General features: G+C 41.3%; 4 protein-coding genes across 4 annotated transcripts; 2 read left to right on the top strand and 2 right to left on the bottom strand.

Moving 5' to 3' along the window:
* Positions 1-34,606: 34,606 nt before the first annotated feature.
* Positions 34,607-65,776, bottom strand: cep192 (centrosomal protein 192). Its single transcript, XM_083990053.1, has 52 exons — positions 65,682-65,776; positions 64,765-65,020; positions 64,302-64,412; positions 63,691-63,842; positions 63,512-63,573; positions 63,000-63,135; positions 62,783-62,898; positions 61,943-62,032; positions 60,912-61,064; positions 60,610-60,760; positions 60,237-60,457; positions 59,366-59,491; positions 58,516-58,671; positions 57,527-57,815; positions 57,293-57,442; positions 57,123-57,187; positions 56,671-56,895; positions 56,387-56,528; positions 56,206-56,288; positions 55,852-56,112; positions 54,493-55,345; positions 54,227-54,344; positions 53,631-53,787; positions 52,825-53,533; positions 51,934-52,122; positions 51,417-51,565; positions 50,987-51,217; positions 50,664-50,789; positions 50,037-50,177; positions 49,822-49,882; positions 49,552-49,691; positions 49,185-49,277; positions 48,848-48,966; positions 47,558-47,764; positions 47,011-47,101; positions 46,452-46,631; positions 45,559-45,819; positions 44,624-44,745; positions 43,530-43,639; positions 43,109-43,271; positions 42,400-42,490; positions 42,194-42,275; positions 41,881-42,004; positions 41,007-41,112; positions 40,677-40,914; positions 39,769-39,845; positions 39,430-39,525; positions 38,772-38,891; positions 37,775-37,887; positions 37,118-37,244; positions 36,542-36,600; positions 34,607-34,842 (listed from the first exon to the last, which is right to left on the bottom strand). The coding sequence occupies exons 2-52, from the start codon at positions 64,935-64,937 to the stop codon at positions 34,710-34,712; spliced, it is 8,448 nt and encodes a 2,815-aa protein (XP_083846179.1). The 5' UTR covers positions 64,938-65,020; positions 65,682-65,776; the 3' UTR covers positions 34,607-34,709.
* Positions 65,777-66,858: 1,082 nt separating this feature from the next.
* seh1l (SEH1-like) lies at positions 66,859-77,430 on the bottom strand. Its single transcript, XM_083989192.1, has 9 exons — positions 77,209-77,430; positions 76,438-76,488; positions 76,187-76,333; positions 74,776-74,987; positions 72,381-72,479; positions 72,103-72,243; positions 71,804-71,958; positions 69,317-69,470; positions 66,859-67,524 (listed from the first exon to the last, which is right to left on the bottom strand). Exons 1-9 carry the CDS (start codon positions 77,317-77,319, stop codon positions 67,344-67,346), a joined length of 1,251 nt encoding a protein of 416 aa, XP_083845318.1. The 5' UTR covers positions 77,320-77,430; the 3' UTR covers positions 66,859-67,343.
* Positions 77,431-81,546: 4,116 nt separating this feature from the next.
* On the top strand, positions 81,547-89,238 carry ptpn2a (protein tyrosine phosphatase non-receptor type 2a). Its single transcript, XM_083990052.1, has 9 exons — positions 81,547-81,795; positions 82,981-83,071; positions 83,186-83,286; positions 83,414-83,512; positions 84,290-84,427; positions 85,296-85,505; positions 86,205-86,369; positions 86,985-87,178; positions 87,452-89,238. Exons 1-9 carry the CDS (start codon positions 81,739-81,741, stop codon positions 87,639-87,641), a joined length of 1,245 nt encoding a protein of 414 aa, XP_083846178.1. The 5' UTR covers positions 81,547-81,738; the 3' UTR covers positions 87,642-89,238.
* Positions 89,239-90,401: 1,163 nt separating this feature from the next.
* cep76 (centrosomal protein 76) lies at positions 90,402-103,676 on the top strand (the record flags this gene model as incomplete). The annotated part of the gene is made up of 13 exons (XM_083990051.1): positions 90,402-90,599; positions 91,018-91,173; positions 91,634-91,718; positions 92,835-93,059; positions 93,182-93,367; positions 95,197-95,294; positions 95,528-95,656; positions 96,613-96,804; positions 101,115-101,281; positions 102,152-102,311; positions 102,478-102,651; positions 103,199-103,416; positions 103,538-103,676. The coding sequence occupies exons 1-13, from the start codon at positions 90,537-90,539 to the stop codon at positions 103,674-103,676; spliced, it is 1,992 nt and encodes a 663-aa protein (XP_083846177.1). The 5' UTR covers positions 90,402-90,536.
* Between the last annotated feature and the right edge of the window lie 40,503 nt (positions 103,677-144,179).

The following is a 144,179-nucleotide window of genomic DNA, read 5'->3' as shown; positions in this document are numbered from 1 at the left end:
ACACCCCTGCCCTAAAGGGTCACACATACATACATTTTATTTCCTTCGTTTTCCCGAAATAACGAGATAATTAATTTGCGAGATAATGAATGAAACGTGATGGGACTGAGATTTCCGTCACACGCGACATGTCACGCTGACTGACGTCTTCTTGAACACCAATGTAGGTAACGTAAAGCCTAGTTCTCTCACTAGCGAGCCATCAAGTGAGCTGATAAACAGCTGTTGAAACATTAATTCATTCCTTGCATACAACACAAACAAACAGAGAACTGGGCTAATGTTACCTACAGAGGAAATAAAATGTATGTATGTATGACCCTTTAGGGCTTCTGTACAAAATAACCCCAGAACTAAGAAAAGTTCTTTAGGAGGGATCCTCTAATATGTCAAAAATGATGTGTTTACATTTCACCGACTCAAAATCTGAGACTAGTTCATTCAGAATCAGTTTCTTATTGCAGGTCAACTGAAGCGATTTCCTTCTCCTACATTCCCGTATAGCGTCCCAGTTTATTAATAGTTTTTTTTCCCCACTACAGCATAACTTGACGGTCATTGGATAAATACTTGGATTTTGTCCCTCCCACAGACACTCAGCGTCTCTGGGAGTGAATGGGGCAGTGGATGCTTGGATTCTGCATGATGATTGGAGGATCTGTCTAAAAGCAAATCCAAATTTGACTGACCGCGATTTTGAAACATTACACCAGTTCAGTCCAATTGCAGATTTTACAGGTGAAGTTGAGAGACAAACTGCAGCTCATTTCTTGGCATTTGTTTGGCGATATCGCTCATTTCCATTGTACATATCACGCACTGTAGATAAAACACAACTGTAGCATTTCTTTGTTTCAGTTTAACATAATTCTCACATTTCCTTGTTCGAGTTTAATATAGTTTTGTTTAGTTTGATGTTTGTATGTAAGATGAAGATTCTTTGAAAGACCAGCAGCCGCCGCCACTGACTACAGTTCATATTCTTCTATACATCAAGAAGAGGCTGTGTAGGAGACGGAGGTCCATTGATTTAACTTTATACAGACTGTGGAGAGGAGGACGCACAAAGAGGGAGAGGATCACAAAAGTGCATTTGCTCAAAGACAAAAGCCGGCTTATACGAACAATTTAACCCCGCTCATCTCTACCGGCTTTACATCTCTCCAACATCTCCTCCCCCAAGCCCTACACACACACACACACACACACACACACACACACACACACACACACACTAAACTGCTATTAACATGGAGCACCACAGGTTCTGTTGCAGTTGACGCTACTGTACAGTCATTTCTCCATCTGGGTCCCCTTGAACAAGGAAAAGTAAAGCAGTGGTAGTGTGTTATGGTCGGGAGATAAGGGTGAGAGACAGAGTGAGGGAGGGAGAGGAGAAGAAGAGAGAGAAAGAGAGAGAGAGAGAGAGAGAGAGAGGGAGCAGAGGAGCAAAGAGGGTGACATAGTGCTGCATTGCAGTAGCAGAACCAACAAATGTTAATACTAAGTGAAACCAGGGCCCTGTTTGCTGTGGCCGTCCTGAGAGCGATCTAGAGATCCCGTCCCCTGTGTGAAGATAATAAAGTATGAACCAGTGGAGGAAGAAGGACACTTGGTCAGACACATTATGGCCTCTTTATCAGTCTGTAAGTCTGCCATCGTATCACAATGTCATTTATCCCCCCCGCCCCCACTTTGCCATAGTAGCATAACAATACACGAGCGATGGGGGAACGAGGAGATGTGGTGTGTTTATGTGCTTTATGGGGCTCTGGAGCGCAGCGCTGCTCTTTCAACGGCGATGAGATGTGGATTTTTTAATCTCATCAGGGGCGATCTGAGCGTTGGAGGTGATGACGATAACTTTATTTTGTTTCGTGTTAATTGACGGAAGTTTACAGAGCAACAAAAAGGGACGCCGTCGCCGTCTCAAGGTTATAGGATAGACAAAGCAGCAGGGAGTGACAAAGACAAGTGAGGCTGGAAAAAAACAAAAAAAACAAAGTTGGGACTTGTCTGGCTTAAATTTTTTTTTTAAGGGAAAAAAAAAACACTTCCTGTGCTGCACTGATGAAACATTCAGAGGAGAGATGTTGCTTTTGCTTCCACTTGCCCTGAAAAACAGCATCACAAACAGCTATTAAAAAAAAAAAAGTCAAAGCCTAAGTATTCTTTCTAACTTCATGCTGCATTGCTGAGAGACAGAGACAGAGGAGGAGGAGGAGGAGGAGGAGGAGGAGGAGGGTGTGTGGGTGGGAGGGAGGGGGGGGACAGACAGAGACGAGGAGGAGGTGGAGAGAAGGGCAAAGCTGTGGGGACACTGCTGCATCCATTCAGCCAGGCAGCGAGTCAATCAGCCAGTCAGCACAGACACTCAGTCAGTCAGTCAGTGGTCGGGCTGTGGCTGTCAGTCAGTGATGCTGCTGCAGAGTGGCGCAGTGCCACAAACCCTCTCTCTCTCTCTCTCTTTCTCTCTCTCTGTCCGTCTGTGCTGTTGTCTCAGTGCTCGCTCAGCTCAGCTCAGCATCCGTCCCCTCCTCCGGAAAAAAAAAAAAAAAAAAAAAAAACTCACTCACTCACTGCTTATCTTTCCTCTACACTTCCTGTCTTTCAACTCCTCCATCCCACCTCCAACTCCGACTATACTCCTCTCATCTCCACCGCCTCTCTCCTCCATTTCCGCATCTGTCCTGCACTCCCCTCCTTTTCCTCCTTTGATCTGCTTTCATCTATTTTTTTCCCCTCATTTTGCTATTCTGTCCCTGTCATCTTCATGGTTCGTGTCAAAACTCCTCATCTTCTCCCGTCTCCTCCACTCTTCCTTTCTCATGCCCCAATATTTGTGTCTGTCTCTTTTCTGTAGCCTCATAATGACACTGATGATGAGATGCCATTTGATTTTTCTCACTCTGATTTGTCGTGTAGATTAAATTGTTATTTCTGTAAATTGACTTTAAACAACCAACTTTTCAATTTTGCCAACACTGTGACAATTTTTGCTTCCCTCGGTTTTTTTTTTTTTGCTTTGGCATAAAGCTGCAAGGTGGGAGGGGCAATTTTTTTTAAGGCACATCTTGTCCTGGAAGTTAAAGCCCCAGCTGGTGCATTTCCAAGTTTTGGATGATCTGAACGCAAATCAATGAAACAAAAGTTGAACCACTGTTTGTGCCCATTTTAATTTGCATGTAAACACCAAGGAAATCTCAAAAACAAAAAATCGTTTTCAGGCTTGGCTAAGGTGGAAAATGGCAACAGACTCTGTGAATAAATCATGACATATTTGAAGCAAGTGACTCTTTTTCCACTCCGCTTAACAAACCTCCGCTCATAGAAAAGCTGATTTAGCGAGGAGACCACAATGTTCCGTAAATGAATAAGTAAAACAAACCTAAATGTCATACCTCCATCATGTTTTCCACATGGCTTTGTCACTCGTGGCGTGCCATCGGGGCAAACAAGGCAGAGCAGTGCTCCAGTTAAAGCTAAAAATAGACAGCAATTAGTCTGATGCTAAAGTGGAAGCGACGTCTCCTTACAGCTGATCTCAGAACAGCCAGCGTTCTGTGCCATAAAGGATCTGATGCTGGTTTGCATCCGCCGTGTAACTTACTGCCCCCTAGTGGTGGCAGCAGAGCGCTGTCTCTGGGAGCTAGCATTCTGGTTTCATCGGAGTGGACAGTGTCTGTTTTTTGTGTACAAATGTACAATAAGGATAACCATGGGTTCTTTGACAGCAGACTCTAAATGTTTTGCGACTCATGTAGCATAGGGTCACGGTCATGAAAATGCCTTTTCCAGCTTTAATCCTGCATGTTAACTGTTCATTTATCTGTTGGAATTTGTCATAAAGTTATTACAAAAGTTAATACAATACCCTAGCTGTGTCTCAATTTAGCGGCTGCATCCTTCAGAGGACGCATTTGCAAGCCGATTCTACATCATAGCGTTGCGACAAGGTCTGTCCCAATTCAAAGGATCCTACAAATCTGGCCTTCTCTTGCCTGTTCTAGGAGGACACACACCACACATATCCTTCGTGGCCTCGTGCATCCAAAGATTTTTTGCACGTTGTTGATTATTAGCCACCTAGCATGCTAGCTATCGGAAAGTCAAGGCGGCTCCACGCTATAGCCATGGTAACACCGCTTCTCTGCCGGCTTATAGGCGTGGTCGCACGCTGAGCAACATAGCCTGAGGCGAGGAGCTGAGGAGCCGTTGGAAGTGTAAAAAAGGCGCCACTTTCAAATGTTTAACATTAAGATGTTGATTGTGTATAGATGCAATCAGGAAATGCTCCGAAGGCTTGACTGTCCCATTTACCAACGGTTGACGTGGCGTTCGAGGTGCCACTGAAGCCGCTGCATCTGTAGACCACGTATGGCTGCGTCCTCTGAAGGATCCAGCCCCTGCACATGGCGCCCCATATGCAGAGGCTATCAATTCCCGCATCGGGCGGCCCTTTACTGCATGTCATTCCCCCTCTCTCTGCCTCCCCATTTCCTGTCTCTCTCAACTATAAAAAGGCAAAAAAAAAAACAGAGTAAAGTAGTTTCACATTTAAAGTCAGTGTTTTGCTGACACTGTTCATCAGGGAAGAGTTGGGAGCTGGGACTGCTGCTAGCCTTTGTTTTCATTGTTTCCATGGCAACTTATGAACCGCCAGACATTCAGCAGGATTTTACCCGCAGCCGAATTTTCCACAAAGGTGTCGGACCAGGGAATCAAAACCAGTAGAAAGTCCTGTAAAGCATTCCCTAACTTACTGCTTACTCCTTCTTTTACACATTTTACACACAAACCAAACCAATTCAATTCAATGGAAACAAGTCAGACGCTTACGTGGGTCACATGACGTCTCAGACTAGACTGCCTACCTTTGTTTCTTTAATAATAATAAGAACCAGATGCTCAGCAGGATTTTACCAGCAGTCAAATGTCCACAGAGGTGTGTGTCCTCCTCTACATAACAAACAAACAGACCATGGAAGTTAAACTGGTACAAGTTTCATTTTAAATAGGCTATCTGGTTGGGTTTCATTACAACAGTGGACAGAGGACAGGATGTCTCCAGTGGCTGGGAGCTGAACTGAGCCTTTGATAACTTTACCAAGGTGTTGAAAATGTATTTGACTTTTGTCTAGATAAAAATCAACTTTGACACTGACACATGTACACACAGTAGAGGAAATGATGTCGCTTACAATAAAAACATATTTCTAAAAAATAGTTAAAAAATGGCTGAAAACAACTGGGATAATGTAAGAACACAACTAAAATTAAAATCAACATGTATCTGTTTTTAGAAACATTCAGATGGAAAGGTTAATTATAATTTGAAATGGGCACAAAACCAGACTAAGGACAAAATGTATGACTGATTTTATTTTGAAATATCAATAAGCATGTCAGCAGGCAATCAAGGCTACAAAAACAAAAGCAGCCAACGCCTCACATTTGACAAGTTGGAATTTTCAATAAATCACTGATGATGATAATCACTGATAATCAAAATTGTTGGACACCAAGTTTCTGTTCCTCCTCCTCATTACTCGTTACATTTATTCTACTCAGAAATTCTTCATTTGCTTTCTTGTCTGTCACACCTTGTTATTCTGTCCTGTCTCTTGCCTTGTTTTTTTCATTCTTCTCTTTTCACCTCAAGTCCCTTCAGCAACTCCACTTTTTTCCTCTCCTCCTCCTCCTCCTCCTCCTCCTTCTCCCTTCTCCTCTTCAGAGAGCCACTCTCATCTCGTCTGCTGAAATACTCTCGTCTCCCCTCTCCTCTCCCAGGGCAGGGATCAACCACAGCCCATTTCACACATGACAGACTGTGCTGTATGCCAGTGATGTATGCATGCTGCTAGAGGTGGCGCTACTGATGAGTAGCAATGGAGATAGGGTAATGAGCAGGGAGCCCTGTGTGTGTGCGTGTATGCAAAGTCTGTCTCTGTGTGTGTGTGTGTCTTGGTGACAAGCAACAGAGCTGACTGGAGTTTGAATCTGAATTTCAATTCGCTATGCCAAATAAACACATTGAGATTCCTCTCATACATTCAAGAAATATTCTCAACGAAAAAAAAAGATTCAGGAATTTCACCGTCCCCTTCTTTCTGAATTGAAACACCAGACAGAGCAGGCGGCTATCGATACGCTCATTTACCCCGTGCCGGCAAGAAAGAGGAAACTGAGTAAGGAGTCGTATAGGCGAGAAGAGAGGGGAAGGAAAACAAAGAGGAGGAAAGTTAAGTGAAGGGGAGAAAACATAACATTTCTTATAGAGGCCACAAGGCGAGGGCAGGTTGCACCGCTCAATCACACATGGATCAAATCAATCAAATGCATCAGTTGCGCTACAGGGCGAAAAAACAGCATTACATATGTGCTATAGTTCACCGGCTGGAAAAGTGTGTGTGTGCATGTGTGTATGACTGAAAAATGCGTGTGTGTGTGTGTTTGAGTTGTACTTTAAGATTGATTCTGTTCCTGTTTGAAGGAGAAGTGCTGTGTTTCACAGTGGAGGAGTCTCACAGTGGACTTCACCTCTTGTCCATCTACTGCTGCTGTGTCAAGACCTACGCTGACCTCAGAGGTGTCTCCACAGGTCATGGGAGCACTTACACTATAGGCTTCCAAGTTAAAGGAGTTCATGGCGAGTCCATAACAAGGAAACTTTCACCTCCTGGGCTTTTATTTTGAAGGGTTCACCAGTAGCACACCCACTGAGTTTTATTTCCCTACGTCCTGGAGCAGGTCCAGGAATGTGAGTTTAGGGTAATGTCTAGTAGGTTTGTCCTGCTCTTTTGTTAATTTAAAGACACCTGTTGTCCTGCAAAACTACCTGTCACTTGTTAATATGTACACTTTAAACATTGAAAAGAAAACACCTTCAGAGTGTTAGGTTGTATTCATGTGGTTGCAAAATTGTGCTCCATCCTTGTTTGTCTAGGCTCTATGTGCTGTAAAATAGACATCATGTCGTCAAAGATGCAAACAAGTGGAAGATGTTTATATTTTCTTTATAATAGTGTGGTAGTTGTTTAGTTTGAGTGCTGTCAGTTCCCGTATGTTAGTGGTTTTCAACAGGTTGTGGTCGAAAGCTCAGCTGTTTTGTTCAGTTTTTTCTTCAAATATCTGGAATGATTGATCCACGATGATCTATTGCTTCGATGTAAAAGATGTAAAACATTTATATTTGCTCTGAAATGCACACTCAGATTTTATATTTTTTATGTGTGAAAGTAATTGAGTGAGAACATGTTCAGTACCAAGGACAGTGCCGAAGGTGACAGAGCTTCCACAGTGTTGAGAGGTATCTTATAATAATAGTGAGTTTGTGTGGGTATATTGTACAACTTTTCGTTACAGTGCTGTCACATTATTTCTAAGCAGTTATAATTTAATCTGTGACCAGATATATCAAACATTCCTATGATGGTATTAAAAACGGTTTATTTGTGAGTTATGCATCGAATTTCATCATTTCTAGTTAAATTAGCATGCTAACCAGCTAGCACCAAGACAGTCTGATATCTATATAGTTTTAATAACTAAACAAGTTGTTGTAGTGTTGAGTCTGTCCTGAAACAGCCATATTATGATCTCTTAAACAGCTGAAGCTCTTAGCAAGAAGAGACAGCTGTTAATGCTAATACTAAGTAGCAAGAGCAAAGCAAAGCTCCTTTAAGCAGTGTTTTGGGATAGCATGGAACAATTAAGTGCAAACTTCACAGCACTTATGGAAGATTCTTATTTTTAGTTGATTAAAAAAAAAAAATCCACTTATGCAACCGTTCGCCCAGACAGTCACTCGAGCTCACTCAAAGAGTCACTTCAGACAGTCGCTGCGTGGCTAGAAACGAGGAAACTACTTTTGTCTATGAAGGAGCTTTTGTTTAAAACAAGCGTTAATATGCCTGTTAAGTTTGTGAAGTGCATAAAGAAGAGGACAGCTTGGCAGCTTTAGCAGTAACTTCACATTCAACCATGTTCAATCATGTCCAGAATGTATCTAAACTAATCAGCTACACATACACAGTGTAATCAGCTGAATTTCTGCAGACAGACGAGAGTTGAGCTATGAAACTGTGATAATAGCGACATTTTGCTTATTGAAATGAGCCTTTTCCAGAAACCCGGTTAAATCCACCTGCATACAGAGGAGTCCTGGCGTGCGTAGAGGCTCTATAGGAAAATGAGCCGCCAGGCAGGAAGGAAGAGCCAAGGTACAGGGCCGGAGCGGGGCCGAGTATCTCCAGCAGCACAGTTGCTCTTCAGGGCCCAGTGAGCCGCCATCTGTCCCCGGGCTGCGGAGGCCAGGCCAGGAGACACGCTCCCCTGACAGTTACTGCCATATGCTGCTAGAACATGTACACGCACCAACTGGCGTGGCTGAGAATGGCATCGGATGGTATGGTCGGGTCTGGTCTGGTCTGGTCTGGTCTGCAGCTAACGGAGCTGACCTTATCTAGTGCGGCTGATATGCAGGATAGAAAATGCGAAGTAAGACACGGACACAAGGCTTTCTGCAGGATCTATATGATCCTCGACTGCGCTGCTTTGATTGTGTCATGACAAAAAATTGGACTGGCTGCGTCTTATTCGTTTTTGTTTTATGTTGTGTAGTGTTTTTGTCTTTACCGGGAATTGAATGTGTGGATGTCTGAATGCCACTTTGATGGGCCGTTGCAATTTCACATATTTTAAATGCAGTGACTGACAATAAAGGCATCTTGTCTTATCTTACCTTAAGTGACATAATGATTTTACGATTAATTTTATTTCATTTTAAACTTTACATCTGCACTTTAATTTATTTTAACTTATTTTATGGTATGTCCCTGTGCTGTCTTTATTCTGTTAGGTTGTGTTCATTTGGATGAATCTATGTCTATCTATCTAGTGTGGCAGTTATGTGTTTTTTTTTGTGATGAGCTCTCTGACATCTGAATTTCCCTGTGGGGATGAATAAAGTTTTACTCTACTCTACTCTAAAGCAATCAATCAGCCAATCCCGAAAGAATATGAATCAATGCACCAAAAATACTATGTAATTCCTGGTCAAGGGTAATTATAGCCCACTAGCCTCATATGACGGCATATTTTCTCTTAGAATTAACATTTTGGTGCATTTATTGACAGATTATTATTCAAGATTGTTAAAATCACAGAGTTAAAGACATAAGTCAGCATTTCCATGTATCTCCATTGCAGGCAGCCAAGTCAGCTTTATAGCAGTCTGAGACCCAAAAAACCAAAGAATCTGTAAATACAAATATGCTGACTAATGTTACACCTCCCATAAATCTACATTGCGGATGTCTGCTCACTAAATCATAAAAACTCACCCTTATCTAGCATGAAAAAACACAAGCTCCCAAGCTTGACATATCAGCCACAGTGAAGCATGGCAGCATCTTGCTTTGGGAATGTTTCTCAGCAGGAGAGGCTGGCAGACCGGCCGCAGTGGAGGGACATACAGTACCGACAGAGCCAGATACATAGAGATCCCTGAGGGAAACATGCTGGAGTGCACATGGCAGTCGCAACAGCAGCAAACCATGCAGGCAACGCTCAGCTGCTTCGGGGTAAGTTTTTTTTTTTTTTTAATGTCTCAAAGCCAAAGCCAGACAATGAAAATATGCAGAGAAGGAGAGAAAGAGGACAGTTCACAAACACTGAAGCTTTACTGTGTTTCCTCTCAGTTAAATGGCCGCCAGTCATCCTGAAATAAATCTATATTCACTGCTGTTCTGTAGTGGTCCACCTCAAAGCCCCTGCAGCACAGACACGACATATGAACGTATGCTCATGCCAACAGGTGGACGTGAGTGAGTGAGGCGAGCAGAGGAGGGACAGAGACAGATGAGAGGAGCAGGGTAAACAGACAGAGAGGTGCAGATGGACATGCAGACAGGATGGAGAGGCAGGTAGACAGATAAACACGTAGAGGGAGGTGAGAGCCGGTCGCCACACTGCAGGTCTTATGATCTGCTCACGTCACAACACAGTGGGAGACAGGAAGACTGCTACAGTAGCTCTCTGCTCTGCAGCAACACCACTGCTGACAGACACAACAAGAACAAGTGGATTTCGACACCTTTCTCTACAGTATATATATATATCTCTCTCTATATATATATAAGTGTGTGTCGTATTTTGTAGTTTCTTAACCCTTCTCAAAGAGTAACATCTTTTGATACCATGACAAAAACCTGAATATGTATAAAAAATATCATTTACATCGACCTCCTTTTTCATCTATTTGTACTTCTTGCATCTCTGTGACTCTCTAACAGCATTATCTCAGTGCACGTTGAACATCCACATATAAATGTAGAATATTTTCTGTCCACTACTTCTTTCTTTGTGCTCAAGATGAAGAACTAACTGCTCAGGCCTGTAGGGGTAAACAAAGCTTTTACTTTAGGTTTGACATTGAGACTTGTTTGGGAGGCGAGCAGCCGTGGTTTTGTCACGGAGGAGCCGTCAGAGACATGCACAGTAAGTGATGATGAAATAAACAAACATTAAGAAAGATTTCAATTTCATATCAGTTTATTGCTTTGGTTTCTTACCCGATCAACAGTCGACCGCAGTTTGTGAAGCAACGTACCAGTTTTACGGGTCTAAAGGAAACAAAACTTTACAAAAAAAAATCTCAAAATTGTATTTCTTTAAAACACTAGTGCTCTTTCTACACTTTTTCTAGAGTAAGTTTTGGTCCATTAATGAGCCTTCCCTCAAAACAAAAACACAAAAATTTGATTATAATTGTTGTAATCGAGTCGATCAGTTTCCATTTGTTGTATACGTAATTAGACACCATTACAATATAAAACATATCTATCACCAAAAAGAGATGCATATAATAACTAAAAACTGTGGTGAAGTTTCCTGTAGGTTATAAAATAAATCATCAATAGGACGAGTTCACGTCCACCATCTTGACATCATGTTCCTTCCAAATCCAGAAGATCATCAGAGGTAAATGAGCTCATTTGACGGCTCCTCGACATTTTGCACCTTGCAGCAGCTTCTTAAACTCTGCGTTACAGTTAACCGACTGTTGCAGTGTCACTGTAAAAGCCAAGTTATTATTACTTAACCCAGGTTGTGAACTTCTATTCATCAAGTGGACGGACGGCTTCACCCAGCGCTTCAAGCTCTGTATGACTTTTATATACTGTGATTAACAAAAACGTTGCACGGTGGAGATTCAAATATGATGCACTTTACTTCCCTTACTTTAGCTTCATCTACGTGTTTTTTTCCTTTTCATTCTTTTTAACTCTTTACTTTATTCATCCGTAAGTTAAATCTCGATGCAGCTGTCTGGCGTTTTAGACGGATAATACGAAATCAATCTACTTTCATACAGTAAAGGTCGTGCTTTAAGTTTGTTATCGTTTCCAATGCTATATTTTGTATGAGTTTTAATTACAGCAACATGCAAAGGCTTTACTGAGTTTTTAATTAATTTTGAGTCTATTTCTATTTTAGCTGTATCCATAACAACAACAACAGTGAAAGAAAAGTATATTAAAGGCTGCTGGCGTCCTTGATCATTGACATTGAATGATCAAAAGGCAGATACTTGATTATGTACCTTCCTTATGTATCTTATGTGCTCATCAATATTAATGACATTGAAAACATTGAATAACCAAAGTGTCCTGATTGTTTGAGTCGCGATGAGCTAAACGGTCAATCTGCAGGACTGTTGTGTCGTTAACGGGAAATGAACTCTGCGCTGGAAGGACATGGAAAGTTTATCTGAAATTCAATTTAACAGAGAAAACCATGATCATAAATTGCAAAGTAATTTTACGGTTATAATAACTGAATAAAACAAATGCAGGCTACACAAATACACTCCCTCCCACTCCCTGTGCAGAATCAACCACTCGATCTAACTGCTTCACAATGTAACTCTCAGATGTTTAGTACTGTAGACACTGCAAATGTGCATGAGCTGATCAATCATGTTTTTAAAACTGTGTTTGAAAGTTACTACGGTCACTTTACTGACAACAACGGATATTAAGTCAAAGGAAAGACATCAAACAAATATATATTTACGTACAGTTCTGTGAAAAAGTTTTAGGCTCTTTAAGTTAAGTGAAGATGCTTTCAAAAGTAACGTCTTTGTTTATCTATTAACTTCATACAAAGATTATTCAACAGAAGAAAATAAACCTAAATCTGATCATAACTATAATAAAGCACCAGTTCTCCTCCAGATACTTGCACACAGTTTTTTTTCCAAGCATCTTGGAGAACGAGCCATAGCTCTTCTGTTCAGCCTTCTCACCCTATAACTCTAACCCTTAAAATAGATATTTTTGACACTGGCTGTAATTTTTGGGTCATTGTCATGCTGCAGAATAAATGTTGGACCAATCAGAGGCCTCTCAGGTAAGAATCTAAACATCTAGGATAAGTGCCTACAACATTTGCACAGTATGGAGGTTCACGACTAATAATACACAAGAGGACACAACTCTTGTGTATTATACTTTGTTAATGAACATTTCTAAGTAGAAGGTGGGGGGAGGTGAATAGCTTCTATCTGCTGGGATAAAATTGCCAAACGCACCAAATAATATGGCAGTCTGCTATTTACTACTGTGGACAAAGAGTTTTCCATTTCCATGCAAGTCTGCTGGGAGCTGTGCTGAACAGCCAATCACTGGACGGCCGCATCAGGCTCAATTATGATTTCCGTTACCAGGAAAAACTTTTCAGACTTTTATTTCAGGCTCGCACACGCACCAAAAAAAAAAAGAGGAAAAAACTTTGAGGGGAAAGTGTTATTTTCTATCAGCTGTTCCAATTTGATATGTCACGATTTACATAATAATACCAGGATGGAAACCCAGCCAGAGACAGACTGAGAACAAAACAGGAAGATAAGATGGAAAAAGGAAACTGCAAGATGGTGTCTGTGTGTGAGTGTGAAAGAGAGATTTCCAAAACGTGTTGCATGTGCAGACAGAGGTGTACACACACACACACACACACACACACACACACACACACACACACACACACACACACACACACACACACACACACACACACACACACACACACACACACACACACACACACACACACACACACACACACACACACACACACACAGTTCCATGCGACAGATCGGCTTTTATAGTCCGTGGGATTTTATAGTGCACACGTCGTTGAAGAGCACACATCCCCCTGGTGGCACTAAGCTCATTTCAGCCTCGCTGACAGATTTATGGCATTTCCATCACCTCAGCTGTCTCTGTCTGAATGAGTGTGTGTCTATGTGTGTACGTGTGTGTGTGTGTGTGTGTGTGTGTGTGTGTGTGTGTGTGTGTGTGTAGTGTTCGACTTCACGTCCCAGAATGTACTGTCACAGTTGGCCAGGTGCCAACTTCAAAACAGTTGGCAAGGCAAGACTGCAGAGCTCTGCACAAACCAGTGGCATCTCAGACACACACACACACACCTACACACACACACACACACACACACACAATGCAGAGCTGATGAGATTCTTGGTGAAGAACAGATGTTTCCCCAGTACTGTAAGTTTGTGCCATTATTCTCAGGTCTAAGCTACAAACAACAGAGTGAATCACTGCTGGAGCTGGAGGAAGCTGAGGCGATGCAGCTCACAGCTGTGTGATGTATATGAATGCACACGTGTTTATTAAAAGAGGGTGAGATGAGAAGATATTTATCTTAAGTCAGCTGGAGTCTGGGTGTAGCTACTGTCGTTAGCCTACCTAGCTTAGCATTAAGACTGGGAACTATAGGATTGGTTAGATTGTTTGTCCAAAATGAAAAAGTGGGAGAAATCTCTTGTTTCCTACTCCCTGTCTGTGAGTGCCTGTCATGGTGCATGGAGCATATAGCCTACTGTGAGTGTGAACCAAGACTGGTCTCACTGGATTATCACTATACTCTCCCCTCCCTATCCAACACAGTGGGAAACACTGGGCTATATGCATAAATAGATAAGTAAAGTATGTTCAGCAGCTTATTAAACGTTTTAATTTCAGGCGACATCCAGTGGTCGGTTCTGACAGGAGCAGAACAAGTGCAGCAAATGTAGTAGTAGTAGGCCTATCTATGCAGAGAGACGCGTTGCGACACTGCGCAGGCCTACACACCTGTAGCTACACACAGACGCACACGCGCCAAATGTTCTCCGTTCATTCTATGTCGTCAATCAATGTCATTTATAAACATAAACCTCCGTTTCCTCTCGTATCTGTAGCGCGACCGAGCCACCAGCCAACACCTCGTCCTGCTGCCATTTCAATGCAAACATGTAAACTTACCTGCAGTCCTTCAATCAGGTCCCTGCTGTGTCTGTGGCCAAACAGAGAAAGACCACTTCCTGTGATTTAAACATCGTCGTCTCGCGCGATTTTTTTTTTTTTTTTTTTTTTTTTAGGTGGGGGTGGGGGTTTTCCTTTGGTTTGGTTATGGTTATGATCATAGGTTATGATATCATTTTTTTTAATAATTATAAGTTTTTACTGACTGAATTTGATGAAAATATTTTAAAGGGGGCTGCTTTGGCCTATCTCAGTCAGAAAAGGAGCAGGATATAACAGTTAGATGATAAAGGAAGAAGGTATTTTCATATCCAAAAATCAGCTAACATGGTAATTAAAAGTAAGGTAAAGGTTCAGTAATTAAAAGTAAGATATTGATAGGTCTTTATTTTCTATGTTTGTAGATTTTATATAAAACTTGCAATCACGGTAAAAACACGTTTTCAACTACAACATTCATTTATTTTCCCACAGTTTGAAATAGAAGCCTGTGACACTCATGAAGAGGAGCAAAGATTTTAATTCCCACATGAAACTAGTGGTTAAATTGTTTTTTTTGTTCATGTGCATCAGTCTTAAACAATATAATCATGTGGTCATTAGTGTAGTAACCGTGACAACAAAGTCTGTTATATGTTGAGTAAATACTTATTTTAACCAAAATCATGATCGTCGGAGGTCTAAGTCTCCGGTTTGTTATTATACCTTTTAGGTCTGGTATATACGTATGACTGTTGCATGGAGACGCAGCTTATTGAAAAGTGTCCCCACCCATGGCGACATCCCGTTGTAAGATGGCCTCTATTAAATATCAAACAGAGAACATCTCCGGTTTGGTTTCCACCGACTCCTGAGGGAAACATCTGGCTCTTCGCTGCACTGACTCTCTCAGTTCACAGAGAGAACAACGCCGCCGCTGCTGCTTAGACGAGCGCACGACTTGCTGATGAGGCAAAATAATAATTCAGTTAACTCCATAACAGGCTGCCTGAGAAGAAGAAAAAAAAAAGTGAATCTCCTCCAATCTACTGTCATAATGACTTCAGAGCGGTGCCGACTGCACCACCCACCTGTCACCACCAAGTTCAGGATGTAAACACACCCAGACTCTTTGATAGGGCGAGAAAGGGAAGAAAAAAAAAGTGGGGACATGAAAAGACGAAGAAGGAGAGAGAGAGAGATGGGGGATGAGAGAGTAGAAGAAAGGGAGTGAGTTAGTGCTGTCCCCTTGGTATTCACAAAGACTCTCAGCAATTAAAGCTGTGGATTCAAAGCCAGAGAAACTTCCCTGAAGGTCTTGGCAGTGACTCTGAGGCTATCCCTCCTCCACACGTCCAAACACACCAACCCATGACCTGAACCAACCTCCAGAAGCCTCCACACTGGCCCACAGCAACACACACACACACATAAACAGTGCTGCTGAAGCCTCATTATACACCATTAGCATACCAGACATAAACACACACACATTCAACTGTCTCTCGCCCTGACCACTTCATTCCTAAAACACAACCTTCACCTAACCTCACTAACACACCTTTCTTCTGACCTGACACTCCACCTCAGATGTGACGTTTCGCCTCATTTGGTTTTGGTTTTGCATGAATTTACCTCTAAAACAACTCTGTCTGTTAACGTTCTGGAAACCAAGAAATCCCATTAGCCTCCGTAGCGTAGCTCTGAGCAGCTCGCGGCTCTGCTCCGCCGTTCTAAAAATAGCTTACACCGACAATTAAAGGTAACGAGCCTACTCCTAAAACTATAGGGATTATGGCACTGGACCAATTTGCCAAAATGTTGAACTATCCCTTTAAAACAAGACGAATATTTTTACCCGCAGAGCTGCATTTTTTTTTTTTTTTGTCTCAATTTAATTTTATACTCACAGTCCTTTGAAAAAAAAATAGACTTTGAATTTAGTCATTTTAGTCACATCACATTATATCAAAGTATTCAATTATTCACTGGTTTGGTTTTTGTCGAGCGCTACACACACAAAAAATAAATAAAGCTGAGTGTTATTGAGTTTCACATTGGTGTGTCCATGATTTGCACACTTGATTGGCCGCCATGCAAGTGGTTATTACCAGTGATGTGCTGTGTGCAAATCCTCTTCATCTACCGTGACCTGGCGTTGCGGCGCTTCTGCTCTCCAAATGGAGTTGAGCTTGTTGTCAGCACTGTTTAAACACGGTGTGATGTCCAGCTATGTTCCAGTAAGGACTTGTAGCTGATAAATGAAATGGCTCTTGCTATTGTAATAATTGAAAATATGTTCAGCAGCTGTTTGTCATTTGTTAAATATTGGACACAAGTGGTGTGTCCGCAAATAAATAAAGATAATTCATGAGGACTAGTCGGAGTGGGTCACTTTACATGAAGGGAAATGGTTTTAATCATAAACCGGTGTACAAGTGGGTGCTGCAGAAATAAGACGGAATAAAAACATTAAATTTACTCTGACAGAAAACGACCTTGTTTTTTCAAATAAAAATGGAAATGCATTTCTTCAGGAATGACAGTTCACCATGTATCTGTAATTACATGGTTGACGTTAGAGTTTGTTTGTGTGTCCGTCTGTTAGGAATCAGTTTGTCTGTAATTATACCTCTCTGGGAGCTGGTGATGTGCCTGGGTCGGTCAGGAGGAGAGGCTCTACATGTGTGCACAATTTTTCAGGAACAAGAGCAAATTGATAACTCTGATTTCCATGCATAGAAATGAGCCTATGCATGGTTTAAGTACAAAATTTTGCATGCACATGGTTAATGAATGAGGCCCTGGGTCTCATTTTAAGAGTTCGAGCCATAGTTTCTATAATTTCCACTTTGGAAGTGAAGATATGCAGCAGCAGCAGCAGCAGCATGACAATTTCAGACAGTCATGGACTTGTTTTTAATCTCTCTTAAAGTTGTAAATGTCTGTTCAAGAGAGCAGCTCTGGTGTCCATCATTACCAAGAGTCATGTATAGACACAACAGCTAACACATGGGATCCTAGATGAATTTCACCATTTCATCAACCAAATATGAATTATTAATAAGGGAAAAAATGTGTGGAAAGTATAAATAGATAGGTTGAATATCAATAAATAACACCCAGTCCAATCTTCTAGGGATACATTTAGTTTGATTGCGTTATATTACGTATATCCTGCATAAAAAAAACAGTGATGAGGGACTCATGACAGAAAGCAAACCAGCAGATTTCCTCTGATTTTAAAATGTCGTCGTCCTCCTGAGGGCAAAGTGGCATCATCTGCCAACTTTCCAATTTACCAAGTTCAATGTCTGCAAGGGTCTTCAAGTCGAATAACTTCTTCATGTCAGCTGGAGTTGAATAAATACAAGACATCAAAGCAACTTGTAAAAACGTGTTATGTTGAGGGTGACCAGAGCCCCAAAACACAAATATGGGGCAAAGGCAATTTTTGTGTGGGACAATGTGGGACTATCATTACCAATGAGAGGTCTTCTAAAATGTTTTATCTAAGTTTTAGAAAAATAAACACAAAGACTGCAGGTTTCAGTTACAGTGTACTGCTGGTGCTTTCATCATCCAAATGCAGGACTGATTTACAAAGTAGTACATTTCCTTGCGATCTCTGTTTTCATGGGAATCGAACCCACAACCTTAACATCAGGAGTCACACATTGTACAGACAGAGCTAATCTGACAGACACATGAGCATCTTTCTCTCTGAACACTGACATGTAGGAGCTGTCAACCTGTGTGGGTGCATTTGTGTGAGTGTGAAGAGTCAGATGAGTCCCTAAATGACACATTAGGCTACTATTGATAGTGATTTTGTGATTTTGAGAGGGAGTCATAGGGTTTAAATGTTGCATGTTGCAAAGATTTAAGATTGAAAAAGTATAAGTGAGATTATATAAAAACGTCAGTCTTGAAAACTAGAGCCTATTCTGAAAACAAGCAAGCAAACCTAGAGCTAATCAAAATGCGGGACACGGTCTCAATGTGTGTGACGTACAAAACTGGACTGGGAAAATAAATATGTGCTAAGAGAGTGTATAATAACTTTAACAAGACCTTAAGTTGAAGAACACTAGTACTTGCAATGTGTACTTGAATTCAGGCATTTATTATTTAGCCATAATAAATGATCCAAAGGTCTGAGACAAAGCACAAGTCAGCAGCACACCACACGGTGAAAACACAAGGCATGCCAGCTGATTTCTCTGAGATATTCTGTGTTGTGCAGTGAACCTGCAGCACAGTAGGAAACAGGACGGATTATAAGGAATACATGATAATAGGTGGGATAGGTGTGATATCGGCTGTCAGTCCCTCAGGACCAAACCAAAACCACATGTAGCCTACCTCCTTTGAAAAATAGGACGTTTTTTTTTTTCTGACAGTTTTGTGGTGGAAGAAAAAGTCGCTCTGCCATGACAGATTTGTGTTGTTGCAGCCGAGTTGTAAAATCTATCACATGCAGGTAAATGACATCAGATAAAGACGGATACAGTCTATATTTTTTATATATGAAGCCAGAGAAGCTGCCTCCATTCCTCACTCGTGGTATAAGAGAGAGTGAGTGAGCAGGCTTCTCCAACCAGCTGCTGCCTCTAGCTTCATATTTACTGCACTGAAAGATGAATTGAGTTTCATAATGAAAATTGTAGAGTCTGGTGTTCTTGAATTTTGGCCCACACATCTGTTGCTTCAGATTTGTTTTAATGTCACTTGACTTGAATAAATTCCTAGCTGCTGCTGGAGTCGCTTTAATTCAGAAAAACATGACTTACCTTAAAAAATTAAAGCAGAAGTGAGTGATATATTTGTGTTAATATAAGTCTTAAATAGTTATATCTTCCGACAGCAATCACTTACATAGAGTGTTTGGTCTGAAACACGGGTCTCTCAGTCACTCTGCTCTGCTCTGAGCCGAAGAGAAAACATTTATCGTATCCTACAGTTTTTATCCAATGAGGAGAGAGAACGGCATGCAGGGCTGTGTGTGCAGCCAAGGAACGCCGTGAATGTGGCGACGTAGGGACGAGGACTGTTATGGTGCGTTCAAGGAAACTCGTATTTTTCCGACCGTGAAGTGGTACCAGTTCGATCTGGTACGAGTTCACCAGTCGGAAGTTACGAGTGGCCGTTATAGTGACTTTCACCGGTAAAACAGGTCGGAAAAACACGAGTGGGTTGCCTGAAACGCTACAAAGTCGTAAGTTGTGACTTGAAGCTGTAATTTACGATTTCAAAAGCCTGCCTGGAACGCAGCATTAGCGAAAACGACCGGATCACTCACTTCTGCTTTAACCGTGTATTGATGACAAGATCACATTTAACGACTGAGTCAGACGTTGTTATGGGTGAAGCATCTGAAACTGTCTTTAATTGAAATTTTCAGAGCTAATTAGTGGTGAAATGTTTTTTTAATTTTTTTTATGTAACCTTTCTATCCACTGAAAAAACACCAAGTGCAGCTCAGGCCCTATCTAAAGCAGACTGTCTTCAACTTTTCTGGCCCATGAGCCAAATTTAATCATCTTAGTCCACCCCCCGGGACCCGGGCTCATTAAAATGCACTGGTAAACTTGTCATGTCACCCACCAGAATCAGGTCGTCTCTCAGCTCCCCCAGTTTTAAGAAACTGTGTGTCAGACTGGAGCCCGAATGGCCCCCAACCCTCTCAACCCTCTCCGGCTGAATTCCCCGCGAGTTCAACGGGAGTTCACTCCACCTTCTGATTTTTTTATTTCATTTTTTTTTTTTAAGTCGTCGTAGCCTATGGCCCATCACAGTCTGTATCAATAATGCAGAGACCACAGAAGGCTAACATGTCAGCCTTTAGCAAGAGGTCTGCTCGACAACACAGCACTCACACAAAGGCATGCAGGCTGCAGACGTCTCAGACTGGCACCATGAGAACAAGAACGCTTACACACACACACACACACATGGGCTATTTTAGGTACACAAACACACACACACACATACAGACAAGTGCAGATAACACTCGGCAGCTGTGTAATATGCACTTGTACGCACTCGCAGACAAGCACCCACAAGATGAATGTGCATGTACGCACGCATGCAGACACAATCAAGGAGTGTATGTGAGGCTTATGTTAACAGTGTCTGCAGTCAAAGTCTATTGAATTACCAGAGCGGAGCAAGAAGGGTAGATAGACACACACACACACACACACACACACACACACACACACACACACACACACACCCTGCTGGATTTCATCAGGATACAGGGAAACATCTCAGAGCACCAGATCAAAGCGTGTGTGAATATTCAGGAATCCAGGATGACGTCTGCTCCTTTTTCCCCACTGACCGGGATGTTATTGTTGAAACTATATATGTGTTTTTTTTTTTTTTACTTTTCAATGAAATTCATAGTCTGCTGTGCTGTGAAATGCCATGCATAAGGAAAAAGCACGTAAATCTTTAATTTGAGTAAAATGGAAAACCCTCAGAAGTGGTAGTTTTTAAAGGGGAACATCATTGTGAAATGTGTGTCTCACTCTCCAATCTTTTCTCCCATGCAGAGACTTCCCCTGAATTATTAAATCTCTACTTAGGCTCTGTGGTTAAATGAAGCTATGCAAACAAGGATGAAGCGTACTAAAAGCAGTCTAGCAGTCAGTCGGCGCGCTGTTTGACAAAAATGTTTAAATGTCCTCTGCTGAAACTGTGAAACGATATAAATGGCTGTCTCCGGCGCTTTCTGCTCGCTTTTCTGTGGTGGCGGCTCCTCAACAATTTAATCAACAACTTAATTCTGCCGGCGCTCAAACTGCCCTGATCACTGTGGGAACGGCGCAGCAGCAGCCATTAGCCAAATGCTGGGGAGTTTCTCTTCTCTGAGGCTTCGGGGGCTGTGAAATCTGGCAAGTGTGTTCCCACAGAAGCAAAAGGCAAGATAAATGAGGACGGGGAGGGTTGGGGAGGGGGGGACAAGTCCTGGTGGAGAAAGGAGTGTGTTTATTCACCATCACCGTCGAACACATGGCGGCACCGGCCTCCCTCGTGCACTCACGACTCCCGAACAGGACCAACCGGCCGTCCCACCTTCCTTCCCTCGGACCTGCATGGAGCTGTATCATCTGTCTGAGTCAGTGTGATGTGAAGAAGCCAGAACAACATGAGACGTATCATTCAGCCAGCTTCCCTCAGAATCCAATTATTGCTATCTGAGATAGCGCATGTGATACATGTCTGAGCAAATGATGTAGCTCCCCCCACAGACCGGCCCGAGCAACAGCGTTACTGAACATGAGGACATGCACTTCATGAAAAGAACAGAAATCTCATGTGTGACGGACGAGAGGAAGTCAGTGTGGTAGAAACACTGGTAGACTTTGTCATTATACACTAAAAAGACATTATCATATATAATATCAAAAAGACAAAAACTGATATATTTAAATAGCCCTGCATGTGTAATATGTGCATAAGCAGGTCTTTACTTGACAGTTTCATGTCAGTAGGTGTGAATGTAAATGCAAATAGAAATGCTATGGCAACTGCAATACACCCATCAGGCACCTGTTTTTGAGTGCATAGAGCTATTTAAAAACATTTGTTGTGTTAAACTGTGATAATCAAAGAAACTCCTTCTGCTTTAAATTGAGAAAAAAAAAACTTTTTTCCTTCATGAAATACAAGAAACTCAAGCTGCACAAAGTCAGGATAAAACATGACTTCCAGTAGAGCAGGACGGGAGGTTTCTGTAAAACACAATGAAACTCCCAAATGCAGAACTAGTTCAAAGTAAGAAGTGTTTACCTTTGTTTTTGTTTTGTTTGTTTTTTACCATTGTTTGTGCCCTTGAAAAAAAGAAAAAAAAAGAGTCTGGCAGCATCTAAATGAACAAAAAAAGTGAATTCACAATGACTTAACTCATTACACTCAAACACTCAGTGGTCTGCAGAAAATCTCCTCATACCCCTGCAACATGGCCGACTACTTTGACTCACTGCTTCTACTCAAAGTGCAACAGTGAGTCAGTGAAACAAAAACCAGCAGTGTGGACAGTTGTGTTGTTGTGTTTGCTTTGCCTCAGCCTCGGAGCTGACAGCAGCTCCTACAGGTGATCAGAGAGGGAAACATGTGTGTCAGCTGCCTCCTGCTTCAGAGCAGCAACACAAAGCCACTTCCTGGCCGAGCTGCGTGGTCCACTTGTGGGAAACGGCTGAGCGGAGGGCAACAGGTCGAGGGTGCTGAGCGTTTGTCTTCAGCCACCCAGACTTTTCCCCGCTGTCTGCCTGCCTGTCTGCCTGTCTGTCTGTCTGTCTGTCTGTCTGCCTGTCTGTCTGTGGCGTCTCCGTCTCTGCAGCCTCTGCTCCTTCTGCAGCTCCTCTTGTCGTCGTGGAGACCTCTGTGTGGATGTTGCCTGCCTTTCTAGGGGAGAGACTGAATCTCTGCAGTGCGGCTTTGATTTGGTTTCCCTGTCATCCACTCTGTGTGTGTGTGTTGTTGTTTTCATCTGCTACAGGGTCAGAGTATTTCTCATTTCATTACTGCAAGATGGCCCTCTTCATGTCCTTTGTCATGTGTGTGTGTGTGTGTGTCATCCTGAGTTGGAGTCAGTCCACTGTTATTGAAAGGACGGAGCAGAGGTTTTACGCTGTGACACACTGACATATTCTCCACAGACTCAATCAGGCGGCCGAGGGTTTTGCTCACTGACTGCGCCACATCCATCTTCTGCCATGTTTGGGCTTTAAGGACCTGGGATGTGGCCTTTCTCCTGCTCAATCACCCCTCTGGATCATTTCCTGTTGAGCCCCCCACCTGGCTGACATTTCAGTGATGAGAAGGTGAGGTTGGAGAGGAGGAGGAGGAGGGTAGGGGCTTCAGCCTGTGCAGTGGCCATGTCGGTCTTTATCTTCCACATGTGGGAAAAGCCACTCACAATTTCCCTCCACATGTCAACTGCATGTTCAACGCAAACACACACACACTTCCCTCTGTTGCACTCCAATTCCTATCTTAACCCTCAATCTCAAAAATACAACAACCTGCTGATTTCTCGGCATGAAACGTGATGTTTTAAATAGGGAGAGGTCAGATATTTTTCTCATCACACAATTCAATCGGATCAGGGAATAAAATTTTGACTCCCGTTCACTTACATGGAGATTTTTTCCAAATTGATGTCCCATGGCGAGCGTTACTTCCTGCTTCAGCTTCGGCACTCTATAGACCTCAATATTGAGATTCTCCGACACCATCCTTGGGAGCAAGGGCTACCCAGAATGCATTGCGCATTTTCACCAAACAAAGATGGCGCCGAAAGCTGCAAAGAAAGCGAGCTACAAAAAGTATTTTCCTTGTTAATAGAGATATAAATATTACGAAAACCACTGTATTGTCTTAGTTTAGGCCCATTATTTACCTCATTGTTGCATAACTTTTTTTTTTTTTTTTTTTACGGTGTTTTGTCATTAGCCGGCCGGTGCGGACAAGCCATGTTGCTATTGTTTAGTTATTTTTCTCGGTGGTAATGTAGTTGTTAAGTTGTTTCATCGAGATCAAGACATCAGCACAGCTGCAGACTGCATTGTCGCTGATTCTGTTGATTATAACCCATCGTGTATTTATAAGTCGACGGTAATGGACGACTACGGATGACCATACAGTATATATGCATTCTTCTAGACTGGACGCAGCTTTGGCGTAATGCCGCCCCCCACAGTCTGAAGACGTGTCTGCATTTACTGTAAGGGGTGTCCCATTTCTAAGTCACAAAATAGCCCTTAACTCTTGGTTTGGAGGGCGACTAAAATTAAAGGTGGAGATTGAAGGTTAAGATTGAGGGTTAAGATAGGAATTGGAGTTCACCTAAACACGCATGTTTACGAAACTCCACTAAGCATCATCTCAAAGAAAGGAGAGATGATTTATTCCAGATTTAGCCATTTGCTCATTTCTATCTGCAGTCCCTGTACACACACACACACACACACACACACACAACAATCACCAGACACTTTAATTTACATGCAACACCACTGCACAGTCTGTCACACCAACACTTAAGCAGACAAATCCACCGGCACACATCAACATACAAGTACAAGTCCCATCACATTCATCCAGTGTGAAAAAAAATTATTACTTCTTCTCAATATTCAGTCTTTAACACCACGAGAAAAAGAAAGAACGTCTGTGTAGCTCATAAAATGTGAATATATAGTTGTATAATCGACCTTTATGATAAATATCTATTTTGAGTAAATTCAGCTTCTAGGCTAATTCATTTCTTTCAATTTCAAGTGCCGTGGAAATAAAATGATTCATTATGCTCATAGTAAAGTGTAGAGTTGAGGCCTCCAGGTTACTATCATGTAGTTAGAGAGCATGCAAGCATGTTCCTTTACATCTGGAGGGAATGATTTGGAGACTAGGGCACATCTGTTGCACCACACTGCTTCATTCATGCTCTATTTTACCTTTATCAAAACAAAAGTAGCTCTTGGCACTTGGCCATAATATACAGCCACACACACACGCACACACACACAATGTGTACTGGAAACTGCATCAAAAACAGGCACTACAAGATCAGGCTACATCTGGACTGAATATATATTTCCTATCTCTGGACCTTTCCAATAGTTGGTTGGGTGAAGCCTGTGTGTGTGCTGTTCTTCCATGATTACACAGCTTCCACTGGCTGGGATGTCAAGTCTCCAGGGTGATCATCAGGGAAACATGAAGATAGAAACATTGAACATTTGCTGCCTCCCACTCATCAGCGATGAAGCGCAGGGTCAGGCTTATATCAGATACCAATACACCACACATCACAGTGTGAGCTCTCTCCACCTGCTCATAGACTTCACTGTAGAGTTTATGTTTCAGTTTGATGAATATGATAATGGCATCTTGGATCCATCGTTTTGATTGATTGATGTCTTTAAAGGGATATTTCAACATCTTGGCAAATTGGCCCATTGCCATAATCCCTATAGTTTTAGGAGTAGGTTCATTACCTTTAATTGTCTGTGCAAGCTATTTTTAGAACGGCGGAGCACAGCCGCTAACGGGGAGGCTAATGGGATTTCGTTTCCCTCATCAAACTCATCAAATACACAATCCAACAACTCCAAAACGCTCTGGTGGACAAGTTGTGACCTGCACATTCACCACGCTATGAGATAATAACAGAACGTTACCAGACAGAGTTGTTTTCGAGGTAAATGCACAGACTGCTTGCTGAAAAACTGCCCCTGACGGGAACGCGCATCAGCAGCATGAATTTACCTCTGAAACAACTGTGTCTCGTCTCGTAACGTTCTGTTATTATCTCATAGCGTGGTGAATGTGCAGGTCACAACTTGTCCACCAGAGCGTTTTGGAGTTGTTGGATTGTGTATTTGATGAGTTTGATGAGGGAAACCAAGAAATCCCATTAGCCTCCGTAGCGTAGCTCTGAGCAGCTCGCGGCTCTGCTCCGCTGTTCTAAAAATAGCTTGCACCGACAATTAAAGGTAACAAACCTACTGCTATGACCATAGGGATTATGGCAATGGGCCAATTTACCAAAATGTTGAAATATCCCTTTACAGTTTGTACTATCAGCTGCTTCTGAAGGAACCATCTCCATGCATGAGAAAACTATGAGGCTTTTGTTTTGTTATTTCCAATTTACTGACTTTTTGTCTCCTCAGGAAACTGATGTACTGACTTCCCCGGTCCTGCTGGATTCACTCGACGTTGCATTTCGTTTTCTTCTCTCACATTCAAGAGCGTGTCTTGATTGGTGGTGATAGAAAAGATTGCTGGTAGCCTACTACCGCCCCGCCTAACTGCTGTCATCCACCACAGTTTGCAGATGATCATTTTCTGCTTGTTGTCTGACTTCCTACACCCAAAAACTCATTTTCCTATAATAGAAGTTGTTGGGGGTTTTTTTTTGTTTTTTTTTACCATCTGCTCCTTCTCCTCTGCTTCATTGTGTGCAACACTTTCAGCCGTTTCTCCATCTCCCCACAAAGCAGCATGGGCTCTCATGTTTTCCAGATGATTCGCTGGCACGGGCTGATGATGACAAAGCCTGTGGCGAGTCTTCTTCTTCTTCTTCTTCTTTCTGGCACACTAGAAATGGTTTAGTGCATCGCTACCTCCCGCTGGTTTTATATATATATAACAATGTTTTTATCAAGAAATATATGAATCTAGCATAGAATAGAAAAATAAAAAGAAACCTATGTCCAGTAGAGATAAAGAGAGATTTGCTGTGTCAAACTGGCTGCAGTCCTGAGGAGCCGAACAGAGATCTATCTCTATGAAAGCTGTTGGCTGAGATTCATTTTCACACAGAATATGCACCTCGCTGCTGTGATTTTTTTTTTCTGCAGGGTAGCTCAGAAAATATACCATGTTTTGGCAAATAAGTTCTTTGATCAACTTATCATGTTGTGCCAACTGGGGTTAAAAAAAAAACAAAAAAACACCAGCAGCTTTTATCAGAGGGTTTCATGCAAAACTTTGATCTTCCATTTGAAGAACACAACATATTTGAATGTGTTCAGTCAGAACTCAGAGAGATGATTTGGTTCTGGGCAAAAAAAAAAAAAGGAAATGTCAAAAATACCAAAACTGGAATAGAGATGTTACAAAATAGTTTTTTTGGACAGAATATGAAAATTTGGCAGGTAGTGCTTTTCAAAGAATATGCTGCACTTCAAACACCTTTTTTTTTTCTTTTTTCTTTTTTTTAATGCTGTGCCAAATTAGTTAGGTATCGAGCAGGTTTCCAAGTTGCTGTGAAGACGGTTTGGCTCCGAAAACTTTATAATAGCATCAACTTATCTTGATTAGTTACTGTAGGGAGCAGGAGGATGATCGCATGATGATCACTGCAGCTCGTCCACACATCACACTCTTTACATTAGCTTTAGTCCAACAGTTTCTGGAGACACACAATAACTGACACTGTATTAGAGACAAAGACACACACACACACACACACACACATTCCCGTGTGCACAATCCAGACAAAGACACACACACACACACACACTCTGGCGCAGACTGGCACTCGTCTTTGCCCGTCTCGCGCCTTTGCTCCACCAACACAATACTGTCAGATTTTGGCGCATCACATGGGCTCAGAGACAGACAAGGCTGTATTATCAACAACTGACAAGAGCTCACGTCCTGCCTGCGCGCGTGTGTGTGTGTGTGTGTGTGTGTGTGTGTGTGAGAGAGAGAGGGAGAGAGAGAGTTCAGGTTGAGGCTGAGCTGTCAGCGGCAGACAAGCCCCATCAAGTCTTCCTCCTCTGTCTAACACACACTCAGCCTCTCGCCTCGGGAGGTGAGAAGCCGCTAATTGGCAAAGGGTGAAACACACACATGCGTGCGTGCGCTCGCATACACACAATTGAGTGACGGTCAGTTACAGTCAGACACACACACACACACACACACACACTCACACACATACACACAGGGGCTGGTACGAACAAAGAGACAGAAATACAAACAGACAGATGGACACAGACGTCTGGCTCTGAGAGGCAGTACAGGGAGCTGTGTGAAGCAGACACACACACACACACACACACACACACACACACACACACACACACACACACACACACACACACACACACACACACACACACACACAACCTGGTAGACGAGAACACATCACTGTGGCCAATAATGCACCCGGCCTGCTCCCCGACTTTCTCCTCAACTTTCCCACTTAGTTTTTTTTATTTTATGACTTGATGGTTTTTATTCACTTATGTATTAATGGATTCTATCTTTGCAGTTTAGCCTGCGCACAGAGCTGACCTTAAAAAAAAAAAAGCGTTCATTCGCCCTCTGTGTGTTCTCTGCAGCGCCGTAGGGAGAGACCGATGCAAAGCATAAATACACACAGTATATATAAACACTATTCACAGCACAAAGCACTCAAACTTTTTGCTTTTCAACCATTTTCAACGCATGCAGCCTCACTGTGGACATAATAAAGGTGGGATGATAAAATTTGCAAGGCAAGCAAGAGCCCAACTGAATCCAATCACAATCTGTTAAAGCACAACTCAACTTCTCACTCAGTATTAAATGGACCAATGTGGAGGAGTCTTCTTCACTGTCTTTCCTGGCACGTTGCTGGTTTCTTGGCATATTAGTGCCATCAACTGTCAATCAGTGGTATAGCATGAACCCGGCAGTAAGAATGTGAATTGCAAAGCAGACAAACATATACACCAAAAAATAAATAAAAAATCACTGTATATCTCTTCTTCAGAGGTCAAAGGTCACAACAGGTGCCTTAAAGTTGAAAAAACTTTGATCTGAGCATCTATTTCCTATACAGATTTAAACATAGCTGCAGGTCATATCCACTATGAGCCATCGAGCAAAAAACAAGACAAAATGATGATGTCACAGCAGAGTAGACCGTCCAATAATATTTATAGTCAACAGTCTGGATGAGTGAGGATGATGTAATCAGCATAAATGACAAACTGTCAACATCCTGTTTGCATAACATGCACGCCGACGCCGTGCCCTCGCACTTTCACTCACCCAAACAGGAAATAAGTTATTAAGTCATTTAGTCCTTGAAAGGACGACTACTGCTGCTGCTGCTGCTGCTGCTGCAGGTGGATGTTTATAGTAGGATGACTGCATGTGACTCAGCATAATGAAATAATCAGTTTACATCATTTATCTAACATTAGATAAATAAAGAAGTAATCAGATTCATTCTCTGCTCCATTATAATAAATCACAGCTTTCAGTTCGCCGTAATGGACGATGAAGCCGGTCGAACTTTACGTCTAATATCGTTCATTCTGTGCAGAAATAAATTACAGCTGCTATAGACTGTGCCGTCTGTGCTAAATGCAGTACAAGGAGCGGTGTATAGGAAAAAGGTCAACCTATATATGACGGGCAGTGAACGCAGCACGGGTATTATTATCTCCGTCATGCTGTAATTCATCTTAAATAATCTGTTCAATGATTCCACACTCACATCCTCATCATTATGCACAGGTGTCCTTTTATTGAACCCAACTTAACAAGCTTTACTTGCACAGCTCAACTTGTCAGCATGGCAGCTGGCAAAAACACACACACACAGACACACACACACATTCAGTAGCACCTGCACCAGCACCTGCACCAGATACCGACGTCTCTCCACTGCCTCAGCCAATCAGCCCTGCACAAGCATCCACCCAAACTCCACAAAGGACAGACAGGAGAGGAGGGAGGGGGGGTTGTAAAGTACATACATGAGAGGAAGAGCGTGTGAACGACACAGAAAGGGAGGAAAGTGTGTGTTTATGTGTGTTGGAGGAGAGGGTGGAGATCAGAGACAAATAAACAGAGACAAGATGTGGAAAAAAAACACACAAAAAACAAAAAAACAAAAACAGCTGGCAGCCAATACTTGAAAACAATGCCTCAGACTTTGGAGGAGGACCCTCCCTCATCTGTTGATCCCCGGATGAAAGCTTCACAACTGAACAGTAGAGGTAGCTGGGCGGAGGGCATTGGTGTGTGTGTGTGAGTGTGTGTGTGTGCACCCAGCTGGGCGGCCAAAGAACAAAACAACACCTCAGCAGGCACTTGTAGTCTCTCTAGTAGACGCACACAGAAAAAAACTCATGCAGCTCACACACACACACACACACATACAAGAGAGGTTATAATCAAACGAAAGTCGATCAAACAGTCTGAAAAAAAACTCAACTCTTTATAGAGCTGTAGTCACAAGTCTCATAACGATACGATGTCATATCGATTTAATGTTCAACAATTCAATATAAAAACTCAACTTAAATGATGTGTCAGTGATCGATAAGAGACGACATCATCTGCTGAGAAATCCACTAAAATATCATCAGCCAGACATTTAAATGGAAAACAATGTTCACTATAACGTGTAATATTCTGAATAACTTAGCTTTACAAGAAAACTGAAAGAGCATTAAGTTTCTATTTTAGGCAGGATTTTAGTGTGAACCTTAATCCTACTTAGAGTTTCAGAAACAAAAATATTTTAGATCTTAGTTATTGGCTACGTACCCAGTATAGTAAGTATAAAACTGCAGCAGGCTCGCTTTACAAATGTTGCATCAGTGCTATTGAATCATTGATCCTTGGGGCGATATAAATCAGTGCTTTTATAAGAAACTTTAAACCATGGGTGTGCAGAGAGGCATCAACAACTTATGAATGGGAAATGAATCAAAGAGGAAGTAGCATTATTGAAAAATGGGCAAAATAGATGTGTTGTAATAAGAAATTTAAATAAATATAAACTATGACATGGTTTTAATCAATAAATGTAAAGCTCAAGTCCCTCTGTGTGTTTGTTTAAGCCTCATTATAACTTCGATAGTCTTGGAGAAGATGGTGTAAGTGATGATGGTGATGGTGCCTTCAGGTTCTGCAGGAGCAGGTGCGGTGTGTTTAATAAGAGGATGATTATTAGAAGATGATATTGATGACATTTCCCACTGTGCTCCTCCTCCTCCTCCTCCTCCTCCTCCTCACCCTACAACACCCCACCCTACAGAGCCTCAACAACAACAACTCTGTGACATTTCCATCATCATCATCATATGCACCGAGTGCCTCATTTGCATAAAAAAGTTGTGTTGGCCCATAGGTGCCCATATATAGGATCAGATCAGGCTGTTTTGGCTTTCTAATCTAGTTTTTCTTCAAATCAAATGGTGATGATGATGATGGTGGTGCCTTCAGGTTCTGCAGGAATTTTATTTTATTTTTTGGTGAGAGGATGATTATTAGAGGATGATATTGATGACGTTCCCCTGCCTGTCCCACTGTGGTCCTCCTACACCCCTACCTACAGACCCACAACAACAACAACTCTGTGACACTTCCATCATCATCATCATCTTCTTCTTCTTCATCATCATATGCACCGCGTGCCTCATTTGCATAAAAAAGTTGAGGTGGCCCATAGGTGCCCATATATAGGATCAGTTTCTATTCTATCTCTTCCTTGCTAGCTTGTAATGTTCATCAAAATCATCACCACCACCACACAGGGCAGGACAGCTAACAGCAGCAGCAGCAGCAGCGGCCACACAGACAGATCAACACCTCCCTGTCTCTGTGATAAAACGCTCCAGCAGATGCCGAGGTGGCAGTGCTGCTGTTGCCCCACAGGGACGCACACAGAGCGGACTGCTGCTGCCGCCGCTGCCGCTGCTGCTGCTGGTGGTGGTGGTGCTGCAGACTGATGAGGAGCCATGCAGGCAGGCAGGCAGGCAGCAGAGCAGGGCTACTAGCCGGGTTGCTTGCTTGCTTGCCTCTGCTTGCTTGCTGCTAACTTAGCCTCGTTAGCTTAGCCGCTGTGTGCTGGCGCAGCTCAGAAAGCGGCTCCTCCAACTCTTCAACACAGCAACTTCCACCGTCTGGCCCAAAGTCGCAGCCCGCACCGGACCAGCCTGACCAGCGTGTAGCCGCGCACATAGCACCACCACAACCACTACACTGTCCCTCCTGCAGCCGCCTATGACTCAGACATTATTCAATCAAAAATAAAATAAATTTAGAAAAAAAAACCCAGTGTGCATTCAGAATAAAATAAATAAATAAAAAGGATAACTCAGAAAATATCACAGGAGGCGTCCTACCTGTCAGTGCAGTCTGAGCCGCCGTGTCTGCTGCTGCTGCTGCTGCTGCTGTGTTTTTGGGGGGAGGTTTTTTTTCTTCTCTCTCTCTCTCTGTCAAAGTCTGTGATGATGATGATGTTGTTGTGATGTTGTGTTGCCAGACGTCAGGTCCAACTGCACCACAGCGGTTTCCAGTCTGGGAAGCAAAATAAAGCCCAGCTGCCTTTTTTTTTACTGTAGTATACACTACATCGCTGCTGCTGCTGCTGCTGCTGCTGCTGACAAGCCGCCGGTGGTGGTGGTGGTGGTGGTGTTGCTGCTGCTGTGGCTGAAGCTTTGGCGACACATGCAGGTCCCAACCCAAATAACAGCCCAAATAACCAAAAAAAAGAAAGAAAGAAAGAAAAAAGAAAAGGGGATCAGGAGACAGAAAGTACAGCAACACCACTGTTTGTCATCTTGGGTTTTCTGGATGTTAAATGATCAGGTGCACGTTTCATAAATGTGGTGGTGGTTTCTTCCTCATACAACTGCTCATGACTTAACTGGGACAAAATAAGTTATTATAAAGACACTTGAAAAGTCAGAGCTATAAGTACAGTGCTTCATGAGGAAATGTAATAAAATGAAGTATTCTGAATAAAAACAGATTAAAAAAAAAACTAAGCAGTGTTTACATAGGTTTTCCTATATGAGAAGAAGGTGTTTCCTTTCTTTAATTTCACAGTCTCCAGGTTATCTCTGAACATCAGTGATAATAATAAACAGTGAGTCAGGACACAAGAAATGCAGCTATTATGATAATTATGTGGTAAACCATCCTGCCACAAGCTGTTTTAAACCTGCCTGAGTTATAAAAATATCTGCTGTTTTTTTTGTCCTGCGCTTCCCAGTTGATTTTAACTCTTTTTTTTTTTGGTTTATTGCAGTGATTTGTGTGTAGTTTTGCTGTTTTATTTCACTCAACATATCCTATGTCATTTGTAAACATTGCTTAATGTCCATTTTATCCACAATTATTGATGAGATCAGATCATTTAAAACACTTAACCTATACTGTAGAGGTACCTGTATTGAACACCTATTTTCACTGGACCACACTGGATGATTAATGAAAAAAATCCCTCCAAAACAAAATGCATCATAAAGAATAATGGTACATACTTACATCCCCTGTAGTCCTCCTACTGTATATATATATATAACCTAATGTTTGCTTTTAATGTGTTTCTATTCTGAGGCAGGAAAAGGAATGAAAAGACATGCATTTCCTTCATAAACACATTTAGAGTAACTGAAAAAAAATTCAAGGAAGCAAAGTTATTTATCACAAACTTTATTTAAAATGTGTACATAGAACAATATATTATATAATATACTATTTAAAGCATGTGCAAAACTGTAAATGAAAGTATGTTAGGCTAGCTGTCAGTTCTCGTCGAGTGCAGCCTGTGACAACATACTGCCTTCGTATTAAAACTTGCTACTCTAGCATGAAAACCTTGTTCGACACTAGTGTTTTTTTTTTTTTATTATTGTGCTGTCACAACGTGTGGCATCGTACAGGTTACAGGTTTCCCCATGTCATTCCAGTTACAAAAGAAAAAAAAAAGATAAAAGGATGTGAATCCAACACCTCGAAGACAATTTGGGCAATTTGCCCCAGAGCCAAAAGAGGAAATGGGGAGATAATTTTCTGTGACTTGAACTGTAATTAACACTGTTTTACCATGGTAACCATACTTAGCAGGCCTGGCAGGCTACCGAACACAAACCCCACCAGAGAGAAACTCTTAAAGCATGTAATAACAATCATTAACCATCCTAATGTGCTCGGAGCTTCCCTGATCATGGCTACATCAAGTACATCTGGACTGTTGGAGGTTGATGCTGCAGGAGTCAAACACATGGTGCAGACAAAGGCCACTGCCCAGGTGGGCTCTGCAAGATGAGGATCCATTTCCACAGAAAAATTATGAAAAACTGAGGAAATGTAGAAAGACCTTTACTGTGAAAATCAGAGTTCATGAGATTCCTAGAAAACAGAATCTTTAAATCTCTTGTGGTCTTTAAAGGAAATCACTTAATCTGCCTCGGCCACTTTGTACAGATTTATAAAAATGGAAAACAAAAACAAGGAAAGAGAGAATTGTTTTTCTTCCTACAGGCCTTTCCTTCATGTTCCCAAACAAGAGACAAAGGCATCCCTGAGTGTCCAGCTCCAAGAAATCCCCAACGTGTCCCAACTGGTACTGCTACTGTGTGACAGAGGCTGCGCTACAAAAACAAAACAAAAAACAATACTGCCTTGTTGTTATCGACGGGCGGACGGACGGGCGGACGCCAGGACAAGGCAAATACCAGATCCACAGTCAACAGACTGAAAAATCATTAATTCTCTGAAATGCCAGCGTGGTGCAGATTTAATTGTGAGCCAGTAAAAAAAAAACAAATGTTCAGGCTTCAGGCACAAATATTTTTCTCTGGCCAGCTGCAAACACCTGCAGAAGGGGGTTGTGTTGGCAGTGGATCCACAGTCATCTCCAGTTATAATCAGCTGCAGTCTACGGCTCCAAATATGATGACAAGGAATGATTTAAGTCCAGAGTTGTTGTTTTTATTTCATCCTTATCGCTTTGGAGTCTTTTTTTTTTTCCTTCCCCCCTTTTCTCCTCTCTGTTCCATGATGAATAGCACAGAGAGGAGCATCCACCCAGAGCCAGTTAGCATGAGGAGGTGGCGTAGGCTGGTGGGATGGTGAAATTCAAGGCGATGCCTCACCGATCAGCTGAATAACAAGATTTCCACTTGTTTCTGACTGGACGAGCAGCAAGCCTGCGTGTCTGCCTGCAGTGGTGGGCTTGAACTGGACGGGGAGCTTCAGATAGTGCTGCGATCTAATGGGTGAGACAGAAGAACGACAGTTACTACATGAAAAGACAATTACTTCAATTTGAAAATCAAACAGTCAGGATTAAACTTTATGAATTATGACACATGAATTAGGTTTAAACAACGTAACAGACAATAAATGGGGCAGAATCATTGTGTTATGTGTAGACGTGGATACAGTGGCATCATGCAAAAGTTTGGACACCCCTGGTCAAAATATCTGTTCATGTGAACAGTTAAGCAAGTGGAGGATGAAATGATCTCCATAAAGTTAAACATGAAACACTCTTTTGCAATATTTAAACTAAATATAAAACTTTGCTGCAGGCCCTTTTCCCTTTCTGACATTTTGAAAATGTAAGAGTTGAAAATAAAAAGAATATATATATTGTTTAAAATGTAAAGGGAATGTGTCATCTGTAACTTTATGCCTTTTGGAGATCATTTTATCTTCCACTTGCTGAACTGTTCACATTAACGGAAATTTTGAACTTTTGCATACCACTGTATGAGAGCGTGTGGTCACCACAAGGCTACAATGAAGCCACACAATGCACACAACACATCTATAGCAGGGCTGGCTCCCTTTAAATCATGTCATGAAGACATGATTTAAAGGGATAGTTCAACATTTTGGCAAATTGGCCCATTGCCATAATCCCTATAAGTCATCGCAGTAGGTTTGTTATCTTTAATCGTCGGTGCAAGCTGTTTTTAGAACGGCGGAGCAGAGCCGTGAGCTGCTCAGAGCTACGCTACGGAGGCTAATGGGATTTCTTGGTTTCCCTCATCAAACTCATCAAATGCACAATCCAACAACTCCAAAACACTTTGGTGGACAAGTTGTGACCTGCACATTCACCACGCTATGAGATAATATCAGAACATTACAAGACGGAGTTGTTTTCAAGGTAAATTTGTGCAAAACCGCTGATACGCGCTCCCATCGGGTACAGTTTTTCAGCAAGTCTGCTGAAACGCCTCATGAGGGAAACCAAGAAATCCCATTAGCCTCCGTAGCGTAGCTCTGAGCAGCTCACGGCTCTGCTCCGCCCTTCTAAAAATAGCTTGCACCGACAATTAAAGGTAACAAACCTACTCTTAAAACTATAGGGATTATGGCTATGGGACAATTTGCCAAGATGTTGATCTATCCCTTTGAGAGCTTCATTTTTGTTCAAGGCAATTTTACCTATGCCATTGAATGCATCTCTGTATATGTTGTTTATCTGATTTAAAAAGCACTAAACATATGTTCTGCCCACTCTGAGCACAGTCCCTCGTCAGCACAGCACAGCAGAGCACACACAGCTAGTACCTGTGGCCAAGCAAAAGCCTCCCAAAGGCCTTAGTTAGACAAAAACACCAGCACTCCTCGAGGCCTCAAGTGTGCACCGTATATAGAAACATCACCCACCGGGTCCCAGCAGCTCACGGGACCGCCCTCCCATGGTGAGCATTTGCGATGGGAAAACGTTACACAGACTAAAGTTACATGTTTTGACTAAAACATTATCGTTTAGCATCAAAGAAGTTGAGCACAGTGAGAAGAAACCACAAACAGACCTAGGCAGTGATTATAAAAAGAAAAAGAAAAAAAGTTACTAAATACTGGGACTCCCACTGTGCATCACATGGCTTGTACTATCACAGGTGCAGAGTGAGAGAGCGTTTCAGCTCAGGGATAAAGACCTCTGGACTCACCTCAGGGAGTATTTGGAGTGCTTGATGTGGAAGGGCTCCCTAGAGTTTACAAATTTCAGCTGCAAGTCAATTAGAGAAGCCAGACAACAAATATCAAGTCCATGCATTGCACACAGTCACAGTTGTTAGGGAGCGGAGCGTTATCACATCAACAAGTCATGCAATTCTCTATTTACATTATGGAATAACAGTATATACAATGGGAGCTACTATACAGGCAGGTGACAAATTAAAGGAAAAGTGTCCAACACCATTGGTTAAATGTCTCTCAGAGGTCTTCAACTGAGTTCAGATCTTATGCATGAAGCCTATGCATATGATCTATATAATTTTCATACTCAAACCATTCAATGAGTCCTTGAGCCCTATAGACAAGGGCATCATCATTCAGTTTTTCATTTTACTTGTCACTTGTCTGCACTGGTTAAATCTCATCTGGAAGCAGGAAAATTGCTGAAAATTGAATTTTAAACCGTCCTTTTCCTGCTATAATTCTCATGCTAATAGATATGTATGTATATACTGTATTTCTGTCCGTCTGTATTATGTCTTGATAGGAATTAAGGCATGCCTCACCTCGTGCGTGTTGGACGAGTTGTTGCGGATGCTGACCTTCAGAGAGCTGGACTCACCCACCCGTGTGGCTGGGAAGGTGTACAGATCCTGTGGAGAGTACACACCCCTCCGCACAGCCTCCTCCTGGCTGAGAAGTACAAAGTGTGCCAGTTTAGACAGGATGAGGAGGCATAACAATTACCATCAGAATGAAACGCTTCTCCAGAACAAAGACACCCCATACATTAAACTACGGTATGTTTTTTTTTTTCTTTTAATATTGTAAAATAGTGGCAGCTTTGAAAAATCAATATATAAATGACTTTTACACACCGAGCACTGGAGCTATAATTAAATTTCATGAGGAAGACTGGAGGCAATTTAATATGCCACAAATTATAAGACCGCCCATTTATTTTATGTATCAAAAGTGCATCTAATTTGTATTTCTTTTTGTTCTTTCAAGGCTTTTTATCATGTCTCGCACAACTAAGAGATGACAGGAAGAATACATTGAGTTTAACATGCACCAACATCACCAACTGGATGTAGCAGCGACTTAAATTCCTAGTCCACGAGGGCCCTCCGCACTGAGCTTTCCTTTACACAAGATAAATGCCACATGTCTCCCCTCTGCGCTCAGTCCACAGTTATTCTTAATCTCTCAGTAGGTCTTACCTGGATTTGCCTGCTGAGCCTTCAGCTCTCTTTCTGCTCTTGACTGTGGGCTCTGTTTTCACTAGAGAGTGGTCTCCTTCCTGCCGTCCTTCCACCGGTCCGGACTTTATTCCCTTTAGACACACAGATGAAAACTTTAAAGTCTTGGCTAGTAAGCTCCTGAAGCGCTAAAAGGAACATGCGCCAAAAACTACCAGATGAAGTAGAACCGACTCTGTGAAATATTTCAAGTTTAAAAATCATGTTGATATTCTACATAACTAAATAAAAAACTTCTCACACAGCCAGTTCAACCCAGACTGAGATGCACGAAACCAGATCTGAGTTTTTCAAATTGCAGTCACACATTAGCGTTTAACACTGATGAATAATTTAGCACCAACTGTAGCATCTAAGAAATACGACAACAATAACACAAGCGCCGCCATCCTCAGTCGCCACTTAACCTGCCTAAGTGGAGGCGTCTATCCGACACCCACTCGCTGTGTTATGTATGCTCTTAAGTTAACTGGGTCTGTCAAAACACTTCACATTAAAAGCAGCAGACACGTGAAACCTGCAGGCCTTTTCTCAGCAGGGTGCCTCTTCTTCCCATCCCACAACCCACTTTCCTCATTTGTTAATTCTGTCACTACTAACACTACAAAGCAATAGTTAAGGTGCAACCACACATGCAGTTTCTTTTAAACCAGTAGGTTTCAAGTTAATGACACTGTAGTGAGCATTTTCCCCCTGTGGGGCTATAGCTAAAGCAACTCAGTGAGGCGTTGGAGCATTAAACAACTTAATTTATAAATGCATATAATTATTTGCTGTTTAAAATGTCTGATAAAAATGGTTGATTTGGACATCACAGCCATCAATCAGCTCTCATCAGGCATTTAGGATGATATTAAATCTCTGCATGTGCCCAACTTGTGCTTGTACATTGTCCTGCAGTGTCGTGTGTGAATCCTGGGACAAGTTAGAGTAACACAACGACTAAGTGAGTCCTCACAGTGCCACAGAGTTGGAAGCGGGTTCGGGATTTCTGCTGGGGCTCCGACACCGGGTGACACTCCAAGTCCCAGAACTGTGCGTAGTCTCCTCTGTCTCTGGGCAGGAAGGTAATCGGGACCTGGGAGAGGAAGAAAAGCTAAATTATAATTGTTTTCTCTAATGTTTGTCAGCATTAGAAACAATTGTCTGAAAGCCAAACATTTAAAAATTACAAAACCAATCAAAAAGAAAACAAATGTTATTTATTTTCCTTTTGTTTTGTCTTAATTGCAATTATGTCCTTGTTAGTATCACGTCCTAAGAAAGCAGCAGCAGAGAGAGAGAGAGGTGAATGTGATTATGTAAATGTTGAAAGTGGAATAAAAACAAAGAAAAATAAAACAAATCACATTTTGACATTACAAATAAACAGAAACAGCTGAGAGCCTTGAAAGGGACAAATACAGAATTATTCAGGGGAAGATTGTAAATTTTCAGAAGACCATATTTTCACTGCAAGGTCCTGGTGGGGATTCACTTTAATTATTCAACACAGGTGTCCAGAGCACGACTGAATTTGCTGAAGTGAATTGAAGTCATCGTGTAACTTTAACATTTTCAGTAAATCTAACCCTGTCCTGTTAAAGTGAGTGTAGCTGGACGTGAGTAGTATTTACCTGCATCTTCTCATGAACTCCCAGAATCCCCGAAACCCTGGAGCATCTGAAAGCAGCGTAGGTGGCCCGGTACACATCTCCACTGTTGTCAACCCCCTGAGGAAAGATAGGGGACAAAAACCTTAACACGAGTCATTGCTATGACACAATTGTCATGAAGATAAAAATATGAGGAACTTGTAGTGAGTCATGAGACAAAAGAAAAGACTTCGGGCAGACTAGTAAACCTAAGTAAGACAACAACAAAAAATCTAAGAAACTGGAAATAAGAGTCAAAGCATCTAGAGATACCAAAAGGAAACAGGACAAAAGACAGAGATCAGAATTTAAAAAAGGCACCTTGACGTATGGAGGGGCAAAAGAAGACAGGTACCACCTCACTTCCTCTTCCCCATTCTGCACCTCCAGCTGGGCCTCTGCAGCACAGGAGCAACACAGAGTCTGAGTCTCTCACAGGGACACACAGTGCAGTGAAGACAACTACAAACCTTAAAGGGATACTTCACCCAAAATCGATAATTCACCCATTGTCTACTCACCGTCATGCCAAAAAAGGGTTTGGAGAACTTTCAGAGTCATCAAAACGCTTTTGGAGTTCCAGGTGGGGTCCGACTGGCAACAGATTTTAATATACAGTAATGGCGGCGGATAGAGTTCACTTTTGAATCATCCAAAACACACACATCCAGATACCTCCATACTGCTCATCTGTACTGACCCAAGTGTCCTGAAGCCGCCACATGAAAAAGTTGTCCGGAAAAAATGTATTTGATCTCTGTTTTTATCCTTATTGTAGCAGTAGCTCCCAGTGGCTCTGTTGATGTTTGTGCGCATCCGCAAGATTTGCTGCGAGATGTTCGTTCATCGTTAATTGTAAATACGGAAGAACATCTCTACAACAAGGCTAAAAACAGAGATCACATTATTTTTTTCTGAACAACTTTTTCATGTGGCGGCTTCAGGACACTTGGGTCAGTACAGACGAGCAGTATGGAGGTATTTGGATGTTTCATAGTGTGTGTTTTGGACGATTCAAAAGTGAGCTCTATCCGCCACCATTATATGAAAATCCGTTGCCAGCCGGACCCCCCCCTGGAACTCCTAAAGCGTTTTGATGACTCTTAAAGTTCTCCAAACCCTTCCTTGGCATGACGGTGAGTAGATGATGAGGTGAATTATCGGTTTTGGGTGAAGTATCCCTTTAACAGTATGAAAGTATTTCAACTAAAGCATATTCCAGTTCATACCTGAGGTTTCCCCTGAGGGGGTGCTGGGGAAGATGATGGTCTTGCTGCTGATCTCCACCGGGGCCTGAGGTGACTGCGGGGTCTGCGGGGTCTGCAGGGGCAGCGAGGGCTTGGCGGCGAGCCTGGCCACAGGCAGCACCGGGGTGGCGGCGAGAGGAGGCAGAGCCGACAACGATCTGTCTGCTGGGGCCGCGGACACGTCCAGAGCCAGGTCCTGACGAATCTGGACCTTAATGAACTGAACCACAGGTCACATCACATGTTAATTCTCATAATTTAACGTGAGATTTGCTTTAAAAAGTTGCAGTGTGTCCTGTTTGTCTCCCACACCTTCTGTTGACCATCACACTGGACATAAATCTGCCCACTCCATGGAAGCAGGGCAGCTTTATTTGCTAGGGAGGGGTTGGGGCTGATCAAAATCTGCAAGTGGCACCTGGGATGACAAAACACAAACATGTACATTACATTAAGTCTATGTTTAAAGGGATAGTTCAACATTTTGGCAACTTGGCCCATTGCTATAATCCCTATAGTCATAGCAGTAGGTTCGTTACCTTTTATTGTCGGTGCAAGCTATTTTTAGAGCAGCGGAGCAGAGCGGTGAGCTGCTCAGAGCTACGCTACGGAGGCTAATGGGATTTCTTGGTTTCCCTTGGTCATCAAACTCATCAAATACACAATCCAACAACTCCAAAACGCTCTGGTGGACAATTTGTGACCTGCACATTCACCACACTATGAGATAATAACAGACAGAGTTGTTTTAGAGGTGAATTTGTGCAAAACTGCTCATGCGCGTTCCCATCGGGGGCAGTTTTTCAGCAAGCGGTCTCTGTATTTGCCTCTAAAACAACTCTGTCTCGTAACGTTCTGTTATTATCTCATAGCGTGGTGAATGTGCAGGTCACAACTTGTCCACCAGAGCGTTTTGGAGTTGTTGGATTGTGTATTTGATGAGTTTGATGAGGGAAACCAAGAAATCCCATGAGCCTCCGTAGTGTAGCTCTGAGCAGCTCACGGCTCTGCTCCGCCGTTCTAAAAATAGCTCGCACCGACAATTAAAGGTAACGAACCTACTGCTATGACTATAGGGATTATGGCAATGGGACAATTAGCCAAAATGTTGAACTATCCCCAAATATTGGTTATACACTGATTTTAGCCAACGCATCTTTGACTGAATAACCAGATGTGCTCTTACTGAGGCTCGATGACTCCATGCTGGGGGGTGATGGTGAGGCAGTGAGCCGGCCAGGACAAATCGAAGCTCAGCTCTCTGGATGTGTTGTTCCGGATCTGGACCTGACTGGTGGCGGCTGCACCATCTGGGGGAAAAAAAAAAAAACACAAATTCACCACCAAAATATGAGCTGGTAGCTGCTTCCATTACAGTGTCTCTCAGTTGTGGTCTTAGTCTGGTGTTAAGCTTAAATGTTAAAGCGGAAGTTGAACGCTGAGGTGGATAAAAGTTATAACATAATGTGGTGCTTTTCAAAAACCTAGAGTCCACTCACTGATGCTAGGAGTTGCGAGGACGAGCTGCTCCGGGTGGATGGTCCAGGACTCTGACTGCTTGTGTTGTAATGGCTCTGGAGTCTGAAGGAAGGAAAAACACCTTCAGATTAGAAAACTAAACATTTTTTTTAAACCAGCAAATAAAATGAAGTTAAACAAATGTGGGTAGAATCAATTAAATATCATAGATGATTGCTCGTGGTACCTTTAAGGACGGTTCTGTCACTCTCAGCGCTGGACCCTGAGGACCTTTGACCGGCAGGACATCCAAAGACACACTGCCATTGGCCAAACCACTGGGAATCACACAACAAAAAATAACTCTTGATTATGTTCACTTTCACACCCTTAGACTAGAGTAGACATTACTTTTACCAAGTATTTCTTAAAGGACAATTCCGGGCAAGTTCAATCTGGGGCTGTAGTTTCCTATTATTTTAGGTCTAAAAGAATGAATCTTAGTTGTTTCTTTCCCTGCATCCCCACAGCAGTGTATAATGGGAGCGGATGGATCATAGGCTGTTTACATCCCACAAAACCATATTGTTTTCCCCACAGACCACAGATAGTTTCAAACACACACACTGAGCACATCAACGTGATTCTCAAGTGAGACTCCAAGAGACTTTGTATTACAGCTCCATTTACAAACATGGCGTCTTTCTTGAATTATAGCCATCTGACATTGTCAAACAGCCTAAGATCCATCATCTCCCATTATACGCTGCTGTGGCGATGCAGGGACAGACAGAACTACTGCAGAACAGGAGACATTAAAAAGAAAATCTTCAGATTCATTTTTTTACACCTAAAATATTAGGAAAATAGAGCCCCAGTTGAATTTGCCAGGAACTGTCCTTTAAGTCAGCGACAGTAATGAATGAAATCAAGTGTGTTCAGTAATGCTATGGTACCTGTCTGTCTCTGAACCGTGTCTAGCGCGGGGCAGCAGCAGCTCTGTGTGGTCTCTGTCGTCACAGTCTGCGCTCTTTGTGCTTCCCAGCAGCGACACCACCACCTTACTCATGTTGCCATAGAAGATGTGAGCCTCGTTGGGCCGCTGGGGCAGGTCACAGGCTGCAGGATTAGTTAAAAAAAACACACAAGAAATGTTAGACAACAACCAACAACCAAAATATTTAAGAAGAGAAAACTAGCTTTCCATAGCCTTGTAAAAAATAAGAGAGCATCATTAATGTTTAATTCATTAATAAGTAACAAAACAGCCACAATAAAATGTCTGTATTGTCCTCTTAACAGTCAATTTTAACTAGATTTTCTATTTAGAGTGGAGCCCAGACAGATCTTTGACTCATCACTGTAATGCTGTCTTACCCTCTGTAATATTTTCTTCTCCCAGGAACTTCTCATTAAAGTCAATGTTTTTCAGCAGACTGTTCTCAGACAGAGCTTTCCGTGCAGCCTCTGGTTTGCTCTGAAGCAACCTGAAAGAACAAAAACACAAAAGCTCTGTCAGGGGAAACAAAAACAGCTTAGTTTTTTTTTTTCACAAAAGCACAGCCATCTGTAATCAGATCTATAAACTCCATCAGCATTTTTTTTTAATGATCCACAAACAATGTGTGTTGATTTGAAACAATGGCGCAGTAAACAAATCATTTGTAGGCAGCAAATATCACAGACATTGCTTTTTGTACAACTGTTGTGTGGAGATCTGACGGTGGAGAAAATGACTTGGCTTATCCGTTTTGCTTTTTCTCTGATGACTTGTCAACATTTCCAGCTCCTCTGTGTTGTTTTTTTTATGCTGTGCATAATCAAACCACTTTAAAAGACCACTGATTCTTTCAAGGACAACAGATTAACACTGGAGGTCTCACATAAGCACAACAGAAATGAGTTAAAGAAAGAAAAACTTTGGAGTGTTAACCGTGTATGTGAATTTAAATGACTTTCCCTTTTTGACTGGTAGCACTTTAAATTATTTAAAGCAGACTTGATGTGAAAATAATATGTGGAGTTTGTTCCCTCTTCTCTTTTAATTGGCTGTTGCTGCACAGAGCAGTATTTTTATTCAACAAAGTGACATTAATACACTCGGTAACAAGAAATTACGTCAGTCCAAAAATCAATCAAATGATGAAAAAAACAGAAATAATCACTGTGAATCAAAGTGTTCTTAAAGACACAGGAAAACATAGCGTTATAAGTATTTTTTCTATGACATTAATAATTAACAAGGATTCATTCGATTGTGTGTATTGAAGTATGTGACATCACCTTTTCCTAAAAGTCTTGTAAAATAACGGTATAAACTGTTCCATCCAGTAATAACCTGAATGAGAGGTAAGGCTTTCAGGGCCTTTAGGGATGGTACATCTACAGCCGGCGTCTCTAACTGCCAACAATATTACCTCAAAAGAATAAACAAATTACTTTATGAGGCTCGACTAAAAAAAAGGTCTCACCTTCTGTACTGTTGCCTGGAGACCTCGTCTCCGCAGAACAGACAGACGGTAACCAGCAAAGCATTGGCTGACTGACACAGGCCCTGTTCCCTCTGGGTGGACTTCATGAGCACAGTTATCACCTGAAAACAAATGCGCACACAAAAGAAAGGGTGAAAAAACACAACTATTTATATACAGCAAAGTTAAACTGAAACACAGTCATTATTAAAGGGATACTTCACCCAAAATCAATAGTTCACCGATTTTCTTCTCACCATCATGCCAAGGAAGGGTTTGGAGAACTTCATCAAAACGCTTTTGTAGTTCCAGGAGGGGTCCGGCTGACAACAGATTTTCATATAATGGCGGTGGATAGAGTTCACTTTTGAATCGTCCAAAACACACACTATGAAACATCCAGATACCTCCATACTGCTCATCTGTACTGACCCAAGTGTCCTGAAGCCGCCACATGAAAAAGTTGTTCGGAAAAAAATAATTTGATCTCTGTTTTTAGCCTTGTTGTAGTAGTAGCTCCCAGTGGCTGCACGAGATGCGCGAGATTTGCTGTGAGATGTTCGTCATTGTAAACCACTGGATGTATGATGTAAACACGGAAGAACAAACATGTGGCGGCTTCAGGACACTTCTTGGGTCAGTACGGACGAGCACTATGGAGGTATCTGGATGTTTCATAGTGTGTGTTTTGGACGATTCAAAAGTGAACTCTATCCACCACCATTATATGAAAATCCGGTCACTCCAAAGCGTTTTGATAACTCGATGAAAGGGTCTTAACGAAAGTTCTCCAAACCCTTCCTTGGCATGATGGTGAATAGAAAATTGGTGAATTATCGATTTTGGGTGAAGTATCCCTTTAACATTTATTATTCCCTTGTTTTACTGCATCTATAATCGTGTCATTTCACCAGGAGTTGTATCTACAGTCCTACCTCTTGTGTTCTTTCCTTCAACACAAACTGTGACGGGGCGAGGCTGATGACCGACGACTCCAACACTGACCGGGTCTGCATGTCAGAGAAGGCGACGGCTTTGATGAAGGCCGCTCTGGAGCCGGTGTTCCTCACACACAGACAGACTTTGCTGACGTGGCCGACAGCGATGTCAGACAGCGTCGCCACATAGGAGTCGGCCAGTTTCCTCTGGTCCTCCAGGATGATGTTGCTGGTCCCACCGTAACCAGACAGTGGAATCTGAGGGTGGGAAATAACAGAAAACTATTGAAAAACAGCCAGTCGTTCATATTTTAATTGACAATGGACAGAATGGCAAATAGACTGAAGACACTTGAAAGGGATAGTTCAACATAACATTTTGGCAAATTGGCCCATTGCCATAATCCCTATAGTTTTAGGAGTAGGTTAGTTACCTGTAATTGTCGGTGCAAGATATTTTTAGAACGGCAGAGCAGAGCCGCAAGCTGCTCAGAGCTACGCTACGGAGGCTCATGGGATTTCTTGGTTTCCCTCATCAAACTCATCAAATTTCCCTCTAAAACAACTCCGTCTCGTAACATTCTGTTATTGTATCATAGCGTGGTGAATGTGCAGGTCACAACTTGTCCACCAGAGCGTTTTAGACTTGTTGGATTGTGTATTTGATGAGTTTGATGAGGGAAACCAAGAAATCCCATGAGCTCTGAGCAGCTCACGGCTCTGCTCCACCGTTCTAAAAACAGCTTGCACAGACAATTAAAGGTAACGAACCTACTCCTAAAACTAAAGGGATTATGGCAATGGGCCAATTTGCCAAAAATGTTGAGCTATCCCTTTAAGGAAAGGAAAGAAGGTCGAGCAGTGAAAGATAATGATGGGAACATCCTCACTGTGAATTTGAGCCCTGGCTGTGAAGGCCGGACCCCAGACTGTTTGATCTCCAGCTTGGCCAACATGGAGGCCACTCTGGTGGGCGCAAAGAGCAGGTGGACGGCCACGTCCTCTCCGGGACGGATGGACAGCTCCCCATGTCGGGTCAGCCGCTCCTCTGGACTGAACATGCTCTGGAGCTGTACAACACACGACACGCTTTTATTCAATTCACCTCTGAACAGTCATGAAAAGGACTAATCAATCATGGTTTTATATAATTTAGTGGAGGAAGGATGTAAGGAAACATAAAGGAGTGATAAGGATCATAACTTTGAACTCTTAATGGCATATTAATGTATTCATCTCTGTATTCATGTTGCTATGTGACTGATTAAATACAGGCAAGAGGCCAAAGAGCAAAAAAGGTTTGATGAAGTAGACTTTTGATTCACTAGACCAAGATATGAGGGAAAGTAAAATAAACTCCAACAAAACAAAAACAGGATTTGCAGAATAAGGAAAATCAGAGATGACACATTTACCATTTTTGAAATATGGACATGCACGAGTCCTGACCTGAAAACAATCCTGGTCCTGACCACGAATGAGCAACCGTAGCTGCTGCGTGGCACTGGTGGAGTTGTTCCTCAGCACCAGCTTCTGTTGGCTGAATAACAATTAAATGGAGATGTGAGTGCACAAGCCATTTCATATCTCTGATAAATTTTGCTTAACTGCAGTTTTGAGACTGAGAGTTGTCATCGTGATGTTGCAATTCGTGGTGAAGATCAAGGTCAAACCTGGATCTAGTTAAACCTTTGAAGAACACATGGGACTCTGCAGGGATTTAGATTTCTTACAGCTGTCTTTACTTTACCTCCCTTCGATGAGTATAAATAAATTGTGCATTATGTTGAAATAGCTTCTGAGGAATAACATTCCCAGTAGATACCCTCTGTCCCTTCTCATGAATAACATTATACAAACCTTAATAGAATAAGATGGACCACTGGGCCTTGAATTTTTTTATTGATTACTTTCCAATGAATAACTGATATCTAGAGTGTTTTTGTCTGGAACCAAGAAAGAGTGAAATTAATGGAGAAACTGAAAAGTTGCTTACACAGCCCGTCCCAAAGTGACTCCTCCCCAAGCTATGAACTGTTTGTTGGAGAGAATCGGGGGGATGTCTTTGGCCAGGCCGGAGCCCGAGCCCGAGACAGCAGCAGCAGAGGGGATGGCAGGTTTCCCAGAATCCTCAGGGACAACTTCTCCTCTCAGGGTTACCTCGTACTGAGGGCCCGATGGCGACACCAAAATGGTGAGAAGGCTGCAACACAACAACAATAACGACAATGTTTAAGTACAATGAGTGAATTTAGATAACCACCAAGCATGTGACACATTCAAGGACGCAATCCAAGACTGACACTTTATGCAAGTTAAGACCAGTTTCAAAATCAAAAGCCAGGATATTGAAACTCTTCAGTCTCATATTGCCTCAGGGGGAAAAGGAAAATCTGTCCCCACATTTACAGGATTCTGGTCATTAATCCACGTTAACCCCCATTTCAAACGTTTTGTTTTTTTTCCATTACAGGTCTGAGATGAGGCTTATAGAAGATTTCAATTTGGTGTGGACTGGTGTTGAAATGAGAAAGATGCTTATTTATTAATGCTGTGTCCATGGTTTTCCTTACAATGGCAACGTGTAGAATTAATTTAGATAATCTAACCTAATACTTCCCTCTCTGAAGACTAAAGCATGGCTTCCCATACACATGAGCATGAGCTGCACCCCCATTTCATCTATCCATCCCTGACAGTTTTTTATTGCGCACTGTAGCACTTCATCACACTGTACTATACTGTATTTTGGTTTTGTTGTGTTCTCAACACATCCTAGCACAACTCCATCAAGAAACCCTGTCCTGGTCTTGCATTGTTGCATCTTCATCCATTTCATCCATCCATAAATAGTCTTTTTTTGTTTTTCTATAGTAGCGTCATGTTAATTGTCTCTCTTTGTAGCTTTTTTGTCTGTTGGTTTCTGTTGGATACATGTGTGTTTTTCCTGTTTTATGAATTCTGTTGTTATGTCCTTGTGTTTATTTTAATGGATTTTAACACCTTGCCAGGAGGACTACAGTCGGAAACTAGCCGTTGGCTAACACTGGCACTTTTGCATTTTATCATGTCCATTAATGTGCATTGTCCTCCTTAAATAAAAAAAAATAAATAAAATAAAATAAAAGATCATGAGGTTCCTCAAACATAAATCTGGTTTCTTTCTTTAATCCTCTAACCTATATAAAGAGAAGAAATTGTTCTTTCTTATTTACTGGACCCTGAATATTTCTACGCCCAGAAAAATATATAATCTTAAATGCATGGAAATGAAATGACTGTATACCTTTCTCTGCATTTCCTGTTGCCCTGTGCTTTGAAGGCCACAATAATCCCCTGCTCCTCTCCTTTCCTCAGCAGCAGTTCCTCAGGTGTCACAGAGAAACTGTCCTCAGCGTCACTGCACTGTAAACACAGGAATGAACAAGACGGGCGAGGTCAGAGGGGAAGATTGAAGAAGGAAAGAATAAATAAGAAGGAGAAAAAGAAGGTGGTGAAGAAGAATAGGAGCAAAATATGAATGTAGCTACGGTACGGTGTATGTGCCACAGTCTTGAGCCCAAAATGTCATGGAGGCTTACACAAGCCCCACATCTAATAAGAAAAGTAAAGGTCAGATTTACCTTGAGTTTCAGCTGCACGTCAATGTTTCCCGCATTCTTCAACGGCAGCGTCTGTTGACTGGATTTACCCAGAGGAGCAGACAAGCTGACGGTCTAGACAAGAAGACACACAGACATGAGTCGACCTGCAACAGCTCCCAGTGGTATTAGCACAGAAATCTGCCATGATTAGTTTAATTATCAGAGTAATTGATAGTCAGAAGAGTGACTGTGTGCTTCAAATCTTCTCTTTATCTTCTTTTAACATAGTTATGTTGGTAAACTCAGTAAAAGCTGTGAAGGCATATAACACATTAATGTCTGTCATGTCTTTAGTGTGCCGAGTTCTTCTATCAGTGTAAAAGCGGCCATATGGCAGCTTGACTACCTGCAGGTCTTTGGGAGCGTGGACCCTTGCAGTTCCAGATCTGGCCCCGATGGGAATACTCCAAATCACATGACTGGGACCGGGGGAGTCCAGCTCAATGTCCACACGAGCAACGTACTCATCAGCAGGACCGAGCTCCCCTGAAAAATAAAAGTAAACAAAATTATTAGATTGAAATAGCTCCAAATAGCTCCAACTAGCTCCAACATGTGATACTGCAAATAACTATTAAAGGTTCTGTGACCAATCAGATCAGTCAAGGTTTATTACCTGAAAAGCTGTACTTCTGAGGGGCCTTGAAGTGCACCCAGACCATGAAGCTTGCTGGATTCTGAGAAAAAAAAAAAACTTCATCAGTTATGCATCAATTTAGCTACTCAGAGAGGGTAAAATGTTTCTCCATAATGTCTTTAATGTTCCCTCAGTAATTTTAACAAAAAGATGTAGCATGTAATATTGGCAGAGGTTGCAATAAAAGGACCAACCTCCCCATAGCTGGCGTGCATCACGTGATTCAGCACTGAGGGAGAAGACATCGGGTTCATTTGTTCAGCCTGTTGCGTTGCCTCAGCCGTCATGGTGCCAGGCTGTTTGGAAAAGGTGAAGCATCGCCACGCTGTCGCGTTCTACAAGAAGGAGATGTACAATATGAATCCACTGTGATACAGTTCAATATCATCACTACTAGTTTTTTTTTGTTACATTGCTTAAGTATGAGTATCTAAAAACCAACTTACTTTGATAACACTGAACATTTAGACCAAGTTTCTGTTATAACCTGTTTTGGCATTTATTTTATAGGAGGAAATCACTAAAAAAATGAATACCCTTCTACTTTTCAACAAGTCAAAACAGTCAGAAAGCTCAATTTGGTTTAAACTGCATGTTAAACTTAATATATGGTTTATGCTAATAGGTCAAAACGTCGTAATCCAAAAACCCAGACACTTAATTATCAGAGGTTGCATTTAAAATGCACCAGTTTTCTGGCTTTTCCACTGTTGAACCATGTGGAAAGTCCACACAGCTGCCACTGGAGGTCACTGCATCACCGCTGTAGGCAGTGTTACCAAGTGGTTTAGGAAAACTGTAGACATGTAGTGTCGACTTACTGCACTGATAACCAAGCGGATGGGCACTGTGGCATGAGTCCTGTTGAGTAGTTTGAGAGGAAGAGATTTGGCGCTGCCTCCTGGAAGGTCTCCGAAATCCAAATATCCAGATTTACTCGCCTCAACCTGAGAATCAAAATCAATTAAAAAGATACAATCTCAGAGATACACTACATACAATTTTATTCATGAGTCATTCAGTAAAGTAGGGGGGACAGGCGGTGCACACCTGCATGATCTGAGAAAACCATCTCTGTAGATGACTCTCAACCCTTGAGAGGTTTGTTTTTGGCTAAGAAAGGACTTGAAGAGGATGTACTCACCTCAAGTGCAGGATTCTCCGCTATGGCAACCAGCACCACCCTTTTAGCGAAGATATTGGCCCGGGCGGCCACCTCCGTCTCAGCAGACGCAGGCCAGGAGCAAACGGAGAGGAAACACTGATAGACGCCCGGCCGTGGAGGAATGAACAACACCTTCTGCTCCTCTGTGCTCTTCGGCCCAATGATGGTCTTGTTCTTTACTATCAGCCACTGATAAGGCAAGCTATCCACCTGGGGGAACCAGCATCGAATATTCAGCACAAAGTCTTGTCAGTCGGCTTTGACGGATCACTTTCTCAAAGTTTTTTCAGGCATTTCATAAAACACAGGCCTTTACTTCAGCGCTGTACTTTGACATTTTGGAAATGCTTTTTTAGTGTGTGCGCTTTGATGCTGCACAGAACCAGTCACCATTTAAACCTCCGCTCACCTTCTCTCCATCAATAGCCAGGCTGGTGACAGTGATTGACACCTGCTGCCATCTCTCCGAGGGGTTGAAGAGGCTTAGAGAGGTCTGTGAGGCGATGCCTACGCAGCAGGCATGAGGGAACCGCAGCTCCCCTGGTACCACCACTTGGCCTGAGGAGGAAAGCAGAAAGAGTGTGGGAAGACTGGTGTGGGAAACCGCTGCTCCTCCGTGCAGAGGAAAAGGCCAAGTAATGTTCTCACAACAAGCAAAGATAATGAGATGCAAAGACTTGAACATTATAATTGACTGCGGTACTTAGAAATTCAGATTTAAATTGCTTGTTGCAATTTTCCGCTATGCACAAGAAAATGATTATCTGCCTTTTTTTAACAGACTGTTGCCCACAGATACAATTAGTTAAGGTGTGAAGAACAAAAACAAAACAACAACAGTGTAAACTCACAACCATTCTAATTTTAACAATGCACATAATATGCTGAAATCGGTAACTACTTATAAACACCAAGACCGTCGCTACCTCTCAGTTCCTCAAGACCATGTGCCACCAGTGGCTGCTCATCGTACTGATAGCGTTTCCCCATCATACCCATGTCCTGCTGGTTCTGATGCGGTCTGGGCAGGTGATGAGCGCTGGCGGCGCCCGGGATTCCCAGAGGAGCAGATGTAGGATGGATGTGTCTCACCGTTAGTTCACCATTGGGTGCGCCTGTAAGAATAAATAAATAACAAGGAGCAGAATTCAAGAGTTTAAACAAGTATATTAAAGGGATAGTTCAACATTTTGGCAAATTGGCCCATTGCCATAATCCCTATAGTTTTAGGAGTAGGTTCGTTACCTTTAATTGTCGGTGCAAGCTATTTTTAGAACGGCGGAGCAGAGCCGCGAGCTGCTCAGAGCTACGCTATGGAGGCTAATGGGATTTTTGGTTTCCCTCATCGAACTCATCAAATACACAATCCAACAACTCCAAAATGCTCTAGTGGACAAGTTGTGACCTGCACATTCACCACGCTATGAGATAACAGAACGTTACGAGACAGAGTTGTTTTAGAGGTAAATTCATGCAAAACCGCTGATGCACGTTCCCGGAAACAACTCTGTCTTGTAACGTTCCGTTATTATCTCATAGCGTGGTGAATGTGCAAGTCACAACTTGTCCACGAGAGCATTTTGGAGTTGTTGGATTGTGTATTTGATGAGTCTGATGAGGGAAACCAAGAAATTCCAAACCTACTCCTAAAACTATAGGGATTATGGCAATGGGCCAATTTGCCAAAATGTTGAACTATCCCTTTAAGAGAGTCAAGCCAGTGTGAGATAATTTAATAACTATCCTGGCTTTTTAATTGTTTTTTGACAAGGCTCGGCAACTGTGTTAATTAAAATAAGTGGATGAAAAAGTCCTACCTGTAGAGGACACGCTGTAGAGGCCGTTCCCTGTTGTTCCCAGGTGAAAGGCATTCGGATGCAACGGCGCTTCGGATCCCAGATACTGCTGAGCCAGCTGGGAGTTGTAGACGGAGCGCCCGGCGAGAAGCGACTGCACGTCTGCTTGGTGGGGAAGGTCAATGAGTCCTGCAGCACACTGGGGCTTAAAGCTGGGGATGGGCACGTAGTGAAGTTCCTCTGACGAGTAGGACGAGGACGACGGAGGAGGCATGCCGAGGCCGCCGGCGTACACGGACGATGACACCGAGCTTCCGGCGCCCCACTGCTGGGAGCTCTGAGGAGCTGCGGCGCTTCTGGTTTGTTGAATGTTCAGATTGCTACAATAGCCCGAGTCCACTTTAGTCAGCTGCCTTACGTTGGCCTCGGTGAGGTGTTTGTGGCTCTGGCAACCCGCCGAGAAATCACTAGTCCTTTCCCCGGGGCAGTGGTGGTAGTTACATTCGCTCTGACTGCGGGTGCAGCTCAGAGCGGAGCCGCTGCGTGAGGCCTCTGGGCTTTTACCCTGAGCAGCCGGTAGCGCGTCCAGGCTCTTCGAGTGCTGCGGCTGCACCTGGTCCAGGCTTTTAGGAAAGCCGGGGGCATCTGGGTTAGACGGTGAATCCGGTTCCACGGGTGGAGTTGGACTGAATCTGATGATGGTGGTGCTCAGTGCCATAGTGCAATTGTTCTGTGGAGGGAAGATAAGCAGAGGCGTCGCTTGTAACAAACCCGAAACAGAAAAGAAGACTTTGCAACCGAAGCAGGAATAAGTTATATCATGTCACCTTTTTCCTGTCAGGCGTAGGTACGACGGTGCCATCGTTCATGGAGATGTACGTGAGCCTGCTGAGACTGGGGCTGGAGCAGATCGACTGAGGAGAGTGGTCAAGGCCTGGATGTTTGTCTGCCGGACCGCCACTGGACCAAGGGGGCGACGCCATGCTGGACAGCCAACACAGATACAAAGTAATACATTAACAATAACCCAAAAATTGGGGAAATTGATTGACCGATTGGCTGCTGATGTTTATTTTTTATTTTCTCATTTATTTACTTATTTTGCTCCTCGTCACAATTCATCTCAATCCATTTACTTTTTTTGTTATGTTGCAATGTTAGGACTTTCCTGTCTTGTGCTATGTCATGTCTTTATGTTTGTCACTGGTATTGCACAAAAAAAATACATGAAAGACTCACAATAACTCAAAATGCAAATGTGCTGGTTGTGGCCAGTCACATTGCATCAGCTAGACAACAGAGTACTGAGAATAATGAAGTAGCTACCTCCTTGTCTAGTAATGATTTAATTATTTGTGTTTTAAATTATTATGAATAACAACTATTAATATTTAATATGATTTGCAGAAACGTGATCCATTACCAATCAGCACTGGGAATTGAGGTCTGGCTTGGAGAAGAGTGGGTGAGTGGAGAAGTGGACGGTCTGAAGTTGCACTGTGTCTCCTCCACACAGGGCTCTGGAAAACCCTTGGGCAGTTCTGAGAGACAAAGTAAACGTTAACATCACTGCTTCATGATGGTATCTCACAGGGGCAACACTTCCCTTGTGACTGCTACTCATCTGAATAAGTCCTCTGTCCACACCAGGAAACAACAGAAACGATACGACTCTGACTTGTTACTCACCAGATGCAGCTTCCAGAGGAGGCTGGAAGTTGTGGCCGACATGTTTCTCCACATTGCTACAGGAAAGTGGAGCAGCCGTGGTATTCCTGGGTGGTGGTGGTTTGTTCTCTGGGGAGTTCCTGGATCGGTCCTGCTTCTGCTGGCCTGAACTCCTCGTCCTCTGATTAGGAGGAGAGTAACCTTTAAGGCACGGCAGACTTGACTGTCCCTTCTTCCACCCTGGAGGGGTTTTAGGCCGGTCATGTGAGGCCGCAGAGACGCCGTCGCTCTGTTGTGTTGGTTGTAATGAGGGCTGAGAGTTGTTGCACGGGTTTAGTTCTGCTGGTCTGGCTACGTTTTCTGTGGGAGTCCTGACTTTGGACCCAGAGGTCTTGGTGGAAAAAGAAGTGGTGTTATCGCAGGCTGCAGGAGTCCTCTGTGCAGAGGACTGGCCCGATCCCACAGACCTCCTCGCAGAGCTGAAAGATGCACGTGGACAAGGAATCAAACTCCTTTTTGTTTCCCCCTTGTTACCTGGTGCTAATGCATTTGAAAAAGATGCTGCAGATGAACTAGTGTTTCCTCTCCTGTCCCTCTCCTCGGTTTTTGTACTTGCGGACACTGTTTGAGTCTCACTGTCCACTTGTTGAGATGAGCTCCTCTGTTCCTCGGGGTCTCCCGTCTGAAGGTTCCCAAAGAGGTTGTCAGTCCAGTTGGTCAAGTTGAAGGTAGTGTGTGACACGGACGCATCGCTGACGTTCGATAATTCAGTCTTTTTCAGGTATTTCTCTATGTCGAAGGCGCTCAGCTCTCCAGCACAGGTGCTCTTCTGGAGAGTGTCCAACATGGCCCTCTCGTCTGGATCAGAGACGAGCTATGGAGAGGCAAAACAGTGGTTTTTATTTTACGTGTTGATGAAGAGGAGAAGCTAAGAAGTTACATTTTAACTACTAACAAGGTTCCCACACATTTGAAATTTCAAAATTTCATACTTTTTCCAGACTTCTCGGTAAAAAAAAATTCAAATAATTTGTGACATTTGAGTAATTAGATGTGTATCATGTAAATAATTTATGCAATTAATTTTATTTCATTCATTGATTTTCATTATACTGAATTTGTATGCCATTATGTCACCAAAAGATTGTAGCTAGGTACAATAGGGCATACAAAATAATTAACCCAAATAACTTCAGATAAGACCAAACCCACAAGTATTAAGAAAAATATATTTCCATTCAATAGTTTCAATTTTCCATATTTTTCCAGACCTGAAAATGTTTAAAATCAAATTCCACACTTTTCCATACTTTCCATACATGCATAGGAACCCTGTACTAAACATCACTGCAACATCAAATATCAAGATCAAATCCTTACATGTTCAGGTAAGTGTGGCTCCTCTGAGCTGCAGGGTCGATTCCTCATCTTACTCCTCTTGGAGAGCTCCATGATCATGGCGGCCAGCTGCGACGGGTCGGTGCTGATGGATGCATCAGCGATGGCTGAAGCGATCGTGCTGATACTCAGCATCAGTTGACTGCTGTTGTTGTCCAAGTGGGCGCAGGTTTGGTTTCCTAGGATAGACTCGGAGCCAGAGCCATCGCTGTGGTCAGGTGGTGCAGCACTGACACTATGATCCTGAAGAGGAGAAGAAGGGATTGTGTCAGAAATCCTCAAAGTTGTGTAAATAATCCTTCATCAAGTATCAATATATCAAAATCAAACTCATACCTCCTGTTGACTACATTCTGGATCAATGTCACCTTTTGGCGACATCCTTTGACCTGGTGCCTCCAGAGTTTTGTCTAGGTCCTCTGTTAGAGATTATCAGGAGTAAATGTTAGGTATTTTTAAAACCAAACTAAACCAAACTAAACATGCATTGAAGATCTGTTAGTGCAGCTAAACACACCTGGGTTCAGAGTCTTGTCTGCTTCACTGAGATCCGCCGTGTCATTGAGAGGAGATTGGACTTCAGATGAGAAGTCTGAGGGGTGAATCAGAGCAAACGGTTCCCTCTTCTCTGGAGAGGTGATGACGTAGCCAAAGGAAGGCTACAGAACAAAAAACAAGCTTTTAACACACTTAACATTTCCCTCCAGGAAGGAAAATTGAGCCTACAAGCTCAATCTGTCATTATTAGATTACATGACAGAGAAAATATATCATTAACATCCAGAAAGCAGCTGCACTGACCCGTTTAACTCTGTCCAGATCACCAGCGATGCCCAAACAGCCAAGGGCCTCAGAGCGCTGTTCGAAGAACTGCCCTAGAGAGAGACGCAGGTAGCTCTGGTCCCCCTCCTTAAACTCTGAGGACACCTGGGAAGCCCTCATCAGGACGTGGCTGTTGGCGGGGGCCTTCCAGGATGAGTCACTCTGAAAGGTACAGTTGGTGCTGGGCGGCTCAATCTTCTCCTCCTGTAGGGGAAAGCAATAAAAAAAAAAATACACACACAAGAGGCTGTGGTTTACACTTCATGGAGCTCAGAGTTGTTGATTTTTGCTAGTAATTTGTTACAGTACAAGTGTCAACACTACAATACATTCATTCATCCATTTTACATTCATTTGATGCAAACTACAGGCAAAATGCATTTTAAATTGAAAGGAAAACAGCTTATATACACACACAGTACATCACATACCTGAATGAACTGATGCTCTTTCTCAAACTCCTCTTGATCTTTAGCGATTTTTTCTAAAGCAGCATCTTTAAAAGGAGGAGAAATGGGTTTAAAAGTCTCAAATTTTGCACAAACAAAAAAAAAACTACAATCTCCTTGTAGTAGAAGAGAGCTATGGAGTTTTACCATACCAGCATTAACAAAGTCTTCAGTTTGAAAGTTTTCAGCGCTTTCTGTTGTTTTCCCATCAACCTCTTTCTCAAAAGAGGAGTAGTAGGCCAGGTCCGTCACCCACTGCCCCTCTTCATTCTGGTACACCACACCATGAGTGGCATTGGCAGCTGGACACAAGCAATGTTGTTAGCTTAACTCATCAACTATCAACTGAATCTGTGGTCTAGAAACTGTAGAAAAAGCCAGCCTACCTTGTTGAAACTCCAGCGCCATGTTGTCTGGGCAGTTGTTCCACATGTCGTCCGAATCCTCTTGCTCCTCGTGGAAGCTCCGGGAGAAGTATTTGGCTTCCAGGGAGGTGGAGAGAGGATTAGCGTCGTCCTCGCTGGTGCTGCCCGAGGCGTCCGCAGCCGTCACATTACCACAGGGACCGCCTCGGAAGCCCAACGAATGTCTGGAGCCATCAGGTTCGTCTACTCCACTGTTCCCATTATCATCATCATCATACTCGTATCTGTCATCACTGTCCTGAAGCAGCACCTGAGGGACGGTCGATCACTATTACAACTAGAAAATGACATCTGTCGTACTTCTCAGGCCCCACAAGCAATGTCACAGATTTTTACTAAATCAGACAACTGTGGGACAATGACAAGGAGCATGAGCAAGCAAAACTGTAAAATTCAAAGATGCAGGACAACATTCGGTCAATCATCCCTTTCAGTGCTGGGTACAAACACACCTATGGAATTCTTTACCACCGGAAATCAAATCCCACCCTAACAGAATTAAAGATGTTTAGTGCTAAAGCTAAACACTGGCTTAAGCAGCAGCAGAAATGTGAACATTAACTTCTCTCAAGTCAGTGTCAATACAGCATTTTACTAATGTTTAATGTATTTAATTTGTGCAATTTCTTAATCTAAATTTTGTAGCTGTTTATTTATTCATGATACGTATTCACTGTATTTGTATTATTGCACTTATTGTATTCAGTATCTTTTATCCTTCTTTAGCCTGACCAGGGACAAAGACTGCAAATTAGCTGAAGCTAGACATCTTGTATGCATCGCATTTTTCATTCTTTGTGGCAATGTTGCATGTATCGTCCCTGTTAAATAAACATTAAAATAAAAAAAATGTTTAAAAGGTGTCAAATCAATGTTCAAGTAAGGACTTCATTATGGAACGACTACCGTTTTCCTATGAATGAGTGTAACAGATATTTTCTATCTCGTACCTGGCTGAGGTGGAAGCTTCCCTGGGTGCCATGAAGTTGGGAGACAGTGAGGTTTGTTAAGTCCTGAGGTCTCCTGGGTCCAGCTCCACTCCTCAGGTAGACTGAGTCCAACGGTCGGTCAGCAGTGGGCCCAGGCTCTGTGCTCTCCATGGCATCCTGGGAAACAATCACATTGATGTCCTTGATGATTATAACAATGATAAACAATGACTTAATCATAACCCAAATGAATGTAAGTGTGTATGTGGTGAAGATGGCATACATATGATTGTTGATTCTAATTGATTTTTTATTATCCTTTTCTTATTGTAACTATATTATATACCTGTTGTGAAGCACATCGAGTCTGTCTTGTGCATGAAATGCGCTTCATAAATAAAGTTGAATTGAACTGAATTGCCTATGGGAGGTAAGTATGGAAGAAAGTGGTACCATTTTTCCAAAAGCATTTAAACATTTCTAGAAAAAAAGTGGTAAAAATTCTCCCAAAAAAAAAATTCTAGAAAAAAAAGGTAAGATTAAAAAAATAAAATAAAAAAAAAAAGTTGAAAACTTTCTAGAAAAAAAGTTGAAAAAAAAAAAAATTCTAGAAAGAAAAAAGGTAAGATTAAAAAAAAAAAAAACTTTCTTGAAAAAAAGGGGTAAAATTCTCTCTCTCAAAAAAAAAAGGAAAATAATGAACTGAATTGCCTATGGGAGATTTTAGCCTGATGTAGTCCCCACAATCTACATTAAAAAACCAAATGAGGCAATATATTTTGGAGGAATGGTTCGTCCCTCCTGTAAAGTTCAGAAACGATGCAAACCGAACATCTGGTTACATCACATCCATGCATCTGTCTGTTCTCACCAGTGCCTCCTGTCGGTCCAGCACCATGCTCCAGTTCACAGGAGACAACCTCTGTGCTGTCCCCATTGATGTCCCCAGAGTGAAGGTGGCCTCTCCTGTTCCTACAGGACCCACGCGGTCGCCCATCTGCAAAACAACAAATGAGCCAAGATCTAAAAATCTCTTTAGATGTAAAAACCTTATAGGATCCACTGGGACACGTTGCTACTACATAGAGCAGTGGTTCTCAAACTTTTTTACATTGAGGACCCCTGAATTGACACAAATTAGACGACGGACCCCCATTGGACAAAATTTTGAAGCAAACACCAGAAATACACAAATATTTGTTCTGAGACTGAAAAACATTACCGTACTTTTTTGGAGTGAATGTGTACGTTGACTAAATGGCCAATGGCGTGAATTTTTGGAAATATTGTACAGAAATTTCTGGAAGAAAGTGGTACAATTTTTCCAAAAACGTTTAGACATTTCTAGAAAAAAAGGGGCAAAAATTCTCAAAAAAAAAAAAAAAATTAAATTAAATTCTAGGGGAAAAAATGGAAGGTTTAAAAAAAAAAAAAAAAATTCTAGAAAAAAAAGGTAATATTAAAAAAAATAAACAAAAAAACAACTTTCTAGAAAAAAAGTGGTAAAATTTTCAAAAAACAAAAAGTTAAGAAAAAAAATCTAGAAAAAGGTAAAAAATATTCTCAAAAAAAAAAGTTTAAAAATTCTAGGAAAAAGTGGTAAAGTTTCAAGAAAAAGTTGGGGACCCCCTTGAAACCTCTCAAGAACCCCACTTTGAGAACCACTGACAGAGCACAGGCATTATTGATGTTATGAGTTACGCCTGTGAGTGTCAGTGTTCCTGAGTGAGCCTTACTCTCACCTCAGTGTGTCTGGAAAAGCTGTTCCTTCCATGTCCTGCTAGATTATTCAGATCACCATCATCCTCCTCTTCACCAGCAGCGCTGCTACCCACAATCCCTAGCCCACGTAGGGCGTCATACGTGGTCTGGACATTACTCGATGGAAGGGGGACGCTCGAAGCGGCCCCATAAGTTCCGCTTTCCTCGCTCCCACTGCTCCCATCTCCTCCTCCTCCATCACCTGGAGTAACGCAATGGCACAGAACAGACTTAAACTCTGACTGTGGCATCAAAAGAAGCTGCTACTTGTTGAATGCATATCAAGTTTTGCTAATATCAATAATGTGAGAGAAAGAGAGAAAAAAATAAGGAAGTAAGAGAGAGATATGACACCTGTGACAGGGGGGTTGATGACTTGTCCCTCAGCAGATCGTCTGTGTTCGATCCCCGAGGCAGATGGACCGTTACGGCCGCTGAAAGACTCGTCATCAGAGCTGCCTCCCTCTAAACCAGGTCGGAAACTGGGACGATTACTCTCTCCAACCTGGACCGATACAACAGAAACATTAATTACATGAAACTTAACTTTATTTTCCAGCATATTTTTATAAGAATAATTATATTCAAGTGTTTTAAAGCAAGACCGGGTCAAAGCCTAGTGTATAGCTGATAACAAAATAGTTTTCATCTCTGACCAGTTGTCTGGAGGTGCTGGGGAGAAGCCGTGTCCGGGTGGCACTGGTGTTTCTTCGGGCAGACTCCAGCTCATCCTCGGTGTCTTCATCACTGGCAGGACAGGAGTCCATACCTGTGGCAGCCAGACGCACATCAGGCATCCTGAAGTCCTCCTGAAGTCGTGGTGAATAAAACATTACAAAAACCACACAAAGAAATACAACATGTTAAAAGATCATGTGGCAAACCTGGGGAAACTACTCAGTCAGTTTAAAAACAATTATCACCAGCTATTGAATGTCATTGTTAAACTGTGTTCTGCTGTTTGTAAAAAAAAATGTTTCCAAACTACTTTCTCAATATCATTAAAAGGGATAGTTCAACATTTTTGGTAAATTGGCCCATTGCCATAATCCCTACGGTCTTGGGAGTACGTCCGTTACCTTTAATTCTAACGCTCTTGTGGACAAGTTGTGACCTGCACGTTCACCACGCTATGAGAGGGAAAGTTACGAGACCGAGTAGTTTTAGAGGTAAATTCATGCAAAACCACTGATGCGCGTTCCCGTCGGGGCCAGTTTTTCATCAAGCAGTCTCTGCATTTACCTTGAAAACAACTCTGTCTCGTAACATTCTGTTATTATCTCATAGCGTGGTGAATGTGCAGGTCACAACTTGTCCACCAGAGCATTTTGGAGTTGTTGGATTGTGTATTTGATGAGGGAAACCAAGAAATCCAATGAGCCTCTATAGCGTAGCTCTGAGCAGCTTGCGGCTCTGCTCCACCGTTCAAAAATAGCTTGCACCGTCAATTAAAGGTAACAAACCTACTGCTAAAGCTATAGGGATTATGGCAATGGGCCAATTTGCCAAAATGTCGAACTATCCCTTTAAAATGAGGATATTCCTTCAATGATCCTTTGGGATTTTATAAAAAGGTTGAATGAATAAATAAAAAAAACACAACGCAGCACTACTGCATTCATCCTCCACACTCGACAACTAAACAGTTTCACTTCTGTGCTCTGATAGGAGTACTAAGTGTTCTCACCTGATCATAGTTATCAAGGAACTGGTGTCTGTACTGGTCTGGCTCTGAAGAGCGCAGGTTTGACAGGTCATCAGCAGCACCAGGCAGCCCCTGTGAACAATAGATTAGCTGTATGACGGACTGCAGATGCCTCTGCCGATACACATTCACGGGATACTTTCCACATAAGTGCAAAAGAAAACACAATGGCGACCTCCTGACAGAAAGAAGTGCTCCTTTGTTTTCTGAATTTGACGAGGTTGTGAGAAAGCCACAGCTTCGTTAAACTTTGTTTGCTTTTGATTGAAGTCAAGTTGGGCATCTACATATTGTATGTGCTTTCCTGATGTGGTTTTGTTGGTCCTGTTAACACCCAACTTGTGAGCTGGTGAGTTGTAAGAAGCAATGAAAATCAATCTCAATATGAATATGTGTGGTCAACAGGTATGAGACGGTCCAAGAAAACAAGACAAATCCCTTTCAGATGTGAAGTGAAACATCTTCAAGAACCCACAGAAAGTCCAGCTGCCTTTTAAAGCCTCTAATAGAGACAGTGACCTGCTAATCAGTCATACGATACAAGTTATATAGAAACGGTCTTGATCTTGTATGTATAATTAGTGTGTATAAGTAAATTATATTCATGATTTCATAACATAAGATATGTTTAGGAAAGGATCTTAGTTAGTCATATATAAGGAGAGGAGGTGGGAGTTTATAAGTTTTACTTCTTCTCACTCCTTTTCGAATATGTATTCTATATCTCATGTTTAAACGTTTTATCTTATTCTCTTTTTCTATTATTTTATTTTCATATTCGAAATAAACACTTCAAGCAAGCAAGCAATCAATCAATCTTACTGTTGAAGGGATCTCCTGGCCCTCCACTCTGCCTCTCTGCATGGCAGGAGGAACCAGCTTATTGAAGTACAGCTCCAGCTCATCGTCAGGCAGGTTGTTCAAATCAGCGTCATCATCTGAGAATTAAACAAGAAGAATACGAGACAGAATTAAAATATAATGTAAAAAATAAGCACATTAAACAAACTGGACAGAGGACAAACGGATGAAGTCGTACCTGTGATATCGCTGTTCATGCTCTCCACAGACATGAGCTTCTCATTGGCCAGGAAGCTTGAGTTGCTGCCACTGAAATGGTCGCTGTCCATCCCCTCACTCTGCGCGCTGTCCTCCCCAGCTGTACCTGGTAACACCTGTACCTGGAGGGATGGCAGGGAAAAAGAAAAGAAAAATGGTACATGATCACAGATTTATAGAAAATAGGAGACAGCAGGTGTCGGTGAACACAGAAATTATTGATAATAATTCCAAAACTGCTTGAAAATGGGATTCATCTCGAGGGGAGACTGGAGGAAATAGGCATTTTTTTTAGTTGTTTAATGTAAAATGAATCCAAATGGTTGGTTAGAAATTGTGATTTAAGTATTATAATGGGTGAAACAGCTTTAGTTTCTAATATGTTCTTGTTGTTGAAAACGTTATGAGCCAGAAATAATGAGACAAACAAAGGACAAACAAGGTAGTTAATAGAAACAAAATGGTCAACCTATATGAAACCAAGATAGGTACCTTTGCATCTGTCATATCAGTGTGTCCATAGTGGGGAAGCGTCAGAAGCCCTGTTGACAGATCTGTCAAAAGAGACAAGAAAGCTTATTAGCATCAACTAAAAAAATATTTTTAATAACAAGAATTACTCGTCTTTATAGAGATCAACAGTAACCATAGACAGGAGAAGGAGCTTTTACCTGTTCCGAGTTCTGTGGGCCAGCAGTGGACCGAGTGTGTGGGCGGCTGCCCCGGCATGCAGCTTTGGTTTCGTGAAGCAGTCTCATCAAGATTAATCTTCACCAGCATGTCTGAGAGACGGTGGGCTGCAATGAAGTCATCCGCTCTGTCCCTGTGACAAAAGGTGACGTCAAGAATATAATTAAAACCAGATCAAATGTAACATGGAGAGAAAAAAAATGTGGTGGAATAAGAAATGAATATAGATCAATGTAATGAATGTCCTCAAGTATAACAGGAACAATATGAGGCTGTGATTCTTAATTCAAATGGATTCGCAGCAGCTGAATTCCTCTGCCAAATGCACATAACTGTAAAAAGTACAATCTAAAGTAAATGGGTTTATTCACAAAAAAAAAGATTTACAGAATTACTTATAAACTGACAAACTTCTGGATTATGTTAAAACATGCAAAAGAAGTCAACAAGTTCTGAAAATACAACATGAAGGAGGAAAATCAGCAAATACAAAACAATTCCAGGAATAAAATCTTAATACAAAACAATACTGACAACTTTGCAAAACATAAATACTTAAGTATGATCAAAGTGCATGTCTGTCCATACTCACATGTCATCTTTAAAGCTGAGAGCAAATTTGGGCTTTTCATCAACCGACGACTGTGAGTTGACATGATACAGCTCTCTGCCGTCCAAATACGACACCTCACCAGGATCTTCTCTGTAGAGCAAGAACACATCACACACTGCGTTCACAAAACAGCTTGTTAAAAAGGTCTAAAATGTCACATCAAGTGTTGTTAGTTAGTGTGCCCAAAAATCTAAATTTAACAGCTGGATCCTGACTCAGTATGACATCCATCCTCAGGGTGGTTCCTGAATCTTGCATGGAAAAAATTGCAGACACCAAAAAGAGATGCAAGGCAGCAGCTTCCTTTTTAACACCAACAACAAGCTAAGCCAAAACAATAAATATGAATCATTTATGTATCTATTCTCACATTCAAATTGCAAATGAAACAAACAAAGTCAGTCAGTCCAAAGCAGAAGCAGTAGCAGCAGCAACTTCCCACCTGTTGTCAGGCCCGGGTCTAATTCTCGCCACTGTAGAGGCAGCTACTGGTAGTCCTGGGCCTGAACCAAGGGTCACATTCCCCAGCGTGGCACGGCCCATGGTGCTGTCCACAGACTGACAGAGGAAACTGGGGAGGACCTCATCTTCCAACTTGTAAAAACTGTCTGCCATGTTTTGTTTGTTTTTTTGTGAATGGGGGTTGGAGCAGCCAAATGTGGCTTGACCTCAGATCAGGTGAATCCCATCAGTAAAGGCTGGTAAAAACACAAACAGGAGACAATGGGAGTTAGTATTACACTGAGAAACACGTTCATTTAGTTAGGTTAACTTTACAATGCACCAAAACATGGATGGAACAATGTAAAGTGTGTGTGTCTGTTTAAAAATGCCCAGTTGTTTGATGCCATCTTCTTACAACCATGAAAACCAGTAAATGCACACCGGTAAATATACGCACAATGTAAATATATGTATTTACACGTCTGTTTTTCCCGCAGTTATACAGTTTGACCTAACGTACCTACACAAAACAAATGTAAGCAATCACTTATCGGTAGTTATGCTAGGTTGGCTAACTTTTGAAGCTAAAAACAAGTGGGTTTGTCAAACTCACCAGCACGCTTACTGCACTGTCTTTGTTTTATAAAGTTTGAGGAAAAAGTCAAACCAATAAGACAAGTTACAGATAATGTAGTCAAGTTAACGTCGACTTGCTAACGTAACCCACTTCTTTAAAAAAAGAGTTGGTGCATATCATCCAGAGAGATAAATCTTAACGTTAGTTGTTGAAACCTCAACTCACATTCAATAGTCCCAGAGTCAGCGTTTGTTTTTGATCCAACTCCGAGTTTCCTCTTTGTAAAAAACTTGTGCAAACCGGTTGCAAGACGTTCATAAGTTGCAACTGCGACTTACCCAAATGTGTATGTTTTCCCAAACACGCTTCGAAATCAGGCATATATGAAACAAGTAGTTCAACAGTTCGCAGCACACAGGACCCAAGTACCGCCCGCCCGGAAACTGCAGGAAGCCCGCCTCAGCGTCATTGTCAAGGGGGCGGGACTTAAGCAATTTAAAGCGCTTTTGATTGGACAAGACAACCGAGAGGGACGACACTCTCTGTTCTGATTGGTCGGTGGTTTTGTCTTTATGTTGGATTGCTGGATACTAAAACAGCCTGTTGATGAATGAAAAACAGGGTGATACTAATTTTCAGACTTCAGAAAAATGACTTTTTACTATGAAACCATTTTGGTACGGTTTGGAACTGACGTATGATTACAAAATGAGAAATAAATAAACAGAAACGTAAACTATGTAAATTCCATTCAATGCAACTTTGCAATAAAAAAAAAAAAAAGAGGCCTGGGTGGCATTAATAAGGAAAAATAAAATGAAACCATGTTTTCATTGATGTTTATTATTTTAAACTGATTGTTAACTGTCTTTATCCTATTATAATAAAAGTTGTGGGCTACAGCAAAAACAGGTGACGAACAACAATTGAAACACCAGAATCAAACTGGTTTCAGTCACTGGCTAGAAAACACATTTGCCTCACCAAACAGAGCGACAAAACATGACCAAAAGGGACACGGTTTCAGTCAGTGATGATGAAAAACAGTTGGGTTGACATCATTTTTTCTTTTGGCATAAATTTAAGACGGGTCAATTTGTCCTCAATAGAACATAATGGTTAAACAAAACACATTTTTCTCCCATACAGAGGAACATTAGGGAAAGATGCCAGACCTGTGTGTAGTCCTGGCATGTGTTTTGCAAAGCAGCTGCATGGACGCCTTGGTTAACACACAGCTGCCTGCTGGGAGAGCTGCTGGCCCATGCATTCCAGTTTTTCAGAGACAGAGAGGCATGTGAGCCATGAAATGAAATGTTATCCTTTCTGTCAAAACAAATGATACACAATGTTTTCCCCCATTCTAAAGTGATATTATGAGAACTGCCTTTTATAAATTAAATCATATTATGACTGTGTCTGTTGTTCTGATTTTTTCATTTTCCTAAAACAAACTCATCTACAGCTATTGACAATCCAAATATAATAACCTCACCATCATTAAAATATGTCAGTAACTTCCGTCCTGCAGCGACATGCCCTCCCACCTGGCTAGGAGCAGAACATGTGTCCAAACCTTTGACAGATAGTATGTGAATTGGAAATAACCATGGGTAACATCTCTATATATTTTGTTTTGTATTCCAACTTCCAATTTTTGCATTTTTTAAAACCTCTGTGAGCATACAAATATACTTTTTGCTGTTATTGGTGGTGGAGATTGCCAGTCAGTGATCCAAATACATGGAAATAAAGACAAATACATTTTTAAGGCATGTTTACTTGAAATACTAGAACACAAAGCTAAATATTTGCAGCGTTACATTCATTAATCGGAGCATTAGGCTATTCAATTGTTATCAAAATGTCAAAATCATTCTTTTCCAATTCCTGTACAGAAAGGAAAGACTAGAAAAAAGAAAAAAATGAAGGCCTTTATTAGAAGTGAGTGTAGTTTAATGGCTCGTCGCCAGCCCCAGTCACGTCCCTGTTTATTTAGCCTACTGTCCTTCAGCCTCTGGTAAGGGCAGCAGCGCTCTAGAGGAGAGTCTGTGTGGAAGAAGAGCCAGTTGTTGAGGCTGAATGGGCTCAGCATCACAGTGCTCTATGAGGGAGGAGGGAGGCAGCAGGTGACCATACCTGGTCCCTGCTCTGGGAGGATCCAGAGGCGGAAAGAAATACCTGAAGCAACCAGGGAAGGAAGGAAGGAAGGAAACAAAGACGACAAATACATGGACAGGGCGAAGACAATGACGATGGAGTACAGAGGGTGGGAGGGGTGGGGGCACATGAAAGGAAGTAAAGATGAGAAATTAAAGAGGAAAGGATGGTTTGTGCTCTTGAGGTTTATTCTTTTAAAAGGTGTCTATTAAAAACGGGGGGGTGACTCACTGGTGAAGTGCAACATCATGCTGTGATCAAAACAAAAGTGAAATGTGTGAACACAACAACCATGCAGCTCTGGTGTCAAAATCAAGCCCTCAACAGGGTAGGTTCATCGGTGACATGACAGACAACACACTTGCTATTAAAACGCATTACCACGGGGGCAAATGGGAGCTGATGATGCAGGAGAGACATTAGTAATGTGCAGGATGCTGGTATATCTTTGGAGAGGTCAGCTGCCGCAGGGGAGGGGCAAACGGAGCTCTCTTGCCAATCCTGCATGCAACAAGCAGTACAATATCACATTACTTCAACAAACCGCATGTCACACACAAGTTGTGTCAACCACAAGATGGAGCGCAAGAAACACATTTATGCAAAGTCATTTCACCAACTGCAAGAACAGAATCTGATGTGGTTGCCAGGTTGATTATAATTCAGTAACAGATAAGTTGACATCACACGGTGGACTGATCTGATGTTACTCAGGTTAGCAGTGATTACAGAGGTCAATCAAAAACAGTAAATAAAGGGGTTTTGTTAAGCCAGAGGTTATTATATTTAACATAAATACAGCCACATACAAAGTGAGCTTTTACTCAACCGCAGTTTGTTTCCTGCCACTTTTAATACCCAAGTATGATATTAAAATATCATATTTTCTATAATAGCAAAGAAAGCCTTTGTAACTCCTCAAATGATGCTCTTCACACAGACGTTTCCAACTACACTTTGCTAACACCATTAACTATTGGTTGCACCTGATGAAGAAAGGCTGTATCAACAAAAGCCCTGAGAAATCGCACATTTTATTACTCAAATTCTACATGTTATCTATTAAAGGAAGAATGTGTTATCTTCTTCTTTCACAAAACACACTTTATCAATGTCAATGGCTGTATTTATGCCCACACTATGTGTTGATACCATTTTCTAATGTAGGTAGTTAATGAGATTAATTCAAGCCGTCCTGCTCAGCAAAGAGTTTGGCAATACATTCAGACTGAATATAATAAAATTATGAGAAAGATTCTAAAAAAAAAAAAATTCACTGACCTTCATTTAAAAAGCTGAACTGAATCAAATTTCTTAATATATACAAGATGCTGTTTCCCAACTACACAATGGTTTCATCATATATCCCAAAATAACTAACATTCAAAATAACACTCGCATATCAAATTTATATAAACAGCTTTATTTTACTTTCTATACCAAGAAAATGGTTAGCCAATGCAAATTGGAAACATGAACCCACTCTTGTAACATGCATCGATACAAATCGAGGAAATTCCTACAAAAAAAAAAAAAAAAAAAAAACACACACATACACACACCATGACACACTGGGCTCCACAGGCTCGATGCCCACAACTCGTTTGCTGGAAGCCAAGCTCTTTGCATGAGTGCAACATTGGGTCAGTGTCGACCCGGGAGTTTGTCAGTGAGCAGCTGCAGTCCCAGTCAGTGTGAGGCGTTATGAGTTGTCAGTTCTGACTGGCTCGGGGAGGGGAGGGGGGGGCTGGGTTTGGGGGGTGAGGGGTCGGGCCTGGGTGAGTGGCGTCGTCGGGCGCACCACACCACCTACCTTCCTGCAGACATCCCGTTCAGTGCATTCTGGGAGGTCTGAACGGAGGAGCCCACCACGGTGCTCATGGCCGTGGGCTGACCGGACGAGCTGGTGAGCGGGCTGCCGTCTCCCTTCAGGATGCCGGTGCACTTCCAGTTGTCCATGTAGTTGGCTGCAGAGACACACAGAGGGGTAGGGGGGGTGGGGGGGGTCGGAGATCAGACTGCTGACTTCACTTTACAAAAATAAATGCACACACACACACGGGAAGGTGAATAGCAACTCGGTGTTGCTCTCCGCTTCTTTTGTCTTTGCTACTTACTTTGTTTATGTGTATTTGTTCAGTTTCCACTTCAGGATTACCGTACATGAGTCACTGGGGAGGAATTGTTTAACTTTTGACAAATCACTCCACGAGCTTTCTGCACAAACCAGTGAACGCTTCCCAGAGATTTAATTTGAGGAGCAGCAGCAGCTTTCTATAGGACGTATGAGACCGGCAATGGGGATTTCAACCTTCATCTTTAGAATATAATGATTTATGTTCTAGGGATAAATCATAACAGTATGTATATAAACAGATTAAAGCAGAAGTGATACAAGTAAACACAAGCACAGAGCAGCAGAGGAGAAAATGACTTCAAGTGAAGTGAAGCATATTAGTCAAGTTTTCAACTTTTCTTACAACGTACAATAAAAACCTTCATGTAGAAAAACAAGAGTAATTCATCAAAACACCTATTAAAACAAGAAGAAATTGCAGAAAGTTGTATTTCTTAACCATATAGTGAGATCAAAACAGAGCAAGTTCTAGCTGACTTTCACATAGATCTTAAAAGACCTGTGGGTGTCACCTCCTTCTCCACAAACATCTTTGTCTCCAGGAGAAACACCCATCCATCCATCCATCCATCCATCCATCCATCCATCCATCCATCCATCCATCCATCCATCCATCCATCCATCCATCCATCCATCCATCCATCCATCCATCCATCCATCCATCCATCCATCCATCCATCCATCCATCCCTAGACTCAGTGACAACAAGCCTCTCACCCTCAGGTCTATGTTCATCAACTGATCTGAGAGACTGGTGTCATCTGAGGCCTCTGAAGTTTCCCATATGAGCAAACACACGTCAGTGGATTGCAATACATCATGCAACACCATCAACTACCCAGGGGCCATACTGTATATCCCAAAATCCTCCTCTCCGAACTCTCCCAGCTGACTGACTGTGGCTGCCTCCACCTGCCAGGGGGATCACCACCTCCCTGACAGACAGGAAGCAGCAGGTGAGGCCTCTGGGAAAAATCATAACCAGCAGCACCAACGGATCAGTCTGCACTAGCGCCCTCTAGGGATGTACTTTGGTGTTCTCCCCACTGCTCCTCTTGCTCTAAAAACCAAACGACTGCACCTCAGGAGACACATTTGTTAACACCTGCTCAGTATTCAAAAAACTGTGACAAAACCTGTATTTATTCACACAGGATCGGCAGTTTGTGTCCTTACATATTCTTATTCACAGTTTCCACAGTTTGACTTGCATATAACAAGATAATCTTTTTTTCCCCCACCTACTCATATGCACATAATAGTAAAATGTTTTTGTCGACCCCCCTCGTTCAGCTTTGCTCTCCTTAAAGCCCCTGTACGGAGCTTTTAACTGGATACGCAAAAGTCTCTGTTACCTATAACAGCAAATGAGCCCATCAGTGTGAAGATACACTATTTCTAAGTAGTTTAATTCTATACCTCTGGAAGGCATGGTCGGGTCGGACCACTGACGAAACGATACAAATAGATACATTACACTGCTAAAAAAGAAAAAAAAAGAAGCAAATCCTGTCTTCTTTCCGACATTTCCAAAACAAATCTACAGAAACGTCTTCATGACAGTGGGAAATGCAGTCTTCATTCCGCCGCTTTCGTCCACAGGGGCCGCCAAAATCAACACTAAATGAAAAGTCTGTACAGGGGCTTTAAAATTTTAAATTCCATGTAGTGCAAAATGCATGATGTGTGTACATATATGCAATAAACTGCAAAACTCATCTTCTACTTGTTGGAAAAGCAGAAGAGGGAACGCTTCAGTTTAATCTGCACTATTAATCAAACCCAGACACAACACAGACAGATGGCTGGGTACAGTAATTACAATGAGAATAGTATCCTCACTAAGTGTCTATTATTACATTATTAATGAATGTCTCCCACATGTGCTTTAATTAAGCTGGTAAAAGCCAACCAATGCAAGACAGTCTGCATGTGAGGCATTTAGGAGACATCTGTTAACTTCATAATTACTCTGCAGTGAGGAACACGATTTCATACATAATTTTTTTTTAATATTATGTATAACTTTTTATATCAACTGTCAATTAGTGAGGTGAAGTGATATATTTCGGTCAAAATCCTCCAGTCACAGCCCAGTGCAGTAACACATAGGAAGGATAAATACGAAGTTATCAACTGTCTGCAGCTGACAAGTGCTCCCACCTTTCCAGAGGCGCACACAGCCGTCGTCCCCGGAGGAGGCCAGCAGGGTGCTGGTGATGTTCCAGCTCACACGCCACACCTGGGAGTTATGGTTGTCGAACTGAGCCATGATCTGCACCTCAAACTTGGTTGGTCCTGTAGAAGTGCTCTCCTTCCTGTCACAGGGATTCAAGACACAGAAAATCAGATTTCATTCATCATTTTTGATTCTATACATACATTTACTGAAATATAAAGTGGAAATAAGTCTTTCTTTTAACGACTTTGAAAGTAAAACAGTAAAAATCTGTATCGCTCACCTCATGGGAACAAGTTTAAAGATTCGGACGTCTTTCGTTGCGATGGCCAGGACGTGGAAAGATCTCCCCAGGTTTGGAGCAAATGCAATGTCATGGACTGCATCAGTGACGGTCATCAGCGTCTCTGCTTTAGCATATTTCCTTTTTTAATGTAGGCAAAGGAGAAAATTCAACAATTAACATGATAAACTTACAAAAAAAAGCTTTGGTTTAAGCACCATGTCTTGTTGTGTTGCTGTATTTCTATGTGGCATACGCAGCACCACAGGAACACCTACCTCGTGTTTTCATTGTACTCATAAATCTGAACTTTGCCTCCATACGTTACGTTGTTGTCGTCACTCCCCACTGCAAACATGGGCGGGTGGGCACGAGAGCTGTGGAGAGACAAATGTCTTACACTGAAAAGGCACAGACCAGGGGTCTCATTTATAAAACTGTGCGTGGGATTGTTACTAAAAGTGTACGTACGCCCAAAAGCCAAGTTTTGCGTGCGCCAGTAAATATTCAGACTTATAAAGCCCTGCGTATGCACACTTGCAGGCAAACTTCCCTTTATAAATCAGAGAGTTCCTACAAGTGTGCGCAGCTGAATCCACTCCACGTTCCGCCCTGTACACGCCCTGTTTTAACCGTAGATGGTCAATGCAAACCACCACATGAATGTGATCTGCATGTCAATGAGCCTGACGTGCTCTTGTTCTGTCGGTGTTGTGAATCAGCTGCAGGTGTGAAAGTGACAACGTGACGTGTTGCCGCAGCTGTTAACGGCGTCAGCGGCTCAGAGCGCACGCGGTGTTGTTGCTGCCCTCTCACATGCTGGACCCGGTTCGGCACATTTACAACAAGGACAACAGTTTTAATCTGAAACGAGTTATTAACCATTCATCATGGTCTCCCTCTCCCTCCTTTCTCCTCCAGCGGTGCCGTGGTGCAGAATTACGCACGGGGCTCACCGCTGTATTATTTACAGTAATTAGACTGATCGATAAAACTTTGAATAATTAGCGGAATCAGTTACATTCTGAGGAATGATCAAACATGACACTTCTCTTGAAAACAAGAAAACAGAATGTAACAATTGTGCAAACGATTACTGGATTTTTTTTCCAGGGTTTGAGATTTAATTGACTCTCGATCATGTTCACACAGTATAGGAACATATAGTTATTTACACCGTGTATTTATCCCATGCAGCCGCGGCGTCCTCTCCTCCTCCTGCGCTCTGGGAGTGGACAATATGACGGAGAGACGGTGGTGATTAAATATAGAGAAGGAATTTTGATTTTTAATTTTAAGTTAGATTCTAAGAAGATGTTTCTGAAACACCAGTCCGATGCAAAATAAGGGCGCTGTTGAATTAAATCACCGTGGCAACATGGATCTAACGCATACGGGTTGAAATTAAATGTGTGACGGCCGATAATAAAAACATAATTGTTCTTCTCAATCATCATTTCCTGAGTCTGACTTCAGTTCACCACCACACCGTCTGTGTCGCCAATTCCCCTTTTCCTCCAAACCATGCGTACGCATGGCTCAGAGTTTGCTTAGGGCTGCGCACATTCTCCCGTCAAGTTTGTTTTTTATAGATCACAACCTTGGCGTGAAAAGTCACGTACGCCACTTTCAGCCCCGTTTTGTGCGTACGCAACGGTTATAAATGAGACCCCAGGTTACAGGAGAGCAACGGAAACTTGGTGAGTGGGGGATTTCTAGAAGATGAAAACTATGAGATTTCACACCAAACACAGTGGCCTTTTTCACAGCAGACACTTTGAGTCATCACTGTGTCCCAGGAAATCAGCACAGTGTGACAGTGAGTCGGTTAGCACAATACAACTTAACAAGGTACCATAATACAGTTATATGACTTCAGTAATCATCATTCTATCATTTACACCTGTGCTTTTTATTCTGTGGTGGGTCAGTCAAAATATCTTCATCATATATGAAACAAATAATCTCTCAAAAATTCAATCTACAACCATGAAAAGCAGAATGTTAAGAAAGTGAACTAAATAAACATAATAACATGTTCTGTCTGTCAGACTTACTTAATCTTAAATCACTGCTCAGCTCCCACACACAACGAACAGCTTCATTACAGTCAGCTGGTCAGAGTGTGTGCTTGTTGCAAGCATTTCTAATATGCACGTGACTAATTCTATGATATCAGTTTAATACTACAAATAATAGCAAGCTTCTACATTAATGAGAAATAAGTTAAATATCGACTTGACCTTTGCTAGGAGCACAGTGCACTGGCCCTTTACTTAAACTTTTAGGAGCACAAGCAGAAAATGTAGGGAGCACAAAGTTAATCAACTTGCAAAGCAAATATTCACAATTCCTTTTCATGTATGATCCTCACACACATTGGCCTGACACCTGTAATGACAGATACTAGATTCTTTGAGTTGCCCCTTCCATGTTTCAGCAGAAAACTGCAAACTGCAAATTTACTGGTTGCACATGCCCAAGTAGATGAGGTACAGGTAATATGATTGGGACTGTAAATCCCGTTTAAGAGTGGAACTGCTGAGTAATAGAAGTACTTTTTTGTCTCTCAACTTAAATAAGAAAGAAATGTCAATGCTACTTTCTAAAACTAACAATACATACAATATAACACATACTGTCAGACATACAGTAGTAAACATGTGGTCTGACCTGGACGGGTTCCATGAGATGCAGCTGCAGCTGAGCTTGCAGGAGATCTCGTGCTGCAGCGACCACTGACTCAGGTTCATCACATCCGGAGCCTCGTAAATCCTCACCACTCCATCCGCAGAGCAGGTGGTCAACATCAGGCCCATGTGTTTGGGGGCGAACTTCACATCAGTTACAGATGTTCTGCTGTCCACTAATGTGGTTCTCTTTATCTGAAACAGAACAACATGAAACACTTGGATCAGATCTTGCGTTAAAACAAAAAGGATGCAGCGGTCAGAAACAGGCAGCCTCTCGGACTCTGTCTCACGTCTCGTCCCTTTATTGTATAAGTTCCTGTTGGAGTTGAATCTTGCCTACATTCACAAACTGCTGCGCTACAATGTCACTCTCTCTTCTCCATCTCTAAGTAAAAACAGGAACTACGATAGCAACAAAAACCTTGACAACGACCACACACCACCTGTTGTTGAAGATCAGTGTAGTGCTTCTCTTTCTCAACGGCTTTTAACTCACATAGAATCATTTTAACCATATTGATACTGTATAAACAAACAATTATGAACTGACAAATTATTTATGAATGCAAAATGAGTTTTTGTCACCTGTTTGTGTAAAGAAAATAATATATTAAAGGAATAGTTCAACCTATTGGCAAATTAGCCCATTGCCATAATCCCTATAGTCATAGCAGTAGGTTCGTTACCTTTAATTGTCGGTGCAAGCTATTTTTAGAACGGCGGAGCAGAGCCGTGAGCTGCTCAGAGCTACGCTAAGGAGGTTCATGGGATTTTTGGTTTCCTTCATCAAACTCATCAAATACACAATCCAACAACTCCAAAACACTCTCGTGGACAAGTTTTGACCTGCACATTCACCACGCTATGAGATAATAACAGAACGTTACGAGACAGAGTTGTTTTCGAGGCAAATGCAGGGACTGCTTGCCAAAAAACTGCCCCGAACATGCATTATTTCATAACGTGGTGAATGTGCAGGTCACAACTTGTCCACCAGAGCGTTTTGGAGTTGTTGGATTCTGTATTTGATAAGTTTGATGAGGGAAACCAAGAAATCCCATGAGCCTCTGTAGCGTAGCTCTGAGCCGCTTGCGGCTCTGCCCCGCCGTTCTAAAAATAGCTTGCACCGACAATTAAAGGTAACGAACCTACTGCTATGACTATAGGGATTATAGGGCAATGGGCCAATTTGCTAAAATGTTGAACTATCCCTTTAAAAGAAAATGATGGGGTCCCTTCTGGCATCAGTGGATCTCTCACAAAAACAGTATGGTGAAATAATAGCACTGTCATAACCACAGCTGAAGTGAGGACCGTCACTGTGAATGCTACAGGAGCGTCTCTGAGGTTTAGTCCTGCTGGTGTAGAAAGGTGCTACAGCTGTTACTCACCCAGTGGCTCAGTCCTCTCTGTTTGTCGTTCGACTCCCCGACGATCTCTTCCCAGACGGCAGCTGTCCTGTCGAAGGAGCAGGAAGCCAGAACCTGCCCGAACTCTGGGTGAGCCCAGGTCACTCTCCACACAGACCCGCTGTGTGTCTGCAGAAAACCAAAGAAAAAGAAGAGGAGCTCCTGTCAAATCAATGGTCTTCAATCATAACAAGCTCAAGCATCAGACTGCAGCAGTGGGTAGTTCACTGTACCTTCCAGCTGGCCGTGCAGACCCACTCTCCATTTTCAGACTTGTCCCAAACCTGAGGAGAATAACATAATATGTTACAGCTTTTATATTTGTCTATACTATGTTATAATTAGAGGAAGGATATGCTAAGTAGGGATCCAGGTGTGACACCAGATCTACACAAAATAAATCAACTCAGAAAAATAAATACTTAGCCTATATAGTTATAGTGGCTACATAGTTCAGTTATTTTTACACATTTCCAAACATAGTTCTGTAATATATCTTATGTTTTTGTGAACAAAACTGCAAATTCACTTTGCAACATCTTAAGGCTAGTAACCTTATACACACAGTGGCATTCCTGAATGTGGTGAAGTCTCTACTTTTAGACCTTATAAATGGTTTGCTACTAAATAGATAAGTTATTCCCCACATGCAGGAGTTAATTATGTTAATGTGTAGTTGCTGTGTGCTGTAGTGTTTACATTAAAACTGCTACTATACCACTCCCTTAGGTCATGTGCTATAGGAACAGCAGCTATAGCAAACAAGCTACACTCATGCAAATATAGCTGTATTTATAAAAGCACGACGTGCATCATAAAACCCATGTTACATCTGCCAGGAACCGGTCTAACGCGGGAGTCAGTGAATAGTATACAACAGAGAGTTGAAGGTTTTTTCACATTAAAGTGGTGTTTAAAAAAAAAAAAAAAGAAAGTAAAGGAGCTAGCAGTCACAGCTAATGCTAACGTTGTCAGACCGATGCCGGGGCTTCAGGTGACTTTACCTTGACGCTCTGGTCGCTGGAGCACGTGGCCATTCTCCGGCCGTGGAAATCATAGGAGACATCGTGGATCAGATCTTTATGATCCGCTGCAATACTACGCGCTACGAACATGATGACAGGCCTGTCATGTGTCTACTGTGTGTGAGCAGTGTGTGTTTGGCGGGTCCTGTAGTGTGTGTACAACAGTGTGTGTTCTTCTTCTTCCTCTTCTTTTGCTACTCATTTCGGGGAGCTTTACCGCCTCCTACTGAGCAGGAGTTTAGGACGAGAGCTCAGAGTTGAGCAGGGGCGTCAAACTGGTTTTAGTTCGAGGGGGGGCCACATACAGCACAATCTCAACTGGGCCGGACTAGTAAAATAATAGCATAATAACATAATAATAATAAGAACTCAAAAATGTTCTCTTTGTTTTAGTGTAAAGAAGAACAAGTAGGCCTACATTATTAAGATGTTTACAGTTAATGAACTGCTCTTTCATGGCTTTAGGACAAAAAAAAGGGGGGGGGGTCCTCTGGAAAAATTTTACTCCAGAAAAACTTTTAGATGCCATTTCTGCCTCCAATTAAGCTTCAATTAAGCTCATGTTCCAGAAAATCGTAATAATGCCCTTAAAAACCAAAGTCAAAGTCAAGTCAAAATCATTTATTAGTCTCCCGTAGGAGAAATTTCTCTCGGACAGAGAGCAGTGCTGCGTCACAACAAAGACAAAAACAGTACAAGGGAAAAGCAGCAGAGAAGTACTAAAAACATACAATAAAATCATTAAAGTGCAATATGCCTCAGAAACCACAGCTGAACAAATTGTTGAAGCTCCACCGTCCTTAGCCGTGATGTAGGCCTACATGCAGATGTCTGAAATATTTGCTACAGTGCAGCAGATGTGCAATTTCAACAATATTATGCCCCTTCTGTCTTCTATTCATTTTCACACTTGGCTAATTCATCTTGAGGGCCGGATTGGACCCTCTGCCGGGGGGTTTTGGCCCACGGGCCGCACATTTCTATATAGACTTCTATATAGACTTCCAAAAAAAAGCAAACATAACTTAAAGGGATACTTCACCCAAAATCGATAATTCACCAATTTTCTACTCACCATCATGCCAAAGAAGGGTTCGGAGAACTTTCTGACAGAGTCATCAAAACACTTCCCTTTAAATCCTTCCTATTAATCCTGTGTTACATAGAAACTCAAACAGATGCGCCATGACTTCCTTCAACTACTCAGGAGGTTAAATTAAACACTGCTTTACTGCTGCCTTCAATACTCTCCTCTCCTTCCCATATCTTACATACTCCGGCATCAGCACATGTTGTACAGCAGGAATGTCCAAACTATTCCTTAAAGGGCCGTGTGGGTGCTGGTTTTTTAATTTGTTGCGCCTTTGTGTCATTGCACGTGTTTTCTTAAAGCAGATATCAGTGGAATGTTTTTGTTAATATAACTCCTAAATAGTCCTATTTTCCGTCAGCAATCACTTACATGAAGTATTTCAGCCTAAACACGAGTCTCTCCGTCACTCTGCTCTGCTGTAACCCGAGGAGAAAATTTTCCTTGTGGGATACAAGTGTTATCCAATGAGGAGAGAGAACGGCATGAAGGGCTGTGTGTGCAGCCAAGGGATGCGCGTGAATGTGGTGACGTAGCACAAGGACCAATTGATGCCTGACAAGGGCGGGGGCTGCTAACTCATGGTGCGTTCAAAGAAACTCGTACTTTGTGTTTTTCCTTCCTGTGAAGTCATACCAGTTCGATCTGGTACGAGTTCACGGGTCGGAAGTTACGAGTGGCCGTTATAGGGAACTTTCACAGACAACAGGATGGTAAAAACACGAGCTACGGGTTGCCTGGAACGCTACCAAGTCGTAGTTGTGACTTGAAGCTGTAACTTACGGTTTCAAAAGCCTGCCTTGAACGCAGCATTAGCCGAAACGGCCGTGAAGCTGATATCTGCTTTAATTTGCAGTGCATTGAGCTCTCAGGGTCACTGTAAATATCTTTCTCTTGACTGTTCTTTTGACTGTCATATTAACCTCTCTGTACCACTACCATTGTGTGATCAAGGACCCAGAAAAATGCACAGTCAAAATTTTCAACCATTAAATCTGGTCTGGTGCCACATTTCACACCCTTGCAATTGCAATTAGTTCTGCAGGAGAATGTAAGCATATAATTATGTTTCCTGGTCTAAGTTTATCCTTCTACTCAAGCGTCCAAAAGACAAGCCCTGCAGTGAGGATTCACACATGGTTTCATATGTTGTAGGCTATTTGTGCAATCTCTTAAAACACATATTATCACTTTATCATGTTTTAGACAATTTCTGTGTAATTACTGTGTTATTATGGCAGTGTACTAACGCATGATGCTGAGCCCAAGTCCACGTGGCCTCAGTGCTCTCTGGAAGCTGGGTGGAGGGTGGCTGCAATAAAGAAAAGTTTCTTCTTCTTTTTCTTCTTCCGGTCCAATGGCATTATCCAAAGAGCTCTCCATCTGGATGTGTCCGGCCCTCAGCTCCACCATTCCATTATTTTACATCACATTTCCTGATCATAATGACTCAGAACGCACAATTCACGGAAAACTGGTAGTACTTTTCACATCTATTCATTAACAAGCTCACCTGGATAGCCTACTGTGGAAGGAGGCTGGACCTTCTTGCTCTTCCTCTCGAGGTGGAGTCGAGGGAGTGTCATTCTGCTCAAGGATTTGGCCTGTTCAAGGGAAGTATTTACTCGCCACCGCTGCCAAGTGCTTGCAGGAATAGTTGTGTCACTGTAAAAACAAAAAAGGTCTAGACTACTTCACATCAGCTTATCTTGACAGGAGGTGCACACACGTCACTAACTCTAGACTCTTCTTGACTAAGTTACTTAGTTCCATTTGTATTCCCATATTATTCACTGTCACTCATTTTTAAGAGTTATACTGCTGGTTGCAAATCCTCTCCTAAGTCTATTTACTGTCTCTGCCTTTAAGCATTCATACACTCGAATTTCAATATCTATTAGCTATTGCTTAATCTATATCCTCTATAACAATTCAGGTTTCTCAATAAACCTTTTAAATCCCTGATTTCCTGACCACTGGCCATGAGTCACTTCCCCCCTCATCTTTAGGCCTTGCTGCCTACCTGTTGCCTTCCTGTACTTAGGCCTACTTGCACAGATTTAAACCACAAGGGGGCGCATTTATACCACTTGTAAATCAAATACATTTTACTGAGGAACTTTATATTAACGTTTATGTTGAAACTTCTCATGTTTATCATTATACCAGGCTACTGAAAAAAGCATTAACCAGTAAAGTAGTATTAACAGGCACGCACAAACATCCTTACATGACATTTTTTATCAACTGCCCTGTTACCAGGGTTGCCAGGTTTCACAGAATACTTTTTTTAGGCTACTACAGCTACACTGACACTCAGATTGAACAAGACTGGATGAGTCATGTTTCTAAAATATTTATTCTGTAATTTTTTATTTTATTTTATTCTGCTTCATATCGTTTAATATAAATATATTTTTTATTTATTTATTGTTACAACCAAGATAATTTTACAACTTTTCCTGATAAACATACCTAAACACAATACTTCTTATTGGTGTAGCAGGGTGAGGATACATCTTATATTGCCTGCCCCTCACTCAATACATACAGTAGGTCTCTGTCAATCACTGAGCAACAGTCTTACAATGAAGTAAACAAAACAAACAAAAACATAACAAAGTTTCAATCTGACATTTTCAAATTAATAAGAGTTTGTGAGCCATTAATCACTTGTGTCATAAGTTCTGGTGGTTATTTCTATAGCATTTTCTTGTATTAGAATATGTTTGTATAGGCCTTGAGATCATAAAACTTCCATAGTTTGACTCCAACTACAGAGATGCACTTTCAGATTTTATTTGTCATTTGAACTTTTACTGATCTATCTATCTATCTATCTATCTATCTATCTATCTATCTATCTATCTATCTATCTATCTATCTATCTATCTATCTATCTATTTTCATTAAAAAAAAAGGAAAGAAGAGGGGGAAAAGAAAAAAACGGCACCTAAAAAACATAAACAAAAACATAAAAAGCTATAAACAATAACTACATGAATTTGGTGAGGAAGAGATAACTTTTATTGCTAACTGGCAATCGTGTTTCAAATTTAGTGTTACTGCATTATTCATGCATGCCGATATATAATTAATCACCCACAGAGCAAAAAAAAAAAAAAGAGTGGCTGTGATTATTCACCGCGCTGCGTTGAGACAGAAACGCATAACTGGCAACCCGAGTCAGTCAGTCAGAGTGCATGCAGACAGTGTATTGTGCAGGAGCAAGCAGCAGCAGCAGCAGCAGCAGCAGCAGACTTCCCGCAGGGATCCCCAGGATTACACACAACAGACTGCTGCTGCTGTTTACATGGCTGACAGAGCAGCAGAGGACTAAACTAACTAATAAACTAACTTGGTCGGACGGTGCTACAACAATACTTCTGTGACACATCCGGGGGAATTTTAACAACACAATGGAGCAAGAATTTGAAGATATAGACTCGTCCGGGGGATGGCAAAACCTTTACAATGTAAGAGTCCGGACACTGGCTGCTGGCTGGGGCCTCTCGTGTTTCTATGACGATCGGTTGCTAACTTACTTAGCTTAGCTTAGCTTGAGTTGGTAGCCAGCAGCTAGCCCCGGTTAGGCACCTACTATAAGGTTAGCTTTAGCCGTATGGGTGACACATTCAACCTCACAGACCAACAGCAACATATTGTGTAAAGGTTAAAATAATAACGATGATGGTGTGTTGTGTAGCACTTATTTATTGACGGCGGCTGCAGAGCTTAGAAATAAATCGGGGCGCTAAGTGGTGGCTGACTTCCGTAGCTAAGAAAACGTGCAGCATAGTTGAGCTCATGTTAGCTAATGCTTGCTGACGCTAGCAGACGTCAGCTGCAGTTTCTGAGAATTCATCAGGACTTCCAGAGAAAAGCGCATGTGTTGTGTTTTACCACCAGCAGCAGCAGAAGCAGCAGCAGCAGCAGCAGCGGTCCAAAGAGAGCACACAGCACACCGTGCAGTTTATATTTCTGCTCCGGTTTAACTTTAGGGTTATGATAATGATGATGATGACCCTAAAATTCGCAGCCAGGCTTGGCTTGGAAGTTTTTGAGAGAGAGATTTAAACATTAAAATACTAATGCTGCAGAAGTTTGTAAAAAAAAAAAAATTAATTAGCCAGATAAATAATCTAATTGGGGGAAAGTAAAGTTAAACAATCCAACTATTCAGAGTGTAACGTTATGCTAAGAGGTGGAAATGCTTTTCAAAAGTAAAAACATGTCAATTCTGACATGTATTTTTTTCTCCTTTTCTTTAATTGTTTGGGTACATATCAGTAAAACAGTTAAGCTTGACCTATAAAGAAATAGAGAAAGTTATTGTGTAGCAGAAGCCGGGATATCATATTTGGCCTCACCTTGTACACACAATGAAAAGTATTTGTAGTAAAAACAACCGCTCTCATTACAAGAGTTTGACAAATGAGAGAAAAGCAGTAGAGCAGTACATGTCTGTACAGATGACACTTCCAAAGAAAACGATGCAAATGACACTCTGCACAAAGGCCTTTTATTATTATTGGTGCTTGCCACCACTTCTCTCAGGTAGATTGTAGGTCATGTGCAGTTTTCATGTCTTCCACTCATGTTGCTGAATCAATGTAAAGAGATGCACGACTCATGTTCTTCTTCTTCTTGTCTCAAAACAGGAGATCCGCAACCAAGCCAGCGAATATCCTTACAAAGTGGCAAAACTTCCAGTGAATCGGAATTTGAACCGCTACAGAGATGTCAGCCCATGTGAGTCTTATGACAAATGAGCTCGTTAATGAAAATTTTGAATGACGTCTTTGTGATTTGCAATTATCTGTGTGATCTCCCCCCCCCCCCCCCCCCCCCCCCATCTGCTTTCAGATGATCACAGTCGAGTAAAACTTGAAAACTCTGAAAATGACTACATCAATGCAAGTTTAGTCATGATGGAAGAAGCCCAAAGAGCTTATATTCTTTCTCAGGTATGATTGCACTCACAGTTATCTAAATGACACTGTATGAGTGTACACTGATATGATCTGTAGGTCACTTAAAGGAGAATATGCATGAAGGATTTCCCATTGATTCCTGTGTCTTCTGCTTTCACAGGGGCCTTTGAGGAATACCTGTGGTCATTTTTGGCTAATGGTTTGGGAGCAGTGTTCCAAAGCTGTTATTATGCTCAACAGAGTTATTGAAAAGGGATCTGTAAGTACAATTCCTGTCATGTATTGACACTTAGCCTAAGATGTGCATACACAGAGAGCATTTAGCATATTTTTATATTCTAATTTAGCATTATTCATTGATCCATTGATGGTAAACCTCTTCATTATCCAAAAGAATAGCTTATCTTATCAAAACTAGCCTCTATCTTAAAGCTAACATAAAAACCAGGTTATATCTGTTTTGAGAAGCCAAGGCAGGGAAGGAAATGAGTGTATTTCCCAAACTGTTGCACCATCCCCTTTATATCTGATTGTTTTTTTTGTTGCAACACTTGTGAATTATTCAATATAGATAAGTCAAACATGATTCACGTATTTGACACGTAGTTTTCTTGTTTCTCTGCCATCTAAACATAGTGTGCTGAATGATTTTCCAAAGAAATTCCACATTATAAACTCTCCACAACAGGATGATGTCAGCTTCCAGTCTTTCTTTTTTGCAGGGTCATTAGGGTTAAACCGAACCTTTTGTAATGCTTAGTCGACGTTGTTTACCACTATTTATGACTTGAGGAAACATGTTGCTAAGGACTTTTGTAGTACAGTAACACAGCAGTATTGGTTCTCATGACTCGGAGGATAAATATCATAATCAGATGTGTTTGTTTGGGCTCAGAGCATTCCTATACACTGGTAATGGTGTGTTGCTATTGATAAAGATTGATCAATTGCATTGCCTCAGTCAACACACCCCTCTGAGGGCTCAGAGCATGTGGCTTCCCATCCAAGACTGAATTAATTGATTCTGTCTTAACAGGAAAAGTGTGCACAGTACTGGCCGACCACAGAAGAGCTACAGATGTCTTTCACAGACACAGGGTTTGTTGTCAGGCTACTCTCAGAGGAGGACCAATCTTATTACACAATCCGAGTGCTAGAACTGCAAAACACAAAGGTGAGCGTGCATGAGAGACTATTAGGTAATGTAACCTTTTCAGAGTCTGGAGTGGTCCGGTGTATTTTGTGTGGTGCAGTTGCTTTGTGTCCACTTTTGCTACAAAATCAGCAAATCTGCTCAGTGTTATAGGGATAGTTCAACATTTTGCCAAATTGGCCCATTGCCATAATCCCTATAGTTTTAGCAGTAGGTTTGTTACCTTTAATTGTCGGTGCAAGCTATTTTTAGAATGGCGGAGCAGAGCCGCAAGCTGCTCAGAGCTACGCTACGGAGGCTCATGGGATTTCTTGGTTTCCTTCATCAACTCATCAAATACACAATCCAACAACTCCACAGCGCTCTGGTGGACGGGTTGTGACCTGCACATTCACCACGCTATGAGATAATAACAGAACGTTACGAGACAAGGAGTCTCTGTATTTCCCTCTAAAACAACTCTGTCTGATAACGTTCTGTTATTATCTCATAGCGTGGTGAATGTGCAGGTCACAACTTGTCCACCAGAGCGTTTTGGAGTTGTTGGATTGTGTATTTGATGAGTTTGATGAGGGAAACCAAGAAATCCAATGAGCCTCCGTAGCTTAGCTCTGTACAGCTCGTGGCTCTGCTCCGCCGTTCTAAAAACAGCTTGCACCGACAATTAAAGGTAACAAACCTATAGGGATTATAGCAATGGGCCAATTTGCCAAAATGTTGAACTATCCCTTTAAGCGTAGTTGCAGTCACACCCGTCTCAGTCTTTGTGCATGCAGAAGATAAATGTTGTGATTTCATGGTGTGTGTGGTGTTTGTTCTAGTGACAAGTCAGGCTCAGTCATGTACAACTCCATCACTGTCAACGTCACATGCTCTCTGTCTGTCGTAGACCGGGGAGTCGAGGGAGATCTACCACTTTCACTACACCACGTGGCCTGACTTTGGTGTCCCCGAGTCTCCAGCCTCCTTCCTCAACTTCCTCTTCAAGGTGCGGGAGTTTGGCTCGCTGAGCGCGGAGCACGGGCCGTCCGTTGTGCACTGCAGCGCCGGGATTGGACGCTCAGGGACCTTCGCCTTGGTGGACACCTGCCTGGTGCTGGTAAGAAGAACTGCGAGGGGAGGGGGGGGCGGGTTGTTACCACACACAGGTAGCATTACAGAGAAATGCACCCTAGTATGGTAAGGGCAAACAGAGTTGAAACATTACTCAATATGTTCAAGTTTTGGCAAGAGGGTAAAGTGAGATGCAGTCATGATCGTACTCAGTGATACCTGCAAAAGGGGAGAGGTTGGGGCATGTTGATGTTACGCTTGTGCAGTCAAACAATGATGTTTGATTGTTTTAAGCACTGAAGCATAAAAGCTACCTGTCACTGATCACCTGGAAAATGAGTTTCTTCCAATGTACTATGAAAAACCTTTCTACATTCCCATGCATGTGTGAGTAAACTGAAAATGATCTGGAGGATTTCAAGTCTTGATAAATGTTTTTTTCCGTGTCCTTCAGCCTGTATGTTTATGTCAGGAATAAGCACTCGAAATCACTCTTAGGGCAGGGTGGAAACAAGAAAAGGGCATGACTGTATGAGAGTTAAGCAACATTTGATTCAGAATTGGATGACAGGTAGGATTTACTATCCGCAGTTGGTTAATATATATTTATTTCTTAATTTCAGTTTTCAAATAAATTAATCTGAATGGTGTGAGTCTCTGTTGAGCTGTCTCTTATCTCAGCATGTAGTGAAAACACAAGATTAACTGCATGGTTGTCTTCTAAACACCCTAATCTGTCCTTCAGATGGACAAATCTAAGAACCCATCATCGGTGGACATACAGAAGGTGCTACTGGACATGAGGGATTACCGCATGGGCCTGATCCAGACCCCAGACCAGCTCCGTTTCTCCTACATGGCCGTGATAGAGGGAGCCAGACTCGTCCTGTCAGACAACTCAGAAACTCAGGTAACTCAGACACATGTCTCTGGGAGTTAAACTGTACTATCTAATCTCATATTTTGACAGTTTTTTGTGATTATATTGCAGAAATGTACAACTATGAGGTAGTTATCAGTTTCAGTCCAAGTCCTGCAGCTGCTCTTAAGATCATTACACGATGGATAACTGTCAGTCTTAGCAAAAAATATAATGAATCAATCATTTTTAATTTGTTATGCTTCCATTGTATGATGCTAATCTTACTCCAGGTGATGTTAATTCCCGTATGTGTGCATAACTGATTATTATCCTGTTTGGAAATAACTGAATAATGTGCTGTAATAGTGACTGGTGTTGTGGAGCATATTGTCCGTGGCAGTTATCTATTGTAATTTTATACTTTGAGGCGGGCAGTTTTATTGTGAAAAAGGGGTTAGATTCAGTTGCATTCTATGTGGCATTAGGGAAGTCTTAAAGCCCTAAACCTTCAAGTGTTAACCCTGTAGAAACACCTGTTTGACCGGTGTTGCAGGGCAGTAAAAAATGTTTTGCGTTGCTTTTTATGGAAAATTTTGTCGTTTGGGAACTGGAAGGAAATGTTCATTTGTTTTCTCGTACGTCTTGTTTCCTGTAACAAAACAGAGAGTGCTGGCCAGAACTGCCCTCTCCGCGGAGCCAGATCTGCCCCCTCCGCCACCGCCACCCCGACCTCACCTCAACGACAGCAGGCCCAATGGTCAGCCAGCACCCTGTGGGGATATGCAGCCTCTCGCAGGAGACCACCAGATGGAAACAGAGCCAGATGGCCTTGACCACAGTGTGGCTGAGCACTCTGGGTAAGTAGCACCACCCAGGAATGCTTGAAGTGTTTTTTGTTTGTTTTCTTTTGCCAGGCTGATTTTGAAGAAAGCATACTGTGAAAGAAAAATATGAAGTTTAATACCTTGATTCCCATCTGTTCTGTTCTGATCTCCAAAATCCCACCTCAATGTTCCTTTCAGACTTCTGAGAAGTCAAGAGTGGTGGCACGTCGGTGCATGAAATTAATGTGTTTTTCAGACTGTTGTTTTCTGGCTTCTGCTTCCCCTAAAACTCTTTTCAATTTGTAGTGTTAGAAAGCGACACCGGGAGGAGAGGATTGCCAGCACTGCACAAAAGATCCAGCAGATGAAACAGAGACTGACCGACACAGAGAGGAAACGAGAGAAGTGGCTGTACTGGAGGCCCATCCTGCTCAACGTCGGCGCTGGAGCAGCTCTGGCTGTCGGCCTGCTGGTTTGCTGGATGTACTCCCAGTGAAACACTTTACTGGGTCACTTACAACTGACTCTTACTTTGCACCAGTACCTGGAGTTAGGTACTTCTCTAGGCAGATTTAGACAATAAGATGTGCATAACTGAGGGTATTTATTTCTTAAAGGTCAAAATGCGGGAGCGCTAGATCAAAATGAGTGTGTGTATATTTTTCATGTAAGATCTTAACAAAAATAGTAACATCTCAGGATCTTGGTGCCAGCACGATGATTTAATTTCCCTATCCTTCTTGTCACTGTTGATGAATGTACTGTATCATAGCAAATGGCTTTGAAAGAAACTTACTAAAGGTGCAGTACAAAGAAAAAAAAAATTCTGACAGGTTTATTTTTGCATTCTTTATTTGTAATGGTCAGATGTGTGTTGATCATCTGTGGACATGTTTTACATTTTGCATTTCAAAATAATGTTTGTTGACTGTCCATCCTACCATAGACACGTAGGAAGATTCCACACCCTAGAGGTCAGCTATGGGATATTTTCTCCGTTTGTTTTTCTGTAATGAAATTTTGCATTTCATGCATGCATTTAAGGTTTACCAGAGTACCACTTGTTCTTCCATTCACATTTAGCAGGGCATCCCGATATGTTTCAAACTCTGCTGGAATGTTAACCTTTAATTTTTCTGTTAAACGAGCACATTTTTTCTCCATAGGTTTTGGTTGTGGATCATCGTGGCTGTCGGGTCCCCCCACCCCCACCCCCTCGCCCCACGCGCCCTCACAGTTTAATGTGTTTATATTCACCCACTGGATGGGTTCATGTCATGTGTGTTCAGGTTATCCCACTTTTAGGAAACCAAAGGAAAGCTGTCCATTTTTACTCAAATACCAGCCAGGCAAGCTGTTCAATAGTACTCCCGTTATGTGGAATGTATGTTCTGTTGGAGCTTTGACAAAACTGACACCTGAATCACAAAGTTAAACTGGTCATAGCATCATTTTGTTGCATGTGACTTTTCTCTCTTTTTTTTTTTTTTGTTTAAATTTAAACCCATAGTATCACCAATTGGTTTTCAATGGACTGGGACCAATCTCTAGCTATAATAGTGCAATGTAGAAGTTGGAGCAGAAGCCCCCGGGGAGGTAGCAGACATGTGTGTACCTGTTTGTTTGCTGGTTTGAGATAGCTTTAATGTGCCTTGAAGTGAGTTAAATCAAAAAGAAAAAAAAGCGTGCTCCAAGGTTTCTTAGCACGATCAGTATGGGGAAGAAAAGAGAAAATGTTTTTGGGAGCTGTTGCGTCCCACTTAATAAGAGTAACATTATGCTGATTGATTCGTTTGTAACCGCAGGTATGATACGAGGAATTGTACCAGAGTTGATTGCACACCAAATGTGACGTAAGCATGTACTGACTCCTGAGATGAAATAACATGTTAGTGATTGGCTGGTTAGCACCGTTGGATTATGGCTTTCTACTCATTTAACCCAGAAATGATAGGCGACGTTTGACCATGACATTCCATTCATTCTAGTTTCCACATAAGATTTCAGGGGAGTTTTATACATTGCAGAGCTGCAGTGAGAATATGATAGATGGTGTTTTGAAAAATGCAAACAAAACGTGAAATAATGATTAAAATAAAACATTCATCTTTCTTTTTCTTTTTTTTACTTAAACCTCCGAGTCTGCTTGTGTTCTTTTTAATTCTGTCAGTAAACCACATTTACAGCAGTCACTGTTATCGATTCCAGTCCATTGATTCAGTATGTCAAGAAGAGACCTTGTTCATATTGACTGCATCAGTAATTTTAATTTTTCCTATCTCTGGGATGGCACTGTGTTAATACCTTGTGTAAAACTGCCTACTAGCTATACACTTTACACCAGGGATAACAGCCCCAAGCTACCAAAACTTTCACACTGACACAGTCTTGCTTCAGCAATAAAAATCATGTCAATGCTATAATTTAACTTATTTTAAGAGTGGGTCATGATAGTATGACACTGGATGATTTGGCTCAGAGTGGTGCTCCTTCTCCTTCACATTGACAACAGCCAACTGAGACACCTCAGGCAGTGATGCTCCTCTGGGCATGTTGTGCACCTGGAGAGATGCTTCACTTGCCCTGGGAAAACCTCAGGTCCCTCAGGAGGGACCCACTTCACTTCACCTGCTGCCTGCCATCAGCATATGACCTCAGCTTGAGCAGTTAGATATAAATAGATAGATGGTTCAGTCTCTCTCTCTGTCTTTATTTAAAAAATCTCATATGACCAACTAAATGAACTAGCTTCATATGAAACAAAAAATAAACATAGGCTACTTGAATACACACACAAAAAACCTAACAATAATTGGGACAAGAAAAATGGTGGATGATACACAGAAAATGACCTAAATGAAAACATTATAGTGCGAGCATAAAGTATGAATTTTAATAACTTTGTAAATGTAAATAATAATGTAAAACCTTACGAGAAATATTCCCTCCTATTTTGTACTGAACGTGAAGAACTACAAAAGGGTCCTTTCGTTGTTGTCGCAAACCTACCGTCGTTACAGACGATGGAAGGGGCAGCCACGGCGATGCCTGTGTAAAAATGAGCAACTGATTCTTTCATAAAAAATTAAATAAAAAAATAAATTTAAATTTCAGTAACTTATAAGTGATATCACGCTTGATATTGATTATTTTATTGAGAATTAGGCTTATAAAAGTCCGTATTTGTCTTTATTTATCGACAGGCATCTACGCAGTCGCCTTCACGCTCGCTTTTCCGCCACAGTTTAAACTGTCAGGATGAGAGGTTTGTTGTTTCCAGACGACAGACGAATACAAACATCAAATAAAGCTAAAAACAGACAGAGTTACTCACATTAGTTTAGGTTTTTTTTTTTAGGTTTTTAAAGCTGATAGGAGTTCACCGGCGGCCATGTCTTTGCCTCCAGAGAAAGCTTCAGAGCTCAAACAGATCATTCACAACCATCTGGTCAAGGTGAGTTAACTGCACAACGTTAGCTTGTGTTTCTGTACATAACGTTACTTATTAGACCATATCCGTCTCTACGGTTCCCAACAACCCTGTAATAAATGAAAAGTTACGCATATTTGACGTATAGAGAAGCGGCCGGTGCTAATTTAATGCATAGCAAAGTAATATCTGCTGTGGGGCTGATGGGAGTTGGAGATGAGCGCTGATGTTGTACATTTAACTTCTGATGTGGTGCAAAAAATGACAGGATTTTACTGTGTTGTAGCCATAGCCAATCTTAATTAAAAAGATGATAATCAGATATAATCACAGCAGGGGATGGTTATAAGGCCTCCATAAGGAAAAGTCAAAATATGTCACTGTGTTTTTGTTTGGGCTGCATGAATGAACATGTGTTAATTCAGTTTCCTCTGGTTGTCAGATGGATATCCATGGGAAGATCCGGGAGGTGCTGGCTGAGAGCGTGAGGGGGGACCAAGGCCCGGCTCACCAGTCTCTGTCTGAGGCTGACTTTCTACGAGCTTTGCAGAGCCGGGGCATCGTGGATGATGTGATGAGGGACCTGCACTTCGCCCAGGTTGACCAAGCATTTTGCATTGGGGTCATTCCTATGTTCCCACAGCCCTATGTTCCCACAGCCTTATGTTCCCACATTTCTAACTTTTGTTGTCACTGAAAATTAGGCCCTATGTTCCCACAGCCCTTTGGTCCCACCATTGGTTGGGTTTAGGCAATGAAGAAAGAAGTTGGTTAAGTTTAGTAAAAAGACCCGGTAGAGGCTAGACAGGCCAGATAGATAGAGTCCAGATAGGTAGAGAGAGTCCAGTGGGAACATAGGGCTGAGGGAACATAGGGCTGTGGGAACATAGGTACACTCCCTTTGCATTTGACTGGGGCTGCTGCCAAGTTTCCCAACTGCACATCAAAAAACAAATATTTGAATATATTATTATTGAAATTCTAGATCCAGATAAGAGTTTATCCAGTGTCTATATTCAGTCACCTGTTGACCATTCTCTGCTTCTGTCACGTAACAGGAAGCGGCTGCAGGTGCAGAAACAGGACCTCATCCGAAGCCTGCCACTCACTTTGTTGACAGAGACATTATTCATCTGAAGAAATGTAAGACATGTCATTACACAACGCAAACACACCGATATACAGTAAGAGCAGGGCCTGTTTTCATACAGTAAAGACAGCTTTGTTACTGAGGCACAGATGAAACATTTAAAGTGCCAGTTATTAAAGATGCATTACATAATATACTGCATTTATCTATAGATTTGATTATTTATCTTTTGGTTGCTGTGATAGTTTCTCAGTGGGAGATTTACCCTAGATTGTGCAGATTATTATATATGTATGAGCTGTATAGTTAGTTATATAAATATATTGCTGATTTTATTGACACAGACTGTCTTTATATATGATTTGCTCTTTAAAGGGATCGTTCAACATTTTGGCAAATTGGCCCATTGCCATGCTACGGAGGCTCATGGGATTTCTTGGTTTCCCTCATCAAACTCATCAAATACACAATCCAACAACTCCAACACGCTCAATCTCGTGGACAAGTTGTGACCTGCACATTCACCACGCTATGAGATAATAACGGAAAGTTACGAGACGGAGTTGTTGAGAGGTAAATTCATGCGAAACCACTGATGCGCGTTGCCTTCAGGGGCAGTTTTTTGGCAAGCAGTCTCTGCATTTACCTCGAAAACAACTCTGTCTGGTAACGTTCTGTTATTATCTCATATTGTGGTGAATGTGCAGGTCACAACTTGTCCACCAGAGCGTTTTGGAGTTGTTGGATTGTGTATTTGATGAGTTTGATGAGGGAAACCAAGAAATCCCATTAGCCTCCGTAGCTTAGCTCTGTGCAGCTCGCGGCTCTGCTCCGCCGTTCTAAAAATAGCTTGCACCGACAATTAAAGGTAACGACCCTAACCCCTAACCCTACTCCTATGACTATAGGGATTATGACAATGGGCCAATTTGCCAAAATGTTGAACTATCCCTTTAAGCTCAAAGGGAGGCAGCTAATGACATCGTATCAGCTAACGATGGATAACTGTTAAACTGCTCCTGTCTCTCAGCATTGTATTTTAGCTCGATCACTGTCCCACAGTTATTAAGAAGTCTCATACAGTTGACCACACCTCTCTGCAGGTTTGTGTTAGCGATAAAATAGATTTGACTTGTTTTGAAGTGAGGGCATTCTGTCATTTCTCTCAGCCAACATTGACCCGTCAAGACGGTGCCTGTACCTCCAAGTGCTCGGAGGTAAGGCCTTCCTGGAGCACCTGCAGGAGCCGGAGCCTTTACCCGGGCAGGTGTGCTCGACTTTCACGCTCTACCTGCACTTCCGCAACCAGAGATTTCGCTCAAAGCCGGTGCCCTGCGCCTGCGAGCCCAACCTGGAGGAGGGCTTCCTCTTAGAGATACACAGAGACGGAATAGGTACCTGGTATCAGTCAGTCTCAGTTTTTATCTCTCTTTTCTTTTTAGAGGTACTGTTTTAAAATGTTGCAGACTTCTGCTCTTACCCGACCTGTTCTTTGTCATTGCTTTCATCCCTGCAGGAGACGGCAGTAAAATGGTAGACGCAACCACCATGTTGTCCATGTGTGACCCGGTGCACTTGGTCCTGATCAAGACAGACACGTCCAGTGAGACAACGCTGGTCTCGTCCTACTTCCTGGACTGGAGGACGGTCCTCAGCTCGCCCAGTGGAAAGACCTGCTTCGCCGTGGAGCTGATGGGAGTCGGTGAGGAGAGATTTTTTTGTTTATTTACATTTTACATTTTATTTTTGTGTTTTTAATCATCATCTCTCTATTCTCTACAGCTAAGAGGAATGACAGAATATAACGATTTTCTGTTTTTCTAATGATTAATTAATCGTGTAGGTTATCGGTTAATCTTAACCATTATTTTCTCCTTCTAGTTTTAGTCAGCTACAAGGACAAAGGATATTAAAAAGCTCTCTGTCTGCTACTGAACAGACAAGACTTGTAAATGAAATAATTCGGATCATGTCTATGACTGATCTCACTGAGGATTTAAACTGTGACGTGTGTTTATTCTCCTAAAGTCAGACACTAACCAGCTGTGGAGATGTGTATTGTTAGGATCTAGAATAGATATAGCATCTATTATCTTAATTATATCCATTAACTTATTGATCAGGATCGTGTTATTACTGGTTCTTTTTTTTTTTTTTAATGACTGGACTAGAACTGGTTGGACTTGTTTCTCTCAACCACTTGTTCAGTTTACAACAGTTTGCGTCATTTGAAAATTTATGGTGAGCTAAGATAATCATCAGTTGGACTCACATGTAGCAGCTCTCATGTGAGCTTTTCCAAAGAATTTACTGTCAGATTTACTACCTACCACAGAAACAACATGAATAAAAACATGTGTTTTCAATTTGTTCCTTGTCGAACCTGTGGTTTGACAATTTCTTATTGTCCTTTTACTTTATTGCATTTACAGTCAAGTTCACTAGTAGTTGTGTTAGCTCCAGTTTACTTTCACTGCAGTGCAGCCATAAATAATAAATATATAAAAATATGGTTGTTAATAGTGAGTGGGCCGCCACAAATTAATCAGTGTATGGGAAATTATTGGTTGCTGCAGTTCGTAATGCAGTTCACTGGTAGCATAGTTGGTTATTGTGTGATGTTCTTCCAGCGTAATATAAAACAAAAACAACAGGAGCCGTTTAAGTCTCAGCTTTTTGTGTCAGTTACTGGTTTTAATGTGGTCGCTTGATCCTCCCTGTTTCTCTGGAAGCCTTTCACAGACAAAAATTCAAGCTGTTTGATCAACCAGTCTGACTGATGATGACTTAGACTGAGGCAGCGTCTGCCTCCATTGTTCCTCACAGGATGAATATGTGCACAAACAGTGAGAGGTTTATTGAATAACGAATAAAGTAAGACAGGGTATCCGCGGGGTCTTGAAAAGTATTAAAAGGTGATAAATCAATTTTGGGAAAATGAAGACCCTTAAAAAGTATTAAAAAGTCTTTTCACAATTTTATAAAGTCTTAAATTTTAAAGGTATTTTTTCTGAATTAGCTATCTGAGAGTTGGAGTCCTAAAAAACATTGTGTAAGTGTGTGAATTTATTAGTTTTAGTTTTGTTAAAAAAACAAAGATGAACCGGTTAATGAAAAAGAAAAGAAGACTTTTTTTGTTTGTTTTTTTGAGAGTGGAGCAATGTTTTTTTTTTGATAAACTTTGCCTTTTATTTATTATCCCAGCCTATTTTGAATTCTGTTGTATCATAGTGGTCTATAGTCTTTATCACAAAAACTAAAACTGTTAAGTCAAAAGTGTCACTGATGTAAATGGTTACAGTTTGAAGCGGTGGTGAGGTATTAAAAAAATATTGAGATGGTCTTGAAAAAGTCTTAAAAAGGTATTAGAATTAACTTCAAGATTCCTGTATATACCCTGTAAGAGATAAACGATAAGGAAAGATCAGAGAAAAGTAATTAAACGGTTATCTGTGTACGTCTGAGCGACAAAGCTGTATTTCCATCTGTCTAATTGTAAGTGTGTGTGTTTGTGTGTTTGTGTGTCACCAGGGAGTGAATGTAAAGTCCCAGCAGGTGTGTTGACCATCAGTCTGGAGCTGTACCCTCCTCTCACAGAGACTCTGAGCGGTGACATCATCAGCACACAGGTCAGTTCACTCCCTTTGTGTCTCGGTCTGTCTGTGGCTGCGCCGTTTATTCATCTGCCTCATTTACTCATGAATGAAATGAAACCGCTGTGAATGAGCGATGTGCTGCTCAGTGTAGCTGAACGCCGCTGACGATCGATCGATATCCCTGAGATACGATCCCGAAGGCGAGAAGAAACATCAGAGGCTCTATATTTAGCGCGATGATGTCACTGTGTTTCCCGTGCATGCAGCAATCGCTGGAGAGGCAGAGGACGGCGGAGAAGGAGAGGCTCTTCTTGGTCTATGCCAAGCAGTGGTGGAGGGAATTCCTCGAGATCCGGCCGTCGCACCAATCCAAGATGGTCAAGATATTTGCACAGGTTCATTTAAAATCTGATTTAAGTTTTATTTATTTATTTTGAATATTTTATTTTAACATTTTAAACTTTTTTTAATTTTATTTTTTACAAAAAATAGAAAAAAAACCTACATACAAAATGGGACATACTGTACAGCACCTGACATTGTTAAATGAAGTAATTGAAGTAAGAAAAGGAAAGACAGAGGCTATATGAGGATATACAATAACTAAAGTAGCCTAGTGCCTTCTGTCTCATCAGGGGTATGAATAAAAAAACAAAACAAAACGAAACACACACACACACACACGAAAAAACCCCAGAAATAATACAGGAAAATAATAAATTAGCAATACCACATAGCAGCCTGATTCATATATTGGTCATTTAGGTCTCATCATGTAAGGCCAAAAATGGTTTCCATGTTTCCTCATAACAGTTGGGTGCATTCCTGATCTAAATTCTATAAACAATGAATCTGTGGAGATTATTTGCATTTGGCCACAGATGCACTGGTTTGTTTTATTGTTTATTTTTTGGATCCACTGACATCAGATACTCTTCCTGGGGTCCCCAATGCAACTAAACACATTTATATTAATACATAACATGCATCTATTCTCTACACATATTTGAATACACGCACTCATGCACATCCAATTCATCCTGATGTGCTCAGATGACTGTAACCTACACATCATGTACACAAACAGAACAGACCAGTCAGAAAATGTCACAACTGAATAAAAAGAACAGGCATCATACAACAATATTAGTCGAGTCAACCGATCAAATCTGTAGTGGTAAATTGATCTTCTTATAGTTTATTAGTTTATATCGTGCTCCTAATATGTTTAATCCCTTATATCAGGTTTTCTGATGGTTTAGTGTAATAATGCTCATATCTGGCTGCATGCTGTCACGTAACCTCTGTATGTGTGTGTGTGTGTGTGTGTGTGTGTGCGTGCATTGTGCAGGATGAGAACGGCATCAGCAGACCGGTGTGTTGCTATGTGCGTGTCCTGCGGGCGGGCCGGCTGCTGGAGAGTCCTCGCCAGGCGGCCCGCTTCCTCAGCCTGCTGGCCCAGGAGAAGGCCCCGGTGGTGGGAGGAGGCGGAGGCAAGCAGGAGCAGTGGTGCACGCTAATGGCTTTCCTGTGCAGAGGCAAGGTGAGGAGAGTGTATTTACTGTCGGTGATCTTTTTCCTGTCAAGTGCTACGCGTTCCAGTCGTTGTGCTACTATATACGTGGAATTTAATGTGTCATTATGAGTCCAACGCATCAAAGGATGTGGAGGAAATCTCTATCTTTATCTTTATCTGTAGCGGAGCTGAAATGTAACTGAGACCTGATTGTATTTTCTGACCGGTCCTGTCTGTGCGATGTTGTCGGCCGTGTGTTTTTGCCTTCTGTGATTTACTGCCTTGTTTGTGACATAATGTCTTCGAGTAAGTGCAGGGCGATCATCCAAACTCTCCATTTGGCATCTCTTAAATTGCCTTTGTGTTATTCCTAGTACAACCTTTGCTTGGCTCTGTGTAAACGATTTGGACATAGCATACCAGTGCTGTAGTGTTAATGAATAAATCTTTCCAAGGATAATAATATTACCATGATAGATGGAGGGAGGTAACAGGATCGTAAAGTCGCAGATGATCCTCAGTATTTTTTATTACCATTTCCTTTTTTGTTTTCATGCACTGTGAGGTTTATTTTTATTGAATAGTTGATTAAGTTAGTTTTTATTCCTTCTGATCTTCTCCTGGACTGAGCCACTGTGATGTGAGAAAAGCTGTGACACTATAATAACCTTAGCTTCAAGTTTAAATGTAGCATGTGTGAAGGTTATGGAGATCAAACTGAATATAGAATCAGTCATGACAGAAGAAGTTACTTAAAGAAAGAATGAAAAGTTTCAGAAACAGTAGAGTTCATGTTAAAGGAATAGTTCACCAAAAAATGAAATTCAGTCATTAGTGACTCATCCTCATGCTGATGAATACTCTGGAGTATTTTTTTATTTCTCAAAGTGCATCTGGAGACCTGGGAGGCCGGTTCGTAGTCCAACGAAAACTTTATATGAGATTAATAGGGCCTGACACAAAAACGTCCATAAAACTACACAAAAACAATTTAATATTCCTCCACACCGCTTGTTCGTGGCAGTCCAAGTGTCCTGAAGGGATATAGTCCAGAGTTTACCCGAAATGACGTCATTTGTGTGGAGGAATATTAGGAGGAATTGTTTTTGTGTAGTTTTATGGACTTTTTTGTGTCGGGCCCTATTAATCTCATATACAGTAAAGTTTTCGTTGGACTACGAACCGGGTCTCAACTTTGAGGAATTTCATTTTTTGGTGAACTATTCCTTTAAGGGAGTACAACATGCAGCTTCACTCACCCACACCAACCTCCCCATAACCTCAAATTCCTGGGTCACTGAGGAAAAAATAAACAAGAAAAGGAAAGGTTTAGAAATAGATAAGCTTCTATAAACTGTTTATGACAAAAATGAATTAAAAGACCCAAAAAAAAGAGGAAACAATCCTTAGTTTGGTTGTGAAAGTTTTCTAGGAAAGCTCACCACACCTTCAGGAACTCATTGTATGATCGGCAGATCTTTCTGAGGCTGAGACAGGAAGGACATTTCAGATTTAATAACAGATTCACACTCACAACAGGGATTCGTGGTTTAAACAACACAATCCCTGTTCCTTTGGTCAAGTTTTTACATTCAAACAAATGAGATACTCGACTCCCAGACAGCCATCTCTGCAAAGGTTTGCAATTATATGTTACTTCACCTGAAGTTACAATGACCATCTGTCTTTTTCTATTCAATAGATACAAATTATATCTGTATCAGAGCTGTTTTTTTTCCTATTTTCTTCAGTTAATAGAAGCTGTTTCCCTTTATTTGACAATCGGTGCAGATGATATCTCATGTATCTGCACTTGTGTCGAATGTTTTGCAAACCTCGCTCTCTTCTGTTACAGTACACAAGTCAGAGTGTAAAACAGCATCCGTAGACATGCATCAAATTAATGGAGAAAAGCTGTAATCCCATTTCCCTCTAACTTCCCCCTGAGAGCCACATAACCTCGGCCTGGCCCTTCTGACTGTCATGTATGTTTTGAATCAATGTCACAAGTCTCTGTTGCACCACACACAAAGTTTCGTTCCACGAGTCAAACAGAGAGAGAGAGAGAGAGAGAGAGAGATACATAAACTTGGCCCCAGCAGCCGTTTACACTCTTTCTCTCTCTCTCTCTCTTGCTTCTGAGCACAGCTGATTGTGTCATTTCTGAGAAAGAAGGATTCGTTCCGAGTTGACTGACTGATGCATTTTCATCTCACGACCAGATAGCGCGGAATTTCCCAGACCACCACAGGATAAATGTTTCCTGCTCTCTCCTCTGCGAGCGGCTGGCAAGACAGACAAGACACCACTCTCACAAAGTGGCCCTTGTCAGCTGTGATTTATGAGTTTCATTCCAGGGAAAATTAATTTAGCCTCATCAGTCCCCAGCCTGTTCTGATGCCGCCGTCCATATTAGCACTTCTGGGGAACATCTATCATTCTGACTCGCCCGTAGCTCGAGCCATCGCACAACAGCAGCAGCAGCAGCAGCAGCAGTAGTAGTGGTAGTGGTGGTAGTAGTAGGAGCAACAGCAACAGCAACAACAGTCCCCTCTCTATCCAGGCCTCTTCACTGGAAAATAAAAGTTTGTCAGGGACAGTTTGACATCTGCAGAGCTCATTTTCTGCCCAGCAAATTTTCTTGGGGTTTCTGAGAAACACAAACAACAGTGTATATTTGTATAGAGTAGAAAAATGACTAAAAATATCGATCAGTTTGTTAATTTTATATATACACACAAATGTTTTCCAGGAAAGCTCCCCACACCTCCAGGGAGATTTTGTTTTAACAGCTGAGTCATTTCACAGTAGAAATTGTTTTTTTTCCCCAGAAACCCACTTATAATCTAGTGTTATTTTAAGAATCATAATATTTCCGGGAAAAAATGTTAACATTTTTGAGAAATAATGTCTAAGTAGTGCTAATATTTCAAGATTAAAGTATCAGAATTTGAGCGTAATGTCATAATATCATTAAGATATTTCAAGAATAGAGACGTCATATTGAAGATATGAGACGATGAGGTAATGTTTTGAGGTTAAAGCTAGATTTGAACATGTTTTGCTCTGTATTGAATTGATCATCTGAGAAATGAACATGGAGGACAGCTCTCTGACCTCTTTGCAGCAGTAAATGTAACCAAATGTGTAAAAACTTAAAATAGCTTCAGGAGCGTTCAGCTGCCTGTCAGTGAATGGAAACGGCTCAGGAGGCTAATTGCTTTAAGAGATTTCACCAGGATTAAAAGAATCTGTTGCAACTTTGCAGCAGCAGAGATACATGACCTGAACCTAACCACTAACTAATCCTCTTGTTTTCTATAAACAACTAAGCTAAAATTAAATAAAATTGGTGTAAGTATAATGATAAGAGAACTGTAAACACATGAGAACAATCATGTCAAACATACATTCTCAGAAAAGCAGAGAGCATCTTAGCCTCCCCGAGCCATGTCCTCGCGGGTGAATTCGCTCTGTTGCCTTCAGGGCGCCGTTATGCCCTTCCTATGTGTAAAACGAACCGCTTCTCTAAATCATTCGTCCCCTCTGCACTCAGACTTTTAAATTCCTCAAAGCGTTTTTCTATTTTATTTTTTATATATATATATATATATACTATACCCATTTCAATCTCTATGTTGTTGTCTGATGTGTGTTGTACTTACTTACTTACTTACTTACGCCTGTCACCCCTTGCTGGGGTATAGGCCATTGACAAGGGACCTCCAGAGCACTCGGTCACTGGCTTTCTTTTCAATCTGCGACCCCCCCTGCGATGTGTGTTGTACTGACTATCTATTTATTGTCTATTTATGAAAAAAATGAAATGAATTGCCCCTTGTGGGATTAATAAAGTTGTTTTGAATTTGAATTTGAATTTGAATTACTGTATAGAGAGCCTAAGCGGAAGCAGGAAGTAACGGTCACCATGGGACCTCAACTCTGAAAAACTCTCCATACAAAAGAAATCAGCAGTTTGTTGTAAAACTATTGTAAAATAAAACTCAGAAGAATCTGTAAGCAGAAAGACTACAAGTCGCGTAGGTGACGTCACACACCAAATGCCGTCCTTTCCCGTGTCAGTTGGTGACGTATTTTTTGTGGGACACAGATCTGTAGTCCGTGGAGCGGTCTTTACACAAAATACATTCTTCTGTTGCCGTTTTATGATAAAGGGCTGATTTCTCTTCATGAAACGTGATGTTTTGAACAGGTAGAGGTCATATTTTTTTCTCATGGCGCTATTCAATCGGATCACGAAAAAAGCTTAGGCTCTCTATTGTGACCATGTTTCAAACTTCACAAGCACTGTGTGTGTGTGTGTGTGTCCTGTGCAGGGAGACTGTGAGGACCACGCCACCCTGCTGTGCAGCCTCCTGCTGGGCTTCGGTCTGGATGCATACGTGTGTGTGGGCACCAAAGCCAAGGGAGTGCCACACACCTGGGTCCTGACCCGCGGCACCGACGGCAGCATCACGTTCTGGGAGAGTCTGACGGCACACAGGTCTGATGTTCATCTCACACATCTACACACTGGTTACAGCCTGTTGGATAATGTGCAGGATGGTCTTTACTAGATATAATATGACTGGTACCTTTAAGCAGAAGTAAGCGATCCGGTCGTTTTGTCTAACTTCCTGTCAGCCGATGGAGTTAGCAGTCCCCGCCCTCGTCCCTACGTCACCACATTCACGCGCATCCCTTGGCTGCACACACAGAGAGGACCGCCCCTTTATGCCGTTCTCTCTCCTCATTGGATAAAGGTTGTAGGATACAAGGAAAGTTTTCTCCTCGGTTTACAGCAGAGCAGAGTGACTGACAGACCCGTGTTTCAGACCAAACACTCTATAGAAGTGATTGCTGTCGGAAGATAGAACTATTTAAGACTTATATTAACACAAATATTCTGCTTACTTCTGCTTTAACGTTTTAAACAAGAAAAGAACTATGCTTCATGATATTCAAAAATGTACTACTTATTTTCCTGTAACTTCTGCAGCCAGATGAAATCATTTGACTACACTGGGTTTTTTGTTTGGGCCTCATTAGACAGTCTTTGTGTGTTTGTCAGCAGCAGCAGCAGCAACAGCAGCAGCTCTCTCACAATCCCATGAATGGATTTCCATGAAATTTGGAATCCAGGCTTTGGGCCAAGGAAGAATTGATTATATTCTGGTGTTTATCCACTTCTGGGATTTTCTCCATTAATTACTGTGTTGTAGCCAAAAGAGGTCTGAGTAACAGATAGTAGGACCTTTACTTGTCAGCTAACACTGATGCATTAGTGAGATGCATCTGAGATTGCGCATCACTTTGATCACAGAAAACCTTTTAGTTTCTAAGTTTGCGCCTCTTGTCCCACTCGTGTGGTCAGATACCTCCACAGGCCGATAGACCCGGATGCCCCACCCCTGGCCCCCCAGCCCAAACCCACATCCCCCTACCGCACCGTGGGCTGCGTCTTCAACCAGCAGACCTTCCTGGCCAACTGCCAGCCGTCCGACGCTGTGGAGCTGTGTGTCTTTGACTTCCAGGTAGGAGCAATTACATTCACTCCCACCATCACCACTATATCTATCATTATATCTATTTCTAACATGGTTCATTGTCCATTGTAGTGTTGATAAAGTGCCGAGCTGAAATATCACTGTGCTGTTTGTTTAATTGGGAGGTTTTGTGTTGGGTCTGTTTTTCCTTCAGAATCAGTCCCGGTGGAAGGCGATGAGCGAGGAGGCTCTGAAGTCAGTTTGTGCCCCGGGCTCCACCACCTCTTTGCCCCCTCTGCCTCCGCTCTGTGCCCCTTCTCTGGATCCGGCTGCGTCCAGCAACCAGCTGGAGCTGGAGATGCGTTACCTGGTGTCTGAGCACAGGAAGGTAAAACCCTGTCTGGCTGATGACAACTAGGATCAACACTTATTTACATTTATGTTTGAGTAATTTACCTTTAAAGGAGACATATTATGCCCCTTTTCCACAAATTAAAATAGTTCCCAAGTGTCTTAAAGACATGTCTGTGACATGCTTTGGTCAAGGATCAAACATCACAGCTCTTTTCATCCTCTCAAAACAGCCCTGTTCAGAACAGCTGGTTTCAGTGCTTGCCCCGCGCTGCCCCTTCTACCGGTACCAGGTAGGGGTGGGGTGGGGTTATGCAAATTAGAGACCTAGTTACATCACTGTAAGATAACTGAGGGAACAGCTCGTAAAACCATGTGGATTTCAACCTAGGGAGCCTGCACATTACAGATTTTTGTGTCAATTCTCACATTTTGGGGCCGGAAGGCAAAACAAACACCCAAATATATGTTAAAGAGCCTTCAAAAAGTGATATTTCCATAATATGTCCCCTTTGAATATTGAATTCTATATTCAAGATGGTATTAGATGGTGTAACTAACCCCTGTGGTGCTCTGTTCTCCAGGATCTGGAGCTGGCGACAGTCTGGGACGACCACCTGTCCTACCTGCTGTCCTCGGCCTTATCGGCCTACGAGCTGGAGCGCTGCACCGGCGTCTCCTGTGGCAACGAGGAGTTCCAGGACGCGGTGAGGAGGGCGGTGCCGGACGGACACACCTTCAAAGGCTTCCCCATACACTTCGTCCACCGCAACGCCCGCAGAGCCTTCGCCACCTGCCTCAAGTGAGACACGTTGCTGGATGTCATCTGTGTTTGTACAAACTTTTATTTGCCATTTGCCCCTTTTGTCTTTTCAGCTCTTCATATTTCTTGTGTCTTGTGTCTCTTGTCACTCTCTCCGCAGGTCCCCGTTCTGCCAGGAAATAGTTTGTTGTCGTGGAGACCACGTGAGGCTGGCGGTCCGTGTCCGTGTGTTTGTGTACCCAGAGAATGCGTGTGCAGTGTGGCTCATGTTTGCATGTAAATATCGCTCAGTACTCTAAAATGTGAGGAGACGGTAGCTCCCAGATTATGCTGCTACTGACAGGTATGTTTATTTTATAAACATTATACATTATATATTTTATTTTTATATGCCATTATACATTTTTATATACATTTGACGATACATGATTTTTAAATTAAGCAGTTTTTAGTGATTTTAACAGATGTTTGTGGCGTTTTCTACTCTGGTGCTTGGACATTTATTCTGTAGTCCTGTTGACTCATTTGTACAGACTTTTGCGATCAGATTTGTATTTATTTATCTATCCATTTTTTGAAAATAAATGGAGTACTCTTACTCTTTCTTGTTATCATGAATATTAAAATGTTTATTTTTTTATTGCACGAAAGATTTGGCTTTAAATGTTTAAAAACTGGGCTTATCTTGGCTTCATTTTCACCACAGTTTCAACAAACTCACAACACTCTGACCTCAAAATCTCACATACCCCAAACATACCCCAGTCTGTATTGAATTAGAGAGCAGGAGCAGAGAGTCTATTAGCATCACAGTGTATTTGTTCTCTTAACAAAGGTTTCTGTTTTCACAATGCCACTGATTTAATGGTTATAATTACATAAATGAGGCTGTCACACAGGATTATACACATGTCAATCAGAAAGAAAAAACTACACTGAACTTGTTTATGTAATTTGATCATTAAATATACCAAACTATACAATGCAATGCGATACAATACAATAAAAATGGTCTTTGGCTCACCACATAGGACAGACAGTTCATTAAGATGAGACAAATATAAAAATATAAAATCCAACAGGGCATGCCATTTTAAGAACTAATAAACAGGTAATAATACAATAAAGAAACAGTTCTATAAAATAAGTACAGTAGTATTGTGTGTTTACTACTTAATTAAATTAAAGGCCGCATAAATATACATGAATTGATATACAATCACCTAAAATCAGCTGTCTGTGGTCTGAACATTACTGTCGTCAAGGAACTTACAGCGATACTGTAATAATGTAATAAAACAAAGTTTATACTGTTGCAATATTGTAACATTTTGATCGTAATCAACAGGAAATTAATTGCATTCATCTCATATAAGCACAGTAGTCTGTGAAATAATTTGTTCTATTGAAGGCTATGACTCTGATTGAACATGTTGCACTGTTTTAGTGAGGTTGTTTTGTGTTTAAAGGTCAGAATTATTCAGTAAATCAGTTTGGCTCAGTGCATTATTTTGCTTTGCACAGAAAACTATATTTACAAACTGAGCCACAGTGATCAAAAGTACATTATTATTCACTTGTAATACACTAATGCAACACTAGATGGCGATTCAGGACTAGTATTTGCACAGTGGATGCAGCAGCAGCAGCAGCAGCAGCAGCTCCCCCTCTCTCTCCTCCATCCAGCCCTTGTCCATAATAAACATCGGAGTCGTCTGCTCTCAGCTCTGAGGAGCATCTTTAAATGCACAACGTCCAACTGGACTGTGGTCACTCCACTGGTCTGTTTCCAGCCAGTCACTGTCTGGTCAAATATAAAACCAGTAGGTGATAATTCCATCAACAGACATGTATAAATATGGAGCAGCAGTCATTAACACAACCAGCACCGTGGAGGCTACAAACGGTTAAAATCTAATTCCACTAATGTTGTGAAATCCTAAAGCTATTTCTCGTGTTTGCCAGGCCGCGCAGAAATCCCACAGCCGAGTGTTGACTTCTAATTTGAGGCTGACTGGTTGTGAAATTGCAGAGAGGCTGAAGTGACGACGGAGTTATTGTGCAGTTTGGGTGAAGTCGACTCAGAAAGTTTGAAGTGCTCTATTAATTGACACGCAGAGGGTATAGGGTTTTGTTTTTGTGGAGTGCTGCTTCGCTCTGCTCCTGTTTTTTTGTTTTTTTTTCTTCCTCCCACTCTGCTCCATATTGCACTGAGCTGTTTGGAGTCGTTCTGGGGGAAATCGTTGACACATCAGCCCCAAACTTTGACTAGAAGCCTGAGAGGACGACCAATTAATTCGATTTTTTTTTCTCTTTTTTTTTTTCTTTTCCGGGAGCTAATTTGCAATTCTGCATTTGCCCCAGAGTTGTTGAACACGGGGATCAGGAGGGAGGCTGAGAGAGTGAAATAGAGAGCTAATGAATAATTCCTCCTTTTTCTCTGAATGTCTCACACACACACACACACACATGCAGGCACACACACCTTCTCTCCGTTCATTACTGTATAGTACCACAGAAAAAAATAGAAAGTACAGCAAAGGAAGTGTTTGATGCTGAGAACTCAGGTAGGTTTTTCAGCCCATATTAAACAGCAGCGCTCAGGTGTAATTGACTAATAGGCCCTGTGGGACAGCAGCGACTATTTAAAGCAGGAATAGGAGGAAAAGTGGATGCTGGTTTCTAGCAAAAAAAAAAAAAAAAAATTGAGTGTAACAAACCCATCACTCACACCTTGAGTCTCAACACTGCTGCTGACAGGCAGTGTTTGCATTCAGGTGAGAGATCCTGTAAAAGTATCTGCTGGTGCTTTGTGTGAGTGTCACCTCTGGTATCTAGCGTGTATGTGTCATTTCTAGTAAACAAAATAATGAATCGGCTTCGTAAAGCGACTAAAAGACCAGTTTCACAGCACAAACGGAGCCGCAGCCTCTTACTTTAGGTCGTTAGTGACGGTAACAAACTGGATAGTGATAGAAATTACATGTGAATTATCGTGCATGCTCTTGTTTTTCACACGTGCGCTCGACATCCTCCTCCTCCACGCTGGCATGAGCTGCTAATGAGTTTCTTTTATTTTTCTCCCCCCCACCCATAAACAATTCACCTGCAGTTCATCAAGTATCGTCAATAACTGTATTATCAGTTTTAATGGTGTTGATTGGGAGAAATATATTGTAGCTTGCAGCAGTCTATAGCACATTATCCCTGCATGTTGTTGTTTATTATGCCTCGGAGCGAAAATTTACATTTGACGAATCATCATCAGAAATAATGGAATCTGAAATATTTCTAATAACTGGAAAAACAGTTGTAAAATAAATAACCAAAAAACATGCAAAACTGCAAATTGTGGTTCTTCATACTGAATTATTAATAAGATGAAATAAGCTTTTGCATTTGTAGGTGAAAGGTAAAATGTTGTACACTATAAGTAAACATCAAAAGGAGAAAAATAAAAAAGTCTATCGTGATCTTCACAATATTTACCATTAACTGACAGTGACATTTCTCAATATAAATACCTCTCAGACCGGTTGCAGATCTCGCACAGAGAACACAACACAGAGGAAAAAAGGTTTTTAATGTAAAACTGAAAAGCAGAACAGAATTAAAAGACTTGTGTATTAGGTTACATGGTGTAACTGTAAATGTATAATTGTGATATTAGTCAGGCGTGTTAAATGTGTTTATTAACTGTTAATTATGACTATCTGATGCCACATAGTGGTTAGGGTTGTTTGCTTGTAGTTGTACATGTATTGTAGGCCTATATACAGTATAATAGTTTTGGTCAGCCCTATGATTTTTTTCTTCTTTTTTTTTTGCAAAAACAAAATCAGAAAATGCTTATTAACCTTTGAAAATACACATTTCAGTGATATCTGAAATTTCCTCCTGATGAACAGTAACCAAACATCATCTCAAACTTTCTTCAGCCTGAAATAATGTAGCTATCTTTTTAGACACTAGTGGTGTAACTGTGTTGCTTATTGATCCAGCATCACTGGTCCAAGCTTAACATCTTGTGCTACAAGCTAATCATATTCACATCAACCCCAGCTGCCTACTGTATTTAATACATGTTAGCATTCTTCCAAATCAAACTAATAGAGACAATATGGTGGATATTATATCTGCTTAACATCAGCACAGATATTGTGAACATTAAGATGCTAACATTAGCATTTAACTCCGAGCCTGCGGTGTGTGTGTGTGTGTGTGTCTGTGTGCAGCATCACAGAGCTGCTAGCATGGCTGCAGACAGACCCACACACTCACACTGCAGATGTGATCAGAGGAAGGACATGAACATGAAGCTTCAGCCAAACCACACACTGAATGAATGCATGTACGTGCATTTCTCTGCCTGCTAATTATAATATCCTTCATCCCTGGTGGAGCACAGTTGTAGCTGTCGAGCTTTGCTGCGTCCTCGGGTCACTCAGTAAAAAGTCTCCACAGCGGGTTTCCTTATATATGTTGAACCACTTTATTATTTCATTGTCACATGATTCGAACTTAATTCGATGTATGGGCCCTGGGCTCTGCTGGAGTTTTGTCAAGTAAATGAGAAGACTAATGTCGCGTCTCCTCATCAGTGCTGTTTTTTTTTTTTTTTCCAATTGTGGTAATATGCTCACTGACAGACACTGATGTATCAACTAATTACTGCATTTCAGCCATATTAAAAAAAAGGGAGGGTTTACACGTTTAGCTCTGCAGCAAATTTCACTGCTTGTGTGTATGTGTATGTGTGAGTGTTGTCATTTTCCATCTTCAAATCGACAGAGTTGCTAGTTAATTAACTATGTTGTTTAAATGACAGAATGTCTATTAGTGATGTGACAGAAATAGTAACAACCAAATATTCTTCGTCTTCTTTTACCTCCAGACATGATTACTTTGACTAAATGACAATTTGATTATGTAGCCTATTTTTTTTCTTCCATTTTCTGGAAACACCCCCACATACACTGTTTATACATAAATGACTCCGAGCTAATTGTTAAAGTAGTCATTAGGGTGCACCTGTAACTCCATATCTCTGCAATTATCATATTTCTCATAATATCTTCCCACCACCCATTGTCAGGTCTCTGCACCTCTCTTTTCTCGTGTCTTATTTCTATTTTTGAAATGTAAAAATTCCTGCAGGGGGTAAAAAAAGAGGGAATGGGAGAGATACAAGAGAGGAGCGCTGGGCATTGGAGAGAAATGTGTTGCATGGCCTGGAGCCTATCGGGTAATAAAGTCATTAATTCAGCTGATTAAGTTGGCCTTTGGGTTAAAGAAAAATCATATCCATCTCCCTTTGAGATGTGACTGGGGAAGCACAGAGGAGGGAGAAGCCAGCTAATTAGTGCTGAAAAACAGGAGGGGGCCAGAGAGAGGGAGATGGGAGATGGAGGGAGACAGAAAGAGAAAGAAACTGTTTGTGTGTGTGCGTATGTGCATGTGTGTGTGTAATAGGAAGGAGGAGAAGGACATGGAGGGAGTGCAGATAGGTGTTTCGACTGAACTACTAATGAGGCATGTTTGGGGTGAGGGAGTGACAAGCTCATCAAAACGCTCGCTTGCCAGGCGAAGCCGTTTCTCTCAAAGAGTTTGCCCGACTACCTTTGAGCCCGACGCTGCCACTTAATGATGTAAAACAAGCGCGAGAGAGGGAGAAGTTAGGGTGAAATGTCAGTTTGCTTGCAGTTTAATGAGCTTGTTGTTGTTGAATGCGGGAGTAGAAAGGACAGGGAAAAGAGCAACAGGAGAAAGCAGGCTCCCTCCCCGAGTCCTCCTCCGAGCGGTGACGCCACCTTCGTGAATGCACTGACTTGTGAAACTGTGGTGCTGTAATGACACTAGGTCACAGAGACGCAGAGAGACAGCACTTGAAACTTTATAGATATCACTCTTTAAAAATAAAGCAATGAAGTTCTGCTCCACAAAGTAATGACAGCAAACTATACACCTATAGAAAACAAGAAGATCCATACGTTCTTTATGTAGAGATATACTGTTGTATGTGTAAATAGATAATGTAATAAAGTATACGTGAAAACAAGTGTTTAAGACGAGTCATGTTGAAGGTGTGGCTCTGTCAAATGCAGAATTTTGCTGAATATTAGCAGCACATTTTCTCAAAATGGTAAAATACAAAGTGCTACTATTTTTATTCACCAAAACTCCTGAGAGGGAAGTAAAAAAAAGAAAAGAAAAACTGAAGTCAGTCATATTTTTCCAGGTGATTTCTAATTTGCAGTCTAAACGTGTTAGTTACTATCTCTCATGACTTCATGAAGCCTCTACGGCAGAAAGACTTTGCTGATTAAAATACAGTTCTACACAAAGAAACATGATTGATTTTAGCTCCATGAAAAAAAAAAACAACAACACATAATATTCAGGCTCCAGTTTATCTTACCAAGGACAGAAGGAGAACAGTCAACAACCCTGGAGCAAAGAGTGCGTTTACAAGACCGAAAACCTCAACTAAATCAAATTAAACTGGAAACCAACTAAACATTACTGAATATTATCTTGAATCGAGTAAATGAGTCCAGTCTTTAGGATGTTAATATATAGGCTACTGTAGATACACAGACTTTGCTCTAAACTTATGAATGAAATAAAAGGTAAATTCCTTCCAGCAACTGTCAGGTGTTGAGTCAAACATTACCTTTTACATTTGTAGATTGTTGCTCTGAGAAAAAGCTGAAATACAGTCCGCAAATTGACGACGGAGCTGCTGAGCTGACCCCCCCCCACATGACTTCAGTCCATCTCTGGATTGTCCTCCATTGTTTGTCTGAAGCAGCGGGACACAGAGCTGGATTATACTGTAGCTACAGCACTGTGTGCAAGAACAGAAGGAAACAGTGACTCATAATGGGAATAATGATGGTGATGTCTTAAAAAAAAATGAAGTCTTTTATTTCTGCAAAAAAAAAAAAATTCATTTAGCAATTACTGCTGATTATGGGCTTTGAATAGGTAATGATTAGTTTTTACGCTTTGAAAACAATGTAGAATCATGAAAGGAGAGAAAATGCACAAGGTGGGTTGAACGTGTGGATTTCTACCACTGTGAGTCTGTGACAGTCTCAGCTCCTCCAAAACCTTCAGATGGTGCAGTGTGCTCAGGAAAAGAAAAAGAAAAGGTTTTATAGTGAATACACAAAGCGTCTTGATGTTTTACATGCTTGACAACTGAGTAGGGAGAATACATGACACTGAATCCCCCAAATGTGCAATGAAACAATCCTATTATCACAACACTACACCCCACCTGCTGCTATTTCTTCCTGTTTACTGCTAACAGTCAACACCATTTACTTTTAATCCATTGCAATCTCCTCCTATAACCTTCGCTGAATAGTTTTCTATGTCCAACAGAACCAGACCTTAACCTCTGCAATAGCTCTGAGAGGCTGCAGTGTTGTCTACCTCAAAGGGAGGTAGACAGATCAGATCAGAAAAACATTTGTGTTTTGGAAAAAATACTGACAAGCAGCTTAGATTGATCCCTTTGGTTTCTTTTATTGTAAAGTATCAGGGCTCATCTCTCCTGGAAATTTGGAGCTGATGCATCATCATTATCATTCTTTATGTTAACCCATCTGCCAATGTGCAAATCTGCAGAGTGCTGCTCCAACATCCCATATAGCCTGAGAAACATAAGTGTTTCCAGGGGTTAGCATCTTGTCTGGTGCCTGGGTACATCTGGTCCCATGTCAAACACAGAGAGCGTCCTTTGTCAACGTCTACAAAGGCTGAGAGGGAGAGGAAAGAGAGAAAGAGGGACTCTGCTGGCCTTCTTTTTAAAACCCAGTTTAAAGGACTCTCTCTTCTCCGAGTCCATTAGAACAGCAGAGTCTCTTCTTCAGTTGCAGATTGTGGATAAACAAATGTGCTCTGTGCTCTCTGCCAAATAACCTTGGCCACTGCTATTGAAACGGCGGTCAATCAAGAGAAAAGGAGGCAGAGAGAGAGAGGTCGGAGGGGACGGAGGGCTGTGAAGCAGCCGAGGCGATGGTGAGGGAGGAAGAGAATGAAAGAGAAGAGGCGAAGGTGACAGAAATGGAAATAAAAATCGTGAAGGAAATGCTCAGACAAAGTAAGCGAGTGAGCGAGGTCTGGTAGAAAGGCACTGATTAAATCAAAGTCAAACTGAAAAAAAGTAAGTTTTTCATGCTTGCACTTTGGCCAAAAATATAACTTTTTGTTATATAGAAGTAAATCAAAAAGAAGGGTTGATTTTCTAAACTTTAAAATTTTTTAGAACACAATAATTTCCTGTTAGACTGGAGGAAAATAAGACTAACATACATAACACACCATGACTTAGCAATAAAAACAAAAGGTCAAAATCAGTGCTAACATGCTAGGCTAACAGCTTCTTTAACCAGAACTTCCACTTTCTGAGTAAAAGCTAATTAGCCGACCGCACAAACTTCCTCTTCCCAAGAAAAACTTAACAACCAGATGGATTTAGTGAGACAGTGGGTCGGTTTGTGGTGTCCTGTGTCAGTTCAACACAAACCAACGTCTCTTTTTTACAGTATAACCTTCATATAAAATGATTGTTGTTGTTGAAAGAAACAATGCTGACGGTTGGAAACAGGAACTGAGAAGCTGCATCTTGTGGTCAGTGTTTAGTTGACCCGTCCATCCCCAGGTAGATATACGCTGCATCTCCTGACTTCCTCCTTTTCACCCGTCATAATTAGAGTGATTTAAACTGACATACTGTCAGCTTATCAATAAAAAATGTCATAAAAACAACATTTTTTTTTAATGCACTGACAGTCTCAACACCTTCTGGAGCTGTGCATTTTCTAGAAGAGGAAGAAAAGAAAAGGCAGAGATGTATGTATGTGTGTTGAATCTCAATGTAAAACTATTGGCGCCGGCCGGGCTGCTAACAGGTGACAGCACTGGTCGAGGGCCAGAGATGTGCCAGTCGAAAATAAAAGGTCAAGCCAGCGGGGACAGAGACGCTCTCTCTGTGGTCCCAGGGATTGAGTGACATAGACAGAAACACAGAAAAGGAAACACAGAGAGAGAGAGAGAGACAGAGAGGGATGGTACCAGAGCAGAGAGGATCAATAGATGCCCTGAAAGAAGTTTCAATTGGCCTTGGCATCAGAAAAACACTGAACTTTAGCTGAGGCCTTAAAAGGGATTGGCTGCAGAATAAAGGAACAGATGGAGACAGGAAGATGAAAAGGGAAGGACCGAGCGAGTTCAGAAAAATTAAAGAAAAAGAAGAAGAAAAAGCTGAGATTGTGAGGAAAGTGAAATTTAAAAGCGCTGTGCAGCACCAGCAGCTCTGTCCCTCCCTCCCCCTCTCCCTCCACTTCCCTGCCCTGCTGCAGAGGGGAAAGAAATGACAAAATGTTAACGGATGAAAGATTTCAAATGAACCTACAGCAAAGTTGTTTTTTTTGCTCGTGCAGCCTGGTTTATATCCTCCTCAGCAGCACCCCCTTTAAGAGTTACCATGGCAATTAGCAGTTTATATTTTCAGGGGAGTTTTAATGCCATTTCAAAGGAAGAATTAATTAACAGTCGGCTTTACATTTTTACACTAATTTGACACACCTTCAATGACAGTAATTGCTTCAGGGTTATATGAGAAATGTTCAAAGCACAATATCTTGTCATATAATTAAAAAGGAAGCTATTTTAGTTTGTTTTTTTTATATATAAATATAAATGCAAACAACTTTTGTTTTTGTGGCAGATGTTTGCTCCGTGTGTTTATTTATTTATGTGTGTAACAGCACACGTCAGTGGAAGAGCCCCGCTGACCTCTGATCAGCAACACAAAGAAGAATCAATCAGAAAATCCACACAGCGACTTATCCTTTATTATGAGATCACAATAAATATGCATGAAGCTTAACAGCAATATATGCGCTGCCTGTAACAATAGAGAGGTTGCAACTGAAACAGATGGAGTGTACTGGGTCAGCACTTGGGCAAGTCCTTGTAAATATAATTATGGCTGAACTGGAACAGACCACTTGTATAATTTATATGTCTTAAAAGGGAAGAGAAATGAGAATTGGTGTCCATGTTGTTGATGATACCTCAAGAACGTCAGACTTTACTGGGGGTTTGAACAGTTAAAATACCATTAATATTTATTTAACTTCCTGGAGCTCACCTTCATTTAGAATAAAGACCTTTAAAACACAGAATCTCTGAAAATAAAAGTCTTGTGGCAATGAGTTAGAATAGATACACATTTAAAACAAGGACTTGGTCTTGTTATAGTGAGAGTGTAATGGATTCAAATAGAGATCGAAGGATAGATAGACCTTTATGACAATATTCATGTTGCGTATCCAGTGAAGACTCTACACCCAGAGTTATATCTGTATCACCTTAATGTTGAGTACACAAGTAAATCTTTATTCCACTTCATTCCTACACTAAATAATAATTCTGCATTGCAGTTTTTCACCTTTAGACTGATAATATTAAATATAAGCATAGCCCACAGAGTGGAAGCCGGGGAAACGAGTGGTTAGTGACATAAAACATGAAGTTTGTTTCATGAAACACTTTTTATCTTCACACTTCAGTTATTTGTGCATCATATCAGCACATTATGTGTTTCATCATGTCCCCAGTTTTAGCAGCGAGCTAACTGGCTGCTGGTTGTGGTTGTGGCCTTAGAGCAAGACAATGAAGTTGCTCAGTAGAAGTCAGGTGATGCTGCAGGACGATGACTGTAAACACTGAAATAAAACCGTTAGACAAAGACCAGAAAGATGTAACAATTCCACTTGAACGTTTTGCAGGTCTGAGAGAACCTTGTTTGAGGTTAATGTTACCAATGGTTCTTCTAAATCTAAATGTTTACTCACTTTTTTTCCCCCACCAGATCTGTGATAGTTTGACAACTGTGTTCAATAAAGACACTAAACAGTTACAGTTGTTTGTATGTTATCATCTTAAGCACATGATGTTTGTCTATCCCTGTGACTTAAATGAAAATCACATCACGTCTTATCACCAATTAATAGAGAAAACCAGCCCACTGTGTTTTTAACATGAGGGTCATGAGAGTGTCACTGTTCTCATGAACAGTAATGAGACAAGACATTAAGGTTTGGACTGGTTTGCGTACGCTATGCTAAACATTTTAGCATTACAAACACATGACACTTTGACTATGTTAAAGCCTAATTATTACACAATAATGTGCTTTCTTATCATACCTTTACAAAAAAAATACAAGGCTTTATCTGTGTGTTGGGTTATCATTTTTCATCCTTGTCTTCGTCCTTTTGTTTAGATACAAAAAGAGACAGCGGTTAATAGGACTTCTTTTTCTGATTATCCCCAGAAGAATCCAATTACAGCACTATTTGGAGATCAGTGAGATTACAGTGTATCTAAGAGAAAACAATCAGAGCCTATCTGATTTTTTTAGCTTTAGCAGAAGACACGTCTCTGTAATGAAGTCTCTTATTTCTCCTCTTTCTACCCCATATCTCTTCCTTGTTTTATCTCCTTACCTCCATCTTTTGCCTTCCTTTCTGCGTTTCCATTTCTCTTTGTCCTTTTTCCCCCTCATTTTTGTATTTTGCCTTTTTTCTCTTGTGCAATTTCTTTTATTCTCACTTTCTTTTCCTCCCCTTTTAGACTTTCTCCACCAACTACACCTTTACTCTCGCCACATACACCCCTCATCTTCTTCCTCTTCTTCTTCCCCCCCTTCATCATTCTTACCACATACTGTGGCCACTGGGGGATTACCGTGGCAGGCCTGAAGGTGGTGCACGTACACAGAGAGCTGAGTGAGGCAGAGTGGGTGTTTTTCATCTCAGAAATGAAAATATCATAGGAGACCCAGTGGGTGGTGATGACCTTTGGAGAGCACTGCAATTTTTTTTTTTTGCCTTGCTTGCTCGCTCTTTTGTAAAAAAAAAAAAAAAAAAATGCCCGGCCACCCGTCTCACCCAGCCCCTTCCTCCGCCCCTGGGCGACGTGGCTGCACTATACTGTACTGCACCACATGCAGAGCTTGTAGCTTGTCCATAGTCGCAGTAAATAATTTATCACTGACTGAAAAAGGGGAACAGGAAAGAGAGCAATGCTGTGCAAAGAGGGGTGATGATAGAAGAGGGAGAGAATAAACGACTATAAATATATAAAAACATAATAGGAACATGTGTGATTAACTTTAATAACTCAATATGACTTCACAATACAGACTTTTTATATGAATATCAGCGTATTGTAATGCCACATTCCTATTAGCACAAGATATAAAACCCATTTTGTCTCTTTGCCTTTCACAGTCGTCTGTTTATCCAAATGCTAAAAGTCAAATGTTTCTCATCAGCGCAGCAGCAGCAGCAGCAGCAGCTCCAGGTCCATATCATGTCACTCCTGACTATCACATCTAGTCCTGACTGCTGGTCCATCAGCGCTGAACAGATGAATGCATTATTGGCACCATTATGTTGAAATGTCAGTGTGTCTCTGTGCCATACAAAAGGGAAGCATCACAGCGCACGTCCTGTCAGCTATCCTGCAGGTAATGAATTGTCTTTACAGTTCAGATTGTCACCACGATGGCTCTAAATATCGACTGAACCATGAATTTTCTTTTTTTTCTCCTGGAGATATTGTGGTTATTTTCTACGACTCTATAGTTTTTAACTGGGACTGTGTCATTTGCTCACAGTTTCCTGCTTCAGGTTCTGCTGCTCCGCCTTGATTCATTTTGTATTGTATTAAAGCCAAAGAACACAGTAATAGTTTTACAATGAACATCACACACTTTTAGAGCAAAGTCCAAACTGACTGATGTCGTTCTGATGGTGTGATTCTTCGTCAGGATGTGTCAAACACTCATGTAATGGTGAAACAAAAACAGTAGTATTAAAATATATAGAGGCAATGTGGTAATCTAAAGGTGTTGTGTCAAGTGTGATCATCCTCTTTGCATTAATGTCTAATTTTCCTATCAATTACTGAATGATTAGTGCACAGAAATATTAAAAATACAAGAAATATACATTCAACACTAGCAAAACAGCAAATAAAGTTTTGCTGTTGCACACTGTAGTTGCAAATTTGGGTGAAAACAACTAGGCTATTTGATTAACTATGTCAAACTCAATCTGCTCTTTATTTCCTGGATTAATTTATTACAATTTTAGTCAATTGAACATCTGAAAAATTGTTAAAAAGGCTAATAACAAATTCCCAAAACCAAGTTGCTGTAATTATTTGTTCTGTCCAACTAACAATCAAATATCCAAAGTAGCATTTTGCTTTAGCATGCTGATCATTAATTGTCTTACAGACCATTTAATCTCCAAACAAATCATAACCAGAGTTTCAGTTATGTAATTCTGTGCACAATTCATAGCATGAAATGTTAAATATATATTATATGTTTATATATTAGCCTACATCTGCTCAGTTAGAGTAAAAGTAGTTTTGCCTTTCCTGTCACTGAAACCATTCCCTTTTATATAATTATTTGATTTTGATAATGGTAATAAATCAGTCCAGCCGTCCTTTCAATCCAATTTGCCATAATGCTGTTAGATGCAATCTGTTTGTTCCCAGGGGCGACCTGCGAAGATTGATCGCGGCACTGATGCTCGGCTCTTCCTCCACTGATCAATGTATTGTAATGTGGAACACAGGGCTCCATCAGCGGGAAAGGTCAGAGGTAGAGGATCACTGCCAACGAGAAGTGACAGAGATGAAAAACATCTCTTCTCTTCTCTTCTCTTCTCTTCTCTTCTCTTCTCTTCTCTTCTCTTCTCTTCTCTTCTCTTCTCTTCTCTTCTCTTCTCCTCTCTTCTCCTCTCCTCTGCTGCAGCACTAAACATTTCACTGAGCTAAGAATTTTTTTTTTTATATAATTCAACGTCCTCAGATTCCACTCCTGTCCTGAATGCACATGTAAAAACATATTGTGTGATGCCGAGCTTCATCCCTGGGTAGTTATCTTCCATTACTATGTAATGATATTCATGAGCTGGGCCCAGCATACAGCTGTGTGAGTGTTGTATGTGTTTCATGCTATAGATCCAGCCAGCGTCTCCTCGGGGGTATTTGGCTGAGGCCTAATGACCGAGGCCGAGCTAATCCCCTGGAGGAACACACACTCCACTCTCCTTTGTAGGGGAGAAAAAGGCTCTGATGAGGCCTTTGAAGGAATGCCACACTGGTGTCTCACTGTATGTTGCCTTTGGCTCACCTTTATCCCACACAACACACACACAAACACACATACACACACACTCGGCCTATCCTGCAGTCATACGCATATATACAGAAATGCACTTGACTATTGGGTAAAAAAAATCTTTCTGTCCCTTTTTTCTGTGTGCGTGTATTTGCATCTACACACACTCACAGATAAACACATGCAATGCAAGCACACACACACACAGACACACACACAGACACGTGCACAAACACAGTGGGGCCCTCTCAGTAGGGGCCGCAGTAATAGGCACCCTGCCATCTGGAGACCCTGTCCAGGGGGCTGTAAACAATAGAGTGCACTCAATATGGCAGATCATCAGTGTACATGAATATATATATGTGTGTGTGTGTGCGTGTGTGTGTGGTTAATACAACAGGGGACATCATCGGATATTCTCCACCTAAACCAATGTTTCTTCACCCCCTGCATCCACCCTCAGGCTGTTGAGGTGCTGCTGCTCTTAATGGGACGATCGGCACATGCACTCTGAATAATGTAAAAACTCATTTATTCAATACTTAAAAAAAAAAAAAAAAGCTGCAAAATGTGTGTGTGTGTGTGTTTTGTGAACATATGCCAGCTTTTGTACAATATGTGCTGATGAGGACAAAGTTTTAAACCGAGTATCTTTTCATTCCCGTCCTTTTTTTTTTCTTTTTCTTTTTCTCTGTCTTACTTTCTAATTGTTTTTAATATGGCTCCACTTCAGAGCGCTGCATTTGCTGCCATGGTAGCCACTAATTACAACAAAGGAATCATATTGCAGTGGAGCAGCAGTGAAGAGAGTCAAATGCAGACTCAATCAGTTCTTCAACAGCATCTCTGCTTCTGTTTTATATGGATATTATTTTCATATTTTCACATGCACAGTATTTCAAATGCGTCATTTTCTCCATTACAGCTAATTTTCAATCTTCCAAATGATACACTGAACTGCACAATACTATGGTCATGCATGTCATGTTATCAGCCAGGCCTTTACATTGTCCCACATATGTATATATATATTTAAAAAAAACAAAAAAACAAAACAGCAGCTTCTCTTTGTAAGGTGAGAATCAAAGCAGGATCTTTCAGTGATTTTTCTTTAAGGCGCTGAATACTAATAACCATTTATACTTTGTCCCTGTTCCATATATGAAAAATAATTGTCATAACCAAATCCTTTCCACCCACACCCCCCCTCCCTCCCCTTCCCTCGAGCCTTTTATGAAAATCAGATCTGGAGAGCGCCTAATTAGGCGTGATTCACGGTAAAGGAAGAGGAAAGAGAGGAATGTGCATAAATTGAGAGCAGGAGGAGGAGGAGAGAAAGGAGCGACAGACTGGTGATTAATGTGAAGGCTGTGATGCACGTCAATGGGGAGACAAATGAAAGGATGGGGAGAGGTTTTCTTTTGAAAAGGGAAAGAGGACACAATATAGTCAAAAAGTGAGACTATGAAATACAGTCAAACCCATGGAGAGGGAGAAAATATTTCCTGTTTTATATCTTGAGCCGTATTATTTTTTAGTTTTCTGAGTTGATCTTTTGACTCCCAAAAATAAAGCAGTGACCTTTTGTCTATATGCATTTTAATCAGGTCAAACCAAAGGGCCAAATTTTATGTTTCATCTATAACGACGATCTATAACATCTGAAATGACCCAGTACTTCTCAGATGTAAAAGCAACAACTTGAAATAATTCAGAATTTGTGCGACATAAATCTTTTTCTTCTTCTTCTTCTTTTATGATCCTATTAAGTGTTTTATGAAAGTCCACATTTGTCTAGTGATTCAGGCTATATATTATATTGCTGTTTGCAGGATCTTGCAAACCAGTTAACTCTTCAAGTAAAAAATAAAAAATAAAAAATAATCTTTATTCATCTTGTTGGATCTGATTTATTCATGTCTGCTTTACCAGAAACCTGCAGGACATCCAGGTCAGACTACAGAGCAGCAGCTGACCATCTCTCAGTCTGGTTGATGAGACTGAAGGCTTTGTGTGTTACCTGCCAGACAGACAAGACAGGTAATGACTGTCGCTGGCTTGGTGACTGCATGTCGGTGTGAGCGGGCGCTGAGTTCGACTCTTCTCGCCCTGTCTGGACCCCATTGAATCCAAGTCATTCAGTAGCTAAGCTGTCGTATCAACCTGACTGGCTGCAGCTCCTTCAGCAATCAGCAGCTCTGCTCTTTCTGCTCTGCTCTGCTCTGGTCTGGTCTGGCTGCAGCACTAATTGATGGAGGATATGCAGGAGTCCTTTCCCCCCACCGCTAATGGGACTCTCTCTCTCTCTCTCTCTCTCTCTCTCTTTCTGTCTCTCTGTCTGTCTGCGTCTGATTCGCCTCATTATAAAACACAGAGCGCGGGAAGGTCAAGGAAAATGTTCACGTCGTTTCGCACAGGTACCCTGAACTCTTGAATGGCTCTTTAAAGGGAACACAGGCGCTTGAAATTTTGATCATTTTCAGACCATTTTAAGACCATAAATATTCAGATGAGAATAGATTATCATGTTATTTCTGTTTGTATGAATTGTGTGTGTGTGTGTAGTGTAGTGGGCTGTGTGTTTTACTTCTGGAGCCCCAGGGTAGAGATCATGAAGCAAGGACATAAAGAAGAAAAGAGACAGATTAAGAAAAACACTAAACCTCCGATTATGCTTGTAATGAATCAGTAATACATTAGAATATAATAAATACTTACTAAGCTGATTTAAGTGTTAATTGATACATGTGACTATGAGTATAACAATTATAGAGGTCACCAGAGTGAAGGCTGGTATATAAACATGAGTAAAACCCAGTTGTAAGTCAAGATTATTGATGATTGTGGAAACTGGACATTTATATACCAACTAACTGTCTATAAAACCTTTTATTGACTGATTGTAGAGTTAATAAAATGCTAAATTTTGATTATTACATAAGGTTATTGCGCCTGTTCTCATCTTGTTGTGTCCTTGAAGGAATCTGTATTACTGTAACATCCTTTTATTTTACACAGATACAACTCACTTCAACTCTTCCTCACTACCCACAATGCCTCTGTTTTTCTGTGATCAGCAGCAGCAGCAGCAGCAGACTTTATAGCTACGTGCAGTTTGTTAGCGGTGACACTCCTCTGCTGTCCGCTCCAGGGAGTGATAAGTGTTCCTTTTCTAGGTCACTGGTTATGCGATGCGCCGAGCCACTGGGAGCCACAAGTATTCCTGTTCTCCCTCCTCCTGCAGGAGAAACCAGCCACATCTCCAATTAATCCGCCCTCCACCCATCCGCCATCGGATCTGGAGCAGTCATCTTGAATTCAGACGTCTTCCCTCACACTCTAGTACCCAGAAGTCCCTGAAGATGCCGGGGAGAGACAAGGAAAGATTGTTTCCTGATTGCCGGCAAGAGGAAAAAGCGGGGAAGGGGTTTTTGAAATATTTAACAGTGAAGCGGTCTCGCTGGAACGAGGAGGTTTTGTTTTGTTTTATATTTGATGTTGGTAAACTTCAACGGTACACAGGTCTTCCATTTAAATCACAGAGATGTCACAGTCAATCAGGATTCACCATGACTCCACGCATGACTTTTTCAAGGCAGTTGGGACTTGGGGGCGAAGAAGATGAGGAGGAATGTTTACATGGCAGCTGTTCATGAGGGAGAGGATCGTCTTATACAGAGAATTACTATTTAATTCAAAGAGAGCGGAGTCTTCCAACTTTTCCAAACATGCACTGTACATTAAGAAGAGTGCAGAGACTAAAACTCTCTGTAATGAGGATTAAAGGACAAATAGTAAAGTGATGTTCACATATGATTCATAAACTAAACCAGACAAATAAATCCTAATTTGTAAAATGTGGAGAAAAGATTTTTAACTATAAAAGGAAAAACAAAACAAATCAGAACAGAAAAGCTAAAGAATAAAATCTGCGGCTGCACAAAAACTCTGAACATGTGAGTACCTACATGTACGAAGCAGGAAACTGTGTGTAAACAAATAAAATGACAACGGAGTAAAATTTTCATCCACTGATGAGGATTGTGAAATTTGGTTAAAACCTCCCACTCCACTGGACCAGACTGCAAACCTTCTGTTGTAGAGGTCAATAATGAACTTTTGCCTCGACGACTTTAAATCTTTTGCAGCTTGTTGTGCGAAAAAAAAGAAGAAAATATTTGATAATAGCAGCTTTAAAATGATTTTACCTTGGCCTGTAGGCCCTTTTCTTTACTGGAGCCAAGATGTCTTATGTTCTTATGAATGAACTCCCCTCAGTTTGCCAAACCTCCCTCAACTCCTCTGGTAGCTGCAGCTCGGTCACTTTGGGCAAAATCAATGAATAAAAGTTGAATTTTTTTTTTAAAACAATCTTTTGTCCTTAAACAGACAACATCTGGACAACTGTGTGTGTCTATCTGTAACCATGGCGATGGCTGCTGTCTCCCACTCAAGGTGGCAAGTGTGTGGCGCACAAACCGGAGCTGTCCATTTACACCGTCCTATCTATGTGCAGCATCACACCACCTGTTTAGTTTAGTGTAGTGTAGTGTAGTGTAGTGTAGTGTAGTTTAGTTTAGTTTAGTTAGTTTTAGTTTTAGTTTTAGTTTAGTTTAGTTTAGTGTAGTGTAGTGTAGTGTAGTGTAGTTTAGTTTAGTTTAGTTAAGTTTTAGTTTATTAGTTTATTATGTGGAGAACAATCACAATCAATCAACTGTATCAATAACAGTAGAAAGTGCAGCTTTAGCTTTAGCCAACATGGCTAATATCCTGCTGTACTGTAGTTCCCGGCCAGATGATATTAGGCACCCTAAAAAAAACAATAAACAAAAAAACCAAAACAATATATTACAGCACATTGATTAAAAAGAGAGCGTTAGGACAGCTAGTAGACAAGATAAATCAATAAAGATAAGAGAGAACACATACTGTATAATCAAAACATATCAAAGCAGCACATACAATATAATCACACATCAGCGCATACAATCATGTACTGAACGTACTGTATAGACGGGCAGCATCCGCCATGTGTGAGGACCAATCAGATAACTGACCAGGTGTGTGTTCTGGTTCGTGTGTGTGTGTCACCGTTTTATTATCACTTCAGCTACATTGCAATAAGTGCAGAAACAAACTGTGTTAACACAAGCCAAGGCCCCGGGAAAGTTGTGAAACAAGAAATGTCGACAGCTCCACTGTTGCACCATCACAGAGTTGAGTCTTATTCTCCACTCACCTCAGCTCATACACAGGAACAGATGTCTCTCCTACACACGCTGCTCGGAGTGGACCACTTTTTCTCCAAATCACCTCATTGTTATTCGTTTTGGAAGAAGCTTCAGATGTTTTTGCTCAGATTCAATTTATAGAAACTATTAACAAAGTCTCAGCAGCAGTGTTGGGTAAAAAAAAAGAAAAAAAAAGACCTACAGGGCTTCAAGTGACTGTGGCTAAATGGCCTTACACAGCATTAAAACACCAGCCTTGATAAGTGAACCTGTGTTTTACACTGATTGTTAATGCAACTCAAGTAGGACTGCTGCAAGTGTCTTCTCTGCCATGCATGTAACTGTGTGATATACAGAACAGAAACAATAGAGAGAGTGGAGCTGAGCAGTAACACGTTAATACAAACCTATTTTACTTTAATTATAAACAAAAATGAACTAAATCCTCATCAAGATTCTCACTTTACACGTGTGATCTGTTTCATTTGATGCCATACCTTGTCACACTTCATGCAATGATTTAAATTATATGGTTTCTGAATTCAGGAAATAAATAATTACTGATTTTGGACATATTTTGAGTGTATTTGTATTTTGTGTATCTGTATTTAATGCTACAGCAGATTTCAGAAGGATATATCTCATTTTTTTTGGACTCTTACACTTCTTTTGCAGTGATAGTATCACTTGGTGATTGGACACTTTTTTCTTTTCTTTTTTTCTTTTACACATGTGTTTAGCTGAGCTGTTTGACTGTTCACCTCCACCCACACCTCCCTCACACATGTTGTCAAATCAGGAGGAGAATAAATGAATACATTTAAGGAGAGTTTCTTATTCCAGCTGCAAATCCAAACAACACACACACATGCAGACACACAGATCAGTTAGCTGTAGCTGCTCACTAGTTGAAGAGGCTTCATGCTGCTGGTCGGATGCTCAGATTGTATCAGATTGGACAATCTGAGCAAAGTCCCATCCCAGCTCCTCCGACATGTCGTGTATCTACTGCACAGCATCTGCACAACTGATTGTGTATGCATTTTTAATGTTTTACTCAGTGTTGACAGTAGATTTACTCACCAGGTCTGTTCAATTTAAAGAGGACGAGACATCTGCATGTCTATATAATTTGGCTGCCGCTAAAAACCTCCTGAACCGTTGCTGAAGGAACCCCGAACTGCAAAAACAACTTCACCACATCAGCATCTCTGTTGCTGATTATTATCTTATATTACAAGATCGTCTTCAAAAACCATTTCCAATAATAAACTGGCTTAACAGAGTTAGTTTCAGTTTTAATGATTCTAATGAGTCATAAACTGAAGAAACAAGTTGATTTGTGTTGGAAACAGGTTGAAACAGGTTGAACTCAGGTGGCAGCGTAATCACTCTGAGACCTTATTATGTGGTCGCCTTTAAAAATATTTGTATGGACAGATTAACACTAAACTTCACCTTTACCAGCTACAACATTTACATATTGTTTACAGATGAATGTATAGATGACAATAATCAAATCAAAAATGTATCATCTGTGCTTTATAACTTGATCAAGTAAACAGATGGATCCCTGCATGCAGCTCTTTTAATATTGTATTTATCCTGTTTAGTGTTGAGTTAAATGAGTATTTCACCCACATTGGGACCAGCTATGACATTTAAATATCGTTCACAGATGAATATAGATGACAACAATCAATCATAAAACTCACTGGAAGCGTTTGTGCCGTAGTGTTGTCGTGTTAAATATCTGAATACTTCACCCACATTGGTGCTGATATTTGGGTTAATATATATTTCATTACATATGCAAATGTTCTTGTTGCAAATGACCGACTTTTTCTTTTATCAAACATCCTCACAGCTGAGTTCGAAAGATCTCACCACTGTACGATGTGACATGTCACCTACTATGGGACAATTATCCACATTATTAAAATACACCCACACACAACAAAGTGAACGTATTAATTAATACAAGACTTTTTTTTCAGTATACATACAATATAGCAGAGGAATAGAAACCCAGCACTACTCAGACTACACTGTATTAATAAAGCCATGCATTATGCTAATATAATATGCCTGTATGTGTCATTTACTTTAAGTGTTTGGCTTTGCTCTTGATAGTCTGTGTGTGTGTGAGGCAGTGAATAAACAGAAGCACTTTTTTTATAGTTGTGTCTGCATGTTTTTTGTGCTGTGTGTGTGTGTGTAGGTTGCATGCCCAGTTTCTGTCTTGTTTTGAGGCCATTGATGATTCTCCCCCATTTACTAACAGGAAAATAGCTAATTAAAATCCACTTCAGCTAACAGGCTGTCTGGGACAACGCTAATGTCGGTGTGTGCTAATGCCTGCTTGCCATCTCTGCTCCTGTACACCATAATCAGTGGCTGTGTGTTACCAACCTCCCCACGCTGCACATAATGATTCAGATGCAGGAATAACTGCTCCATAACTACGTACAGTAATAGGCAGTCGATTGTCACTATATTTCATCATGCTATCGGCCGTTATTTCTGCTGCTCTCCACTATAATCACCGAGTTACTTAGTGTTTAGACAGGAGCTGTGTTTCCATGGTTGTGTGTGTGTGTGTGGCTTCACACAGCACCTGCATGTATTTTTGTGTTTCTTTTTGGTCTTTGTTCTAATGATTCCCTGCGGTTTCTGTGTTCATGCTCTCTCAGAGTGTACCGGCGATGTGATGTGTTGTCTGCACACACAGGAGGCTGCTGCAGACTTCACATCTCTAATACGTCTGATCACATCGCCTGAAATAAATTGAAATTAAAACAAAGCAGTCAGGCTGCAAACATGACGAATGTAATCTGTTTCAAATAAAAAACTATTATATTTATCATTAAAATGCAGAAGAGGAACAGAGGACTGTTTCCTGTAATGTTTTATTGTTAGCTAACTTCAACTGAATGTCATTTTTAGGCAATTTTACATGTTTATATCATATTTTATAGATATTTAAATGAATAATCATGCTCAACTGTCCCCCAAATATTGTGTGATCCAAAGGATGAAGAAGTTAATCACATATTTCAGTTGAAATTGTGATGAGTTTAGCAAAAACAAGATATTTTTTCCTTTCCCTCCGCCTCTAAAAATCATAGAAATGAAACACCCTGAAAAGATAAAATCAACTGAACGGTCCACATCGCTTAAAGGAATCATCCACTTCACATTCACAAAACTGATTTTCAAAACTGAAACAGCAGAGGCCGACCAGTCCCTTCTTGTCTGGTAAATGCAGATGCCCTCTTAACCTCCACACCCTAAGTTTGTAGAATATACTGTATTTATTTATAGTCTATTGCCCGTATGAAAAGTTTTTCCAGACACAGAGGAGATGTTATATCATTATCTCTAATGGCTGAAGTGACAAGACACCAGAGTCTTTATGTTTTTCATTTGGCATTTTTCCTTTATCATCATGAGTTTTCTCTGCATGAAAATCTAAATGTTGATGTGATTATTTTGTCGGACCACAGGTGGACAAAGTTGAATTGTTGTGAGTCTTAAACTGGAATCAGTACAAATGAAAATGTGTAAGTTTGAGGAGTGTTTAAACTCCTCCCTTCATACTTATTGTTCCATGTGGAGATAATCACAGTCTCCGAGGTTTTCATGCATGAAAGCACAGCGAGGAAATGTTTTCCTCTTCGTTATTTATATCTTATTTGTGGGATAAATAAATTTATTCAAATGGAGATGCTGATATATTCTATTCTTTCCATTTCTACATGAATGAGGGAATTAATTGTCAACTTGTTGTTATCATATCACGTGTGTATTGAAGGTGAAAATTTCCCATACAGACACAACACGGTATAACTGTGAACCTCTTACCAAGTGAAACATATGGTATCGCACTAATTTCCTTAAGGGAATATTTTAGGTAGCACCTCCACACAATCAAGCTGAATTCCAGTTTGATATATCTCAACAAATTGAAAAATCCTCATTAAGAAGAAGAAAAAAAAACAACCCTACACACGCAAATGCAACCGCTCGGAGAATAGATAATTTGTTTGAAAAAGTCAGGTATTGTTTTCTGGCATTTCCCTGTTATCACGGCCGGGGCCCCCAGAGGCTGTGAGAGGAAATGCACAGAGCCTACTCTGCTTTTGTTAATTAAAGCTGTCAATCAGGAGCCAGACTGTTTTCTTTTTTTCCTTCTTCTTCTTCCTTCTTCTTGTTTTTCTCTCTCTCTCTCTGGATCCGTTTGTGTCACTCTGATCAAAGCCGTGATGAAAGGAGACGCCCATTCCTTAGAATAAACAACAGAATTTTTCATGTCTGTTTAATGCAAACTTTTGGTGTGCTCAAAGTTTCTTTTTTTCTCTGCACTATTGTTTCTTCATCTTTTATTCATCTCGTTTCTGTCTCTCAGTGGGTTCAGCCACCAGCAAAAAAAGAAAAAAACAACAACATTTGGGTTCATTACACATACTTGTAGCACAAAGGAACGTTGTTTTCTTTACTCTGAAAGACTAGAGACGAGGAGTGATTCATGAGACGATACAATACTCCTCTTCCAAGAAATAACCCTGGATTTAAATACAACACATCTGATGCTGTTAAAAATCCAGTTGTGGGCATGATAGACTTAACCGATTGATAACTTTTATAACATGATTAAATGAAACCATTCAGCCTCAGATGTTTGTGAGGATCAAGTCTTTTCTCTCTGATGTTCAGTAGAAACTCGTTCAGCCGAAGTCTAAGAGGAAGAAGAGGAGGAGGAGGAGGAGGGGGAGTTGGTGTAGGACTGAAAACAGAGCAAAGCACTCAGTGTTGAATGTATCAGCACATTTACAGTAAAATGTGATTTAAGATATGCAGGGAAATATGACTAAAGTATGTCAGCAGTGTAGAGCTGACGGAGCTGTGGAGAGGAAAGGTGGGGTAGACAAAGAACGAAAAACGCAGCACAATTAGAAAAGTGTGAATTTAACACCTGGGAGAAGTGAAAAAGCTTTCAGGTGTGTGTGTGTGTGTGTGTGTGTGTGTGTGTGTGTGTGTGTGTGTGTGTGTGTACAGATTCATGTTCCTGAGTAGATGTATTAAAATATATGTGGATGCATAATGTTTTGTGGGTTTTTGCATAAACAGCACATGTGCAGATACTTTGAATTTACATGTACAGATTTCGTTTTATGTGTTTTTATGCACACACACACACACATACACTGAGCACACGCTGTAAATGTGTAAATGTGTGTAAACAACGCTGCTTCCTAAAATTAGAACTCGTATAAATCTAAACTGTTTTTTGTTTTTTTCAATTATATCATGGTCGGTGGCCAGATTATATTCAGTGACACTTTTTTTTTTGATTGAGTGCAGAACTGTGTTTACTGACGGCAGTGAAGGCATCACGAGGTGCTTCTGTCAGACCAGCAAATATATTTTAGGTAAAGATCATGGATTTACTTATATTTAGATTTTTAAAAAATGGCTTACACCGTCTTTAGTGAAGTGCTGTGGATACCAGTGGATGATGGAGGAGAAAAGAAAAAATACATGACCTGTTAACATTTCACCTCAAGTTCAGTGTCACCATACTTATGACTTGTATAATGTATAATTCACAACATATCATCATTATGTTACAGGTAATTCAGTCACTACTGTAGTTTGCCATTGCAAACTGGTTGTATAGAAATAGTGTATCTATGAAAAGTTGTTTATAGAAATACATACCATTATGCTTATATCTACATATATCTGTTATTAAAATTGTGTTACTATTTTATTTATTTCTCTTATTTGCCTGCTGCTGTAACACAGTAATCTTAAAGGTTGATTCAGGATTGTCATGAATGTGTTTATTTCATGTAGATGCTTGTGGATGCATTGGTGCATTGTTGTGTACTGTGAGAGTGTTGAGAGTAATGTGCTGCATCATGTGCATGTTTATGATTTTGTTCTCTTTTGATGGTGTCAATAGGTTCAGGTGGGGCAGGTTTGGAGAAGAGATCAGTAGATAATAATGTGAAAAGAAGGAAGAAAGTGTGAGAGGACAAAGTGAAAGGATGTGAGTCAATAAAACACAGGACTTCATAGGAATTAACCACAAATTAACCACATCATGATACTAATGAAGAGTGCACATAGCGGCCATCACACTATATCTTTAAATAAAAACTGTCATCACTTCAGATAATCTCAGCACTGGATATGAGAACCAACCATCTTTACAGGAATTAGTGGCCTGTTTAGATTTACACCAATTAGTCGTTTAATGAATGGTCTTTTCTTCAGGATCAATACCTGACTGAGGTGGAAGCAGATTAACTTTAATGATGAGCAGTATTTCTGGATTGAAGGAGTAGACATCATTCATATGATTTATAATCTGGTAATTAAATGTTTTGTGGAAAAGTATCACACACACACACACATACATTATTAATCAAAGCCGAGTATTTTATTTTTTTTATGTTTCTTAAAACATGTTTTTAAACAGATCTTTAAACAGATTTACAAGAGACACCCAAGGGTAACTTTAAACTTTTTATTCATTGCGATAAACAGCTGCTCTGATCTTCCAGGCTCTGCAGTGTCCTTGCAAGAGTTTTACAATGCAATTATGAAGGATAGGTTTTTGTTATGCTAGCCTTCATATTCATATCCTTGTAATTCAGTTAAAGGGATAGTTCAGGTGATTTGATGTGGAGTTGTGTGACGTATAGACGTGCATTGTCAGTGTGTTACCTCAGGATCAGCAGGGAACATGGTGCACTAGCAGAGAGATGTGCAGAAAAAAAAGAAATCTATTGAAACAATTCAATATCAATTTAAATGTATTGTTTATCACACATGCAACATTTTCTGCACTTTATCCTCATGTCAAAACAAAACTTTATTTAGTTTCTAATATTGTTTTCAACCACTGAACTACTGTATTCCTACATGCGAGCGCTGCAGCTGCAGGTCAACACAGAGGAAACATTCATGCACATAAACAGTAAAGGACAGAGTGTGCCAGCAGTCCAGGCTGATGGTGTGTAGGAAATATTATATTGGCACCATTCATTGTTTTTAATGCCACAGTCTGAGCATTGCTGCTCATCATCTTCATCCCTTTTATGGCCACAGTTTACCGCCTTCTGATGGCCACTTCCAGCAGGATAATGTCTCCATGTGACAGAGCTACAGTCTTTATACTGGTGTTGTGAATGTGATAATAAGTTCAGTGAAGTTCAGACTCCAGATCTGCATCCAGTTAAAAAACCTCTGGGATGTGGTAGATTGGCAGCTTGAATGTGCAGCTGTGAGATCAGCAGAAGTTATTTGATGATTTAACAGCTGCATTTTTAGTTCTGAAACCCTCTTTTTTTTTTACGGTGTACTAATGTTTCTGTTTACTCACATAAAGGCACGCCATTACAGTCGGTCGATTGTTTCAGTTCAATCTGTTCGGTACGGTTTCAAAACGCAGCAGTTCGTATGTTTCTCTCTCTCCTGTTTATGAGGGAGAAAAAGAAAGGAAAGAGAATTATTTGTGTGAAGCAAAGTCATTATTTCTGCAAAACAATAATGTGAAGGGATCAACTGTGTTGTCCAAGCAGATCCCAAACACTGTCACTGTCACAGCTGTGAGACATCACCACCCCGGTCTAATGCAGCGATGTGTAACATCTTTCCCTTCATGCATTTGTATCAACATTGATCGATGCTCATTATCAGATCTGTCTTTTTTTTGTTTCAGGAAACCTATGATCTGCAACTCTTGTTATGTTTGGCACAAGATATCTCCACAGAATATAATAAACTCTATGCATGAATTTACAAAGTGCTTTAAAGATATACAACCAGAAAATACACAGTGCAATAACATATTATAAGAGTTTCAATGTGATCTATCATCACAGTTGTATTTTGAATGTCCCATAAGTGAGACTTCAGGGTCTTCTCTGATTATAAAGCAGATCTAGGTTCTATATTAATACTGTAAAAGCCTCAGTCCACAGAGAAATGTCTGTGGACCGATAATTGCTCTGACTGGATGCCAACAACACAATGTGTCTCATCAATGCAGAGAAATGGACACAGCCTGTATACAAGAAAAGACATTCACAATCAGATGTGTAGATCCACATTCAAACATGCAAAAAAAATAGATAAAACCTTATTAGCTAACTGTGCTTTCACTGGATGAGCTGAAACTTTACAAACTGTTCTTCGCCTGCATATAGTTCACTGCTTTCACTCGAGTCACACTGGAGGACACCGTTTGCCACTGCACAAGAAGTAATTATAACCATGTGGACTCTACACTACATTGCATTACTTGTGCAAGCACAACCCCCCCCCCAAGGTGCACAAAGCTTTTAACACCTGCAGACCCACAGCTGATCCAGCTGTGCCACCGCCATGAGAAGCGAAGGTCATGGTAAAGGACGAGGTTTTCCTTTAAAAAACGAGTTTCCTTGAATCCTCTCTGCTCACCCATTCTTCTTGCATCTCCTTCCTTTGCAGGTGAGGAAAACAGAGAGTCGTCGTATTTAAAGGTAAAGACAAGCAGCCGCCATACTCCACATCTTCCTTCATGGTAAAGCTGATCCACAATGATCCAGTTTTTGGCACAAACTGTAATTTACTAATACAATGAACAGAGAATAGCTGCCCTGCCCTTGAACACTGTCTTCTTACTCCTGCATTATTTAACTGTGTGTATTATTCTGTCTGTCTATTATATATAACCCCCCCCCCCCCCCCCCCCCCCCCCCTCTCGATTCAGCATTAAGCATTGTCCCAGACAAATTAACAGATAGAATTAAATCACATTAATACAATTTTCCATCAGATAAGAAGCAAAGAAACATTGATTTTATTTTCTCAAGTCCCACAAGTATTACATCCACAAGAGTGTTTCAATAAATCACTGCAGTGAGAGGTGAGAAAGTCCAATAGATCATATCAGGACTGTAGATCATCAAAAAAGGACAAAACGCTGACATGTGCAATACGGTCGCACAATAATGTGATTATCTTCACAAGCTGGCATAGGAAACGTATGAAACAGCAGGATGATTCAGACCGCTCTCTTAGAAATTCAATGTCAAGAAGGAACGGACAATACGTGCACCTAATGTCCCCCTCCTGCACCGTGCACTCAAATGAACACACTGAGAGTATTCTTCCACTTTCCTGTTAAATGTGAGCGTTTGCAGCAGAGATAAGGATTGAGAAATGGCTACGAGTGAGAGTGTGTGATGAGGGAGGGGGGGGTAAAAGGCCAGAGAAATGCCAACTCAGGCTTCTGTCTCTGAGTGTCTGATTGTTCAGAGAGACCCCCCTTTCTTTCTCTTTTTTTTTTCTAAGAGTCTGCCAAGGCCGCTCTGAATAGATGCCAATTATCACACCCAACAATGTTTCTCAACAATACTTAACGACTTGCCGTTTGTTGAAAAGCCACTAAAGCTCTGAGGAGTTAATTGGTTTTTTAAAAATCAATATAAAATCCCATCGCAATAATCAGTTCTCATAGACGCTTTTCTCTCTCGTCCATCAAACAAAGCTACTAATTGTTTTAAGACCGACTGTGAGCGTTTCATGTGAAATTACCTTGAGTTTGTGTTGTAATGTGCACACACAGCTTTTAGCGTCAGTGAGGGGAGATTACTTTTTTTGTTTTGTTTCTCCATTTTTTCATTTTTTCCATTTGGTTTCAGTGTTTACACAGAAAAGTTTGAGGTTGGAGAAATTTAGATAAGTGTCGCACTCTCTCTGGGGGAAAAAAGCTCAGAATAAGGGACTGTGGGAAAATGATTTGTGCAGAGAGGGCAGTGAAACTTTTGAACAAAGCGAGGCCTTACTATTCCCCTTGGCAGCGTTGATTTAGTGCAGATCATTGCATCTTAAAATGGAGATACTGTGAATATCTGAGGTTTTTGTGCATTTCATTTCAGGCCTGTCTATGACGCTCTCCTGACATGAAAAAGAAAAAACCTCATTTGTTCCCGTCTCACCTTCTAATTATTTTTTCACAGTTTCTACCTGACGCACTTAGAAAAAACACACCGAAATCACTCATGACTCACTCACACATTATGGCCTTAAACCATCTATAACTGGATGATTAACGCATGTTAGTCTGATGAAGACTGGACTTCTCCAGATCTGACTAAAACGCCCAGATAATGTGACTGGAAACTGATTTTCTTCCACATGTATACGCCTTCATCTGACTGAAACTGGACCGTACATGTGTGCATGTACCAAAAAAAATAATAAATAAAAAAGTGCCTGGCCTGATGCATCAGCGCCGATTCAGTGCATTTCACAAGAAATGACTCATAGTACAACTAGCACAAAGATTGTTTTAGAAAAATAATTTAAAAAAGGAAGTCTGAGGCTTCAAACCGGCCCAAATAATGGCATAAAGTAAGTGTTTTCTTCTCTCATGTGTCTAATGTACAAAAAGTGTAATGAAATTTATTTCAGGGGTAGCATATTGAAAACATCCTATCAAATAATGCTCCCGCTACTCTATGCCTTCATGTAAGACGATCACCTCACTGCCACTGTAGGATGAATGGCAGCATATTTACACATACCATTTTAACATTTAACAACAACTCATTCAACAACAACACTTCAACAACAACCATTAACAACAGCATGGACTGACGAGCCGCAACACAGGATTTCAAAAAAATATGGCCCGCGTGGAAATGAAACTTGGAAAATCGGCTCTGCACATGTGCAAAACCACAAAGTAGCAGTTCTCAACAAGTAGCAGAAATCAACAGAACACCGGACATGTTTCCGTCAACTATTCGATTTTCCTTGCTGCATGTAAACTGGGACGAGGACAGAAATCCGATGAGATGCCCAACTCGAGCTATGAGCACAGCTCGACTTAGCTGTGCATGTAAACACATTGATTTGCAAAGTTTCCTCATATTTATCTGCATTTATTCAAAATCGTAATGAATGAGAATAAAAACACCTGACAGGTAATTCTTCAGTGTGAGAACAAAGCAGCCTCTCTGTCCTATACCCCGTCCTGCAGTGCAGATCACTGATAGTGCACGGTGAGACTGTGTTATCCTGAGCCATTGACCTCTGTAATAAACCTTGTTCTGCAATACAATCCCGGCCCGGCGTTAATGCTCATTTCCACTTTAGGAGGGGAAGGAGGCTGCAGCCGTTATTGTGTCTGCTGACATGTGACATACACAGGGTTAAGGGGATACAATAGCTCCATCATGTAAGGAAGTCACACACACACACACACACAGACTGGTGGTGGTGGTGGTGGTGGTGGGGAAACATAAATGAGAGAAGTAGGCCGGGCATTAATGCTCGGCACGTACTTTATATCTCTGAGCATGATCCTTTCTTTTTTTTCTTCCCAGTCCTCTGTCCTTCAACAGCAACAGTGCAATTACATTTGTGACGATAATAAAAAGCCCTTGCAGGAAGCAAAACGCTGGCTGTAGGGAAAGGTGGCTTTGTGTTTGTCATGTGACATCTTTCCCTCCCAAATTAATGTCATTAAAAAAAAAAAGTAATTGTTATTTTTCTCAAAGAACGTCATCCAAATTTCACAGTGTTTGCTTATTAAGATACAATAAATGAATGCCATAAGAAGAAATCTGTGGTGTATTGTTGTTGTTGTTGTTTTTCTCCCCCCCTCCCTCCTCCTCCTCCTCCTCCCCCGTTTGAAAAACACAGCAAGATACATCTCTCCCAGCCTGTGGTCCTTGAAATCAATTCGGCAGATATGAGCAGAATTAGCGCTGGATCAGACTGAATTTACCCTGATGAAAAGGCATCTTGTACCGTCGCCGCAGGAGCACTGATGTGCACCGGAGGACATGAGGTGGTGGGGGTGTGGGGGGGGGGGACAGGGGGGGACACAATAGAAAATGCATAGTGCTCAGAACAGTGGGATCCCTCCTCCCTCTCCACCTGGGACTCGGTGTGGGGGATCCCCTCTGACCACAGCCCAATTAAATCCTGCACGCACACACTTTCATACACACACATACACGTACACACTCTCCAATCTCCACGTGGAGTGACCTGCTTCCATCATGAATATGGATGTGTTGGGGGGAATGCAAATAAACCCTTTGCCGGCTACACAGACAGACAGAGAGAGAGTGAGATAGACAGACAGATGAGCAGACAGACAGACAGTCGGCAGCACAACAAAGAGGTGGTGGTAAATGAGAACAAAGGAGCAGGCTGGCTTCAAGCAGCATGGATGCCTTCACTTCAGCTTTGTCACAGTCAGAACCAGGGAGCAAATGTCTGGATCTGTGCCACGCTAAATGATTTAATATCACTCACTGATAAAAAAAAAAAATAAAAAAAAAAAATGAAATAATAATGTGTGCGTGTGCCAGACTGTACTGTATAGCGTGTGTCTTATTAGTCTGCATGTTTTCATATGTTCATCCATAACATTAAAATCCATCAGAGCGATAAACTCACAACTCACTGGATGGATGTGTCGTTGTGTCATTTTTTACTGAGACGATGCATGCATGCACGCGGCGCCCCGAAGATGAATCTGAGGGCAAATGAATCACTCTTTAATATGTTTTGTAAATATCTGCTGCGCTCACAAAGTGGATCTGCTCGTCAGGCAGCAGCAGCAGCAGCGGCGGCAGCAGCAGCAGCAGCAGCAGCAGCAGCAGCAGCAGCAGCAGCAGCAGCAGCAGCAGCAGCAGCAGCAGCAGTATAGTATAGTATAGTATAGACCCCCATAAATATTGGATGAAGCAGGGGAGGCTGCTCAGAGGACACTGGTGATCCCAGTGTGCAAACATGCTGAAAATAGCTGAGAGAGGAGGGGACGTTCAGGGAGCATTCAGACTGTTTTTTAAAAATGGGATTTTTTTGCACAGAGGCGTCCTTAAATGCACCGTTGTAGCTGATTATTATTATATATTATTAAAAAAAGACAAGTAGCTCCATTAAGCTGGGCCAGGATTTAAGAAGTCCATATGAGCAAGTGCACAGGCGGATGGTTTTGGGGTAGGGAGGTGGGGGGGTTGATGCAACAGATTTTTTCCACCGTGCTTACACAGAATACGCAATAAAATGGATGGCTTCATAGAGAGTGACATTTAATGCAGGAGAAGTGCCAAGCCAGACGTGGTGTACAGGGGTCTGCTTGTAAATAATTAATCTTTGCTCTTCATGTCTTCTTGTCAGTACAGACGAGGGGCTTGTATCCTGGCAACGCACCATGGTTCCCACATGCTGCAGGGAGAGAAAGGCCCTCAGGGGGGAGACAATCTTCAACCTGCCTGCAGCAACACACACTCTCACACACACACACAGATGCGTGCACAAACACATACACACACCATGCATGGCAGTGCGCTACACACAGGCATGCGTGTATACACTGGAAATGATACTAACTACATGTACATACTAAATCCACTCACATGCACATTTTGCTACACGTTCCTCTTGCGCACATGCAAAATAATTCATAATTGTATGCACGCACACACACACAAACACACACATATGCCTGCAAGTCAGCATAAGGACTGACACAACTGTACACACAACAACATATGCAAGGATTCATGCATGCATACTGTATACATGGTAGACACTGAGAAGACAGACGGAGGCTCTCATCACACACACACACACACACACACACACACACACACACACACACACACACACAATCACACACAGTCCTCTTGAGTAGGCCTATTAGGGATGCTCTGATTGGTGCCAACACCAGACAGCTTTACTGTTCTGGTTTCAATTCCTCCTGATCCAATGTAACCACTGAGGTCATCACGTGTGCTGGATTTTTAATGTAACTCGCATTCAGAGCGAGTGGGTCGCCAGGACGACATCACGCCGTTCGTCAAACAGATGCAGTTGCACCTGCAACATTTAACAATTTACAACTTTAAATAGTATTTATTCTTAGAAGAAATGAGTTCAGGACTCAAGTCGGTGTTTTCATGTCTGTTTGTCTTTGGAAAGGTTTTGCATCAAAACTGTACAAGTGTAAGGGTGCACTCACTCACCCATAAACGACGTGGAAACCAGGGTTCAAACCCCACCTGGGGGCAGTCCATACCGAAACACAACGCAGAGGGCCAGATTAACATCGGCTACACAAGACAGAGCCATGAAACTTTACACATGTTGTGTTTGTGTGTGTAATCAAACTGAAGTTAAGTTAGAGGATGAGTGTGGTCTGAAATAGAGTTATTGGAGGTATCGACCCTTGACTTTATGCAACAGACCCACATTCACGGGCAAACTGGGAGGTACAGGAAGATTCCCACTGCCAGCAGCACACACAGGTGTTTCAGAAAAGCATTTACAACTTTATTCAACATCAACGTCACACGACAGCTCCTAGCTAGTCTGGGGCCGTTGACTCGCTGTTTTGGTAAGCAGCCGGATCCAGGGCGAGAGAGACAGGCCTTTCCCTCAAAATAAAAGCACCAAGCTAATAAAATGTGGTGAAACTTTTTAATTTAAGGTATATAATTTAAAAGAAAATCCTGAACCATTAAGTTAACCCTTTTCTTTTATTGTATTTAATTGTATTACAAGTTATTATAGTCTATTTTATACGTTTTATGTTGCTGAACACTTTTACTTTGGTGAATTTGGTGATTGCCGGATCCGCTAGAAGACCGAAAGTTAAACAGTAAACAGAGTAAACAGAAACCAGACTCTTCTCCTCTCTGAAGAGCCTGGTGACGCGAGGCTATAGCTTCTAGCATTTGAGAGACAGAGCGAGAAAGAGAGGGAACAAGAGAGAGCAGGAAGGTGAGAGAGGGATAGCATCGTGTTGTGGTGGAGCAGGCTGCATGGCCGCCCAGTAAACTCCACTGGGTTCAGTCCTGGGGGGGTTGAGGACCACAGCAGGTGGTGAGTAAGTATCAAAACAACAGAACCTGAGGAATCTGAGTTTATTCAGCAGGTTAATGTCGTACAGCTTCATTTTCTGTTGTCGTCTCAGCAGAAATCCTAATGCACAAGCACTCAGAGTTCAGTTCGAAATTATAGAAAGAAGGAGAGAAGATGAAGGCAACACACTTGGCTGATTTTCATTCCCAGACTTTTAGCAAAACGCGGCTACAAACCATTAGAGTGCAAGGTTGACCAGTTAATCAGTTTGGCACATTAATTACTGCCCATAGGACATTTTATATAAACAATCTGAATCAGTGGATGTTTGGTAATTGGATTTGCCTCCTCCTCCTCTGGTTACACACATGCACAAGGACACACGCACACACACACACACACATGAGGTGGTGTTGTTTTCACCTGTGTGATCAGTGTGTTAGATTCAGATATCCCAAGGTGTATATAACACAGGCATCATGTGGTTACATCACTTGTTTTTCATACCGTACCCAAATTAGTAAAAGCTGCTGTTCTGTGTGTTTTACTCTTTGCCTTGTTTCCAGCTCATCCAGCTCGTCTGGACCTGGATTTGGGCCCTTGTTCTCCACGTTAATGCTTTTGCCTGCCATCCGTACCTATAAGGCCTTGGTTACCATAGTTACAGACGATGGAAACGGGGCCATCTGGACACTATCAGTCATAATAGAGGCTAAACCGTGAACCATTGTCTACCAGATCCTTATCACCTGGACTTCTCAGAGCGTTGGTGGTGTGACGGTCGACAAAAAGAGAAAAGTGTGTAGACTAATAAAAGTTTAAAAAAAAAATTCATTCTGGTGTGTGTCGGTGTCATCACGGCATAGAATGTGGCTTTTGTGCAAATTACCGTCACAAAACTTTACAGGTGTGTAGCTGTGATGAGCACTGAGTGTGATGTAACATCGACAACGTCATGTAACAGAGCGTCAACATGTTCTCTAGTTTCTGCTGCCAGGAGCTTCCACAGCTGCAGAAACTTAAATTTGCTGACTGGATGTCACAGAATAAAGGGAAACAATTGTTTGTACATATGATTCAGTATGGAGAAGTCGTGATTTAACATGTATGTTTGAAATGATTTGGTATACTGAGCATTCATTTGTCAGCCTATTGACATTGGTTTAATGTAATGTTTAAAAGTTCTGCCTTATAATATAATATAATACAATATAATATCATATAATATAATATAATATAATATAATAAATTCATATTTCATGGCCAATAAAAAGAGGAAACAGAGAATAGAAAGAATGTACGACTGAAATATTAATCCATTAGTAAAACTAAAGAAGAGATTACATGAAGCTGTACATCATTCAAAAACATATTAATAAATTCACAAATGAATAATGGAATTTACACTTCTTTTTGTAAATGTGGCTTAAGGAGAGATTTATTATAAAAAAAAAAAAAAAAAAAACTGGATTTACAAATTGAATTAAGAATACAGATTTTATCAGACATCTAAAAGAGCAATTTCCTTTCACATTTGCATTCCCATTTCCCCTTTGTTATTTTCCCTTTCCTATTAGCTATTTGATTTGCTTAATCACTTAGCTTGTTCCTTTTTGAGCCTTTTCTGGGACTCTTTAGCCCCTGCACTGATAAAACAACGTAGACCAATGTAAATTAGCCATATAGGATGTAACAATACCTCACTACTCACACAACCTCACACACAGAACCTGGTTAGGTGGCAGGAAGACGCATTTAGAAAGATACATATGTTTTTGTACCAGTGTATTTTCCTTGACTTCATGCCCAACGCTATCACAAGACTTCTAAAGGATGTGACTGTTAAACTGGGGCAACAATCCTCAGAGTGTGAAGACGCACGCAATCCTGATCTCCCTTGCGGCCACGTTATAGCCTTTCTATTTCCAACTATTAATGATGAATTAATATTTCATTTGGAAATCGTATTAAAACTCCTGTTACCATTAACATATCACATTGCATGTCTTTGTGTTTTCTCATTTCAATGTATTCATTGTCACATAAATAAAACTGCAAAGGACAGTTTTTTATTACACAACTAATTAATGAAAGACTTTATCACTATTTCCATGGTTCTCCACAGAAAATCTCCTGACAAAGATGCAGTTTTAACTCTGACCTTAGCCTATAGACCAAACCAAGCCCTAATCATAACACATCAGTTGGGCATCAGACCTATAACAGCATGGACAAGCTACGTACAGTATGAGCTTTAAGTTAAAAACAAAACAAAACAAAAAAAACCTCAAAATTGTCTCCATGGAAAGAGTCAGTCCCAATGACGCACAAAGTTGTTGTTGTTGATCTGTCTTTGTCAGACAAAGAACTTGGTTTAAAGACACAGAGATGCAAAACATTCCCAAAGTACCTCTCTTTGGGATTCTTTTGCATCTGTCAAGCAACAATGAGGAAGTATAAATCGTGCACAAAGAGACACAAAATGATCAAAATGGGGCACATCATTACTAAATGACCACAAAGTGACCCAAAACTAACATAAAGGCACCAGAAGAAAAGAAAGAAAGACCATGAAGTTGTGCAAAAACACACAAAACACAGACAACAGACTTCAATCTGGGGATCCTGCTTCTACGCCCAAAGGCCTGTCACCTCAAAATCAGTCTGTGCACCTGTGTCACTGTGTCTGATGCACATTCGACAACGACGAGGACACACGACATTCACCTGCAGGAATACTTTTTAATTTCAGTGATAAAAACCTGTAGGGAGTCACACAGGTGTCCAGCAGGTATCCACCTTAGCTTATAGTGAATAACTGCACGCGCTTCTTTGGATTTGGATTAAAGATTCACTCTGATTCACTCAGTGTGGTCTGCGCCTGCTGCGGTTCAAACAGTGTAAAACAGGGGTCCTGTTCTCTGCGATACACAAACACAGCTAATTATTGGTGATTATTTTTGCCTTCAACGTGAATAATCACCACCCAGGCCCAGAGATTTGTACATTAATGCCATAATGAGCCTGGAAATTGGGCACATTAGCACATATCTGCTAAAAGCATGTGATACCCATTTTTCATCCAATTTGCCAGAAGTGCATTCTGCCAGTGTGGAGTACTGTTAGTTTAGCAATTTTCATGAAAAAAAAAAAGAAAAAAGGAGGAGGAGGAGGGCGGGGAAAAAAATCGTGCATAGTAATTTCAGAATAATTTCAGGGAGATTTTCTGACAAGTCATGGTACATTTTCTTACATTCTCTTCAGTCCCCTCCTAAACTGTGGCACTGCCAAAAGGTTTCACGCTTTGGTGCTTTTTCTGGCAACACACGCACTCATACACACACACAAAAAAACAAAAAAAGGAGAAAAAATAGAAAAAGAAAAAAAGAGAAAAGCTTATGCACAAACACTCAAGCCCACCTGGGGAAAAATGAAAAATCCAGAAACCTTGTTTGTGCAGGATGATTGCGGAGACATATTTGGCTAATGGAATTACATGTATGTGTTAGCCCCTCTCTCACTCTCTCCCTGCCAGTAAAGTGTGTGTGTGTGCGTGTATACATATGTGTGTGTGTGTGTGTGTGTGTGTGCCTTCAGGCTGGTGGCTGGTGTAGAGCTGACGAAGGCCTTCCCTCTCTGGTGGGTCAGGCTAATTGTTATTCTAATGGCCTCTCAGTCAGATGCAAATAGCTATAATGGCAAAGCCAGAGTCGGGGTGGGAGGGGGTGGTGGTGTGTGTGTGTGTGTGTGTGTGTGTGTGTGTGTGTGTGTGTGTGTGTGTGTGTGTGTGTGTGTGTGTGTGTGTGTGTGTGTGTGTGTGTGTGAGGTAGGGTGGGATGGGGGAGTTAAGGGAGAAGAGAGACCAGAGAGATGGAAGTGCACAAAATTAGATTTGCATTTTTGTTAGAAAAATATGCGAGTGTTTGCGTGAGGAGGGGGTGTGAGTGTGTGTGTGCGAGTGTGTGTGTGTGACTCCTTCTACTTGGTCGACTTGATTAATTTAATTTCAGTTACCCGCTTTCATGCAGCACAATAACCATCGTAAATATACTGAAAAACATACGTGGTAATAGATGGAGTATAGTTCACCCACTGCAGCAGGTAGCTACTTGCACGTTTGAATTTCCACTGCTTCTCCATTTTATCTTGTATATTGCACTTTGTACTTGAACATTTACATTTATCTAAGATTCAGTTGCTGTACAGGTAAGAAACCAACGTGTAAAATAAAACTGAAAGACCACTTATTGTATAGTGCATTACATGATCCACACTAGATGAGCATTGCAGCTCTGCATCAGAAACAATGTATGTCCATTCATAAATTACACACCTGAAAATGCAACATGAGCAGTAATGGGAGGTAAATTGTCTACACTGCAGTTCATTAGCTGCAAAAACTACAATGAAAGAAAAAGAACAATAAAGAATAAGATACAGATTTTAACTGCACCACGGCTGGTAGCAAACACATCAACGTCCATTAACAAGTTGTATTTCATTGTCCATGTTGATTTCATCAGCAGCAGTCGAGGCTGATCGGACCCAATCAGGGGGCGAGCATGAGACCATGAGGTCTACGTTTTCATCCATTCAGACAATACAACACGAGCCAGCAGTGAAAACTCCAGAGTCGTGGGGACAGAAGGCAAAACTGTGTCGGTGTGGACGTCGCCTGAGACTCAAGGTGAGAAGAGAGGAGTTTTATTGAATTAATTATGTGTAACCATGTATTTAAATTAATGTTATTCATTGCATATTGTATTCAAAGAGCTATAAAGGATGCAACTTATTTTTAACTTTACCCCTGCTTGATGTTGGTGTTTGGTCATTATTGCGTTGCATTGTACACTGCAAGTTGTTTGTATTCCATACGTTAAACCAGCCATGATAATAATCTAATAATGCAGTGTAGTATGAATATAACATATATGAAATATTCTTTTTTTCAAGTATTTTTGTGGGCTTTTCGCCTTTAATTGATAGGACAGTAGAGATCGACAGGAAATGTCGAGGCAGAGAGAGGAGGAATGACATGCAGCAAAGGGCACACCGGGGGATTCGAACCGGGGCCAACTGTGGCGACGACTATAGCCTCTGCATACAGGGCGCCTGCTCAACCCAGTCAGCTAAACAGTGCCTCGTATAAATATTCTTAAGAACTTATAAAAACAAGTATCTATTGAGATATTATTGTTTATTTAAATGGAGGATGTGAATACTGTCATCCACTTCATTCCAGTAATTAATAAAATGAATATTACTCTGCTTTTGTCAATAAAACTCAGCATTTTTTCTGCAAAACAAACTAATATTTCTCTAAGTTCATGGAGGTTAATTATCAATACCGATGCTGGTGCAGAAAGTGAATAGTGTACAGCACAATGTCTGACATTGCTGTGATTGTAAACGGTGGAGGGTTTTTAAAGGGAAACGACCTTGACAATGTATTTATAAGCTGATTCAGACGAAGGCCGCTCAGAGACACAAAGATGGAGACTGTTTCCATGTAACTCCCTGAGGTTGCTGGACGTCCTCCCAGTGGACCAGACGCTGAAGTCCTCCCAAGGCCTTCAAGGTGCCAGCGTGCATTGTTGGGTTCATGCAGAGGAATGTGAGGGCATTCTGTCGTTATTGTAGTACGATGATAAGTCACACAACACATAACAGTCTAAGGTCAAAGTTCAAATGTGAAATTATTTCAACACAATCAACATTCAACATTTTTTTTCTGTGATGATTTGATTTCAAGGCTGGAGAGAAGAAAAGAAGCTGGACTGACGCTGGGGCGGCGGCATGCAGGAAGCATTCTTTGGATGAAGACTGGAATATGGAATAAAGAGAGAGGTGAAGCACTCCAAAATAAAAAAAAAAACTAAAATAGTATCCAATCTTCTTGGAAAATGTTTAGACTTCAATAATAACCAGTGCAGAATAAAAGCAATTTTTTTTTTTTGGAGCTTCTTTTTTATCCAGACATTCTCAGTCGGTTCATATCTGAGTGTGACAAACACACTTTGATCATGTTCATTTAGTTTTTGTATTTTCTACAAGACTAATTAATTTCATCCCTATACACTTAAAAAGTTCATGTTTCTAAATGATAATACTAATGCAGAGGAGTTGTGAGAGTGATTGAATTTAATAGAACAACTCAAAAATGAAAAGAAAACTGTTAATAGCATGAAAAACACTGACTGATCAAGGTTTTAGTATTTGTCTAAATCAAGAGCCTCATACTGACCTCAGTGTAAAATGTGATTCCCTGTAGTTTCCGAGTAACCATGGTGAGATGGAGGATGGGAAGCAGCATTCCTTTAGGAAGCGGGATGGAAAGCTCTCGCCACAGAGAGACGATTGTTTATTCAATGCAGAATGAGGCCGAGCTTTTGAAAAGAGGAAGGAAGAGGAGAAATATAAGGAAGAAGAAAAAGAAAAAGAAAACAAAGTGTTAAAAAGAGTTTAGG

Source organism: Trachurus trachurus, assembly GCF_905171665.1.
Source record: "Trachurus trachurus genome assembly, chromosome: 16".
NCBI classification, from domain to species: Eukaryota; Metazoa; Chordata; class Actinopteri; order Carangiformes; family Carangidae; genus Trachurus; species Trachurus trachurus.
The sequence above is the reverse complement of the archived record's forward strand: the minus strand, read 5'-3'. Positions and strand labels throughout refer to the sequence as shown.

Coding starts and splice junctions, on each gene's coding strand:
- seh1l (XM_083989192.1), bottom strand. CDS start 77,319: ATGTTCGTAGCGCGTAGTATTGCAGCGGATCATAAAGATCTGATCCAC. Junction 69,471..71,803: donor CTGTGTGCGCCTCTGGAAAG/GTGGGAGCACTT, acceptor GTGTCTCTGCAG/CCAACTACATGGACAACTGG. Junction 67,525..69,316: donor AACGGGATGTCTGCAGGAAG/GTAGGTGGTGTG, acceptor TGGTTGCTTCAG/GTATTTCTTTCCGCCTCTGG.
- ptpn2a (XM_083990052.1), top strand. CDS start 81,739: ATGGAGCAAGAATTTGAAGATATAGACTCGTCCGGGGGATGGCAAAAC. Junction 84,428..85,295: donor TAGAACTGCAAAACACAAAG/GTGAGCGTGCAT, acceptor TGTCTGTCGTAG/ACCGGGGAGTCGAGGGAGAT. Junction 85,506..86,204: donor TGGACACCTGCCTGGTGCTG/GTAAGAAGAACT, acceptor TCTGTCCTTCAG/ATGGACAAATCTAAGAACCC.
- cep192 (XM_083990053.1), bottom strand. CDS start 64,937: ATGGCAGACAGTTTTTACAAGTTGGAAGATGAGGTCCTCCCCAGTTTC. Junction 57,188..57,292: donor TGAAGACTTTGTTAATGCTG/GTATGGTAAAAC, acceptor CTCCTTTTAAAG/ATGCTGCTTTAGAAAAAATC. Junction 34,843..36,541: donor CACTCCAAATACTCCCTGAG/GTGAGTCCAGAG, acceptor CTCACCCATTAG/ATCGCAGCACTATCTGAAGC.